The following is a 144,179-nucleotide window of genomic DNA, read 5'->3' as shown; positions in this document are numbered from 1 at the left end:
CAGTCGTTCATTTTGATACATTTAAAACCGAAACAATACAACTGCCAGGGTCATTAAGGCCGTCAGCGTCAAGCAACTACAGCATCCACAAACCGAAACAAAAATATCTCTGACACCTTCAAGTGTCAATAATGATCCTGAGTCTATATACTCTCACCTTGTATGTGCGTCTATATATATATATATATATATAAAGTTAACTGTGCAGTATCAGATAACAAGCGGAGCGTTGCGTGGGGCCGGCTGCCACGACCTGAGGTGTCGCACCTAAGAACGACAGGTTCTCTCATACCTGACCAAGACGTATGGCAGCACATGTGACCACGACGCATGGCAGCACATGTGACCACGACGCATGGCAGCACATGTGACCACGACGCATGGCAGCACGTGTGACCACGACGCATGGCAGCACGTGTGACCACGACGCATGGCAGCACATGTGACCACGACGCATGGCAACATAGTCACATGGAGTTACACTAACTTCCCGTATCCTCAGGTTCCAGACCCCAGACACATAACGCTCACATGAACCACCGTGAACTTCCAGTACCCTAAAATTCCAGGCCTCAGGCATACACGCGCACACACTGACCACCTTGATCCCCATTAAGAACTCTAGGTTCTCAGACACACAAAAATGTGAACCTTCATTATCATCCAGTTCCTCCACATTCCAAGACTTCAGACACACACAAAGACCCAGAAAGACCCTCGAGTTCCAGTTCCCTCACGTTCCTGGACCCCGCACTTACACCATTTACTGGATCGTCATGAACTTCATGGTCCAGGATCCCCGACACACGAAGCACCAGGGCCGACATCAAGCTCTGCTTCCTGCACCTTGAGAGGAAAACAGACTCACATATCAAGTTCCAGTGCCTTCGAGTTCCACCAGTTTGCGAGATACTAGACGAACTGTTACATTCCAGTTCCTCTACATTCATCATGAACCTGAAACACCATTGAGTTCCAGGACCTCTTCACTAGTGTTTCGAAAGTCCGACTTCAAAAGCAGAACTCACTGCTCCCCTTTGGTTCCAAACAGTTTCAGACGACATATCATGAATTTGATTATGCAGTGTTCATGGACATACTATGTATGGAAATTTATATAATGAAATTTGGAAATTTGTTAGACTAAAAGGGGAACAGTGAATGGTGCACGTGAGGCTGAAGTTTTGAAACAACTGTTCACAATGATAGTTCAAAATCGCCCGTGCGTACATATCGGGCACGTCCACACCGATAATATCTCGTTCCGAGCCTCTGCACACATCCATCAAGCACCACCACCACAAATAACTTCCGCTACCTGTCTCTAAAACACATTAGCCAACTAGACCACAACTGAATGTACGTCCCAAGCCTTCAGATTGATGTTGTGAACCTGAGCCATTATTATGTCATGTGTCAGCTTACACACACACACACACACACACACACACACACACACACACACACACACACACACACACACACACGTGGAAATATGGAGCTCACCCTAATCTTAAGCTCTTGTATGATTAGTTAACTAGTAGACATCACGACCTTCCAGGTCTGTAACATATGTAATACTTCAGCGATATATTATCGGCCAAATGGTTGTCTACATCCAATAAACCAGTATCTATTCATCTAGGTATTCTTTTATTCATTTACAGACACACATTGAGCATCTGGGACGCCACTAACTTCTTTTTACTCTAACTTCGGGACTTTGCGTATAAAGCACCTAGACAACTACTAGATTCTAGCGCTCCCATAATCCAAATCCCCTTGAGTTCCAGCATCCTATATACACATCGAGCACTGGAACCACCTTTAATTTCTCGTCTCAAAGTCCTAGGTTCACAGTGAGCGTGTAGGCCATTATTATTTTCCAGTCCCTGTACTTTCCAGGATCCCAGCCATACATCAAGCACGCATTTGACCCTCAGCTTCAGCTTCCATTATATCCCATGACTTCAGGCACACGACTTGCACGTATACCTCCATTGAACTCCGGTCTCTCCATGCTCCGGGATTCTAGATACAAACTGAGCGACTGAACTATGACTACATACATGTCTCACGATCCTTAACGTTTATCAAATACCTGAGCCACAATCAGCTTCCAGTTCCCCGACATCCCAAAGCTTCAATCGCGTACCACAGACATCTAGACTACAAATAACTTACAGTGTAGCCACGTTCTCACTTCCTAAGACACACATCATACATTTTAAACGTCGCTGATTAGTTCTTCCACGATCTAAGGACCCCAGAAACAACCACCTCCCTCCAACTGTTGACAACCAGCTCGCTCACACTCCTGGAACCAAGCCACGTACTAATCGTCTGGACTACCATTAACCTCACATTCCAGGATCTGAGGTATAAATCAGGCGCCTAGACCGTCATAACATCTAGTTCCTTCACGTACCAGGACCCCGAAACATATACATAAAGCCTCAGTTTACGGACTCATAAGAAGAATCCGCAATTGGCCTTTTCTTCAACAAATATTCATGTTGCATGACAGGAACCTGCGGAACTATATCTTTACCCCCTGAGTCCCCCAGACTCTGGAGAACTCATGGGTATGGGTATGCAAGTTTGTGACATGCAATTTGAACATTTGCTAAAGTAAAGAGTGAATCCTGTACTTAAGTAAGGACCTTCCAGACACCCTGGAACACCAGCAACTTTCAGGTGTTCCAGATTCCACAACAAAAGGACACACAGAGGACACAGACCACCATGACCTGCCAGTACCTACAGCCTCCCGGACCCCAGACACGCACCAAGCACCTGGACTCACATGGAGCTTTTAGGTAAGAGGTCTTAACCGGCTTGCCCACAAAGGTCTGGACACTCCTGCGGTCAAGGTCTTATCTCCTCAAACACTCTCTTATCACCACGACAGCTCGGACCCCAGACAGCCCAGGAGGGTTCAAGGTTGGTCGACGGAAGGCGTGAATATAGATTAATTCTACAGGTTCCTTTGGGACGATCTTAAAGACAGATAACCCTTCTTCTTTATCCTCTCTTATTCTACAAATAAATAAGAGGAAAAAATGGGAAAAATGTATATAATCGTTCACAGAGTACACAAGCTACCCAGCCGAAGTCATTGATCATCCTTAAGTACTTAAGGACAGACAGTCTCCTGACGAAGGCTTGGCCAACAGGGACACTGAAGCTCGGCGCGTCGTCGTCGCTATTCTATAGCATGTGAAGTGACCATCAGGAGAGGCGGAGCGCGGTTGGTGGTTGGTGGTGCTTGTGGCGGTAGACGACGTCCGTGTCAAGATAGATGACGGTGGCTGACCACAAAATACCGAACAGTTTCCAGCAATTTCTTTCACTATTCCTGGAGTTTCCTACACGACGCATTTGGTATGAGCAAGTTATTCAGCACCGCGTTGAGGTCATGGCTCAAAGCTAACATTAGACGTCACACCTCAGAATCAAGTGAAAATAGGCACAGTTCAGTCCCTCAACACAGGTATGAACTACAGTATTTTCTCGAGCATTTCCTGCCATCTACGTTAATGCTCTACGGTCGGGGTCCAGGTAGCTGAATCCATCCTGCAGGAAAACTGGAACTCCTGTGTATATGAGCTTCCGTGATGCAGCGCTTAGAGTCGCTGACTTTGAATGCCTTGGGCCCCGAGTTGGAATCTTCGAAAGAGTGGAAGGCATACCGCCAGCCAGCCCGGTGTGTGTGTGTGTACCTGGCGCAACCCTGCCACTGGGGTAACCATATCCCGAGCTGCTCGACCCAAGAATTGTCATACAACACCTACTGATCCTTGACAACAAATCAAGAATGTTACGCTGGAATTCCAGTTGTGAATATTTTTACTAAATTACAAAGGAATTATATATATATATATATATATATATATATATATATATATATATATATATATATATATATATATATATATATATATATATATATATTATATTATCTTTTTTATTTTGCTTTGCCGCTGTCTCCCGCGTTTCCGAGGTAGCGGAAGGAAACAGACGAAAGAAATGGCCCAACCCACCCCCATACACATGTATATACATACACGTCCACACACGCAAATATACATACCTATACATCTCAATGTACACATATATATACACACACAGACACATACATATATACCCATGCACACAATTCACACTGTCTGCCTTTATTCATTCCCATCGCCACCTCGCCACACATGGAATACCATCCCCCTCCCCCCTCATGTGTGCGAGGTAGCGCTAGGAAAAGACAACGAAGGCCCCATTCGTTCACACTCAGTCTCTAGCTGTCATGCAATAATGCCCGAAACCACAGCTCCCTTTCCACATCCAGGCCCCACACAACTTTCCATGGATTACCCCAGACGCTTCACATGCCCTGATTCAATCCACTGACAGCACGTCAACCCCGGTATACCACATCGATCCAATTCACTCTATTCCTTGCCCGCCTGTCACCCTCCTGCATGTTCAGGCCCCGATCACTCAAAATCTTTTTCACTCCATCTTTCCACCTCCAATTTGGTCTCCCACTTCTCCTCGTTCCCTCCACCTCCGACACATATATCCTCTTGGTCAATCTTTCCTCACTCATTCTCTCCATGTGCCCAAACCATTTCAAAACACCCTCTTCTCCTCTCTCAACCACGCTCTTTTTATTTCCACACATCTCTCTTACCCTTAAATTACTTACTCGATCAAACCACCTCACACCACACATTGTCCTCAAACATCTCATTTCCAGCACATCCACCCTCCTGCGCACAACTCTATCCATAGCCCACGCCTCGCAACCATACAACATTGTTGGAACCACTATTCCTTCAAACATACCCATTTTTGCTTTCATTTTTTCATTATTATGCTTTGTCACTGTCTCCCGTGTTAGCGAGGTAGCGCAAGGAAACAGACGAAAGAATGGCCCAACCCACCCACATACAAATGTATATACATACACGCCCACACACTCACACATATACCTATACATTTCAATGTATAAATACACATATGTACACAGACATATTCAAATATACAAAAGTACATATTCATACTTGCTGCCTTCATCCATTCCTGTCACCACCCCGCCACACATGAAATGACATCCCCCACCACTTCCCCAGCGCACGCGCGAGGTAGCCGCTGGGAAAAGACAACAAAGGCCTCATTCGTTCACACTCAGTCTCTAGCTGTCATGTGTAATGCACCGAAACCACAGCTCCCTTTCTACATCCAGGCCCCTCAAAACTTTCCATGGCTTACCCCGGACGCTTCACATGCCCTGGTTCAATCTATTGACAGCACGTCGACCAAGGTATACCACATCGTTCCAATTCACTCTATTCCTTGCACGCCTTTCACGCTCCTTTATGTTCAGGCTCCGATCGCTCAAAAATCTTTTTCACTCCATCCTTCCATCTCCAATTTCGTCTCCCACTTCTCGTTCCCTCCATCTCTGACACATATATCCTCTTTGTCAATCTTTCCTCACTCATTCTCTCCATGTAACCAAACTATTTCAATACATCCTCCTCGGCTCTCTCAACCACACTCTCTTTTATTACCATACATCTCTCTTACCCTTTCATTACTTACTCGATCAAACCACCTCACACCACATATTGTCCTCAAACATCTCATTTCCAACACATCCACCCTTCTCCGCACAACCCTATAGCCCTCGCCTCGCAACCATATAACATTGTTGGAACCACTATTCCTTCAAACATACCCATCTTCGCTCTCCGAGATAACGTTCTCGCCTTCCACACATTCTTCAACGCTCCCAGAACCTTCGCCCCCTCTCCCACCCTGCGACTCACTTCCGCTTCCATGGTTCCATCCGCTGTTAAATTCACTCCCAGATATCTAAAACACTTCACTTCCTCCAGTTTTCCTCCAATCAAACTTACCTCCCAATTAACTTGTCCCTCTACCCTACTGTACGTAATAACCTTGCTCTTACTCTCAGCTTTCTTCTTTCATACACTTTACCAAACTGAGTCACCAGCTTCTGTAGAATCAGTCACCAACGCTGTATCATCAGCGAACAACAACTGACGCTTCCCAAGCCCTCTCATCCACAACAGACTGAATACTTGCCCCTCTCTCCAAAACTCTTGCATCCATAAACAAATTAAACAACCATGGAGACATCACACACCCCTGCCGCAAACTGACATTCACTGGAAACCAATCACTTTCCTGTCTTCCTACTCGTACACATCCCTTACATCCTCGATAGAAACTTTTCATTGCTTCAAGCAACTTACCTCCCACACCATATACTCTTGATATCTTCCACAGAGCATCTCTATCAACTCTATTATATGCCTGCTCCAGATCCATAACTGCTAGATACAAATTCATCTGTTTTCCTACGTATTTTTCACACACATTCTTTAAAGCAAACGCCTGATCCACACATCCTTTACCTCTTCTGAAACCACACTGCTCTTTCCCAATCTGATGCTCCGTACATGCCTTCACCCTCTCAATCAATACCCTCCCATACAATTTCATGGGAATACTCAACAAACTTATACCTCTGTAATTTGAACACTCACCTTTATCCCCTTTGCCTTTGTACAATTGCACTATGCATGCATTCCGCCAATCCTCAGGTACTTCACCATGAACCATACATACAGTAAATATCCTCACCATCCAGTCAACAACACAGTCACCCCCTTTTTTGATAAATTCCACTGCAATACCATCCAAACCCGCTGTCCTTGCCGGGTTTCATCTTCCGCAAAGCTTTCACTACCTCTTCTCAACTCACCAAACCATTCTCCCTGACCTTCTCACTCCGCACACTACCTCGACCAAAGCACCCTATATCTACCACTCTATCATCAAACACATTCAACAAACCTTCAAAATATCCACTCCATCTCCTTCTCACTTCACCACTACTTGTTATTACCTCCCAATTAGACCCCTTCACTGAAGTTCCCATTTGTTTTCTTGTCTTACGCACTCTGTTTACCTCCTTCCAGAACATTTTTTATTCTCCCTAAAATCTAACGATACTCTCTCACCTCAACTCTCATTTGCCCTCTTTTTCACCTCTTGCACATTGCTCTTAACCTCCTGCTTCTTTCTTTTATACATCTCCCAGTCATTTGCACTATTTCCCTGCAAAACCCGTCCAAATGCCTCTTTCTTCTCTTTCACTAACAATCTTACTTCTTCATCCCACCACTCACTACCCTTTCTAATCTGCCCACCTCCCAACTTTCTCATGCCACAGGCATCTTTTGTGCAAGCCATCACTGCTTCCCTAAATACATCCCATTCCTCCCCCACTCCCCTTACGTCATTTGCTAGCACCTTTTTCCATTCTGCACTCAGTCTCTCCTGGTACTTCCTCACACAAGTCCCCTTTCCAAGCTCACTTACTCTCACCACTCTCATCATCCCAACATTCTCTTTTATTTTCTGAAAACCTCTACAATTCTTCACCTTCGCCTCCATAAGATAATGACCAGACATGCCTCCAGTTGCCCCTCTCAGCACATTAACATCCAAAAGTCTCTCTTTCACGCGCCTATCAATCAACATGTATATCCAAAAACGCTCTCTGACCATCTCTCCTACTTACATACGTATACTTGTGTATATCTCTCTTCTTTAACCAGGTATTCCCAATCACCAGTCCTTCTTCAGCACACAAATCTACTAGCTCTTCACCATTTCCATTTACAACACTGAACGCTCCATGTACGCCAATTATAACCTCAACTGCCACATTACTAACCTTTACATTCAAATCACTTATCAATATAACCCGGTCTCGAGCGTCAAAGCTGCTAACACACACACTCAGCTGCTCCCAAAACACTTGCCCTTCATGATCTTTCTTCTCATGACCAGGTGCATATGCACCAATAATCACCCAATCTCTCTCCATCTACTTTCAGTTTTACCCATATCAATCTAGAGTTTACTTTCTTACACTCTATCACATACTCCCACAACCCCTGCTTCAGGAGTAGTGCTACTCCTTCCCTTGCTCTTGTCCTCTCACCAACCCCTGACTTTACTCCCAAGACCTTCCTAAACCACTCTTCCCCTCTACCCTTGAACTTCGTTTCACTCAGAGCCAAAACATCCAGGTTCCTTTCCTTAAACATACTACCTATCTCTCCTTTTTCCTCATCTTGGTTACATCCACACACATTCAGACACTCCAATCTGAGCCTTCGAGGAGGATGAGCACTCCCCGCATTACTCCTTCTTCTGTTTCCCCCGTTTAGAAAGTTAAAATACATTTGGTTACACCACGAGCGACAAGTCACCTTCGACGAGACCGTATCATCGGCAGCAGACGAATACAGTGCCACTGGTGGGAACCTTCTCCCTTACACTGCTCCTGTTTGGAGCGTTAGAGACAAACAAGCAGTTTTAACAGACTCACGCGTTCGCAGACTAAAAACAAATAAGCAGCAACGCTCTGTATCTAACCATTGCGTAAGAACGTAACTTGTTCGACAATGCGTTTCATATGGAAAACGGAACCATTTGTGTTGGTTTTGTAAAACCTGAGATCAGAAATGTAGCTGCCATGACCACGTAAGGCAGTAGACTGATGAACGTGTGTGTGTGTGTGTGTGTGTGTGTGTGTGTGCGTGTGTGTGTGTGTGTGTGTGTGTGTGTGTGTGATCGACCCTTCCTCCGTGCTCTGGGAGACCGTCATCACCAAGCCAGGTCAGCGTGGGTCACACAACTCTGGCACAGCTCCAAACTCTTGATTCCATTTCAAACTCGAATAAAAATCACTGAAAACGAGGCCGCCCTTCACTCCCCGCTGATGATGATAACCTGTTGAGTGCACGGCCTTTCTCAACCCCTCCAGCACTCGTGAGGCACCAAGGGGTCCAGCTCCTCACAGCTGTGAGGCGTACATGCACGCACTCGCAAGCGACACACACACACACACACACACACACACACATGATCGCACCAATTACGGCCACTGGTACCCACATTAATGTCGGTCCTGATAGAAAAATATAAGAAAGAAAAATCTAGTTTTCCTGTCTACGAGAGAAGACACTTTGTGGGCGTCCGGAAACATATAAGAAGGCAGAGCATTCCACCGTCGAGCTGTGAAAGGTAAGAAACAGACATGGAGTTGGTCAACCCTCGGGTCTTGCCAATGATCGCTCGGGATCTGTGAGGGATGTGTGGCCTCTCTGGTGTTGCCTGACCTGCACCGGGGAGAGGAGGACCTGCAACACGAACTGAGGCAATATCAGAGAGAGAGAGAGAGAGAGAGAGAGAGAGAGAGAGAGAGAGAGAGAGAGAGAGAGAGAGAGAGAGAGAGAGGAGTACCTACGAGCACCCACGAGATGGAACGGTGATAAGGATGTGCTCCTGAATGATATCTCTCGAAAGAGGAAGGTGGAGGAAGAGTTCTCCCCCTCACCTCCCCACATGGGTGAGCAGTGCTACATACAAGCACACCTCTGTACACCTAGAATGTAACCTGCCCGAGGGTGAAACACATTCTAGACCTCTACAACACCAGTAACGCTTCAATGTTCACGGGTAATATCTACAACAAAAATCTTTAAAACCAACTATGATAATATTTCAAACTCGAAATTAAATATAAGACAATATAAAGGTTGTAAACAATGAGAATTTATTATTTTTCAGTCGTTCTCAATCATCCTGCAGTGTGAAGGGGACCATTCCTGGACCATAGACCACAGTGTGAGTGTATGTCGTCCTAAAATCATCCTTAACACATCAAGACTGTGTTCAGTGCCTCTTTTTTTCTGCTGGTGGTTATTAAGTTGACCTTGAACAGCCTTGATGACCCTGATACACCTAAAGCTCAAGTAACTGATCAACCACCTGTATCGCTAATGTCTTCAGAAAGACCGAGGGTCACATCTGTACATCATGGTGAAACACCCAGTACACCTGTATCCCCTTACATACTGGTGCAAGGAACACCCAGTACACCTGTATCCCCCTATGTGTGGGTGTAAGGTACACCCAGTACACCTGTATCCCCCCTACATACGGGTGTAAGGTACACCCAGTACACCTGTATCCCCCTATGTGTGGGTGTAAGGTACACCCAGTACACCTGTATCCCCCTACATACGGGTGTAAGATACACCCAGTACGGCTATACTCCCCTACGCAAAAGGCGTCTTACATTTGAAAATCACATCTTCAGGTGATCAGAAGAAGATAGGAACATGTGAATACAAGCAACTCACAACATAGATATATATAGCACTACTTCATAATGTCGAGAGAAATTTCGTATGAACTTGCGAGCGCTCATAAGGATGCAAGGTAATGCTATACAGGTTTCTCGTGTTCTTTTTTTTTCTTTTCCTCTCCCCCCTCGAGCAATATTGTTTAGAGCGTCAGTTACTGACATCGCAAACAGCGGATATGTCCAGTTTCAACGCCTCCTAAATCACTGTAACGGCGCTTTTTGCAAGTCAATTGCAGCGATAGCACGGGAGCAACCCGGGTACCAGACACGCAGCGGCCTGGCTACCATGATACGCTGCCTCGCTCCAGTACCAGCTGATGGTGTTTTCCCGCCATTCTCCCATAATCCCTCGTACTTCCTGTTGTTATTATGAGGTCATCATCCAGTGTTACCTGAACCCATGCAATCAACAGTTTGTTTTGAAATACACACACGTATGTAGGGCTGATATATTTCTTTCTTTTGTACGATCAGGGTTCAGAAATTACTCCTTCAAAAGTCTGAATATCTTTAAAAAGACTGACGGTTGTGGCGTATTGGAACAAGGGAGCGAGGGGGCAATCACCGCCGGCCGACCAAGGACATTCCGGCTTTCTTACCGGGAATGACGTGGTAATTAAGCGATTACCCTTGAGTCGGCAGTGTAAATACAAAACGCTTATCCTCTCACTCCCATCCCAGCCCTTCACAAAGGCCCCCTTCCTCCATCTGTTTCCCAACGTCCTGAAGAAGTGGGAGCCACTCGCTGTCAACGAAACTCGAGGTCATAGTTTCCTTACTTGAGCTGCCATTTCCATCAGACATGCTGGGCTGCGACGCGCAAGTGTAGAAATGTTACTCAAACCTCGATAAACAGTGAATGGATCTGGTGTTCTCAAACTGCCGGTGTGGATAACCTGAGTTCACCTGACCTTTTTGGCCCGCAGCGAAAGTGAAGGAGTGAGTGGGTGAGCGAGCGGGAATTATCTGGGTGAGGTGGGAGAGGAGAGGACCGGGTGGAAGTATGAGCAGGTTGGTAAAAATAAGTGTGAAGCAAATAGACGATAAAAAGAGGATAAAGAAAAATGCAAATGTGAACAGAGATATCTACAAAAAAAATTAGGGAAGATAATGACAAAAATAAGAAACAGCAACAGAGGATGAAAGAAAATGAAGACAAAGCTAACATCGAGGGTGTTTTTTTTTTTACACGAACTAGAAGAAATGCGTTGTAGAAAATGAGGAATGAGCTAAGAGAGGACACAAGACACAGTGCAAGATTATGGAAAGAGGCGAGGAAAGAGCTCGAGGGCAACGCTGGGCGTGGCTCTCGGAAGCCAGTAACCCAAAGACCAGTTCAGAAGAAGACAAAAAGATGCTCACAGCAGCCAAGGACCATTATGCTGCATCCATTGACCTCTCTGACAGCGACTCCATGATTCGCCATAATAGTCAAAGGCCAAGACGACACGTGTGAAAGACTTCCTTGTGATAAACCAATGTTTAATTCGTCCCGACACAAGACTTTTCTTCAAATCATATTGAGAAGACCTTCCAGTTCGTCAAGAATCTCTCTAGTGACCAATACACATTCCCATGTTATCCTACATTAGCCGCAACTCTGACCTACACACAACACATCAGCTGACTCTCAGACGCACCAGTCACTGAAAACCAAAGCAGCTCCACATAAGACCACGAAACGTTCGCGTCATCTAAGACGCCCAGCTGTATGAGACAGCGAGTACCCTCAAAAACAGCACGGCCGAAGTCCAATAACACCAGCACTGAAGACCCTCCAACAATAGTACCCTAAAGACCCCAATCGCAACAGCCCTGAAGACCCCTCTGCAATAGTATCCTAAAATCCCAGCACCAGCAGGCTTGAAGACCCACAAGAATAGTTTCCTAAAGACCCCAGTAGCAGCATCCTTGAAAATCCCAACAGCGGTATTCCAAAGACAGACAGAATCCCCATCCGCTAACAGCAGAATCCTTAAGGCTCCTAAGGGCCTACCAAACCATAGCAGCAGTATCCCAACGACCCCAACAGCAGCAGCCTTAAAGACAACAACACTAGCAGCATTAAACGTATCCACAGCAGCAACCTAAAAGATCCCCAAGAGCGACAGCCTGAAGGACCCTCGATAACAATAGCTTATCCCCACCCACCCACACCCACCACCCACGCTCCCCACCCACACCCACCACCCACGCTCCCCACCCACACCCACCACCCACGCTCCCCACCCACACCCACCACCCCACCCACACCCACCACCCACGCTCCCCACCCACACCCACCACCCACACTCCCCACCCACACCCACCACCCACGCTCCCTACCCACACTCCCCACCCACACCCATCACCCACATCCACCAACCCACCCCTATCAGTAATACCCACCCTTATCAGTCATAAAGCACAGATGTCTATAATAACAACCTTAAGAGAAGAACCCTTATTGAGACCTCCAATCAGGAGCGACCCCATCGACTTTCTACTCTCCAACCCCCACCCACATCATCAGCTCCTAAGACACACCAGTAAAAGCAGCCGTGAGACCTGTAAACAACAGTGTCTCAGTCCTTTAAAGAGTTGGTACAAAGAGAGACCTTTCTCCCTCCCCTCTTATGGAAACCATGCCACGAGGTGCGTCCTCGAGGGGACTGGGCAAGGCTAAAGGTCGGCCTCACAGTCTCTCTGGGAAGGATCTCATTACCGCTCGTTACGTGGGTGAGTTCACACTGTTTTGTCTCACTTCCCTTCCCTTCCTCCGCTTCCTCCCAGCTGACTCGTTTTTGTCGATCATCATTTAGCAGCGGCCTCCTCTCTCTCTCTCTCTCTCTCTCTCTCTCTCTCTCTCTCTCTCTCTCTCTCTCTCTCTCTCTAGTATGAGTGTTTCCGATTCATCGTCAGTGGTTCTTGGAGAGAGAGAATGTGTCAGTGTGTGTGTGTGTGTGTGTGTGTGTGTGTGTGAGTGTGTGAGTGTGTGTGTGCGATTAACCTACACATGGCCTTCAAGAGGCCAGGTTCTCGTCACTCACGGTGCTGCTTGCCTGACAAGGTCAACAACGCCTCCCAATTCGTCATCAGCGACACGGGAAAGTAAGTGTGTAATCATCCATTACCTATTTCGAAGTACCTATTTGTGCCGTACGGGGAGGGGTTATACACTCGTGGGGCCCCATCTCTTCTCCACTATGATACAACTTTTTCAACTTACTCACCCACATCTTACAAGCTGTAGAGTTATATCTACATCATTCTGAACAAAAGTCTTGGTCGGTTTCATGCTATGGCCTCTGGCTGCTTTATCCTTGTATCTTATCATGTGCGCGTGGAAATTATCTAGTTGTGCTGTATGGGGAGGCAGTTTTACACTCGTGGGCCCCGCCCCCATTTCTGACAGCAGTAGTAGTAGTAGTAGAAGTAGTGGTAGTAGTAGTAGTGGTAGTAGTAGTAGAAGTAGTGGTAGTAGTAGTAGTTGTGGTAGTAGTAGTAGTGGTAGTAGTAGTAGTAGTAGTAGTGGTAGTAGTAGTAGTAGTGGTAGTAGTAGTAGTAGTAGTAGTGGTGGTAGTAGTAGTAGTAGTAGTGGTAGTAGTAGTAGTAGTAGTAGTGGTAGTAGTAGTAGTGGTAGTAGTAGTAGTAGTAGTAGTAGTAGTAGTAGTAGTAGTAGTAGTAGTAGTGGTAGTAGTAGTAGTAGTAGTAGTAGTAGTAGTAGTGGTGGTAGTAGTAGTAGTGGTGGTAGTAGTAGTAGTGGTGGTAGTAGTAGTAGTAGTAGTAGTAGTGGTAGTAGTAGTAGAAGTAGTGGTAGTAGTAGTAGTAGTGGTAGTAGTAGTAGTGGTAGTAGTAGTAGTAGTGGTAGTAGTAGTAGTGGTGGTAGTAGTAGTAGTGGTAGTAGTAGTAGTAGTAGTGGTAGTAGTAGTAGTAGTAGTAGTAGTGGTGGTAGTAGTAGTAGTAGTAGTAGTAGTAGTAGTAGTAGTAGTAGTGGTAGTAGTAGTAGTAGTGGTAGTAGTAGTAGTGGTAGTAGTAGTAGTAGTAGTAGTGGTGGTAGTAGTAGTAGTAGTGGTAGTAGTAGTAGTGGTAGTAGTAGTAGTAGTGGTAGTAGTAGTAGTGGTAGTAGTAGTAGTGGTAGTAGTAGTAGTAGTGGTGGTAGTAGTAGTAGTGGTAGTAGTAGTAGAGGTAGTAGTAGTAGTAGTAGTAGTAGTAGTGGTAGTAGTAGTAGTGGTAGTAGTAGTAGTGGTAGTAGTAGTAGTGGTGGTAGTAGTAGTAGTTGTGGTAGTAGTAGTAGTGGTAGTAGTAGTAGTAGTAGTGGTAGTAGTAGTAGTGGTAGTAGTAGTAGTAGTGGTAGTAGTAGTAGTGGTAGTAGTAGTAGTGGTAGTAGTAGTAGTAGTAGTGGTAGTAGTAGTAGTGGTAGTAGTAGTAGTGGTAGTAGTAGTAGTAGTAGTAGTAGTAGTAGTGGTAGTAGTAGTAGTGGTAGTAGTAGTAGTAGTGGTAGTAGTAGTAGTGGTAGTAGTAGTAGTGGTAGTAGTAGTAGTGGTAGTAGTAGTAGTAGTAGTAGTAGTAGTAGTAGTGGTAGTAGTAGTAGAAGTAGTGGTAGTAGTAGTAGTAGTGGTAGTAGTAGTAGTGGTAGTAGTAGTAGTGGTAGTAGTAGTAGTGGTAGTAGTAGTAGTGGTAGTAGTAGTAGTAGTAGTAGTAGTAGTAGTAGTGGTAGTAGTAGTAGTGGTAGTAGTAGTAGTAGTAGTAGTAGTAGTAGTGGTAGTAGTAGTAGTAGTAGTAGTAGTAGTAGTAGTGGTAGTAGTAGTAGTGGTAGTAGTAGTAGTGGTAGTAGTAGTAGTAGTAGTGGTAGTAGTAGTAGTAGTAGTAGTAGTAGTAGTAGTAGTAGTGGTGGTAGTAGTAGTAGTAGTAGTAGTGGTGGTAGTAGTAGTAGTAGTAGTGGTAGTAGTAGTAGTAGTGGTGGTAGTAGTAGTAGTGGTGGTAGTAGTAGTAGTAGTGGTAGTAGTAGTAGTAGTGGTAGTAGTAGTAGTGGTGGTAGTAGTAGTAGTAGTAGTAGTAGTGGTAGTAGTAGTAGTGGTAGTAGTAGTAGTGGTAGTAGTAGTAGTAGTAGTAGTGGTAGTAGTAGTAGTAGTAGTAGTAGTAGTAGTAGTAGTAGTGGTGGTAGTAGTAGTAGAAGTAGTGGTAGTAGTAGTAGTGGTAGTAGTAGTAGTGGTGGTAGTAGTAGTAGTAGTGGTAGTAGTAGTAGTGGTAGTAGTAGTAGTGGTAGTAGTAGTAGTGGTAGTAGTAGTAGTGGTAGTAGTAGTAGTGGTGGTAGTAGTAGTAGTAGTAGTAGTGGTAGTAGTAGTAGTGGTGGTAGTAGTAGTAGTAGTGGTGGTAGTAGTAGTAGTAGTAGTAGTGGTGGTAGTAGTAGTAGTAGTAGTAGTAGTAGTAGTGGTAGTAGTAGTAGTAGTAGTGGTAGTAGTAGTAGTAGTAGTAGTAGTAGTAGTAGTAGTAGTAGTGGTAGTAGTAGTAGTAGTGGTAGTAGTAGTAGTAGTAGTAGTGGTGGTAGTAGTAGTAGTAGTAGTAGTGGTAGTAGTAGTAGTAGTGGTAGTAGTAGTAGTAGTAGTAGTAGTAGTGGTAGTAGTAGTAGTAGTAGTAGTAGTGGTAGTAGTAGTAGTAGTGGTAGTAGTAGTAGTGGTAGTAGTAGTAGTAGTAGTAGTAGTAGTGGTAGTAGTAGTAGTAGTGGTAGTAGTAGTAGTAGTAGTAGTGGTAGTAGTAGTAGTAGTAGTAGTAGTAGTAGTAGTAGTAGTAGTAGTAGTAGTAGTAGTAGTGGTGGTAGTAGTAGTAGTGGTAGTAGTAGTAGTAGTAGTAGTAGTAGTGGTAGTAGTAGTAGTGGTAGTAGTAGTAGTAGTAGTAGTAGTGGTAGTAGTAGTAGTGGTAGTAGTAGTAGTAGTAGTGGTAGTAGTAGTAGTAGTAGTAGTAGTAGTAGTAGTAGTAGTAGTAGTAGTAGTAGTGGTAGTAGTAGTAGTAGTAGTAGTAGTGGTAGTAGTAGTAGTGGTGGTAGTAGTAGTAGTGGTAGTAGTAGTAGTGGTAGTAGTAGTAGTGGTAGTAGTAGTAGAAGTAGTGGTAGTAGTAGTAGTTGTGGTAGTAGTAGTAGTGGTAGTAGTAGTAGTAGTGGTGGTAGTAGTAGTAGTAGTGGTAGTAGTAGTAGTAGTAGTAGTGGTAGTAGTAGTAGTAGTAGTAGTGGTAGTAGTAGTAGTGGTAGTAGTAGTAGTAGTGGTGGTAGTAGTAGTAGTGGTAGTAGTAGTAGTAGTGGTAGTAGTAGTAGTAGTAGTGGTAGTAGTAGTAGTGGTAGTAGTAGTAGTAGTAGTAGTAGTAGTGGTAGTAGTAGTAGTAGTGGTAGTAGTAGTAGTAGTAGTGGTAGTAGTAGTAGTAGTGGTAGTAGTAGTAGAAGTAGTGGTAGTAGTAGTAGTAGTAGTAGTAGTAGTAGTGGTAGTAGTAGTAGAAGTAGTGGTAGTAGTAGTAGTAGTAGTAGTGGTAGTAGTAGTAGTAGTAGTAGTGGTAGTAGTAGTAGTAGTGGTAGTAGTAGTAGTAGTAGTAGTAGTAGTAGTGGTAGTAGTAGTAGTAGTAGTAGTGGTAGTAGTAGTAGAAGTAGTGGTAGTAGTAGTAGTAGTAGTAGTAGTAGTAGTAGTAGTAGTAGTAGTAGTAGTAGTAGTAGTAGTAGTGGTAGTAGTAGTAGTAGTAGTAGTAGTAGTAGTAGTAGTAGTGGTAGTAGTAGTAGTAGTAGTAGTAGTAGTAGTAGTGGTGGTAGTAGTAGTAGTGGTGGTAGTAGTAGTAGTAGTGGTGGTAGTAGTAGTAGTGGTAGTAGTAGTAGTGGTGGTAGTAGTAGTAGTGGTAGTAGTAGTAGTAGTAGTAGTGGTAGTAGTAGTAGTAGTAGTGGTGGTAGTAGTAGTAGTGGTAGTAGTAGTAGTGGTAGTAGTAGTAGTGGTGGTAGTAGTAGTAGTAGTAGTAGTAGTAGTAGTAGTAGCGGTAGTAGTAGTAGTGGTAGTAGTAGTAGTGGTAGTAGTAGTAGTGGTAGTAGTAGTAGTACTTTGAGAGTGGACGACACGTACCCCGCAAAGCCTTGATGTCAAGAGCCAAGACGTTAAGAAGGCTCATGAAAGAGGTGGACGTGCACACGGCTCAGATATCAGATGGTATCTCGCCATCTGTACCCAGGATAGCTACAGAAACACTAGACAGGCAGCCAGGGCTCCTGCTGCCGCCTGCGGACCCATCCCGATGGGGGTTGCGTAGTAATGGGGAATGGTGAAGGACAAAAGAGAAAAGACTTCTACTTTACTAGCCTGTTTCCATCCACGATACATAGATTAGGAATGTACCGCAGGATCCTACTACTGTCCTCCAACATATACCTTTATCATAGACCATCAGGTCTTCTGTTCTCTGGCTTTCTCATGTACTTACTACTGTTCTCCAGCAGCTAACCTTGTCATAGACCATCAGGTCTTCTCTTCTCTGTCTTTCTCATGTACCTACTACTGTCCTCCAGTACCTCGCCTCGTAATAGACCATCAGGTCTTCTGTTCTCTGACTTTCTCATGTACTTAGTACTGTCCTCCAGCAGCTAACCTTGTCATGGACCATTAGGTCTTCTCTTCTCTGACTTTCTCATGTATTTACTACTATCCTCCAGCAGCTAACCTTGTCGTAGACCATCAGGTCTTCTGTTCTCTGACTTTTTCATGTACTTACTACTGTCCTCCAGCAGCTCACCTCGTAATAGACCATCAGGTCTTCTGTTCTCTGACTTTCTCATATTCTTATTACTCTCATCCGGTAAATAACCTTATCAAAGTCCAACAGGTCATCTGTTATCTACACTTGCCCAAGTGTTATCATGACCTAACCATGCAGGCGGAGAGGACGACCTGGTGGAGGCACCATGGTCGCCTCTCTAGCCCTCGTGTTACCAGCAAAGCCTGAAGACGTGAGACGATACAGGGCAAGAGGAGCGTCTGGTAGGATGAGGGGGAGACACTCTTACAGTGGCTGGCATGTGAAGCGAACGTGGCCGAGGCAAAGAACATGCCCATGGCTGAGGGAGATTCATGATTCTGCATGATAAACAGGAAGATGTTCTTACATAATAGTGACACACTCTCTCTCTCTCTCTCTCTCTCTCTCTCTCTCTCTCTCTCTCTCTCTCTCTCTCTCTCTCTCTCTCTCTCTTAGATTTGAGTTCAAAGCAACCTAGACGTGAGCTAATGAGCTTGTTTACTGTCTTTCCCATGTACTCCCATGTACTCACACACACACACATACACACACACACACACACACACACACACACACACACACACACACACACACATACATACACAAAGACACACACACACATAACACAATGATAGCGACACGGAGTTACTCCAGCGTGGGAGGGGCTGCAAAACTGACACACGTAGCTAAGTAGAGTGTGGGAGGTCAGGTGCACTACACCACCAACGACAAGCAGTGAAACCCCAGTGGAAACTAGATCACACACACACACACACACACACACACACATACACACACACACACATAAACACACACAAACACTCATAAACACACACACACACGCACACATATAAGTACACACACACACACACACACACACACACACACACACACATACACACATACACTTCACTTTTGTTGGGCCACGACGGTATGGTCCCTGAGCACGACGGTGTGGTCCTTGATCATGACGGTATGGCACAGGTATCATGGCCTGGCCTTTGACCTGACCCTTCATGTCGTCAAGTGACCCGACCGTAGGTCACTGTGACGATCGACAAATAATGACGGAAATTAATGACAATATATTCTTGCACTGTTCTCTGTTGATCTGACCTAAATATATGACACAACACCAGAGATTCTGAAAAATCGAAACGGAAACGTTTTACTGGAAACATTGGGAGAAAAGGAAAGTTTTCCTTAATATTGGTTCATTGCTTTTGTTAACGTTCATGACGAAAATAACATATATGTCATAACATACACACACACATGTACACCCCTAAAGACCATACATACATGTGGCTGCACATTCGCTCATGTCCACATGTAAACTGTAGGTATATCCAGAGTACACAAATCCTGTAAAACAAATACATGCACGTACATACCAAGGGAAATATGCACACATAACCCGTAGAAATACGCACATACACATATTTGTAAAATGTACACAAAAGTTAGCATATCATATACAAACACGCCAGGTGACGCACATGAACAACCCAGGTAATAGAAGCATATATGTACATCAAAGTGATAGAAATGTACATGTACACACCAGGCAACAGATCACAGACGTACAGCGTAGCTAACACAAACATACATGTACACCCTGGGTGACAGTACAGATGTACACCTTTGCTAACAGAGGTACACATCTAAACCTCAAGAAACATATGCATATATTTACCCCAAATATCACACATGTACTTCCCATTCAACATAGGTAGACATACATATGTGCACACAAGGTAACACATATGTACATCCTTGGTGACTAGATCACACATGTCCACCCCAGGCAGCATAGAAAGATTGAGAAGGTCCATTGGAGGACGACAAAGACAGTACCAGAATTAAGGGAAGTGAGTTACAAGGAAAGGGAATAGAGTCTAATTTTCTCTCCATGGAAGCGTGAAGAATGATGTAGAGATAGAACTACCAGAGAATAGTACATGATATTTAACAAGAAACTTTTTACAGTATGTAAAGGAGGTGGATGAATGAAAATGAATGAACAATTGATAGATACAAAGAGCAAACAGAAGTTTATGGTATGGCAGCACAAAAGGTGAGAGAGATGGGGTCCCACCAATACAAAACTCCCTCCCCGTACAGTGCAGATAAGTATCTACATATAGGCAATTAAATGTACAGCCTAGGTAACAGAAGCACCCATGTACCAACCAAGTAGCAGGACAGAACAACAGTTTGGCAATAAACTGCTGACACAACCTCCTCCCTCTCCCCCAGTCAGAGAAACCTCCCCCACGCCCCTCACCACGTACCACCACCACCACGTACCGCCGTTCGTCACCACAATCAACTTGTTCCAATCAGATCTCGTGCAGACAGTTATAAGAACAGTTCTCTACCTATCAGTGTGAACTTAATCTACAATCCATGAACTAGTGCTTAGCTATACAAGTGAACAGTTTTCTGTCAGATATGTAGTATGTCTATGACTTTATCAATGTAAGTATTCAGCACTTGATGTTCAGTCAAGTTCATAATGTATAAATTATACCACTGACTGTAAACATCCCTGTATATCTGCCACCCAGGCTATCCAAATGTCCCTCACTCATATGTTTATCTAAAGTGTAGATATATCCAGCTTACCCTAATTTAGCTCTTGTGTGATTTGATAACCAGTAACTATCATCACCTCCCAGTTCTGCAACATCTGTAATACCTCAAGTGCGTATTTCCAGTTGAATGGCTGCCTAAGTCCAATAAAAAGCTATCTATTCATTTACCTATTCATTAACACGCTTATATACTTAGTAACAGATGTACACAAGCAAATAACTGAACACACCAGGTAACACACATGAAAACCCCAGGTAACAGTAGTACTTATGTGCACATCAGAGAGAAGCACATGTACACCTCAGGTAACTGAAGTACAGTACACCTGTGCATCCCAGGTAACGGGTACTGGCGAGGTAATACCTCCGTTGGTCTTGGCGTGGGAGAGCCAACTGGGCGGGCGCATCCATCTTCCCAAAACTTCTCGCACTTTTATTTTCTCTAAACATTCTTTATCGTGGAGAATAATCTATACTGGATAGTAAGTCTTTATATACTAACCTCGCTATTATCCTTGAACAGGTGATGAATATGAGTGAGATAGACATAAGAGCAGTTTAATTAAAGAGCTCACAGTATGGCAATAATAAGCGGCGCACGAGTCTCACACTCACTCACGAACGTATCATAATGACTTTTAAAACGACCAATAGATGATTCTGATTTTTATTTTCTTGCTAGCATCACGTCAATGTTTCCGAGCAGTAAAGTAATTTGTTAAAGAAAAGCTGAACTATCTAAACTATGATGCAACAGAAAACTAAAATAACATTTAGGCTAAAACATTTTTTTTCTATTTTGTATGTTCGAGATAATCCATCATCGACGCTTCAAGATGTCCTATCATAATATTTAAGCGCAAAACACTTTAGGATCTGATAATTTCTAGCGAAAAAAGAGAATGAGTGGGGGCAGCCAGCATGACGAGACCAACATGAAATTGTCTAGTAATGGGTTTAAAGTGTGTACATCACACACGTACAGTGAGGACGCAGAAATGATCGCTAACGTAGAACATCCAGTTCTGCAGTGGACTTGTGAAACCTAACCCAAACAACGTAAACAACGAGCCCAGGATAACTTAAGCAACCACCTAACCTAGCTCAACTTTACTTATATCTTACCCATTTAATCTTATCAAGCTTAACCCACTTAAGAGCCTAACTTAACCAATTTAAATATCATACTCTAACCAAACAGCCACTTAAACTTGGCTTGCTTAACTTAACCACTAAAACTAACCTTGGCTAACTTAATTATAACCTACCCTTGCATAACTTAACCACTTAAACTAACCTTGGCTAACTTAACCACCTACTTTGACCATAGCCTACCCTAGCACTTAAGCACCTACCTTAACCATAACCTACCCTAGCATAACTTAACCACTTAACCCAACCTAAATACTTAACCTTATCTAACCTAACTTACCACACAATCTAATCTTACGTCTTAACCAAACCCAACCACGGAACTAAACCAATAAGCTTTTAACCCTACCTATATAATCTCACTTACCATAACTTACCCACTCAAGCTAACGAACGAATATAACCTGACCACCTAAGTCAACCTAACTGCTTGACCTAGTCTAGAACATTCAACCTCCTAACTTACCCAAACGTAAAGTTATGAGAAATGTTTCGGAGCTGTACCTCAGCTCAAGATAACTTCAAGGAAAATATTCATTGAAATAAACAGTATGTCATCATGGATGAGGTACCTGATTCCAGATAGAAAAGATTTAATGCTTAATAACATTCCAGCATGGAAGGTAATTAAGTTTAACTTTCTCTTCGATATTTTCTGATCTATTTACTTATACTTTTATTCGTGTAAGATTTTATTGTATTCTTTTGCATGAAAATGCTCATGTAAGATATTATGTATTATACTCAAGTTGTCCAATCTGGTAATCTTTACATATATATATATATATATATATATATATATATATATATATATATATATATATATATATATATATATATATATATATTCTCTTTTTTCATACAATTCGCCGTTTCCCGCGTTAGCGAGGTAGCGTTAAGAACAGAGGACTGAGCCTTTGAGGGAAATCCTCACTTAGCCCCCTTCTCTGTTCCTTATTTTGGAAAATCAAAAACGAGAGGGGAGGATTTCCAGCCCCCCCCCGCTCCCTCCCTTTAGTCGCCTTCTACGACACGCAGGGAATACGCACACCACACACACACACACACACACGCATCAGCCTAAGCCAGTATCTATTTATCGACCAAATGAGAATGAAGGATGAACACCTGGGTTTGGTTTGAGCCGACTGCCACGCCTAGGATTCGAACTCATGCGGCCTGGGCTAGCTCAGTAACACTGTTGGTAACAACCCACCCGAACCCCCTTCACAGAGGTCTAGCTAACAAGAAGCAATAGAACAGTCTAACCTATTACGGCAGGAACCAAATGGTCGGTGATCTCATCGCTCCAGTAGGGCTGGTCGACCAAACGGTTCAATCCTTGAATGTAGGAGTGTCGTATGTACGGTACTTCATGCCCACCATGGCAACAGTGAGGAGGATGGACATGACACTAACAAGACACTGGACTTGACACCCAGACGCTCATTTAATCTAGCAACGAATTCTCTTACCTAAGATGGTTGCTAAGGTATATATATATATATATATATATATATATATATATATATATATATATATATATATATATATATATATATATATATATGAAGGTGTTACCGGATTATTCCTGCTCGAGGTTACACCGCGAGTGAAAAGTTACTTTGGCGAGGCTACAATCCTGATAGGAGCAGAATCACTTCGAAATAACTTCTCGCTCCAGATGAGTTCACATTTCCCACTGGGCGTCTGGGAGAAGCGTAGCCTTGGGCTGCTGGAGCCTCTGGAAAGTTATCCTAGACGACATTATGATCATTTCTTAAACATTCTTCCTGGAGCAACTATGAATGATCGTATAGTATACATACGTACGTATATGTGAGTGGCTAAGAGGGGAAATAATGAGAGGAAAAATGTTAAAGAGTTGCAGAAGTTGATAATGTGTTACACTGTCGTATCTCTAGATTACAATCTTCACCATCGACTCCGCTCCAAGGGTGAAGTGTGTGGCTAACTGTGGTACAGAAACATTTAATCTTATTTTTTTGTCGTTGATCTTCAGACTTCTAACTTTGATGCCATCTGACTCAAAATCTTACTCCTCTCTACAACCGCTTTTAAGTCCAGTACTTCCCCTACCTACCTCCCCCCAACCCCACCTCAATTTCACCAGCTGTTTACAACTCCGATTATGTCACCTCCTGCCGCGAGGTAATGCTGTCTTCACATCCACGTCCTAGAATCTCTCATGCTGGAGAGCGTCAGTCCACTCTACACCTGGTTAAGCCCCACTCGGGATGATTCTGGTGGAATTAAATTCCTTCTTTCTCCCTCCTTAACGATCTGGAACAAATAATTAAACACTGACCACGAGCTCCCGACCGTCACGACCACTCTTCCAACAGACTCCATCTCTCTCTTTTTTTTTTTTACCCCTTGAACCTTCCGATTATACGTTCACTATCTCTACCACCATAAAATCCTTTGTGCACGATCTTATTTCTATCACTTACGTATCTGGACTCGCCCATCATCTACCCACTCGAGATGCCAAGTTCAAGTTCAACGCCACGGTGGAGTTCAGCACAGAGCAGTTTCTTTACAACAGCTGGCCGGGATGCCTCCAGCTGTGCTAACCGTATAGCAGAGGTTATCCTGGCTGGTATGGATCACACTTCCCTTCTACCAGATCTGTCTTCGACCGTTCATGGGTCGATCGCTCCTGCTCTGATGCCTGTCGCAGTAGGGACAAAGTGTATCCCATGAATCCCACACCACTTTCAGTTCTGCTGGGAACCACTGAACAGTTTAACTTCATCAGATCAAGCACACTACATATGATGAAAGTGTGCTTATTTGGTTTATATTCTTCTGGTCCTTGAGCTAAACCATCTCCAGTAGTTTGTTCCAGCCAACTTTTCCCTTCCTACCCGATCGATCTGTCCTAGCTCTCCACCTGATAAAGCTCTCGTCGGTAGCCTATTCTCCGTTAATCCTAGTGTGGATGATTTCGCATGCAGTCGCCCTTACCCCTGCCCTCTTCCCTCCCACTAATCCTAACCCCCTCCTCTACTTTCCGCACCAAGGGTCTTCCCGGTACTATCCTGGGCTGGTTTAAGATGCTGATGGTCTGGGACAACTCGTCCCAGTGGGCCACTATTAATGTATAAACCTATTGGTCTATCTAACAGCTTTTCACACACACACACACACACACACACACACACACACACACACACACACACACACACACACAAAGGAGATGGGGCCTCTGTACAGTTCAAACACACACACACATGTAGAACATGACATACAGCCGTCTCTGCGGGGTGTCCTCAAATCGCAGTTCATTGGCGTCCCTAAATGCCATCCTCTAGAAAGACCCACCTGAGGATGAAGCCCACTTATCCCTCCAGCTAGGCCACCGACGTTGGACCAATAAATCGTATTTTTCTCGATCCTGTTTTTCCTCTCTTCATGTCTATTTCATTCAGCCCCCATTTGGGAAGCCTTATACTTTTCTCCTACAGTTATTCGGTGGGTCAGGGCTGCAGCCCCGACCCCTCCATGGTTAACCTGCCTCTGATACTTTCTCAGCATCAAGCAGGCAAGACAGTAATGGTCCAGATGGGAGATCTCTAGTCGTAAGGGAGCCTGGCTCTGAGCCAGCTCCAGCCCTTGTTCGCCTATTTCGTCCCTGTCTAAAATCCCATACTTTTCCTTCGTCTTGGAAGCATGCCTTAGTGCAGCCCATCCCTAAGAAAGGAGACTATTCCAATCCCTTCAACTATCGCCCCTTTGCTCTCATTCTGCTATGTCCAGAGTCTTTGGAATTCTCCACAACTCTTACTCTCTCAAACACTTAGAATTCCCATCTTCCTTTTACCAATACAGCTTTCGCGATACAAGGCCTATCCGTGATCTGGTCCTCCTCTCCCAGGGATAATTGTGAATCTTTTTTTGTAACCCTCGACATCTAGGCATCTGACAGGGTGTGGCATAAGTCTTTGCTTCCTGAACTTCCTTTGTCTAGTTTTTGTGCGTCTCTGTATTCTGATGCATAGTTTCTTCTCCAGTCCGTCCATTGCGGTGGTCGATTATGGAAAGACTTCCCTCTCTCTTCCTATGTACACTGGTGTTCCTTAGGGTTCTCTCCTGTTACTTACTTTCTTTCTTCATTAATGATCTCTTTTCAGCTTCTAACCCTCTTCATTCATACACTGAAGGTTCCTCTCTATATACTTCAGCTCACTTTCCCTAAACTCCTGACTTCAATAGTTATTCTCTGTCGCACACTAAACATATCTCCTCTCTAAATTCAAACCCTGGTAGCATCTCGAAATAGGGAAGCACTAACCTGGTTATACTGAATGGCTATGAAACGCAATTTCTTCTTATAACACATTCTATGTGTCACTAGTTTCCTTCTGTTCAATTTCATGCAACCTCTTAGTCAGTCTCTCCTCACTCAGCCTCTCCATTTTTACAAAACATTTCAGCTCAACCTGCTCAGCTTTCACAAACACACTCTATTTACTACCATACCCCCCCCCCCCTCTCTCTCTCTCTCTCTCTCTCTCTCTCTCTCTCTCTCTCTCTCTCTCTCTCTCTCTCTCTGTTTTATTTCTTAATGAACCGTGCTCACACCACATTTTGTCCTCAGGCATTTCATCTCCATTACATCCACCTGTTGCCGTTCTCTAGCCCAAGATTTGCACTGCTACAGCATCGTCTGGATTGCTATACCGCTAGATATACCCATTTTTGTCCTCATAGACACGCCATCACCCTCTCTGTGTCTGGCCCCCTTCACCTCTCATAGTTCTATCTACTGCTGTGTCCATTCCTAGGTATCTAGAACACTTCACATCCTCTAACTGCTCTCCATTCAAACTCGCACTCAAACCAGCCTGCCTCACTCCTCATCCCTCTGTCAAACGTGATAATCAGATTAACTCTCAACTCTCCTCTTTCACACACTCTCCCTATCTCAGAGTCTAGCTTCCTACAGTATCTCAATCGAATCTGACATCAGAGTTATATCATCAGCAAATAACATTCAACTCATCATCCGGTCCACTCTCCCTACACTTAGCATACCGGAAACATGCCCCTCTGAAGAAAGACCCTCGTTTTTACTTCCCTTGACATCCCATTCAAAAACAGAATGAACAGTCATCGTAAGATCACATACCCTTGAACCAGACCCACCTTAACTTGGAACTCCTCCCCTCCTCCCTTCCTACTCGCACATCCGCTTTTCTCATTCGATAAAGAAACTTCACTGCATCAGGTAGCTTTCCACTCACACCATATATTTGTAGCATCTTCCATAGATCATCCCTGTCATACGCTTTCTCCAGATCCATCATTGCCACATACAAATTTCTTTCTTTCTGCTAGTTATACGCTTTTTCCTCAAGGATTACACTTGGTCCACGCATCATCTAACATTCCTAAATCCTCGTTTCTCCGCCCATATCTGATGCCTTGTCTTTTCCACAACCCTCTCAGTTACCACTCCCCTAGACCACTTGCTAGGTATAGTCAACTGACTTATGTCTTCGTAATACAGTCCTTCCCTCTATACAGGAGCACTCACTATACAGGCATTTCGCCATTTATCAGACACCTAACCTTGGCCTATACATTCATTGACAGTTCTTACTAACTAATCAACAACGCTGTCGCCCCGTCTTGAGAAACTCAGCTGAAATCCCATCCACTCCAGCTGTGTTGCCACACTTCGTCTTCAGCAAGCTTTTCACCACCTCTTCTCTTTTCGCCAAATTATTCTTTTTAGGTTTCTTGCTCCGCACCCTTCCTCGTCGTAGACAGCCTACATCAGCTACTCTCTCGTCTAAAACATTCAACAGTCCTTTACACTACTAACTCCATCTGCTCTTCAGCTCTACCTGTTGCCACTTACCCATCTCATCCATTTATTGAGCTTCCATTTGTCCTCTTATTCTCTTCAAATACACGAACATATATACAGAATCTGACCTCAGTTCCACATCCGGACAATAACGGTCTCGCTTGGCCTTTCTTAGTATATATAGTGATGGACTCTCTTGTTTAATAATGTTCTGTGTTTTCCTCAACTGTAAGTTTTCATGAGAATGATTTGTTTAGTGTTTCCCTCACTTTTATGTGCTATGTGCTGTGTTTTTCTCTGAGTGGTTTCAAATTTTGTTTGCGTTTTGCTTTTCTTGTCAAAGTTTTGTGATGCAGTATTTTTCTCTTTTTTGTAGATTCCTGATGATGCCTCTGTGGAGGCGAATGATTGAATAAGTATATGGAGAATTTCGGAAAACTGGTGTTTGAGCATCCACCTGATGGTAGAATAATACTGAGAAAATTGAAGTACATAAGAAAAAAGATTAATGATTCTAAATATGCTGTCATATCCAGTTCTATGTATATATATATATATATATATATATATATATATATATATATATATATATATATATATATATATTCTTTCTTTCAAACTATTCGCCATTTCCCGCGTTAGCAAGGTAGCGTTAAGAACAGAGGACTGGGCCTCTGAGGGAATATCCTCACCTGGCCCCCTTCTCTGTTCCCTCTTTTGGAAAATTAAAAAAAAAAAACAAGAGGGGAGGATTTCTAGCCCCCCGCTCCCTCCCCTTTTAGTCGCCTTCTACGACACGCAGGAAATACATGGGAAGTATTCTTTCTCTCCTACCCCCATACACATGTATATACATATTTGCGTGTGTAGACGTATGTATATACATGTGTATGGGGGTGGGTTGGGCCATTTCTTTCGTCTGTTTCCTTGCGCTACCTCGCAAACGCGGGAGACAGCGACAAAGCAAAAAAGAAAAAAAAAAAAAAAAATATATATATATATATATATATATATATATATATATATATATATATATATATATATACATTAATTGTTAACCGAGCTATTAATGATCATAGGAATAAGAGTAATCATCATACAGATTAAAGTAATCATCACAACAATGGAAATAATCATCAGAATAATGAAACACATTAGATCAACATAAGTAACCAATACACACAACTACATGACATTGTCTTACGTTTACTGAGTGTGAAAATGCAACGTTGACCAGAGAAATTATCACAGACAAGTAATTATCACATTAATCTACTGAAGCAAGTTTTCTAAAAGTAACTGCCATTTCAGTCATCACAAGAGGTGATTATTACAAGAGAGAAAGAGAAAAAAAAATCACGTAACAAGAGCATAATCACTCACCAGATACAAGATAAGAATAATTGATTGTCATTATGGATTATCATGAGAAAGCTAAATATAATACGTAAGCAAATTTACCATACAGAAATAATTGGATGTAATTTTCGTCTGCCGATGGCCACATAATCAGTTATCAGAGGAAGAAGTTATAGCCCACCACCTTAAGAAGGATCAAATAGCATTGACATGATCTCAGACAAATCGATCATCAAGAAAGGGTCTTTCCCAACATCAATGTTCACAGACTTTTATCTTCGTGTTCTTCAGTTCGCAAACCTTACCTGACCACAGGCGATGGCTTCCCCAGTTTGACCAGCTCGCAGGATTTATTCTTTATTTTTTTCAGCCAATGTCAGTCCGTTCATTCAAATAGCCTCAATTAAAACCAGTGTCAATTCTGGACGCTGATTCAAGCGATCGTGTGTTTCCACTCACGCACGCACGGACGCACGCACATGACACAATTAGCAGTAACCCTCCTCCCCACAGCCGCCCGGGAGCAACTGAAGCATTTCTAGCGGACGGAGCAGCAGACGACGCGACGTCCTACCTGGTTTTCCCGCCGCTCGCGCTCCTGCCATCTGTTGGCGGCGGAAGAAACTATCTGGTCAGTAGTCGACAAGACATAAAACACCAAAGCGATTTCATACACAGACGAGTGTGACGATAAAATCTTTACCAGAACGAGAGCAAATAGATTATATTCATCCATTTAAGACAGGCCCGCAAGACTGCTTTCATTTCTACTCTTTCAGGTTCTTGTGCTATCGAGACGAGAGGGAAAGTTGAACAGAGTATCGCGTGCATTTTGCATACAAGCTGAGAAGTAATTTGCCTCTCACTCTGCAAAATATAATCTCATACGCGACCCAAAGTCACGGAGACCGTTAGCAACAACATCAAAGGAGCCACAGTGATGGTGTGATTATCCCCAGGAACATTAGTAATGGTGCCATAAAAAAAGTGAAAAATAGCGAACAACAAGGTAGCGGTTCCTGCTCCACCCTTTATCCTTGGGTCGTTATGGCCTGACCAGCTTTTATGGTGGTGAAGCAGGCATGGCTCCTGACTCTCTTGCATCATGAATACGTATATTCATCATATATATATATATATATATATATATATATATATATATATATATATATATATATATATATATATATATATATATATGTATATATATATATATATTTCTTTCTTTCATACTATTCACCATTTCCCGCCTCAGCGAGGTAGCGTTAAGAACAGAGGACTGGGCCTCTGAGGAAACATGCTCACCCGGCCCCCTTCTCTGTTCCTTCCTTTGAAAAAAAAAAAGAAAAGAGAGAGGGGAAGATTTCCAGCCCCCCGCTCCCTTCCCTTTTAGTCGCCTTCTACGACACGCAGGGAATACGTTGGAAGTATTCTTTCTCCCCTATCCCCAGGGATAATATATACATATATGTTGAATGTGTCTGATGACAGAGTGGCAGATATAGGGTGTTTTGGTCGAGGTGGTGTGCAAAGTGAGAGGGTTAGGGAAAATGATTTGGTAAACAGAGAAGAGGTAGTAAAAGCTTTGCGGAAGATGAAAGCCGGCAAGGCAGCAGGTTTGGATGGTATTGCAGTGGAATTTATTAAGAAAGGGGGTGACTGTATTGTTGACTGGTTGGTAAGGTTATTTAATGTATGTATGACTCATGGTGAGGTGCCTGAGGATTGGCGGAATGCGTGCATAGTGCCATTGTACAAAGGCAAAGGGGATAAGAGTGAGTGCTCAAATTACAGAGGTATAAGTTTCTTGAGTATTCCTGGTAAATTATATGGGAGGGTATTGATTGAGAGGGTGAAGGCATGTACAGAGCATCAGATTGGGGAAGAGCAGTGCGGTTTCAGAAGTGGTAGAGGATGTGTGGATCAGGTGTTTGCTTTGAAGAATGTATGTGAGAAATACTTAGAAAAGCAAATGGATTTGTATGTAGCATTTATGGATCTGGAGAAGGCATATGATAGAGTTGATAGAGATGCTCTGGGGAAGGTATTAAGAATATATGGTGTGGGAGGCAAGTTGTTAGAAGCAGTGAAAAGTTTTTATCGAGGATGTAAGGCATGTGTACGTGTAGGAAGAGAGGAAAGTGATTGGTTCTCAGTGAATGTAGGTTTGCGGCAGGGGTGTGTGATGTCTCCATGGTTGTTTAATTTGTTTATGGATGGGGTTGTAAGGGAGGTAAATGCAAGAGTCCTGGAAAGAGGGGCAAGTATGAAGTCTGTTGGGGATGAGAGAGCTTGGGAAGTGAGTCAGTTGTTGTTCACTGATGATACAGCGCTGGTGGCTGATTCATGTGAGAAACTGCAGAAGCTGGTGACTGAGTTTGGTAAAGTGTGTGGAAGAAGAAAGTTGAGAGTAAATGTGAATAAGAGCAAGGTTATTAGGTACAGTAGGGGTGAGGGTCAAGTCAATTGGGAGGTGAGTTTGAATGGAGAAAAACTGGAGGAAGTGAAGTGTTTTAGATATCTGGGAGTGGATCTGTCAGCGGATGGAACCATGGAAGCGGAAGTGGATCATAGGGTGGGGGAGGGGGCGAAAATTCTGGGAGCCTTGAAAAATGTGTGGAAGTCGAGAACATTATCTCGGAAAGCAAAAATGGGTATGTTTGAGGGAATAGTGGTTCCAACAATGTTGTATGGTTGCGAGGCGTGGGCTATGGATAGAGATGTGCGCAGGAGGATGGATGTGCTGGAAATGAGATGTTTGAGGACAATGTGTGGTGTGAGGTGGTTTGATCGAGTAAGTAACGTAAGGGTAAGAGAGATGTGTGGAAATAAAAAGAGCGTGGTTGAGAGAGCAGAAGAGGGTGTTTTGAAATGGTTTGGGCACATGGAGAGAATGAGTGAGGAGAGATTGACCAAGAGGATATATGTGTCGGAGGTGGAGGGAACGAGGAGAAGAGGGAGACCAAATTGGAGGTGGAAAGATGGAGTGAAAAAGATTTTGTGTGATCGGGGCCTGAACATGCAGGAGGGTGAAAGGAGGGCAAGAAATAGAGTGAATTGGAGTCATGTGGTATACAGGGGTTGACGTGCTGTCAGTGGATTGAAGCAAGGCATGTGAAGCGTCTGGGGTAAACCATGGAAAGCTGTGTAGGTATGTATATTTGCGTGTGTGGACGTGTGTATGTACATGTGTATGGGGGGGGGGGGTTGGGCCATTTCTTTCGTCTGTTTCCTTGCGCTACCTCGCAAACGCGGGAGACAGCGACAAAAAAAAAAAAAAAAAAAAAAAAAATATATATATATATATATATATATATATATATATATATATATATATATATATATATATATATATATATATATATATATATTTATTTATTTATTTATTTATTTATCTATTTATTTTATCTATTATACTTTGTTGCTGTCTCCCGCGTTTGCGAGGTAGCGCAAGGAAACAGACGAAGGAATGGCCCAACCCATCCACATACACATGTATATACATACACGTTTACACACGCACATTTACATACCTATACATTTCAACGTATACACATATATACATACTCAGACATATACATATAGACACATGTACATGATTCATACTTGCTGCCTTTATTCATTTCCGTCCCCACCACGCCACACATGAAATGACACCCCCTTCCCTCCGCACGCGCGTGAGGTAGCGCTAGGAAAAGACAACAAAGGCCACATTCGTCTACACTCAGTCTCTTCCTGTCATGTATAATACACCGAAACCACAGCTCCCTTTCCACATTCAGACCCCACAAAACTTTCCATGGTTTACCCCAGACGCTTCACATGCCCTGGTTCAATCCATTAACAGCACGTCGACCCAGGTATACCACATCGTTCCAGTTCACTCTATTCCTTGCACGCCTTTCACCCTCCTGTATGTTCAGGTCCCGATTGCTCAAAATCTTTTTCAGTCTATCCTTCCACCTCCAATTTGATCTCCCACTTCTCCTCGTTCCATTCAAATCTGACACATATATTCTCTTTGTCAATCTTTCCTCACTCATTCTCTCCATGTGACCAAACCATTTCAAAACACCCTCTTCTGCTCTCTCAATCACACTCTTTTTATTACCAGACATCTCTCTTACCCTATTATTACTTACTCGATCAAACCACCTCACACCACATATTGTCCTCAAACATCTCATTTCCAGCACATCCACCCCCCTCCGCACAACTCTATCTATAGCCCATGCCTCGAAACCATATAACATTGTTGGAACCACTATTCCTTCAAACATACCCATTTTTGCTCTCCGAGATAACGTTCTCACCTTCCACACATTCTTCAACGCTACCAGAACCTTTGCCCCCTCCCCCACCCTGTGACTCACTTCCGCTTCCATGGTTCCATCCGCTGCCAAGTCCACTCCCAGATATCTAAAACACTTGACTTCCTCCAGTTTTTCTCCATTCATATTTACCTCCCAATTTACTTGTCCCTGAACGCTACTGAACCTAATAACCTTACTCCTATTCACATTTACTCTCAGCTTTCTTCCTTCACACACTTTACCAAACTCAGTCACCAACTTCTGTAGTTTCTCACCCGAATCAACCACCAGCGTTGCATCATCAGCGAACAACAACTGACTCACTTTCCAAGCTCTCTCATCCACAACAGCTTGCATACTTGTCCCTCTTTCCAAAGCTCTTGCATTCACTTCCCTAACAACCCCATCCATAAACAAATTAAAGAACCATGGAGACATCACACACCCCTGCCGCAAACCAGCATTCACTGGGAACCAGTCACTTTCCTCTCTTCCTACTCCTACACATGCCTTACATCCTCGATAGAAACTTTTCACTGCTTCTAGCAACTTACCTCCTACACCATATATTCTTAATAACTTCTACAGAGCATCTCTATCAACTCTATCATATGCCTTCTCCAGATCCATAAATGCTACATACAAATCCATTTGTTTTTCTAAGTATTTTTCACATACATTCTTCAGAGCAAACACCTGATCCAAACATCCTCTACCACTTCTGAAACCACACTGCTCTTCCCCAATCTGATGCTCTGTACATGCCTTCACCCTCTCAATCAATACCCTCCCATATAATTTCCCATGAATACTCAACAAACATATACCTCTGTAATTTGAGCACTCACCTTTATCCCCTTTGCCTTTGTACAACGGCACTATGCATGCATTCAGCCAATCCTCAGGCACTTCACTGCGAGCTATACATACGTTGAATATCCTCACCAACCAGTCAACAACACAGTCACCGCCTTTTTTGATAAATTCCACTGTAATATTATATATATATATATATATATATATATATATATATATATATATATATATATATATATATATATATATATATATATATATATATCGTTTAACAGCCAAGAGGTAAATCTCTCCACCAATTGTTCGTCAAGTGTTTGTAATCTTCAAGAATATGTCAGGTTTAATATCGAGCTTTTTATATTTCTTTTTTTGCAAGAGAAGTGGACGTAAGAGTAGCATCGTGACTGGCCAAGGGCGTATGTGGAACACGGCGGGTTAATGTGTATAAAACTCCCTCAGTCATACAGAAGTTCTAGGTCTCTGATTGGCCGTTGAAGAGAGGTGGTACACGATCACGTCACGAGTAGGGAGGGAGAGCTTCTGCATAGTGAACACCCTTGATGTCTGTAATGTAACGCTGGTCCATTTCATGGTAAGTCTACCACCTGTCTTTGCTGAGGTAGTTCCGTGTTGAGTCTCTCGTGTGTGACTTGGTTGCACCTTGTTGAACATGTATTGTTGATAACGTCTTATGAGAGACTGTTATGGTGTCTTCTCTGTACTGTCTATTATCAAGGAATTTACCTCATGGATTTTTAAGGACACACTATAGAACTCTAATAAGCAGATAAGACACAAAAAGCCAGCATGCCAAGAGACGGTACATTTAACAATGTCATTCAAGCATGTTACACCAAACACCTTCACATCACAGAAGTTCTCCACATGCTATCCCCGGGACTCTCCACACGTTACGAGCAACCTGCTATAACCCTTTAAGTCTCTCAAAAGGAAAATGTTGGTATAATTAACTTTGGTGATATACGTTAGAGGCCAGTGTGACAGCCATTTTTATGTGTCACCACCTTCCTAAACACCGACATGAGCTTATGAGAAATTTTCTCTGTCTAAAAATAAAGTTGTTTTATCGTACAAAACTCCCTTCATTATTGATTATCAAATATCACAAATTCATTCTCATTCGAAAAATTGTCGCTGGCCTCATATTTACTTCCCTTATATAACGCAGCTGCATCGCACTGTATGAGAATTTTATCAATTTATCTAAATCGAACATTCAAATAGCTCAAAATTCGCCAAGTTCTCTATGATCCAACGTGTTTCTTACATACCGCTATTGTTTTGAAATTGTCATCTTGGCGCATTCATAATTCCCTCTCCTTCATACCCCTCTCCCCATGACCTTGTCCTGGACACGCACCCGCTCTTGCCTCCACCTTTATATGAAAAGAAATAACTGTTCTCATCAGCAGGAGTAATGGCAGCATCACAGTGAGCCAGAACCGCAGTGGCTGTCGTATTTCCCTTGCCTGACCCAGGTCACTGTCTTTCTGTCTATGGGTTACTGGGCCTTAGTCCGCAAACACAAACCTCCTCTCTCTCCTTCACTTTAATACTTGTCAATAAGTAAGTTATACGATTCTTTATCGCAAATCACGTTTTTTTTCTCTATCGCTGGGGGCAGAGGAGTACGAAAACACCCACGTATTTCTTGTTTGCCGTAAGAGGCGGCCAGGAGAGGCAAGAGTGGCACTTGATAAACCTCCTCTTCTTGTATTGTCACTTCCATAAGGCTGGAACATTAGAAGGAGCCAAGCGAAGAGTGCTCATCCTCCACGAGGGCTCAGGCTGGGGTGTCTGAATGTGTGTGGATGTAAGCAAGATGAGAAGAGAGGGAGAGATAGGTAGTATGTTTGAGAGAAACACCTGGATGGTCTGGCTATTGAATGCAACGAAACTCAAGGGTAAATGGGAAGAATGGTTGGGAATCTCCAATAGGCATTAAAGGAATGCAAAGGAACTCAAACAGAAACAGAACACTGGCTCCTTCCGAGGCTGTTTGTGACATTGGTGACATTGGAGGATATCAGAAGCTCATATAAATCATTCAGAGAGAAAAACCTGCATATTCTGATGTGACCAAAGATACGGAAATAATGTTAGTCGTGGATTTGAGGTGACGTATTGGTCAAGTTCATTCATGAACGGGTCTAAGGTGCTGCGTTCAGTTACTTTAACTGGTAAATCATTTAACATATCATTAGTACTGGTGAAGATAAAGTACTTCGCCTCATTCGGTTTAAAACGCTTCCTTACGAGTTTGTGTCCATTAATACGAATGAAATCAGACAGATCTAGCGCTACGTACCTTTTTATATCGAGATTGTCAAAACTCCCGACTATATTGAATACCTGTATAAGGTCACCTTTTGTCTTGCTCTCTTCTAAAATGAATGACCTGACTCCGTTTGACCAGCTGTCATAGAATTTGTTTCTCAGTTCTCTCTCAATTCGGAAGACAAATCCAGGGTGGTGACACATCAGTGAACTGTTAGAAGTGAGGATAATTATCTTAGAATTAGAAGTTAGAAAATGAAAAGCCCTGTTTATGAATATAGGAATTTTGTTTGTCTTCTATCTCGTTTCTATGTACTGCTTATTTGGGTTTATGCATCGGAGATCCTCTCTTAGCAATGGAACTGGATTTGAGACTAAGTTGTGTCTTTAGTCATGATTACCAATGAAACAAAATAAGAAGAATTTTCATAGCTTCGTTGTCTTGAGCCAAGTCGCAGTTTTTTCCAACTAACGGAACCATAAAACTCCTTGGGGTTTCTTTTGCTATTTTCAGCAATGTACGCGTCATGCTGACGTTTCCTTGAATGAATGTCTCAATTTTCTAAGCAAATTCACATGATCTACTCTATTATGCTGGTTGTTCGGCTCTGTTACGTCTGTCTGAGTGTAAAGATAGTGGTTAACGTGACGACGAGGACAAAGGAAAGACTGGCATTTCTGATGAAGGATGAGTAACCGGAATGTGTTAAGGAATGTAAGGAAGTGAGTTCTGGACTGGCGTGGGTAGGAATGAACTTAGATTACGAGAGGTGAGTCAAGGACATACTTGATGGAAATTTTCCGCGTTAGTGAGGATGCGCCACGCACAGACGAAGAGAAGCCGCATCCGCTCACTTCCATTTTCTAGCTGTAAAGTGTGATGCATCGACACAACAAACCTTTCCACGGTTTCCTCAGCCGCTTCACATAGTATGGTTCAGGCCATTGACAGCGTGTTGACCCCTGCATACCACATAGTTCCGTTTTACTCTATCCCGTGCACGCCTTTCTCCCTCCTGCATGTTCAGGCCTCAATCGCTCAAAATCTTTCTCACTCCATCCTTCCATCTCTAAATTGGTCTCTTCTTTCTCCTTGTTCCCTTCACTTCTGACACATATCTTCTTGGTCAATCTCTCCTCCTTCATTCTTTATGAATGTCCAAATCATTTCAGCACACCCTCTTCAGCGCTCTAACCACACTCTTTTCATTACCATACCTCTGTCTTGCCCTTTTGTTGCTTACTCGATCAAACCATCTCACACCGCATTTTGTCCTCCAATATTCATTTCCAACACATCTACCCTTCTCTGCACATTTCCAACTACAGCTCATGCCTCGCAGCCATATAGCATTGTTGGAAATACTGTACCTTCAAGTATTTCCATAGTCGTCCTCCCAGAGAATAACCTCTCTTTCTACATGTTCTTCAGTGCTTTCTGAACCTTCACCACCACACCCACCCTATGACTCACTTCCGCTTCTACTGTTCTATTTGCTGCCATGTCCATTTGCAGGTATCTAAAACACTTCACATACTGTAAATCTTTTCCATTCAAACTCACACACCAGCTAACCTGTCTCTCTATCCTAGACAACCTATTAACCTTGCATTTATTTACATTTCCTCTCAACTTTCTCCTTTCTCACACTTCCGAAGTAAACAACCTCTGCAGCCTCTCACTCAAATCAGCCACCAGTGCTGCATCATCGGCGAACAACTGACTCATTTCCCAGACCCTCTCATCCCCAACAGCCTGCACACACGTCCCTCTCTCCAAGACTCTTCCATTTACCTTTCTCACCACCCCATCCATAAACAAATCAAACAGCCATGGTGACATTATGCACCCCTGCCGCAGACCAGCCTTTTTCTTGGAACTATTTGCTTTCCTCTCTTCCTACTCGTACACACGTCTTACACCCTTGGTAAAAACTTCTCCCTGCTTCTAACATCTTTCCTTCTACAACGTACATTTCTAAGACCTTCCATAAGGCATCTCTTTCAACCCTATCATATGCCCTCTCCAGATCCATAAATGCTGTATAAACAAATCCCTTTGTTTCTCTTGATATTTCTCACACATAATCTTGAAAGCAAACACCTGATCAACACATCCTCTACCACTTCTGAAGCACATTGTTCCTCCCTAACCTAATCCTCTGTACATCTCTCCACATCCTCAGTTACTACTCTTACAACGTACCCGGTAGAGTCAACAACTTATACCTCTGTAATTTGAACACTCACCTTTGTTCCTCTTGCCAACATACAATGGCACTGTACATCCATTTCGCCACTCTTCATGCACCTTACTGTACACTGAAGATCCTAAGTAACCAATTAACAACACAGTCACCCCTTTCTTAGAAAATTCAACTGAAATATCATCCACTCCATCCGCCTTATCATATTTCATCTTAGCAAGGCTTTGACCACTTCTCTCTTTTTCAAACCACTTTCCATGATTCTCTCACTTCGCATACCATTCCGACCCAAACTCCCTACATCTGCCTATCTATCAGCAAACACATTCAGAAGTCCTTCAAAATTCTCACTCCATGTCCTTCTAATTTCATCACTATCACCACTTCCTCATTTGACCCCTTCAAAATTCTCACTCCATGTCCTTCTAATTTCATCACTATCTGTCACCACTTCATCATTTGCCCCCTTCATCGATGTTCCCATTTGATCCTTTTTCCGCACACGATTAACCTCCTTTCAAAACATCTTTCTATCCACCATAAAGTTTACTGATGTTCACTTATCCCAATTCTCATTTGCTCTGTTTTTCAACCTCTGCACACTCCTTTTGACCTGCTGCTTTCTCTTATACACCTCCAAATCATTTGCACACCTTCCCTGAAACTACCGCCGAAACGCCTCTTCTCATTTTCATTAGCAAGTTTACTTCGCCTTCCCACCTCCCACCTTACGTATATCATACACATTTCTGTACTGCCTCCTTACATACCTCCCATTTGTCATCCTTTCCCGTAGCTTACTTTACGCTCACCTTTGCATTCTACAATCAATTTCTCAGTATTTCTTCACACAAGTCTGTTTTCCAAGGTCACTTACTCTCACCACTCTCCTCTCACCCATAACGTTTTCACTTTTCCAAAAACCTCTACTAATCTTCAACCTAGCTTCCACAAGTTAGTGATCAAACATCCCGCCAGGTGTCCCTCTCAGCAGAGTTACATCCAAAAGTCTCTCTTTTAAATGCAAACCAATTAGTATGAATCCAGTATCGCCCTCTGACCATCTTCCTTTTCACATTCGTATACTTGTGTATTAACCTTTTTTAAATCCAGGTATTCCCAATCACCAGTCCTTTTTTAACACACAGCTCCCCTAGCTGTTCACCATTTCCATTCCCATCACTGAATGCCCCATGGCCCACAGTTATACCCTCAACTGCCACATTACTAACCTTTGCATTTAAAGCACCTATCTCTAATACTCTTTCCCTTGCATGAAAACTGCTAACACACTCACTCAACTGCTCTCAAATAACTTGCTTCTCATTACATTTCTTTTCATCGCAAGGTGCATAAGCATAAATAATCGCCCATCTCTCACATTCTACTCATTTTTACCCAAATTAGTCAAGAGCTCGCTTCCTCACACTTTGCAACACACTCCCACAACTTCTGCTTCAGCATAGCGCTTAACACCCCCTTAACTTTTGCCTTCACGTTAACCCGTAACGTTACTCCTAAGAATAACCAAACCATTCTTCCCATTTACCCCTGAGCCAGAACATCCAGGTTTCTTTATTCAAACACACCCCCTATCTCTCCTTTCTTTTCATCTTGGTTACATCCACACACAGTCAGACACCCCAGTCTGAACCTTCGAGGAGGATGACCACCCCCCGCTAGGTTCCTTCCTCATTTTCACCTTTTCGAAACCTGAATACAAGAAGATGGGGTAAGGGTTGGATTCATGGCCCCTTGCCCTCTCCCACAACCCCAGTCATCACCACTGACTGGCCTGCTGTGAAATACTCAGAAACTCAATGCATTTTCATCATCTTCATCACTGCTTTTATCTGACGTCTTAAAATTAGTCTCATGGCTTCAGTTCCTATGATGATTTTAAGATTTCGTAGCTTTCCATTGCCACCGCAAGAAAGAACGTACGCTGCATAGGCCATAAGTGATTTTATGGTAATAACATACACCATTCTTGCTGTGGGTAATCCATCTCTCTTACCACAACTAACTGGAGGCTTCAAGAGCTGTAATCTTACCTCATGGTGAGTGAAGACATAACTTACTTATATTTTTACTCAACAATTTAATCCAGTATCCAAAAGGTATATGTATGTTGACACTTGATGCCTTTTCCATTGAGGCGGAGATTCACATTCTCTTCCTTCCATTCAAAAGTATATATTATCACTAACAACTTAGTCCATCTTCTGAAGGGAAAACATTTTAATGATACAAGGAAATATGTATTTTCTTTTGAAATTCCCTTAAGTCAAATAGCTCTGGACTTCAAGTATTCTCTTGCGGGATGCCTGTTTTTGTTTTTGTTTTTCTCATAGAGACATTCCATGATCCCTGGTGATACACAGGTCTTCCTTCCATGCAGTTGGTCACCTGTCCAGTGTAACAGCATTCCTGACACCCCTGGTGCAGCCAGGCCATACGTAACATGATCTTGGGTATCTTATCCGTTCAGATAAGTAAATGAACCACTTGAGACATTATTCATATAAATATCATTCTTCCGTTCTTGGAAAGGCAGGATGTAAGAGGCACTAGCCTGTTTCCTCTATGTACCTTAAGGACAGGAATGACCACAGCTTTTTCCATGTTGTTGGTTATTTACTATTTGTATTGACTATAATAGATTACACTAATCAAAACTATTTTTTTCCATACCTATTTAATGGTTTAAGATTTTCAAAAGTCACACCATCTTTCCTTGATGCTGCGGGTCGTGAATAACTCAAGCACCACCAAAACTCTCACAAACCACACAAGCCCTCACTGTTACTGCCACTACATTGCTACATAACTTTGCTTCCCTGGATCTGACCATGCTTCAGGGTGTATCAGGTAGTGAAGGCATATCCATGGAATTTCGTCATATTGCCAGTTATCTCCTTTGGTACTGTTCACACTGGCCGTGTGAGGACGTCTTGCATAACATGATACCATTTGTTGGCTTCTTGCTGTCAACAACAAGGAAAATCAGATAAGGTTATACAAAGTGGCGAAGTGCCGAGTGTACTGCAACAGCTTTGCAGTACTCTGCAGTACTCTGGCTGTACTTCAGCGAACCAAGCCTCACAGCTGTTCTTTTCCCAACTCTCCTACCCTGCTGCTTTCACTGCACATACGCATATACGCACGTAACTGCGTAAATGTTTAAAGACGATAATATAAATCTGTTTTGATTTTGCCACTCGTCTAGGGATTTTCTTGAACTCTAAGGCAGGGAAGCAATAGCCGAAGCCTTAGTCTACTTGCCTACCGGTACATCATCTTCTGGATGAGTAAGACGACTAAACTTACTCTTTATGTTCTCTCGCTTTGTTGATATTCGTGACAGTTTTAAGGTTTTTAGTTACCGTTCAGTGCGCTAGTGCAGAGTCATGTTGGTACATCTCTCTTGCCTCTTGCTTGCCCACATATTTTGGCTGCTTCTAAGACAATAGCCGGATTGTCTCCTTTACCACTCTTAAATCACTCTTCATATACTGTCCTCAACACTTGTATCTATTTAGTATTCTATCATCAGCATAGCAATTTTTCTTAGCCTAATGTCTTTCTCATTTTTTTCTGTCTACGATGACTAAGATATCTTCTTATCTACCCCACTAGATGTTCATAGAAGCTGAGAATATATTGATGTCAGATAGTATAATATTGTGGATACAATAAACTGATCATTTTCTTATACATGAACTGTCTTCACTTGGAATGCAGTACCAACTGTACCAGCTATACTTGCGATCATTATGGTAAAGACTGTCTACATGTGATACGTGACCGAGTGTGGGTATCATTATACAAAGTTCCGCTTGCCAGTTTATATCCTTCCCTCAGCAGATAACATTCTGCCAACCAGTCGACGCCATTGTCTCAAATGATAATTTGTCGACTGGTTTGTTTTCCCTCTTATTTGCAGATCATAACTGGATTCATCGACATCTTCGGTAGTTTGTGTATATATATATATATATATATATATATATATATATATATATATATATATATATATATATATATATATATATATATATATATATATATATATATATATATATATATATATAATATATATATATATATATATATATATATATATATATATATATATATATATATATATATGTTGGAAAGGATCACAATTTTGCGCGTGATCAAGTATATTCCTAATACTCCACGGGAAAAATGAAACACGATAAGTTCCCAAGTGCACTTTCGTGTAATAATCACATCATCAGGGGAAAACACAAGAGAGAAATATAACAGTCAGTTGATATACAACGAAAAGACGTAGCAAGGACGCCATTTGGCGTCCTAGCTACGTCTCTTCGTACATCTAGCAAGGATGCGCCAGGAAAAGACAAAAAGGCCACATTCTTCACACTCAGTCTTTAGCTGTCATGTGTAATGCACCGAAACCACAGCTCCCTTTCCACATCCAGGCCCCACAGAACTTTCCATGGTTTACCTCAGACGCTTCACATGCCCTGGTTCAGTCCATTGACAGCACGTCGACCCCGGTATCTCACATCGTTCTAATTCACTCTATTCCTTGTACGCCTTTCACCCTCCTGCATGTTCAGGCCCCGATCGCTCAAAATCTTTTTCACTCCATCCTTCCACCTCCAATATGGTCTCCCACTTCTCCTTGTTCCCTCCTTGTGTGTGTGTGTGTGGGTGTGGGTGTGTTTTGTCAGTCCGGAGTCTTCTTAGGCTTGCAATCAAAACCTGCGTTACAAAAGTATATCTATTTCGAAGCTTGATAACTAAAGAGTGAGAACACAAGTTAGCGGGGAGACCAGTGTATGTCTCCTATCAAAGCCGGCCCATCACTGCCCCTCTTACTGCTCGGCGCCAGCCTCCTGCTAGCGGCGGAGTACGGGTTTGCTGATACTCACTACCAGTGGACCTCTCCGTGGTAACTTCCACTGTTTTTCTGTGCTCGTTACAGAGGGTTCGGCCACCACCATCACCAGGTCCGTCCTAGGACCTTCACCAACCGTACTGTAGCATTAAGCTGTTGACACATACATACATTCTATACTGTGTTGATATTTAGGATACAAATGTACTCGTCTACTATGGTAACCACATTTACAAATTAATTCTATTTCATTGATATCTTGCTGTAATGTTATAAACATATTACAAAGTTTTCATCAACTCGTCCTCTTTGGGTATCTTCGCACAGACTTCACTTTGAATGTTGAAGCTGCTTTGTGAATCACCTCAAACACTGTTGCTGCAGGCCTGGCAAACAGACTCTTCTGGACCTGTTTTGAAACGTGTAAGTAACACATGAAGATCACTACAAAGATTATCACAGCGGCTAGAGAAAACCCCAGTAAAGAGGACGTGATCACCTGATGGTGATCTGTGGAAAATATGGGATATTTTGGTTCTGGAGGGACCGTAGGGAGAACTAACTGAGACAAATTAGAGGCGATGATGGAATAATTGACCTTAGAAAACCTGACATCGTGACTTGATGAGACTCACACGGATGGTCCCTCCTTTACCCAGTACCATCCCTAATATAGTATATTGCGACATTGTAACGGTACAGGAGGGGGTTATATACATATAAACCATCTTGTACTGTCATACATTTGGCCTGCTCAAAGAGACAGGAGTTGCTTTAGGAAGACACAGATAGACTAATTCTCCCATTGTTCTTATGTCGCTAGCTTCATACTTATCAAAAGTGCAGTGACTCCACACATCTGATCCTGACACTAAATTCCACTCACAATTTTCCTCATTTATTACCGTCAACTTAATATTGGTCGGATAACAAATTAAATCATCAATAACTTCCAGACATGAAGTTATGACAGATCGAGAGGCTCTTGCCATTTTGTCTTCGTCATGGGAAATTAAAATTGAGTGAGTTACATTGTTAATGTGGTTTTCTACCTTACTTGGGAAGGGAATTATAGACTACAAGGAAAACTTTTGAGAGTCTACAAAAGGCAGACAAACTGTTAACATTGCTGGTTCTCCTCTGGCAGTAAGAAGACTATAATAATGTTCTAACTTATTGAGAGGCACTGCTGATTTGACATTATACATTTGCAGTATCAGCCCCACGACTCTCAAACTCGCTGTATGACAATAAGGATGAAGATACCATCCCTTTGTTTAATGAATTGATATCAGCCACCAAATCTATAAAGTAATTACTGTTATAACTGACTTGCTCTGACATGGAAAGACTGTGGGCCGATATCACCATATAAACATGCCTTTCATCACAGTACTGGCTAAAAGGTTGACCTGTATGTGTTAGGTTATTTTCTGTACTAGTAATTCTCATGACATGTTTATCATGTGTTGCCAACAGATGAGAGTGTACGTTAATAGCAAATTCAAGATGATCAGCTCTTTCTTGCATGATATCAATTCGCTGGTTGACGTCATTTACATCCCCTTCTGTAGCTAAACCACGCAAAACATTATCTACAATACCAGTAGCGTCAAATAGGCCTCTTCTCCTCCTGCTACGAGCCTCAGCCTTAGGAGCTGGTGAAGAAGAGTCTACTGTAGGAGTTGGATTTGCTAGCTTTGGGAATTGATGCGTGACCAAACTCAAGGTAGACAGTATGTTATCTAGTTCCCACATCCAGTGAGTGAGTGAGGAGAGCAGGTGGTATCTAAGCAGATAAGTTCTGTACTTGGGTTAACTCAGAGACCAGTTGCTCCGAGACATACGTAAATATGTCCAGTATGTTCGTGATGGTTCGGTTTGTATCTTCGCGACGAACAACTGCCGAATGAGTGACATATTCCGTGGCGGAGTGACCAGACCAGCCTAGGCGTACCGGGTCAAACCTTCACGTTACCACAAGGACGAGAAGGAGCAACATGACGTGAGCACAAGATCAAATTAATACTAAAAATAAACTGTGCCTAAATGTGCCAGTGACGTAGGTTATAGCGACGTGATACCTCAAGTGTAGGAATGGTAAGAGGACCACCACCTGGTAAGGAGGGAGAGGAGGAAGATGAGTCGGAGTTTGGATCTTCTTGATCAACACCTTCGGGAGGTCGGGCTAGATCTTGGCACCGTAGTAAGTTACCCCCGTGTTCTTCCCTCACTTCTCCAATGTGGATATGAGTGAGCTTGTACCGGTGTCCTGCTATATACTGTGTCACCCTGTATGGACCCACGAATCTAACGTCAGTTTTAGTTCTCACAAAATTATTAATCATGACCAATTTTCCAAAAATGTCTAGTGGTGTCTTAGCTGACTTGTTGCATTCTCTAGTGTATATGTCTGTGGCCTTGTGAAGTTCAGAAGTCATCCTTTAATGAATTTGTCAAGTCACTTTGAATTTGTCTCCTATAAAGTCTTTAGAGTCAGTACATCTTCTGGCCTTCACTTCTGACCACATCTCAGAGAGGATTACTTTGTCATAGCCGTAAAGGGCGAAGTGAGGTGTGTCTCCTATCGACTGGTGGGAGCACGAGTTCAAGCAACTTTGCACGTCAGACATGGAGTCGCCCAAGTTGCAATTAGCGAAGTCTATGTGTGCTCGCAGGTGGTCCAGAATCTTTCGATTAAGCCTTTCAGCCAAGCCATTAGAGGCCGGCGCGGATGATAGGCTGCGATGTTACATTTCCTTATGTGATACAATTCACAGAGTTCAGGCAACAGCGCGTTATCAAACTCGCCATCATCGTCTGTCACTAGGTATTTTAGTGTGTTATGTCCAACTAGAACGCGTCCTTTGAAAGCTATAGCCACAGTTCTCGCTGTTTTATCCGGGACAGGAACGGGTCCACAGCATCGAGTGAATGTACCTGTAATAACTAAGTGATATCTGGTGGTACACCGGTGTGTGGTGTATAATCCACTCACAATATCCATACTCACTCACACGTTCCTAATGACGTGTTGTAACACTGGAAGATGTGGTATGGGTTTACCTTTATTCTCGTTACAAACTTGACAATTATCTATGTAGGAAGAGTCATCACGTGCCATGTTAAGCCAATTGTAACGATGACGCGTCTGTTTCATACATGTGTCTCTGCCAGGGTGAGGAGCAGACTGAGAAGCGTCATGAATCAGTGACAGTATTTCAGGGATTCAGGACTTACGGACGACCAGGTGCGTCACGGGACGTGAGGGAGCAGCACCCAGAGTTGTGTCCATGTATAATACATCTTCCTGAACTAAAGATTCCCGCAGAAGGACGGGGGTCTTGACTGTGAGATTAGCCGTATGTCCCTTAAGGTAAGATAGGGCTGAAGACCCAAAGGTGGTGGGGAGGTCCTCGGTTCTGCGCTTCACGAAGGAAAAAAGAGCAACAGTGGCTACATTACGGGATAGAGCGTCGGCGACATGATTGGTCTTACCGGGAACATATTTGAACAAGGGTTGGAACTCCTGAACGTTTAAATGCCATCTGGTGAACTTGCCGGAAGGATTCTGATCCTTAGATAAGCCAAGCAAGGCTCGATGATCAGTCTTAATGGTGACGTCATAAGTGTTAATGGTGACGTCGTACACATATATGTATATAGTCTTTAACATGTTGAAGTGGCCACACTACTGCAAGTGCTTCTAGCTACCTTACACTATAATTGACTTCTGCCTTGTTTAGTGTTCGACTAGCGTACGCAGTGGGATGGAGTTTACCTTTTACATCTTGCAAAAGAACAGCACCTAACCTTTATAATTAGCATCTCTGGTTAAGGTAAAGAACAGCACCTAACCCTTTATAACTAGCATCTGTGGTTAAGGTAAAAGGTTTCGCGAAATCGAGAAAACAGAGTGTGGGAGCTGTAACTAAACGGTCCTTGAACACCTCAAACACTTGTTGCTGTTCATCTCCCCACTGGAATGGGACATCTTTCTTTAACAGATGGGTGACAGAACGAGCAATATGACTACAATTTTGGACAGATTGCCTATAGAACCCTGCCATTCCTATAAAGGACTTGATCTCAGTAAGGTTCTTTGGCACAGGGTAATTTACAACTGCCTCAACTTTGGTATTATCTACACAAACTCCTCCCTCGTCGGCTGTATGTCCCAGATACTTACTTTTTGACTTTAAGAAACTACATTTTGATAACTTGATCTTTAAATTGGCCTCTTGGAGTCTTGACAAAACATGCTCAATACGAGCGAGATGAGTGGAGACGTCTAGAGACATGATTATTATATCATCAAGACAGACTAATATCTCACTTCCTATGATGATAGGACGGAAAACGGCAAGATGAGGCGTGGGGGCTGCTTTGTAAGCAAACGTCATACAAACAAATTTCCAATGTCCAGAAGGGGTAGAGAATGCTGTGAGAGGTCGACTTTCTTCATCCAGCTGTATTTGCCAAAACCCACTGAGGAGGTCAAGTGTGGAAAATACTTTGTTCTTACCCAAGCTCCTTATAAGCTCTCCTAACACAAGCATAGGATATCTATCAGGCACCGTAACTGAATTAAGCTTTAGAAAGACAGTACATGGCTTCCAGGTGCCATCAGATTTAGGGACTAGGTGCAAAGGAATGTTCCAAGGTGACGTAGAGGGTTGTATGACACCCTGGGCCAACATATCCTCAACAGACTTGTCTATGGTCGCCCGTTCAGAATGCGGGATTCGATAAGCCGGGCCATATATGGGACTACAGCCGTGCTTCAAATTAATGCGATGTTTAACCAGGTGTTTCCCCCTACCGGTTCATTTTACAGTGCGACACCAGATCTGTATTTATTAAGGAGCTTAACCAGTTCTGGCATGCCCTAGTAAACTCCACTGGAGTCACCATAGAAGCATCGATAACTGGGATATTAGCAACATCTTCAGGTTGAGCAACCTAGTCGACTGAAACTGAATCTGTAGACCTTAAGTATTAACTAAGCTGACCTGCAGATCTTTGATTTTCTTCCTCTTTCTCTTCCTTCAAGACTGTGAAACCAACGATCGTTGCCCCGCGTCTGAGTCTCTGGGGGAGTGACAATGGACTGGCCAGGTAAGTCACCACTGATCCACCCTGAGACTGGTGCAAGGAGCAGTCTAGATTAATCCCTCACGTCTGAACCGTGTCGGGTTCAGCGAGACAGCAAACCTTAAACCTAGGATTGGAGGTATCTACACCAATCTTCTGTAAGCAATCAGTATCTAACCAGAGTTTAGCTCGAGTTAGGGTTTCCGGAAGGAAGTATATGTCATGCGTCAGTTTAGCAAAACAGACTTCGGAATGAAAATATGCATTGTCTGTGAACCTTACGTTCTGAATGGTGAGTAGGTTTCTGTTCGTCCAGTGTCTTAGTACTGGCTGGAGGATGTCTTACGTCAGTACTCACATGAGGAGGTGAACAAGATTCGTCACTAGAAGAGGCTTTAGTTATCTGGAGATCATCGAGAGGTATAGGGATGAGATCTCCCTTAACGTTTAGCGACCTTTCATGTGGCACACAAAATATTGCCTCCACTCTCACAGTAGGGTGTTCCAACAACACATGTGCTGGCATACGTGTGCCTTCGACACGAAAGGCATTAGAATTACCTTTTTCTGGCCGAAAATTACGGTTAATGTGACTGCTCCAAATATTCTATGTTGTACCAATAATACCCGCTATTCTAGATAGTGGAATATTCAACCTCTCTACTGCGTCCTTTGGTCGTCGGGAAAGAGTCTTACTGTCATTCAGATCCACTTCTGAACCAGTATCCAAGAAAAAAGATAGAGCTGTCAGTCCGACCATTGCCCAAACAATAGGTATGTCTTTACGTCTTGTAGCAGACAAACTCAAAAAAAAGAATGATACCTCTGTGTAAGGAAGAAGAAGTTTTGTCTCTGAAGAAATTACGTGTTCCTGTTGGGAGGCTGACTGCGGGGTTCCTGCTGGGAACGCTGTAATGTGGAAGTTTGTAGATCCTTTATGGCCTTACAATCGTCTGTGTGGTGAGTGTGGATCCTGTGTTAGGTACAATACATACCTGGAGAGGTAGTGTTTTGAGTGTTCCTACTTTGGGTGTTCTTCGTCTCTACCTGACTGTGAGAACTTCTCTGTGACCTTGTACCCCTCGGTATGTTCCCTGGATTTCTCGGTGAAGCACAGGTTCCAGTTTGACCAGCCACGCCTCCCGGAGATGCAGAAAGATAGGGAGGGTATAGTAGAGGGCACTGAGGTCTCACATGTCAAGGCACGTTACAGTGATGGCACACGAACGATATTCTACACCCACTCTGAGAGTTTCTATTTATCTTTCTGTTGGTTTGAACTGAGGGTGTCCTGTCCTTGGTTGTACGAACACGGTAAGCCTCCTGCCTTTAAAGAGCCATCACAATGGAGATCACCTTTCCGGCAGGGGTTTTATAATCAATATCTGTTTCCCTAACTTCCCTTCTGAACTCCGGGCTAAAATAATTTTAGTAGAAGCTTTACAACAGCTTCTACTGACAACTGTGGAGGATCCGTACCCTGGGCTGGTGTGGTTATCCAGGCACACCTCGCTAAAGATCCTACGAGTTTGTTTGTTTTTTGCAACGGTGCGAACTTAGCTACCATCTCCGAATATAGTTCTCCCTTAACTCTAGTAAATTTACTTATTTCCTGTATCACACTATAAATATCCTCATCATCAATTTCAGATGTGCATAACTAGCGCCAATATTGTTTGTACTGTTCCCATACATGTATGAGTTTGAGATCGGCTATTTCTGACAATTTCTAGGCCCTTTGAAGAAGGGTCTTTGAACAGAATCAATCTATGGGCTTGAGCCTATCGTACGTTCATCTGTTACAGCGTTTGGATCACTACAACTAGATCTAGCAGCTTTTTGTGCTTTCTCAACCCAAGCTTCAAGTTGTTCAGAGTCCCCCGAAAACTTGGGGAAATCTGGCCGTCGGCTAATGTTATCATGTGTCACCACCGGAGACAGAGTGTTAGTGCTCGGTGGATTGGCCATGTTGTTCGAAATGATCACTCGAGATCTAAGGTTCTAACGATTACTCATGAAATTTCTACACCACCAAGTGTAGTGCAGGAAAGGTCCTAAGTTTATCAAGGACTTACACTTGTGAATTTATATAAGTTATAACTTTACCACACTCAAGGAAGACTTGTGAACAATACGTGAGTAAATGTGAGTCGTGATACTGACGTAAAAGGACAGCTGGCACGTAATCTACCGTCTATCCACCAAGGGCCTTCAACAGTTAGGTTGAGCTGCTCAGGTATGAAGTGTCTGCCATATCGCGTACAAGTGCCGTCGTCGACCTCCTTGAAGTCCCCACCGGTCACGTGACGTCGTGCAGTGGACCAATGTCCAGCGGTGAAACCCGTGTCGTCATATGACGTCACAGCGTACGTACACCAGTCCTCAGGGAGGAGCCAGGGGCCGTGCGTTCAAACAGCCACACAAGGGTGTCGCAACCACCTCGTGGATGGCTGAACGGATGTTAATGGATAAGTTGATATCCACCAGTGCTGAGCGGATGGATCGGCGGATTGCAGGAAGTCAACCGTAAGGTCGGAGGGAATGTTATGAAAATAAGCGCGGGCGGGCGGGGTGCTTCGCTGAGTAAGCGACCCCGACTGCGTTATGCTGGGAGCTTGTTGGTCGCCCAAACACAGTCGTTAAGTTGATAGCTGCTTCCGTCGACTGCCGGCTATTCATGAGTGAATGATGAATAAGTGAATAACGTTACTGCGCTACTTGGATCCCCAATGTATATTTTCATTATTATTCACTGTCTTTGGCTGGCTTCTCCACAGAGGTCTACTTGAGTGTTGGGTGATTTGAATGCGAAGGTGAGTGATGTGGCAGTTGAGGGTACAATTGCTTTACATGGGGTATTCAGTGTTGTGAATGGAAATGGTGAAGAGCTTGTTGATTTGTGTGCTGAAAAAAGACTAGTGATTGGGAATGCCGGGTTTAAAAAGAGAGATATACATAAGTATACGTATGTGGGTAGGAGAGATGGTTAAAGGGCATTATTGGATTACGTGTTAATTGATAGGCGCGTGAAAGAGAGATTTTTGGATGTTAATGTGTTCAGAGGGGCAGCTGGAGAGATGTCTGATCACAATCTTGAGGAGGCGAAGTTGAAGATTAGTAAATGTTTTCAAAAACGAAGAGAGAATGTTGGGGGTAAGAGAGTGGTGAAAGTAAATGAGCTTGTAAAGGAGACTTGTGTGAGGAAGTACCACGAGAGATTGAATGTAGAATGGCAAAAGGTGCGAGCGAATGAATTGAGGAGAGTAATTGAGGAATGGAATGTATTCATGGAAGCAGTGATGCCATGAGTAAGAAAATCATGAGGTATAAGAAAGGTGGGGGTTGGGCAGATTAGAAAGGGTAATGAGTGGTGGGATGAAGAAGTAAATTTGTCAGTGAAGGAGAAAAGAGATGCGTTTGGACGATACTTACAAGGAAGGGGTGCAAATGACTGGGAGATGTATAAGAGAAAGCGGCAAGAGGTCAAGAGGAAGGTACAATGGTTGAAAAAGAGGACAATTGAGAGTTGGGATGGGAGAGTATCATTGAATTTAGGGAGAATAAAAAGATGTTTTGGAAACAGGTAAATAGCGTTCATAAGACAAAAGAATAAATGGGAGAATCGATGGAGGAGGCAAGTGGGAAGCAATAATAGGTAGTGATGAAGTGAGAAGGATATGCAGTGACCATTTTGAAGGTCTCTTGAATGTGTATGATGATAGAGTGGCAGATACTGGGTGTTTTGGTAGGGGTGGTGTGCGAAGTAAGAGTGTCAAGGAGAATGGTTTGGTTAAGAGAGAAGAGGTAGTGAATGCTCTGCAAAAGATGAAATCCGGCAAGGCGGCGGGTTTGGATGGTCTTGCAGTGGAATTTATTAAGAAAGGGGGTGACTATGTTGTTGATTGGTTGGGAAGAATATTCAATGTATGTATGGATCATGGTGAAGTGCCTGAGGATTGGCGGAATGCATGTATAGTGCCATTGTACAAAGGCAAAGGGGATAAAGGTGTGTGCTCAAACTGCAGAGGCATTACTTTGTTGAAATTCCTGGGAATCTGTATAGGAGGGTATTGACTGAGAGGGTAAAGGCATGTACGGAACATCAGATTGGAGAGGAGCAGTGTGGTTTCCCAAGTGGTAGAGGATGTGTGGATCAGGTGTTTGCTTTGAAGAATGTGTGAGAAATACTTAGAAAAGCAGATGGATTTGTATGCAGCATTTATGGATCTGGAGAAGGCATAAGATAGGGTTGATAGAGATGCTTTGTAGAAGGTCTTAAGAGTATATGGTGTGGGAGGTACGCTGCTAGAAGCTGTGAAAAGTTTTTAGCAAGGATGTGTACGTGTAGGAAGAGAGAGAGTGGTTCCTAGTGAAGGTCGGTCTGCAACAGGAGCGTGTGATGTCTCCATGGTTGCTTTGATTTGTTCATCGATGGGATGGTGAGATAGGTAGATGCAAGGGTTTTGGAGAGAGGGACGAGTATGCAGTCTGTTGGGGATGAGAGGGCCTGAGGAGAGAGTCAGTTGTTGTTCGCCGATGATGCAGTTCTAGTGGCTGATTCGAGTGAGAAAATGAAGAAGTTGGTGACTGAGTTTGGAAAAGTGTGTGAAAGGAGAGAGTTGAGAGTAAATGAGAATAAGAACAAGGTTATTAGGTTCAGTAGGGTTGAGGGACAAGTTTATGGGGATGTAAGTTTAGATGGAGAAGAACTGGAGGAGGTGAAGTGTTTTAGATATCTGGGAGTGGACTTAACAGCGAGTGGAACTATAAAAGCGGAAGTGAGTCACAGGTTGGGGGAGAGAGCGAAGGTTTTGGGAGCGATGGAGAATGTATGGAAGGAGAGAACGTTATCTCGGAGAGCAAAAATGGGTATGTTTGAAGGAATAGTAGTTCCAACAATGTTATATGGTTGCAAGTATGATATGTACGTGTATATATGTGTATTTCTGTGTACGTGTATGTTTATGTATGTATATGTGTATTTGTTGATATGTACATGTCTATGTGTGTATATATGCGTGTATGGGCGTTTATGTATACACATATTTGTATATGAGTGGATGGGCCCTTCTTCGTCTGTTTCCTGGCGTTAACTCGCTGAAGCGGGTACGCGGGTACCGGCGACCAAGTATAATATCATGATTTAAAAGTAGTTGTCTGTATCATCATTACTCATGAGAAAAGTGATTTTTGCTTGAAATGGCTATCAGCTTAGAGAATCGCCGAATTCATCGGTATTAGAAGCAACAATGGTTGTAGGAACAGGAACGTATTACCAGCAGTAAGGTTGTATAACGGGCGCGTCAGATCTTGACTATCGGGATGTAGCGTTTCTAACATTAGTATCAACAGAGAGCTTATAAACAGACTCCGTATTACCGGTACAGCTTTGTTCAATGAAAAGCGATCACTTTGAGAATGTTAAGTGAGGTCTTATATTCGTCCTTGTTGGGATTGTATTTCCTTTCATATCTGACTATTGTTTTATCAATAGCCCCTGCAGTGATCACCTCAAAGAATGTTTGGATTTGTCTTGGGTTGAGATTACCGTTACTTTCCTGTTTACCTGTTGTTTTATGAAATGAAACCTGCGCCAATTACCTTAAAAAAAATGTTTGGGCAGACTCTTATCTAGGATTTAGTCCTGGGTGAAGGAGGCGAATTATTCAACCATCCAGATAATGCCGAAAAATTCAAAACAATAGCCTTATGTAATAACACATTGTGTATTAGTGTGGTGGATTGTTTACCTTGTCTTAGGTCCAGCGATGTAAGCGCAACGTTACTCACCAAAGCGTAGCACCGTCCACACGTTAGACCCACCACTGCCCACCACATCGCTCTTCCAGAGTCTACGTATACGGTTCTGAAAACAAATACTTGACATAGATTGTGGACGTTATAGCAAAGGATATAAGAGCTGAATAGAAAGAAATAAGACAGTAAGGATGGAATTATCTTCAGAAGGTTTTTCTTATTGATTTTCCCCTTAATCGCTATCATCATCAACCATAGCGACTTTAATTTCTTAGGGGTGATGGTAGAGCCAAGTGACAGCTCAAAGCACAAAGTCGGGAGGCTAAACAAAAACCCATTCTCTGATTATCCTTCCTGAGGATCTCCGTGCACCAGCGACCTTCCTCTGCACTCAACGCATCGAAAAACGAAGTGCGTCCTTGGATGTCTGCTCCCCAGTTGAGCCTCGGATGCGTTTCGTTCAGAGGCAGAACAAGAGAAAAGTAAATATAAAACTTACCTCATGACCAAGGGCTTGAGCTGAGGCGGAACGAACCGTAACGCCGTTACGGTCATTACAATATCTATATGTATGATATATGTCGCTCCGGATGTTCTGCTGGCTAGGAACATGACTTTCCGACTGAAAATAATTATTGTAAATCTTGATTCTAAGACTCTATGCGATTTTGCTTGTTGGAATATCGAGTGCTGAACGTTCTTTGTGTCTCATGAAGCTTTCAGCTAAAACTCATCTCTGGTGTCCAAAATGTCAAATGAGATAACCTCTGACTTTACTATGCATTGCACAATGGAGAAAATTCCTTTAGCAGAAAATCATTAATTCATTTGTCTGTAAAACTGCGGAAGGAGCTTGGAGGAGTTCATGTGTGATATATTTCTTTATATCGATTCGTTGCTGAGCAATTGTTCTCAGACAAGTACTAATGACCGTTTTAGAATACCCATTGATATAATCTTAACCTGCTGTTTAAAAGCTGAATTGTTGGTACTCGAAAACAAGAAGTCAAAAAGATGTGACTCCGAGAAGTTACTTTCTTAATGTTTCGTGTGTTGCATCTTTCTCATTTTTAGGAAATTTGAGAAACTATCTTCTTTTTTCTCTGAAAGGACATATTATCTCGGAAATTAGGTATAATCCACAAGCAACTGTAAAGGTGAAAGAAAAATCAGTTGCCCTCATGCGGGTTAATTTCTTTTCTGTCGAATATTCATAATCTAAAAACTGATTATGAAAACTGAAATTTTAAAGTTGATCAGTACGTACAGGCGAGTTCCTTACGAAAATTGTATCGGATAGAGTGAACGCAAACAGAAAAAAAAAAAAAAATCAATACAGGCGGTGATTCATAGGTCGCTGGCCGTTAAACCCAACAAACCAACCAAACCAGGAGGTGTGATGAGGCTTTGTTCTCAACAGAACAATTCATTCCTTTCGTGGCCACGATTGTGTGCCGACATGGGGTCTCTCTAGCTGCATTTCATAGACTCCTAAAGATTACCGGCAGTATATACTACTTCATATACTACGCTGATGATAATGAGGCAACAGCACATGTGGAGATGTGTGTGTGTGTGTGTGTGTGTCTGTGTTATTATTGTTGAACCATGTCATACGGGACACCGAGAAACCCGATAGCCACCAAATTAGCAGAGTTTATTTACCCTTAGTGTGAGCTAGGCCAGCGGTCGGCCGCGGCACCTGTGCTATTGGAGTGAGTTTCCCACACATTAGTAAACAAGACGCGTGCGACTCAAAGCAAAATGCATAGGACCAAGAGGATGCATGACGATGGACGGACCTCCATGCCTTCAGAGGAAGAGGTGGAGACAGCAACTGCTTGTAAGGTGGCTAAGTTTAAGCTCCCAGGTAAACTGAACAAGGACACATCAATGAAACTATTGAGATTCCTCAGAATCATTAAGCGGAAAATCTCTCGATACATTATAACCTCAAGGGACAGCCGGTTCTCAGTGCACACGACCAGAAAGCCCAAGATGTCTTAGAGAAGGAGCATCAGTTGACAGGAAAGACAAATTATCCCTGGAAAAGTAAACAGCGATGAGAAGGTGACCCGAGACGATTCTCCACTGATACGGTGTGGATCATTCCATCTGTGATAGAGAAGTTGCCGCAGGTACAGCTAGCAGAACAAAGGAATTGTGGGTAAGGACGTCAAGGTAAGCAGTGAGGTCATTCTTCGCTGGCTGGGAGAGGTGCCAGAGACACTAAAGGTTGGACACGGGGGATATTTCAAACACTGAGTGTACGTTAAAGAGCTGATAAGGTGTTACATGTGTCACAGGTATGGGCATGTGAGAGCCATCTGTACATACAGGAAGAGGTGCGGAGTTCGCTCCAAGCAAAACCCGACGGGGTACTGCACTTAGAATCTGTGTGTACCTCTCGCTCGGGGATCATTATGCTTGGAATCGAATCTGTCCACTGACGCCAAAGGCGAAGCTCGGTCGAGAGCGAGAGTGTATGAGTCAGCCGTTCATCCTTGCTACACAGCCTCGAACTTCAGCCTGGGTTCAGGCAAGCCATCAGCTGTATGTGAACCCTCGAAGTACGATGGAATCCCCACCTCTCCTGACAAGTGAAAGAGATACAAATTAACCTCCCTACCTGTGGACTGAGGCTTCACAACCTAATGTCTAAACTTTTCTATATTCCGCTAGAATGAGTATAGCAAACTTCCGTGAGGGCCACTGAGAACCAATCACAGACTGCGCAAGAATTCGATCATTGGTTATCAAAGGGATTAATAAACAGTATAGTAAATTACTTAAAAGCAAAACTCTCGAAATATACCTTCCAGCAGCTAGGCGGCACTGACTTCGATAGCTCGCAACAAGTCACACTCAAGTCAAAATCCTACGAGAGAAAAATGTACATCACTAACAAATGCAGGAAACGTAGATAGGAAGTAATCACCTAAGGAGCCACCTGACATGCGACCAGAAATCATCCCAGACAAACGCTAGCAGTGCAGCAGAGTGTCATAAAGTCAGGAACACCATACAGTTCACAGTTACATCTATACGAAAGCTCAAGTTCACACAGGCTCTGGCAGCACCATCTACCAACACTGTCACTGGACCAGACTCAAATCAGCAGATTACAACAGTGTAAAATAATCACTCCACATCACCGATTCAGCAACTTTTTCACTTCAGGTGCGACTGAATTCGGAACGGGCATCACAGGCGTCTGTGGTAATGTCACAAGCGATAATGGATCAGACAGAGTGATTAAGTTCACGGAGATGAAAGAGTTGCAGGATCACTCCTCATGACGGTCCACTGAAATGATGGACGACGACAGAGTGAAAGAGTTACAGGAGACGACACACGACCTTGAATGGAACTCTCAATGTTACTTACGATCGACGACGGAGTGAACATGATGACTGAGCTGACGGATCTACAACATCCGACACACGACCCAGGGCACTTCACAAGATTGTAGTGACTGAGGACGGCACACATGTAGTACCCATGTGGCACTACTGCCGACGTGACAGCCTAAAGCTCTACAACCACAAAAGCTTTCGACTACACAGAGAGTACCAGGCAAGTTAGGTGGTATGACATCTATATCAAGTCTCTTATAGTGCATGATCCTACACACTGTGGTCATAATATGAATGTTCAAGTCGTGAAACTTTAGTCATAGAATGAATCAGCCCACGTACATAACATCTATAGACTCAGTGGGGCAGTCTATGGCCCCTCGTCCAGGTGCTAAGAAGCTCCGGGTTTTTGCCTGACTCTACTGCCAATGAGAGGGAGGGCTTTGACAGTAGTAATAGTACCGGCCCCTTTCGTGACCTTTCCCTCTCTGTGAGACCTTCCTCTTTTTCTATTCACTATACCAACATTCGTGGTCTCTCTAGTATCTTCACAATTGAACACCATCTGTCTAGAACCTCTTCTAATATCTTACTCTTCTCGGAGACACAATTGTCTAATGATGTTCTCAGTAGACCATTTTTCATATCCAACTATAACCTCCACTCACGGTACAAAGGTGGTGCTTGTACTTATTGCCACATCATCACACCTGTTACACGCCTCAGGGACATTCAGTCTCCAAACTGATGTTATGTGGCTCAAGATCAGTCTCCCATCTGCCACATTTTCCCTTTGTTTTGCCTGTTTCTCTCCCAATTCCATAAATGTTATACCTTTCCTCTCTATCTAAACACCTGCCATGAGACTGTGACATCCTCTCACCCGCAGGCCGAGATCCTCTACCTCTGGGATTTCAACATTTACCATAGGGTATGGTTGAATTCCCCCAAACGGAAAATGGAGGGATAGAAGCCCTCACGTTCTCCATTCTCAATGATAGAGTAAACTATCTCCCACCCTACCCATATTCCTGACCGCTGTGACCACTCTCATAACATTCTGGATTTGTTTTTCACCTCTAGTCAGTCCTGCTGTAAGTACACAATCTCGGCCCCAGTTGGTTCACCCATATAAATCTATCTATTCTAACCACCTCCCCCTCCTCCAGCAGCTCACGTAACTTCTTTTCTGACCTTCCTTGGGTAAATTACTGTCCCTTATGTGGTGATGCTTCTGTCACCGCCACACGCATAGCAGAAGTTATTCTTACGGGAATGGAAGCATTTATCCCCTCTTCCTTCGAGAATACCTCTTCATCCACTCCATGGTTCAAACGTTCCTGTCCTGAGGCCATTCAGGTAAGGGATCACGAACTCTGCTTCCTCTGGCTCCCATTCAGTTTTTATCACTGCCCGTGATCCCTGCAAACACGTTATCTGTGAGGCGAAGTGTTCCTCTATTCAAAGGAAGTGCGATAAGATTTCCTCGTCAGCCACTGATAGGTTTTTCTGGTCTTTAGCCAAGGACATCTCTAACAACTTCTGTCGCTCTACATTTACTTCACTTTTCCGTTCTGACTCTCTTTGGTTCCCGTTTCTTCCTCTAACTCCACCTTGGATGACTCAAACATTCCTTCACTCCCTGATGCTCCTTTTATTAATCCTTTGCCACTTCCCGTAACCTCTTTTCGGACTGTCCGAGAAGCGCTTCTTTCTCTGGACACAAGCAAGACTTATGGCCCTGATGGCATCCATCCTCGTGCACTGAAAGAGTGTGCTTCTGAACTTGCACCTGTGCTTGCTTGTCTGTTCCGTTTCTGTTTAAAAACCAAAACGTTCCCTTTTCCTTGGATGCATGCATTGATACATCTCCCTAAGATGGGTGACCGTTCTGACTCCTCTAACTATCGTCCTATTGCTCTGACATCTACCATTTCCAAAGTCTTTGAATCCCTCCTCAACTCCCATAACTTCAGACATCGCGATTACCAGTATGGCTTCCGTAAGGCAAGATTCACCGATGATATTTTTTCCTATTATACTAATGCCTGGTCATCATTCCTGAAAGATTTGGGGAGACATGTGTATTTGCCCTTGAGATATCTAAAGCTTTTGATAGGGTGTGGCATCGGGGTCTCATCTCTAAGATCCCTCTTTTGACTTCCTTCCCTCACTTTGCCCCTTCATATCTAGCTTCCTCTTTGGCCAATCAGTCTTTGTGGCTGTTGATGGATCAGCCTCCCCATCCTCCCTTTTCTCCATCGGTGTCCCTCAAGGTTCTGTCCTGTCCCCTACACTTTTTCTCCTCTATTTTCAACGATTTTTTCTATTCCACAAATAATCAGATACATTCATATGTTGGCGACTCAACACTGCATTCATCCATAACCTTCAATTCTGCTCCTTCTTCTCTCACTCGATATGCATCTCGTCTTGACAAAACTTCTTAAATAAACTCAGACTTGGGATATCTCAGTTGGGTAGACGAAATCTGGTTAAGTCTAATGCCTCGAAGACCTAGTTTCTACCCATCTCTCCAAAGAAAACTCCTCACAACACTTCCTTGCTTTGACGGTTCAGTAATCCCACCTCTTGACTGAACATACTCGGTATTACTGTAACACCCACCCTCTCTTGGAAACCCTACATTACAGGAATAGCTGAGTCTGCCTCTAAAATACTGGGTGTTCTGTTTAGATGTCGAAATTTCTTATCCTCTGAACAGTTGCTCCGTTTATACATAGGACTGATTCGTCTATGTATGGAGTATTGTTCTCACATCTGGGGTGGTTCTAGCTCTGCATTCTTATTTGACAGAGATAAGTCGAAAGCGGCCGAACTTGTACACATAAACGCCGCAACGTTGGTTCACTTTCCATTTTCTATAGGCATTACTTTGGCTTCTGCTCCCAAGAGCAGGCTGCTTGTGTGCCCACGCCACTAGCTAGACCACGCAATACTCACCAAGTTGCTGCGTCACATGATTACTGTGTGGCCATTGCCAACTCAGGAATGGGCCGTTTTGACAACTGCTTCTTTCCCTATACGTCGACGCTTTGAAACTCTCTACCTTCTTATGTCTTTCCCAATAACTATGACCTGGCACATTTCAAAAGACAGGTTTTACAGTTTCTCCAAATTCTTAAATACTCTCCTCTGTCTTTTCTTTTTCCGTTTCATGATTTCTCTCTATATTTCAATCAAGGCCCGGTCTTCATGTGGACTTTCGTCCGTGACTGGAGCCTTCACCATAAACAAAGATGAACAATTGGCTCCAGTCATTATTATTGGTGGGGACCTTCATGCTAATAGTCTGGTTTTCAATTCCAGGACGACCACCTACAACCCTGCAGGAACATATACCTTCTGTGCTTTGCATGAGATCTCTGACATCTGCTTGGTCAGTCCAGACGCCCGGACACATAGCAGTGTATTTCCTGTGTGTCGTAGAAGGCGACTAAAAGGGGAGGGAGCAGGAGGCTGGAAATCCTCCCCTCTCGTTTTTTATTTTCCAAAAGAGGAACAGAGAAGGGGGCTAAGTGAGGATATTCCCTCAAAGGCTCAGTCCTCTGTTCTCAGCGCTTCCTCGCTAATGCGGAAAATGGCGAATAATATGAAAGTATGAAAAAAGAACTTTGGTGAAAGATAAGACTAACCTAACAAATGATAGTCGTGCCAAACGGACGGCTAGAGAGAGATGTGCATTCGCTAATGTTCTTCTCAGGTCTAAGAAGAATAAATGGTGATGCGAAGTGGTAGCCTCTCCGAAGAAAGCTTGAAGCCTGGACTCTGAACTATGTTCTCTTGAATGATTTACGGCGATTAGAGGTGGATTTTACCACGGCTTTTACGAAGGCTGTAAATCTGTCTATCCATTCACAAAGGAGGAAGGATTGCTGGTTCTATAACACCTGATGTTAAAAGACTCAATGGTATTCAAAACTCTCCTATTAGAATCTATTAGTAACACCATCTGAGAACTTAAGAACATATTCCAAAAAACAGAATGGGATGGTATGAGTGAAATAAAGCTTTTGTCATCTATCCGAGCTCTGGAAAAAAAAGTCAGAATTTCTTTGGGTGAAAAGAGTGATCCAACGACTCACACGGACCTAGACGGTCGTGTGGCATCTCGAGTGGAAGGACTTACAAGCCAGTGTCCGTAGACAGGAGGAACTACTGCCCAGGAGGAACTATCCCACACAGACAACGAGAGGTGTGCCAGGCTACCACTGTCTCGGACGGTACGGATCACCCCTTTTAACCTTGGCTGACCTTACCGCTGAGAGGAAGACACTGCCCAGGTCAGGATATGTTCACACATTCCATGATTAGGGAGCTCAGCTGCTGTGAAGGGAACAGCTTGTACGAAACCTTATCAACAGATCTTACACTACAGGCCGACTACCCGATTTGGGGAAGTGTGATGATATAGTAGCTGTTCCTAAACCAGGCGAGGTGGATAAGTTTAGCCTCACATGTGTCCTGTACCGTTAAGACGGCGGAGCGCAAGTTAGTTGCCTGACTCAGTAAGAGTACTTTACCGGGTGATACCAGACCCCTCAGTATGTGGACGACTTAGCACGTATTAGATGCGGACTTTCTCTCCTGACCAGTGGACACTGTCTGCCTTTAAGACAATTGAGAAAAGGTATCTTGATCTGCGAGTACAAACTGTTGTAAAGCCGAGGGCGACTAGTCTGCTTTGATTCAAAAGGATTCAGTAACACATATTTGGGTGCAAAATATAAATCTTGTCTGTGTTCCATGTCATAGATATGTAGTGGTTTGGACTGACAAAAAATGAAAAATTCTGTTGAGCCCATAAAGTAGGTAAAGGAAAGAACAGCAAACAGGTAGAATTTGATGACAGTTACGTGGAGTAGCATGACTGGGGTCCAACCACCAGGACCTGGGACATGCAACTCACGCTGGGAGGTGTGACTGTAACATGACTGGGGCCAACCATCGGGTTCTCAGGACATACAACACTCATACTATGACGTCTGCTGGTGACTCTTCCGACCCACCACATATGACGTTATCAAAGTACGCAGGAAAAGCTCTTGAGAACATACAAAATAGGGTAATGGAAAGTATTACAGGAGCTCCATGATAGTCTGAAAAAAGAAAATCTATGCATAAAACACACCTCCAACCCTTAGTGTCACTTTCCCCCTGGCCGTTAAGATACTCAAGAGAGTTAATTAACGCGGCTTTCAGAGGATAGTGGAGTCAGTCCTCGCCCCATGGGCACAGCTGCAACACAGTGAGACCTGGATGACAGCAGGATACAGCAATCTCAGGTCCCTGAAAGTTTACACACTTCCAAGATTCACCTCTGATCCCTTCCTGTTGCCAACCTACCGCTATTCCAGCCAGCCACCAGCACATCTCTTCAGAAACCATAACAATTAAAGTCACAAGCCCCTGTCAGCTATTCACCATAACGTTCCTCTATACTCTGTGATTTCTTATACTGATGGTCCTGTGGGCCAACAACGCCTGCTGCTGAATCTATTCACTAATCTCTTACTTCCAAAGTTTGTAGAGTAACTGCCAATACCTCCGCACTACAGACCGAACTAATTACCATTGTGATGTCTCTTGTACTACATCCTACAGCTCGTAATTATGACGTAGTGATATACTCTGATTCGAATGCTGCTATTGAAACTTTGAAGCACATCGATCCGACAAACAATGTTAATTTGATTATGAAATAGCATTATCACTCCGTAATCTACGGTTACAAACAGGGTAGATGTTTCATCCTCAGTCGGGCTCCTAGTCATGTAGGGCTTCACGGGCAGGACGTTGTTGATAGCTGAGCAGAATGAGGAACACGTGGGTCGCAGAACGAACCCCAAAGAGAGTGAACCAAATGGAACGAAGCAACGGATGATCCAAGAACGAATCCTAGCGAGTGTGAACCAAATGAAACGAAGCGGTAACATATGGTCCACGAACAAATCCCAGCGAGTGTGAACCAAATGTGACGAAGCAACAGATGGTCCAAGAACGATTCCTACCGAGTATGAACCTAATGGGACGAGGCAAAAAATGGTCCAAGAACGAATCCCAGCAAGTACGAATCAAATGAGACGAAGCAACAGATGGTCCAACAACGAATCCTAGCGAGTGTGAGCTAAATGGGACGAAGCATCAGATGGCCGAAGCCGAAGAACGAATCCTAGTAAGTGTGAACCAAATGGAACGCATGCTGAAGAGGAGCTACGGGCGTCGTCAGCTTCAACACCATATAATCCTCTGCAAGTTTCTCCTTCGGTCGTCTAATATAAGGCCGTACATAACGTATACTAGCCTTCTGGGACACCACTGAATGTGGTCGTAGAATTATCCTCAACACCTGAAAGATGATGCACATCTGTCGCCTTGTGGATGTGGTGGGAGCTTGATGTTGACGACCTTAACGACCCTGGCAGTTGACAAGCCTAACGTTCAAACAAAATCCAGTGTTTGGTGACAGGACCACCAAGGGGTGAGAAGCGTCTCGCAGACCGTCTTCACCTGGGCTACCCTTACATCGTCTTCACCTGGACTACCCCTACATCATCTTCACCTGGGCTACCCCTACATCGTCTTCACCTGGGCTACCCCTACATCGTCTTCACCTAGGTTACCCCCTATGCTTTGAAGCTTGAGCTGAAAAAGTTAACTGGATTGTAAGAAATACAAAAACTGCGTACATATGAACGGGCATCTATTATTAGAGCCTGGATGTTAAGACATTTTTCATCTTTTAAAAAGGCAGGCAAATAAGCAAGACAAACCGCCGAATTAGGTCAATTTAATAATTTTTTTACAGTTAAACGAATTACTTTGTTTTCATAAATCTTTTGACAACCTTCAGATGCTACGACTTCTCTTTATAGATCCTTATTTAGATTTTGATTTTTCTTTTTTATCATTATGTTTATGTTAACGTACTGTAACGTATGATTGCCACTCTTTACGACCGTAAAGCGAAATGGTAAGTTACTATCATAAAAGCTGCCAAATGGTTGTCGTAGAGACTTTTAGTTATTTTCACCAGGTGTATATATATATGTCAATCCATCGACAGCACGTCATCCCCGGTATACCACATCGATCCAATTCACTATATTCCTTACACGCCTTTCACCCTCCTGCATGTTCAGGCCCCGATTTCTCAACGTCTTTTTCACTCCATCCTTCCACCTCCAATTTCGTCTCCTACTTCTCCTCGTTCCCTCCACCTCTGACACATATATCCTCTTTGTCAATCTTTCCTCACTCATTCTCTCCATGTGACCAAACCATTTCAATACACCCTCTTCTGCTCTCTCAACCACACTCTTTTCATTACCACACATCTCTCTTACCCTTTCATTACTTAATCAAACCACTTCACACCACATATTGTCCTCAAACATCTCATTTCCAACACATTCACCCTCCGCAAAACCCTATCTAACGCCCATGCCTCACAACCATATAACATTGTTGGAACCACTATTCCTTCCATCCGCTGCCAAATCCACTCCCAGATATCTAAAACACTTCACTTCCTCTAGTTTTTCTCCAGTCAAACTTACCTCCCAATTAACTTGTCCCTCAACCCTACTGAATCTAATAACCTTGTTCTTATTCACATTTACTCTCAGCTTTCTTCTTTCACACACTTTACCAAACTCAGTCACCAACTTTTGCAGTTGCTCACCCGAATCAGCCACCAGCGCAGTATCATCAGCGAACAACAACTGACTCGCTTCCAAAGCCCTCTCCTCCACGTGGAACAGACGGCATACTTGCCCCTCTCTCCAGAACTCTTGCATTCACCTCCCTAACAACCCCATCCATAAACAAATCAAACAGCCATGGAGATATCACACACCCCTGCCGCAAACCGACATTCACTGGGAATCAATCACTTCCCTCTCTTCCTATTCGTACACATGCCTTACATCGTCGATAAAAACTTTTCACTGCTTCTAGCAACTTACCTCCCACACCATATACTCTTGGTACCTTCCACAGAGCATCTCAATAAACTCCATGATATGCCTTCTCCAGATCCATAAATGCTACATACAAATCCATCTGCTTTTCTAAGTATTTCTCACATACATTCTTCAAAGCAAACACCTGATCCACACATCGTCTGCCACATCTGAAACTACGATATATATATATATATATATATATATATATATATATATATATATATATATATATATATATATATATATATATCGTAAGAATATAAATACGTATATGGTTTTTAAGAGCTGTCATTGTGTTCTACACATTGGATACATTGCTAGTAACTAATGTTGTTTGTTTTAGGGCTACCCTCCACTGTTGCCTGACTCCGGGTGATTGTAGGGTGAAATTAAGTGATACTCACTGCATAAGGTGCTGGAATAAATATTGGTATTTATAAGTGCTTCGTTATTATCAGGAGTTTGCACTAACTGATAACCCCCAGCCTCCTTACACAGAGGTCATGAAGACATTGAATAAATACAATCAGCAGCTGCCTCTGTTGAGGAAGGCTCAGGCTCAGAAGTGTCACACTAAGTTTCACACACTTTATGTAAGGCCTCTCTTGCTCTTAATTTCTTTATGCTGACCAGACTAATTTTCTGTGGTCTACACATATTGGCAAAATGATTACTAAGGCCACATGATACACACTTTATACCATAAGCAGGACATTCCTCTATATCAAGACATGCTTATACCTACAGGACTTACAGTCTGCCTTCACTTTGTAGTTCTTCTCCTTATAACCTCGGTTTTCTTTGGTTACCTCATTCTGTTTTAAGCTGCTGCATACTCAGCAGCTTTGGAAATGGCAATACATTACTCCAGTGAGAGGTCCCTCACTGTGAGCAGCTCTGTTTGCAAACTTGGGTCTCTAACACCCATGACAATACGATCTCTGACTATTGATGGTAGGCAGTTATCACAGTAAGCACATGTCTTTACAAGAGATCTAAGATTAGAGGAGAACTGCTCACAAATTTCTCTATCATGCTATTAAAAACAAACCTTTCATACGTTACATTTAATGTTCCTATGGCGTACCCCTCCAATTTTTTCTATGATCTTAACCGTTCTCTCAGATTCCTCTGCTGTACACACAAAACTATTGTATACTTTAAGAACGTCATCATCCAATACATGTTTAAACAAAGTTACCTGTATCACCTTTTCATGCTTGTCCAACAGAGAAAGATAAGCATAGTCCTTCCACTTCTGCTTGAAGATGTAGTTCGCGACTACGTTGGGACCAAGTGACAGGGGTTGTGGTGGTTTAATTCAAATTATAGGGTTGGGCGTCATTATGGCTACGGGTAAGTACTAAGCTTCAGGTTCCAGCGCAGGCGAAACTTGTCAGTCGTCTTCACCAAGGGTAGGTGAAGACAGCAGTCACAGCAGGTAGGCAGACACAGCTAACGCCGTCGATACACATCTTCCATGCAGCTGCTGGCGGTCCTCTCTTACCAGAAAGCAATAGCAGTGATGTTTTCGTGTCACTTCTTATTCAGCCTGTCTCTTCTCCGTCATGTATTTCACCTTCTGCCACCATGTTTCGTGTCGAGCATATCAGGCAATGGGAATAGTTAGGTGATAAAGATACATAGAAAGAGGAATTATGCTTATTTTGCCGCCATCTCGCTCCAACAGCTTACAAATGAAAGAACACTTGGATGCGCAGTGCGCTTCTGTTTAAACAAATCACATAACAATATGGCAGAACCATTTGACAAGACTGACTTTCATATGTAGTGGACGATGGTATGGCCTTCAGCGTGACTGTACGCCTTTGGGTACGATGGCCTGGGCTTTCAGACCTTTAATGGTCAGCTCAAAGGTGACAGCTTCGATACTCAAGGGGTTTTCATTAAAAGTGCAATACCTGGAAATCTTAGCTCCACTCTGGATTCCAATGAGTTGCATTTTAAAAGGTATCATTAAACTTAAGAAATTTTTACACTTAAGCAATAGCCTAACATTGAATTATTTGCTAGATATATGTAAATAAGATCCATTCTTGTTGATGTCGTAGGGGTTTGTCATTTTTAGGTATTATCAGCGATAGAAGAAAAGGAAAACATCTTTTTAGTGTGATAAATTTAATAGAAGAGATGGAAAACATCTTTTTAGTGTGATAGATTTAACTAATGTCAAGAAAGAAAATCCCAACGCTAGTACGAGGAGGGAGGCATGGAAACTTTAGCACAAAGGATAAATTTTCTCAAAACTTGGTATACGGTATGGGAATGATAAAAAACTGAACAATTGAAATTATTGAAGCGCGTGAAGATATATATTAATAAAAATAGATTTCTCTCACAACTTAAGAATTATGGTAATCGATTCTTTTAAAGTACTTATGCTTATGATTAGACTGTTAAGATTAGGTTAAAGCTGTGTTGACCTACTACGCTAAAACCGAAAATGAAGTTTCTCAGGGAAATGTATAGAAAAATAGAATGACAGAACTAAATATTTGAACACGCTGTAGAAAATGTTTCAGTAACTAGAATGATGAGGAAAAAGCTAATGTAAAATAAGACTTGAATAAGAAATGAGTTGGAATGATGACGTGTATGTTCCGTAATGATAGAATTCAACAGTGCTTAACAGCAACTGATATTGTGACAACTGTATACAAGTGAGTGATGAATTATGTTTCAGTTATTAGCAACTAGCAGAACAAGTCGCAAAAACACAGTCCTTATTTACTGCATATTATTGCCAAACTTTGATATCTGTTGCCTTTGCATTAACATGTTTATTCTTATATCCTTTATAAAAAGTATAGCGAAATCACTTAGTGGTCCTAACCACGACGAACAGGTGTTACGAATGCCCTAATATTTGTGACCCTTCACTTTCGTTTTAGTTTTTCATTCTGAAACAACTATTGAATGCTATAAACAAGTAGTGTTTGAATTGATAACATTTGATACTTTGAAGGGAAGAGCGGATTGATAGAAACAGGAATCCGATGTTGTTCATGTTTTATATCTTTTCAACGATAGATAGGAGACTTCGTTATTAGTTACAGTAAAGCACTTTAGTATTTGAACGTTATATCAATTACACACATCATTTTATTTTTAGTTCTATGGCTGATTAATATCATTAATTCAAATTAAGCGCGCTGAGAGGGTAGTTATCGTGTTCGGCAATAGATGTCGCCAGATTGTTTACAAACAAATGAAGGCATAAAGTATATTGTTGTGAGGACTGTGGTGCTTATTTATCGGTCTTATTTTGCTACTCGATGAGCTTATTTCTTGATAAAACTCTGGTGTTAATTGTTCTTGTTTCCCCAAGGTCTTAAGGGGAGAATATTATGATATATGAACGAGAGAATACGAATTTGCCTGATTTTTGGAGGACCAGCTAAGTTGCTGCTAGGAAAGCCAAGCCCCCTTAACGGTGGTATTGGCGTCTCTCGGGAGGTAATATTCTTATGATATTTACTCGTACACCACTCGCTAGTTCCGTAGTACTATAAAAATACAGCATTTTTGTTTAATAGATGTGCTTGAAATTGAAAGCAATTGGTCTCATTCCTCGTGTATATATATATATATATATATATATATATATATATATATATATATATATATATATATATATATGAATTGTAATACAAGTGTTCATTCAGGCCAGACGTTGAATGAAAGGGTGGAAGGGATGGGAAAAGAAAGGAAAGTAGTTATGTAGTCTAGGGGTATCGCTGTTGATTCGTGGTTTTTGAAGAGACATATGAATGGACATTTTTTGCTTAGTTAATTAGGAGGCTGCTGGTGAGATTGTAAGGGTAAGTCTAAGATACAAAACCTGTTTAACCATGTATTGAAACAATTTCTGGATAATGAGTGACACTGTTTTGCAATGCTAGTGTAGTGTTTAGAGAATCTATTAAGAGTTATTCTGCAGTATTTCCTGATATTCACTGTAAGGTGATACTGATATGGGTTTTGAATATTAGAAAAAATGAGATATGTAGTGTAAGAATACTGATATGTTTGTAAAAAATCAATAATATTAATGGAAGTGTTTCTGATTATTGAAATTTATTTTGTTTGATAATGATTTTGGACTGTACGAGATCCTCCCATGATTGAGTATTGTGCAAACTGCCAATGATATTGCATGCATCTCAGCTAATGATTGCAATTGAGATTTTGATTTGTTGATATTTTATAAAATTTTCTTTTGCTCTTACAGTTTTCATTGACATATTTTTTAAAAAAATTTTATACACTGACAGTTTTCATTGGTTCTGTTGATTTTTACGTACGTTGTAGTACTTTTCTGATGATTATTCTCATAGTCTCCAAACTCTATAGTAGCATTGAAGAAGGAAATCACTCAGTATTCAAAGCTAGTTTCCATTTGTAGCAACACTATTGATTTACCAAGTTCAGTTTTGCTCTGAACTTTACTGCTTTACTTTTCGATAATGAGTGATTTTCTTCACTATTGATATAGTGTTGCAGAGCATGATTAATTGCGTTGTTTTAATTCTTATTATTTGATAAGATGATAGTAGTGAAAGTTATGAATTTCAGAGAAACTATGAAGATGATTAAAGCAGGTTAAACACTTATTATCAACCAAGAGAACTTACGGAAACCTCACTTTACCTCCCAAGCAGCTTAGATTTATGGTATAATTATATCACCATTTGGTTTTCTGTTTGAAACTGTGTGGAATGGCTGCTTGTGACGAGGTTGAGGAATGGCATGAAAAGCTGCATAGTCTTTTGTTTGTGACTGTTAGCATTGAGACTGATGTCAGTATTGGGTATGTCTGGTCACTGTATTTGGTAATATATCAGGAAGGAGAAGCACATGTTCTAGCTTTTGTATCTTCATTCTCCTCATATTTTTTTTTTTCAGTATAGAAATAGGATACTAAAGTGTCATTTTTCATTAGCTCTAATATTTTTTTTATCTTTCAGTAACAGGTCACCTGATAGCAGGGAGGGTTATGGAAGAGGGGAAAATATGGTGTTAAATGATTGATATGAGAAAAATATATGGTAAATTATTCATTGGCAGACACATGTTCTAGGTTTATGATCTCCGTTCTCTTTTGTTGCCTTTGTACAGATGATTCTCATATGAGATTTTTCCATTTTCACCGTTGAAACCTGTATTTTGATATTAGATAATTCTTTATCTTTAGGGCTATGAGGGATTGGAAAAAACATTGAGTTGAATTGTGATAGTAATATATGAGGAAGCTTTTTATATTATATTAATACCAAACAGTAAAATAAGTCAATTTGTGCATTTTGATGCTGCAGAACTGTGTGAGTAGTTTATTCATACATAAACCCAATTGTTTCTGAGGCATGTACCATTGGTTTTTGCTTTTGTACATAGTGGTTGACTTCATTTTTTATTAGTATTGAGAGGAGAAAAGAATTCCTTAACACATAGATGTGATGATATGTCTTTTGAAGGATTTGATATTTGTACCCATAGATTTAGGTGTCTTTTTGATTGATTGTGACTCCAGCACAGTACATATTGCCAGTTTGTTTACATTTTTTAATGGAAAACAAATTCGTGGACAGTTTGGTAATATCATACTTGAGAGCTTGTTCCAAGGAGAACAAAGGAAAAATAATGACAATTTTTTCTATGAAATTAATTTTCATAACTTTATGATTTATAACATACTTTTTCCCATATTTTCTGGCTTCTCATCATGAGTGAAATGTGTTAAGAGTGTAATTATGCTAGTTTTGAATTTTGCAGACTGTTTAACAACTATGAGGCCTTAGTTTTATTTATTTTGCGACTGTTTGATAGACTGTGTTACTAAGTGTTCATGGTTTAATGCCATCATTCATTTAAATTGGGAAACAAGTTTTGTTGTGATAAGGCAAGTGTGGACCAACTGAGAATAAAGTTATTTTGATATGTTATATCTATTAACATAGCTTGTACATCGATTTATGTAGAATCTTAACAAAGTGACAGTTTGAGGTTTGATTTTGATCTTTTGCAGGATGTTACGCTTTGAATATCAGGATGTTTGAAAATGACATTTGGATGCCACAGGCATTCTTCCTTTCTTGGTATTGTAGTTGATAGATTTTGACAAAATTGGTATCAATGGACTCCTTACAATCTGATCTGTTGATATGAGTAATTTTGCTCCATAGATCTGTTGATATGAGTCATTTTGCTCCATAATTTCTTTCCACTTTATGAGAACCTGGAATTGTTGGAGTAGAAGGTGATAGATGACCCAACAGACTTGTTCCTAATCAGTAATCTCCCAAGTGTATACAAAGCAAATATAACAAACCCAAAAGAAGATTTGTAGAGGGTCATTGAGAGCCTGCCCATGCACTCTCCTGATATTCTGGATTTGTTTTTCACCTCTAATCCTTTGCGTTGCAACTACACAATCTTGCCTCCATTTGGTTCATCTGACCACACTTATAAAAGTATCTATTTTAATGGCACCTCCCCCTCCAGTAGCTCCTTGTAAGCGTAAATATTGTCACCACGACAAAGCTGACAGGAATAACGTATGAAAATTTTTATTGACTTTTCTTGGGTAAATTACAGTCTCATGTGTAGCGATGCTTCTGTCTCTGCCAGATGGATGGCAGAAGTTATTGTTTTGGTAATGGAAGCTTTTATTCGCTCTATCTCCAAGACGACCTCTTCTTCCAATCCTTGGTTCAACCGTTCCTTCCTCTGATTTCCTTTCAGCAGTTACTACTTCCCATAACCTTTGCAAGCATGTTATCCATGAGGCAAAGCATTCCTTTAATCAAAGGAAATTCAACAACATAATCTCTCTTCGTTATCCATTGATGGGTCTTTGTGGTTTTTATTTAAGGATATTGCAAACAACTTCTGTCAATTTCCTTTTCCTTCACTTTTCTGTTCTGACAGTACTATAGCTGCCTCTCCTTTAGACAAAATGACTTTCATTCCCATTTCTCCTCTGATTACCTTAGATGACACTAACATTCCTTTACTCCCTAATGCTCATCTTACTAAACCTGTGCCACATCCAGTTATCTCATTTTGAACCGTCCAAAAGCCCTGCTCTGTAATTACATGCACCTATGCTCGCTCATCTGTCCTTTTCTGTTTAAAAACCAAAACTTTTCCCTCTTCTTGGAAGCATGCTTTTGTACATCCCATCCCTAAGTGTCCTACCTTTAACCGTGATTCTTTCGTTTTGACATTTATGATTTCCAAAGTCTTTGAATACTTTCTCAACTCCCATATTCTGAGACATCTTGAATCTCTCTCTTTTTTCTGATCACCAGTTTGGCTTCCATAATGTGAACTCCACTGGTGATGTTCTTTCCTGTCATATTAATGTCTGGTTATCATCCATGAAAGATTTTGGGGAATTTTATGTAATTGCCTGTGACTTATCAAAAGCTTTTGATAGGGTGTGGTATCGGGGTCTTATCTCTGAGCTCTGCTGTGGTGTGGTATCAGGATCTTATCTTTAAGCTCTGCTCTTTTGGCTTCGTTCCCTCTATTTGCTCCCTTATAGCTTCATAATTGGCCCATCTATCTCTGTGGTTTTTGATGGACCTGCCTCTGCCTCTTTCTCACAATATTGTTGGTGTCCCTCAAGGTTCTCTCCTCTCTTTTACAGTTCTTCTTTTTATCAGCAGTGTCCTTTCTTTCATAAATAATCAAGTGCACTCATACACTTATGACTCAACAGTGCATTTTTTCACGTCCCTTGATTGTACGCCTTCTTTTCTGTTGGCACAAATTTCTTTATAAAATCAGACTTGGACAGGCTACATCTGTGGGGTAAATGAAATCTGGTTAAGTTTAATGCCTTTAAGACCCAGTTTCTATCTACCCATCTATTAAAGATTCCTATCAACATTCGTCTCTCCTTTGACGGTTTTGTATTCCACCTCTTGACTCAGTAAACATACTTGGTATTACTGTAACATCCATTCTTTCCTAGAAACCTCACATTATGGAAAGAGCAAAGCCGTTTCTAAGAAACTGGGAGTCCTGTTTGGTTGTCGATGTTCTTTTCTTCTGAGCATTTGTCCTGTTTATAGAAAGTATTGATTCGTTCTTGTGTGGAGTACTGCTCTCACATCTGGGATGGTTCTCATTCTGCATATTTACTTGACAGAGCTGAGTTGAAACCTTTCCAATTTATAAACTCTCCCAAGCTAACTTCAAAACTTGACCCACTTCCCTTATGCCTCAATGTTGGTTCATTTTCCTTCTTTTGTAGGTAATACTCTGCTTTTTGCTTCAAAAAACTGGCTGCTTGTGTATCCCAACTACTAGCTACACTGTGCAGTACTTGACATACTGCTGTGTCACATGATTGCTGTGTGTCCTTTGGCAACTCAAGGATGGGACCTTTTGATGTTTTCTTTCTGTACACCTTGAAGCTTTGGGAATCTCCGCTCTCTCATGTGTTTCCCAACAACTATTCCCCTGTACATTGTAGAAGACAGGTTTTTAACTCTTTCCAAAGTTTATAGATACTTTCCCTTATCTTCTCTTTTTTCCTTTCATTAAACTCTATGTATTTCAGTGAAGGCTTGGCCTTAATGTGAAATTTTATCTGTAACTGGAATCCCCAGTGCAAAAAAAAACTCAGACCTAGGCCCAGATGCATAGAACTCAGTCTTCATAAAGAAGTGAGAGACACCTTTAGTATTTGTATATTTATATTTATTTATACTTGATCGCCATTTCCCATATCATCGAGGGAGCGTCTGGAAACAGGTGAAGAACAGCCCATCCACTTGCATACACATATATGTACATTAATGTCCTTACACGCACATATATATGTACATATACATATCAACATGTTAATTGGGAGCTAAGTTTGAATGGAGAAAAACTGGAGGAAGTGAAGTGTTTTAGATATCTAGGAGTGGATTTAGCAGTGGATGGAACCATGGAAGCGAAAGTGAGTCACAGGGTGGGGAAGGGGGTGAAGGTTCTGGGAGCGTTGAAGAATGTGTGGAAGTCGAGAATGTTATCTCGGAGAGCAAAAATGGGTACGTTTGAAGGAATAGTGGTTCCAACAATGTTATATGGTTGCGAGGCATGGGCTATAGATAGGGTTTGTGGAGGAGGTGGATGTGTTGGAAATGAAATGTTTGAGGGCAGTATGTGGTGTGAGGTGGTTTGATCGAGTAAGTAATAATAGGGTAAGAGAGATGTGTGGTAATAAAAAGAGTGTGGTTGAGAGAGCAGAAGAGGGTGTTTTGAAATGGTTTGGTCACATGGAGAGAATGACTGAGGAAGATTGACAAGGAGGATATATGTCTTGGAGGTGGAGGGAACGAGGAGAAGTGGGAGACCAAATTGGAGGTGGAAGGATGGAGTGAAAAGGATTTTGAGTGATCGGGGCTTGAACATACAGGAGGGTGAAAGGCATGCAAGGGATGGAGTGAATAGGAACGATGTGGTATACCGGGGTCGATATGCTGTCAGTGGATTGAACCAGGGCATGTGAAGTGTCTGGGGTAACCAAGGAAAGTTTTGTGCAGCCTGGATGTTGAAAGGAAGCTGAGGTTTTGGTGCATTACACATGACAGCTAGAGACTGAGCGTGAACAAATATGGCCTTAGTTGTCTTTTCCTAGTGCTACCTCGCGCATGCATGGGGGGAGGGGGGTGCCATTTCATGTATGGTGCGGTGACAACGGGATGGATGAAAGCAGCAAATATGAATATGTCCATGTGTATATATGTATATGCCTGTGTATGTATATGTATGTATACGTTGAATTGTATAGGTATGTACATGTGCATGCGTGGGCGTTTATGTATATACATGTATATGTGGATGGGTTGGGCCATTCTTTCGTCTATTTCCTTGCGCTACCTCGCTAACACGGGAGACAGCGACAAAGTATGATAAAGAAAATAATAACAACATATACACATACACAGATGGGGTTGTTAGGGAGGTGAATGCAAGAGTTTTGGAAAGAGGGGCAAGTGTGAAGTCTGTTGGGGATGAGAGAGCTTGGGAAGTGAGTCAGTTGTTGTTTGCTGATGATACAGCGTTGGTGGCTGATTCATGTGAGAAACTGCAGAAGCTGGTGACTGAGTTTGGTAAAGTGTGTGAAAGAAGAAAGTTAAGAGTAAATGTGAATAAGAGCAAGGTTATTAGGTACAGTAGGGTTGAGGGTCAAGTCAATTGGGAGGTGAGTTTGAATGGAGAAAAACTGGAGGAAGTGAAGTGTTTTAGATATCTGGGAGTGGATCTGGCAGCGGATGGAACCATGGAAGCGGAAGTGGATCATAGGGTGGGGGAGGGGGCGAAAATTCTGGGAGCCTTGAAGAATGTGTGGAAGTCGAGAACATTATCTCGGAAAGCAAAAATGGGTATGTTTGAAGGAATAGTGGTTCCAACAATGTTGTATGGTTGCGAGGCATGGGCTATGGATAGAGTTGTGCGCAGGAGGATGGATGTGCTGGAAATGAGATGTTTGAGGACAATGTGTGGTGTGAGGTGGTTTGATCGAGTGAGTAACGTAAGGGTAAGAGAGATGTGTGGAAATAAAAAGAGCGTGGTTGAGAGAGCAGAAGAGGGTGTTTTGAAATGGTTTGGGCACATGGAGAGGATGAGTGAGGAAAGATTGACCAAGAGAATATATGTGTCGGAGGTGGAGGGAACGAGGAGAAGAGGGAGACCAAATTGGAGGTGGAAAGATGGAGTGAAAAAGATTTTGTGTGATCGGGGCCTGAGCATGCAGGAGGGTGAAAGGAGGGCAAGGAATAGAGTGAATTGGAGCGATGTGGTATACCGGGGTTGACGTGCTGTCAGTGGATTGAATCAAGGCATGTGAAGCGTCTGGGGTAAACCATGGAAAGCTGTTTAGGTATGTATATTTGCGTGTGTGGACGTATGTATATACATGTGTATGGGGGGGGGGGGTTGGGCCATTTCTTTCGTCTGTTTCCTTGCACTACCTCGCAAACGCGGGAGACAGCGACAAAGTATAAAAAAAAAAAAAAAGAAAAAAAAATTATATATATATGTTTATGTGGAAGGTATTAAGAATATATAGTGTGGGAGGCAAGTTGTTAGAAGCAGTGAAAAGTTTTTATCGAGGATGTAAGGCATGTGTATGTGTAGGAAGAGAGGAAAGTGATTGGTTCTCAGTGAATGTAGGTTTGCGGCAGGGGTGTGTGATGTCTCCATGATTGTTTAATTTGTTTATGGATGGGGTTGTTAGGGAGGTAAATGCAAGAGTTTTGGAAAGAGGGGCAAGTATGAAGCCTGTTGTGGATGAGAGAGCTTGGGAAGTGAGTCAGCTGTTGTTCGCTGATGATACAGCGCTGGTGGCTGATTCATGTGAGAAACTGCAGAAGCTGGTGACTGAGTATGGTAAAGTGTGTGAAAGAAGAAAGTTAAGAGTAAATGTGAATAAGAGCAAGGTTATTAGGTACAGTAGGGTTGAGGGTCAAGTCAATTGGGAGGTAAGTTTGAATGGAGAAAAACTGGAGAAAGTAAAGTGTTTTAGATATCTGGGAGTGGATCTGGCAGCGGATGGAACCATGGAAGCGGAAATGAATCATAGGGTGGGGGAGGGGGCGAAAATCCTGGGAGCCTTGAAGAATGTGTGGAAGTCGAGAACATTATCTCGGAAAGCAAAAATGGGTATGTTTGAAGGAATAGTGGTTCCAACAATGTTGTATGGTTGCGAGGCGTGGGCTATGGATTGAGTTGTGCGCAGGAGGGTGGATGTGCTGGAAATGAGATGTTTGAGGACAATGTGTGGTGTGAGGTGATTTGATCGAGTAAGTAATGTGAGGGTAAGAGAGATGTGTGGAAATAAAAAGAGCGTGGTTGAGAGAGCAGAAGAGGGTATTTTGAAATGGTTTGGGCACATGGAGAGAATGAGTGAGGAAAGATTGACCAAGAGGGTATATGTGTTGGAGGTGGAGGGAACGAGGAGAAGTGGGAGACCAAATTTAAGGTGGAAAGATGGAGTGAAAAAGATTTTGAGTGATCGGGGCCTGAACATGCAGGAGGGTGAAAGGCAGGCAAGGAATAGAGTGAATTGGATCGATGTGGTATACTGGGGTTGACGTGCTGTCAGTGGATTGAATCAGGGCATGTGAAGCGTCTGGGGTAAACCATGGAAAGTTGTGTGGGACCTGGATGTGGAAAGGGAGCTGTGGTTTCAGGCATTATTGCATGACAGCTAGAGACTGAGTGTGAATGAATGGGGCCCATGTTTGTCTTTTCCTAGTGCTACCTTGCACACATGAGGGGGGAGGGGGATGGTATTCCATGTGTGGCGAGGTGGCGATGGGAATGAATAAAGGCAGACAGTGTGAATTGTGTGCATGGGTATATATGTGTGTGTCTGTGTGTGTATATATATGTGTACATTGAGATGTATAGGTATGTATATTTGCGTGTGTGTACCTGTATGTATATACATGTGTATGGGGTTGGGTTGGGCCATTTCTTTCGTCTGTTTCCTTGCGCTACCTCGCAAACGCGGGAGACAGCGACAAAGCAAAATAAAAATAACAATATTTATATATATATATTTATTTTGCTTTGTCGCTGTCTCCCGTGTTTGCGACGTAGCGCAAGGAAACAGACGAAAGAAATGGCCCAACCCACCCCCATACACATGTATATACATACACATCCACACACGCAAATATACATACCTACACATCTCAATGTACACATATATATACGCACACGGACACATACATATATACCCATGCACACAGTTCACACTGTCTGCCTTTATTCATTCCCATCGCCACCTCGCCACACATGGAATACCACACATGGAATCCCGCTCCCCCCTCATGTGTGCGAGGTAGCGCTAGGAAAAGACAACAAAGGCCCCATTCGTTCACACTCAGTCTCTTGCTGTCATGCAATAATGCCCGAAACCACAGCTCCCTTTCCACATCCAGGCCCCACACAACTTTCCATGGTTTACCCCAGACGCTTCACACGCCCTGATTCAATCCACTAACAGCACGTCAACCCCGGTATACCACATCGATCCAATTCACTCTGTTCCTTGCCCGCCTTTCACCCTCCTGCATGTTCAGGCCCTGATCACTCAAAATCTTTTTCACTCCATCTGTCCACCTCCAATTTGGTCTCCCACTTCTCCTCGTTCCCTCCACCTCCGACACATATACCCTCTTGGTCAATCTTTCCTCACTCATTCTCTCCATGTGCCCAAACCATTTCAAAACACCCTCTTCTGCTCTCTCAACCACTCTCTTTTTATTTCCACACATCTCTCTTACCCTTACGTTACTCGATCAAACCACCTCACACCACACATTGTCCTCAAACATCTCATTTCCAGCACATCCACGCCTCGCAACCATACAACATTGTTGGAACCACTATTCCTTCAAACATACCCATTTTTGCTTTCCGAGATAATGTTCTCGACTTCCACTCATTCTTCAAGGCTCCCAGGATTTTCGCCCCCTCCCCCACCCTATGATTCACTTCCGCTTCCATGGTTCCATCCGCTGCCAGATCCACTCCCAGATATCTAAAACACTTTACTTCCTCCAGTTTTTCTCCATTCAAACTTACCTCCCAATTGACTTGACCCTCAACCCTACTGTACCTAATAACCTTGCTCTTATTCACATTTACTCTTAACTTTCTTCTTTCACACACTTTACCAACTCAGTCACCAGCTTCTGCAGTTTCTCACATGAATCAGCCACCAGCACTGTATCATCAGCGAACAACAACTGACTCACTTCCCAAGCTCTCTCATCCACAACAGACTTCATACTTGCCCCTCTTTCCAAAACTCTTGCATTCACCTCCCTAACAACCCCATCCATAAACAAATTAAACAACCATGGAGACATCACACGCCCCTGCCGCAAACCTACATTCACTGAGAACCAATCACTTTCCTCTCTTCCTACACGTACACATGCCTTATATCCTCGATAAAAACTTTTCACTGCTTCTAACAACATGCCTCCCACACCATATATTCGTAATACCTTCCACAGAGCATCTCTATCAACTCTATCATATGCCTTCTCCAGATCCATAAATGCTACATACAAATCCATTTGCTTTTGTAAGTATTTCTCACATACATTCTTCAAAGCAAACACCTGATCCACACATTCTCTACCACTTCTGAAACCACACTGCTCTTCCCCAGTTTGATGCTATGTACATGCCTTCACCCTCTCAATCAATACCCTCCCATATAATTTATCAGGAGTACTCAACAAACTTATACCTCTGTAATTTGAGCACTCACTCTTATCCCCTTTGCCTTTGTACAATGGCACTATGCACGCATTCCGCCAATCCTCAGGCACCTCACCATGAGTCATACATACATTGAATAACCTTACCAACCAGTCAGTACTACAGTCACCCCCTTTTTTAATAGATTCCACTGCAATACCATCCAAACCTGCTGACTTGCCGGCTTTCATCTTCCGCAAAGCTTTTACTACCTCTTCTCTGTTTACGAAATTATTTTCCCTAACCCTCTCACTTTGCACACCACCTCGACCAAAACACCCTATATCCGCCACTCTATCATCAAACACATTCAACAAACCTTCAAAATACTTACTCCATCTCCTCCTCACATCACCACTACTTGTTATCACCTCCCCATTAGCGCCCTTCACTGAAGTTCCCATTTGCTCCCTTGTCTTATGCACTTTATTTACCTCCTTCCAGAACATCTTTTTATATATATATGCACATGTACATATTCACACTTGCTTGCCTTCATCCATTTCCTTTGCCACCCTGCCCCACAGGAAACAGCATTGCTACCCCCTGCCTCAGTGAGGAAGTGCCAGGAAAGCAGACACAAAAGGCCACATTCGTTCACACTCAGTCTCTAGCTGTTATGTGTAATGCACCGAAACACAGCTCCCTACCCATATCCAGGCCCCACAGACCTTTCCATGGTTTACCCCAGATGTTTCACATACCCTGGTTCAGTCCATTGACAGCATGTTGACCCCAGTATACTACATCATTCCAATTCACTCTATTCCTTGCACGCCTCTCACCCTCCTGCATGTTCAGGCCTTGATCACTCAAAATCTTTTTCGTTCCATCCTTCCACCTCCAATTTGGTCTTCCACTTCTTGTTCCCTCCACCTCTGACACATATCCTCTCTGTCAATCTTTCTTCACTCATTTTCTCCATATGTCCAAACCATTTCAACACAACCTCTTCTGCTCTCTCAGCCACACTCTTTTTATTTCCGCGCATCTATCTTACCCTTTCATTACTTACTCGATCAAACCACCTCACACCACATACACAGGCGCTATCATGAACTAGTTGAATAATATCAAAAACCCTTGGAGTGATAATATCCAATAACGTAACCTATAGCAAACACATCAAAACAATTATTGCCTCTTGCTGAAGGATGACAGGCTGGACCTAGTAAACCTTCAAGACAAGGGAAGAAAAACCAATGATGATATTATTCAAGATGCGAATTCTTTCTAGAATTGAATATTGATGCATTCTAACATCACCCTACAAGGCAGGTGAAATTGCAGAATAGAAATTTAAGAGATCACAGCCACTATTGACGTAGTAAAGGAAGTGAATTACAAGAGTGGTTGAAATCTCTGAGTGTATACTCCCTTAGCTACAGACAGAAGAGGTATATCATCGTCTATACCTGGAAAATCTTAACTGACATTCAGAAATATAATCCTGCTGCCATGACAAGCATGGAAGACAATGCATATTACTTCCTCGGAACTCCAAAGGTGTAATATGCACAAAAAGAGAGAACAGCCTAAACATCTGGGGCCCAAGACTCTTCAGCACTATGCTGGCTACCATCAGAAACAGAATGGGACACACAGAAGAGAAATTTAAGAATGCACTGGACAAGTATCTGCAAAGTGTACCAGATCAACCAGGCTGTTTGGGCTATGCAGGTCTGAATGCTGTGGTTTCCAACTGCTTGGTTGACCAATGACCCAGTCTGACAGCTTCACCAGGTATCGTGTAGAAAATGTAAGGAATCTAATGATATTACTTTTGTCAAGATCTGTCAGTAATGCACATGCATCCATAAATGGATAAATTACTAGAAAAGCTTAAAAAGTATATTTTGGTACCTTGCATATAGGTTCTGACTCCTTACATAATGCTGTTTTGTTCTTTGTGATAGGTGGAATAACTTTAGAATGTCCAGTAGGATTTGAAGTCTGTTCTAGTAGGATTTGAGGTCTGTTTTATGGGGGAGGGGGAAAGGGTAATTACTTTTGTTGATGTATGATGATTTTTTCCATTGAATCATTTTGAAATGCCTTTGATCACATGTCTTTTGACATTGAACATGTTGATACCCAAATATGGACGGATGGAGCAGTACTTCGTTAGTTATTTAGTGGAGTCTCTGTTCAGAAATTGTTACTTCTAGCAAAAGGAACAGTTACACCAGTTCCTCATCAATGAAGGAAGATTGTATAACCAACAGCAAGGTCAGTATATAATATATTTCAGTAATTTCCTGTATGTAATTTTGTGCTGGCCACAGGAGGAATGCCAGCTGACAACATACATCTACTCAGAGTTCTGTTGAGATTCTTTGGATTGCATATCAGATTGCAAACCAAATATGCCTAGAGATTCTAAAAAGAGCACCAGGTGGATGTTTGTTGTTAGCCATCTGCCTGACCAGTATTTTGCAAAGGGCCTCACATAACATGTGAGGCCCAAGCATATTATGTTCAGGACACTGCATTTGTCCTTCCTGTTTATGTTAGATGGATTTTGACAGCTGTGGTACCTACTGTATAGATAGTCTGATTTTTTTCTATTTATGAATGGCTCTCCTAGTTCTAATGAGGGCAAAAGATATTTAGAATCATAACCCATGTATTCTTAGTACTGGTACCATTAGTCTTCATGAACTTTTTCATTATAGAAACAAATTTTCATAATTATGTTGATGCACATTACAGTAATGCCATTTTACCAATACAGATATATGTTCAGAATTTGTAAACTATTTTCCAGTCCTTGAGGGAACTTTCCACGATAGAAAGATCGGTATCATATTATATATTATCATTGTATTGATACTGTACTGTGCTACAAAAAGAGAAAACATTACAATTTTTCTTAAAAAAAAGATGAAAATAAGAACACACACACACACACACACACACACACACACACACACACACATACACACACTATATATATATATATAATATATATATATATATATATATATATATATATATATATATATATCTTTCTTTCGTACTATTCGCCATTTCCCGCATTAGCGAGGTAGCGTTAAGAACAGAGGACTGGGCCTTTGAGGGAATATCCTCACCTGGCCCCCTTCTCTGTTCCTTCTTTTGGAAAATTGAAAAAAAAGAGAGGGGAGGATTTCCAGCCACCCGCTCCCTCCCCTTTTAGTCGCCTTCTACGACACGCAGGGAATACGTGGGAAGTATTCTTTCTCCCCTATCCCCAGGGATATGTATATATGTATATGTATATATGTATGTATATTTTTTTTTTCTTTTCTTTTTCTCCGCTCCGCCGCCGCCTCCCTGCGCCTGCGAGGCAGCGCAAGGAAACAGACGAAAGAAATGGCCCAACCCACCCCCACACACATGCACACACACACGTCCACACACGCAAACACACACACCCACACAGCCCCCCACGGCTCACCCCAGACGCCCCACACACAGCTGTGTAGGTATGTATATTTGCGTGTGTGGACGTGTATGTATATACATGTGTATGGGGGTGGGTTGGGCCATTTCTTTCGTCTGTTTCCTTGCGCTACCTCGCAAACGCGGGAGACAGCGACAAAAAAAAAAAGAACAATTTATGGTGTGATCCTGATTAGGTGTTCTTTAACTGACTCCAGGTGAATTTATGGAAAAATTTTGGATTATCTCTTGCCTTGTCCATAGTATTCTTTTCAGTTTCTCAGTTTTTCCGTTCTTATTCTGGATGGCTAGAGTGACCCCTTTATCTTCGCCATGGCATATTATTGAAGCTCCTTTGGTTTTTGAAATCTTTTATCAAATCATTCTATCCTCTTTCTTACCATTTCTTCTGGGTTAAAGGCTAGAAGTATCCATGTTCTTACACCTTCATTGTAAATTTTACAGAACCTCTTACCTCATATCCTTGGTTTGTGACTACTGACCTTTGTACTCCACTCAATATTCCCAAAGAAATTGTTGAGGTTTGTGTATTTTCGACAGTTATATCCCCTCTTTAGGTCTTGTCTCATCTCTGTACCTTTTTTTTTTTTTTACCACATAGTTAAATGTAAACATCACAGATCACTTTTTCCAATTAGTGTCTTCCATACTTTTCTCAGTATCTATGCTGGTATGTGTAAAGTTAAGATCTAGCAATGATGCTGTATCAGTCACTCATCCTTGTTTGCATATTGACATTTTGGTGTCGGAAATTTTCCTGAGAGCACTCTAAATACCTGTATCTCCATGATTCCATGTTACCAGGAAAATCCAAATTCCTCCAGTCTGTTTGTTTATGATTGAATTCCCCCATTATCATTACTTCATCATCTCTCTGATGATAATCTTACTACTTCATTTACATAATGATTATTCACTCATTGTTATCTTTATGAATTTGTTTTTGGTTTTTGAAATTCTTTGGAGGATTGTATAATAATAACACCACTGTACACTTCTTTTCTAATGTTACTCTTTCCATTATGTATTATCTGAATGAGCCATCCTCCACAATTCCTTGAAACTTACTGCTAACATTTATTAAGGGGGCCAGTCCTCTCACTCCTTTGTCAACTTTCCCCCATTCCAATGTGCTCGTATGGGCAGAACATGTGAGATCTTCTCTTTTGTAAGCTTTCTTTCAGTGAATCAAACAATATCAGATGCAGTTTCTCTTATATGACCCTTGAATTACAGCTCTTTTCCATTAACTCCTTATTTCATTATATATATTATATTGTACTTTGTGGCTGTCTCCCACGTTAGCGAGATAGCGCAAGGAAACAGACGAAAGAATGGCCCAACCCACCCACATACACATGTATATACATACACATCCACACACGCACATATACATACCTATACATTTCAACGTATACATATATATGCGTACACAGACATATACTTATGTACACATGTACATAATTCATACTTGTTGCCTTTATTCATTCCTGTCGCCACCCTGCCACACATGAAATGACAACCCCCTCCCCCATACGCACGCAAGGTAGTGCTAGGAAAAGACAACAAAGGTCACATTCGTTTACACTCAGTCTCTAGCTGTCATGTACAATTACTTATTCATCAATATTTGCAAACATTACTTTCAGTCTGATGTTACATTTTTCTGCCCTCTTTGCACTCTGTGTGTGTGTGTGTGTGTGTGTGTGTGTGTGTTTGTGTTTCATGATATTGTATTTGCCTCTCAGCTTCGTCCATCTTTCTTTCTGTATGTTTGTTCATCCATCTGTCTCTCTGCATATGAAAAAATTGCTTTTTTAACCCCTTTCCTGATGCTGCTGCTTATGGTATAGGACATCTTGAACAGTTGACCGTAAGAGTGTCGTATATGGTCTGGGTTACTTAAAAATCCCAGACATGATAACTAGCAGAGTAATAAGTCAGCAAGCAATTACTGGCCACTCATACATTGTTTACACAACCTTTGCCCATGTTAGTCTACTCAGTTTTTCAGTCACCATCAGAATGCTGTGGAGGATCATTTAGGCACTTCTCAGGCAGGAAAGGAAATGTACATAAATAACATCTATCTGTTTAGATGAATAATGGCTATGAAAGTATGAATTATGTACATGTGTATATATGTATATGTCTGTGTGTGTATATATATGTGTACATTGAGATGTATAGATATGTATATTTGCGTGTGTGGACGTGTATGTATATACTTGTGTATGGGGGTGGGTTGGGCCATTTCTTTCATCTGTTTCCTTGCGCTACCTCGCAAATGCGGGAGACAGCGACAAAGCAAATAATAATAATAAATATAGATATTGATGTTTGTATATAATATGCCTAGCATAGTATGTCTGGCAGTGTTTGGAGCCAGAACTTGTATTCATTTGATAAACTCACCATGTGCATAAGTAATGTTTTACTTTATAGATATTCTATATTTTTTTTTTAGAAAAATCTTAAGTGGTAAAAAAATATTACTAGATGTTTTTGAAAAATATTGAAAAGTGCCACAGTAAGGGTGCACTAAATATGAAAAGTAGCTGCAGTCAATGGGTAATGCTTAAATGGCAGGAATTATCATGTGAGAATTTGTGGAGCAGGTAGCAGGAATCATCAAATTTTTAGGGGGCCTTTTATATTTTTGGAACTCATCAGTATTGGGATATTTGTATTGCTGTTATGTATTTTTTTTTATTATGTTGGATGCTCCAGTTACGAACAAAAGTCCACATCAAATGCAGGCCTTAATTGAAATAGGTTCAGAGACCACCACTGCCTGGAAGTAATTCTGAAGTGCAGATGCTGTATTCAGGCAATCCCTGCAGAACAGTGGTTCACAGAGCGATGTTTCATCAAAATCAAAGGGATTTGGTAACAGACACATTTGTGTCATATGCAGAACACTTTTTTTTAGAAAATACACACTAATGAATCGGTGTGTCTTATCAGCTGAAGCAATGATTCGATGTAATTCAAATTTTCTCACAGAACAACCACTGCAAGACTCCAGACAAATTGATACTATTGTTGGTGGGGAATCACCCATTGCATGTATAAAAATTCCAGATCACCACATTAAAATCTCATGTTCCAAATTCTTCTCTCTTAATAATGATTTAGGTGTGTTACGACTATAATTTTCTTTAAACAATGTCAAGCATAAAACTAATCTATAAAAATCTTTACTTGTACACTTCAAATTTCAAGTAAAAATAGCTAGTCATTGTCCATGCAGCTTGTTCTATGTCTGAACTATGATATGTTGAGAAAGCCGAGGGCATATCTCATGTTGGGGGGTTAGGTAAGTTTGACTGATTTGACTGTTTTAACTGCACTTTTTCATTACTGTACTTTGTAACAATTTCCATTGTCTTTCATTAATTTCTGATTAATCATTCTGTTTCTATAGAAGGAAAAGGGTTGCAGTGTTCAAGATTCACACATTTCTTTGATGAGACTTTTGAAAACCTGAATTAATTATTTTGTATTTAGCAACTCACAGTGGAATACCTCAAATTTTTTAGGGAAAATTAGAAATACATTTCCTTTGCGTCAGGTTACATATTCATAGGAATTTGGGTAAGTGCAACGACTTTTCTTTTAAAGGGTGACTGAATAATCTGGTAATAAGTGGCACAAGGAAAGTGCTTTTTTCCTTACTATGTGTGGGATATTTTCTTGGAAATGTATATCCTGTACAGTGAATGCTAACAAGGAGAACCCGATAGAATCTGAGAAAAATATGAACCAATCCCCAAGTCCTATTTTTTCACTCTTGTCAGAGAAAAAGTGTGCTCATCAATTTTATAGATACAATTTACATACAGAAGAGAGGCTCTTGGATGTCAATGTTCTTAGAGGTGCAGGTGGTGAGATGTCTGATCATTACCTGTTGGAGACAAAGGTGAAGATTTGTTTAGGTTTTTGAAAAAAAAGTGATGTGAGTGAGAAGAGTTTGGTGAAATGTGAGCTTGGAAGTGAAAGTTAAATGAAGAAATAAATGGGGAGCTTGAGTGTAGAATGCCAAACAGTAAAGTAAATGAATGTAGGGCTTATTTAAGAAAGCATTGTTGGCATGTGAAAGAGAAGTGTGTTGCATGCAGAAGGTGGACAGGTGACAAAGGTTAATGGTGGGATGAAGAAATAAAGTTGCTAGTGAAAACAAAAAAGGAGGTGCAAGAGCAGTTTTTACAGGGAAGAGGTGTGAGTGATTGGGAGATGTACAAGAAAAGTTGGCAGGGGTTCAAGAGGAGGTTGCAAAGGCTGAAAAAGAGGGCAAATGAGAGTTGGGATGAGTGACTATCAGGAAACTTCAGGGAGAATAAGATGTTTCGGCAGTTTAATAGTGTGAGGAAAAAAGAGAATGAATGGGAACATCAGTGAATGGGGCAAATGGGGAAGTGGTTACAGGAAGTAATGAGGTGAAGATTGAGTACTTTGAAGGATTGTTGAATGTATTTGATGATAGAGTGTAAAATGCAGGGATTTTAGGAGCGGAAGGTATGATAAGAGAGAGAATCTTAACAGGTAGTTTGGTGTAAAGAGAGTTGATGAAAGCTTCATGTAAGAAGAAATGTGGCATATGATGAAATATGGCAAGATGAGTGGATAGTATTGCAACTGATTATCTTAAAAAAAGGGTTTGTTTAGTTTATTTATTGGTTAGGATTTTTAGTGTCTGCATAGATATGCAGAGTGCTAATAAAGTGCCATTTGTTAAAGGCATAGAGAACAAAGGCATGTTCACATTACAGAGATATATCTTTTGAGCTTACTCGGTGAGATGTTTGGGAGAGTGGTAATTGAGAGGGTGGTGGCATGCACAGATGTGGAAGGTGTTGCAAATATTTGGTTAGGGTGAGTAGTTTCATGTGAGAGATTAGTCTGTCAAATAGTTGTGTAATATCACCATGGCTGTTCAGGTTGTTTATGTATGAGGTGGTGAGAGAGGTACGTACATAGGTTTTTGGGAGAGAGGCAGTTATGCTGTCTTTAGGGGATGAGTCGGTGTTTTTTTCAGATGACACATCATTGATGACAGATTTCAGTGAAAAACTGCAGAAGTTATTGTTTGAGTTTGGGAGAATGTGTGAAAGGAGAAAGTTGCAATTAAGTGTGAATGAAGTTTAGTGAAATGAGACAGGTTAGCTGGGCTGAGAGTGTGAATGGGGAAAGCTTGGAGGCACTAAAAATTATCAGATACTTGGAAGTGGACATGACAGTATTGGAACCATGGAAACTGAGGTGAGTGAGGGGACAAAGGTTCTGGGAGTATTGAGGAATGTGTGGAAAGAGAGGTCAGTATTTTGGAGGGCAAAAATGAGTTATGTTTGAAGGTATATTAGTTCCAATGATGCTGTATGGATGTGAAGCATGGGGTATAAGTGAGAATGTAAGTAAAAAGGGTGAATGTGTGTAAATGATATGTTTAAGGCCACTGTGTGATATGAAGAGGGTTGGTTTGTAGATGATGATAGGGTAACAGAGAGATGTGGTAAAAAGGAAATTATTATGGAGAGAGATAAAGAGAGAGTGTTGAAATGTTTTGGACATGGTGAGAATGAGCGTTGAGTTTGAAAAGTGGATATATATATATCAGAAGTGGAGGGAACAAGGAGAAGGGAGTGACCGAATCAGAAATAGAAGAATAGAGTTAATAATATTTTGAGTGCTTGGGTCATGAACATATAGGAGGATGAAAAGCATGCCTGGGCTAGAGTGAATTAGAGCAATGTGTTATACAAGGGGTACCGTGCTGTCGTTCAACTGACCAAGGGCATTTAAAGGAGCTGGGAGAAACCATGGATGGTCTATGGGGTCCTGGAAGTGGATAAGGGGCTGTGATATCAGTGCAATACACATGACAGCTAGGGAATGGATGTGAGCAAATGAAGTCTTTTCGTCCTCTGTTCTTGCTAATGCAAGAAAAGGCGGACAGGCATAAAGAAATATAGACATTACATATGTACATTCTGATCCTAGGGCAGTGCAGAAATAATGTTTTGTCTTCCACTGCATTCTGACAGTTATTGACCAAGTTGAAGAAATATGTGCAAAGGATGAAGAAACATTTTTTGAGTTGTCACTAATCCTTTTTAACTCACTACTTGACAACTTACCATATCTAGGATTTTTAGATGACCCAGACCACTTACAGCAGACTTACAGTCAACTGCCAAAGGCCTCTTGTTCCATATACATGATCAACAAGCAGTGGTTTATGAAAAGCAACCATCTCATACACTCGGAGACAGATTGAGAGAAAGAAGGAAAAATATTTGAGAGATATATATAGTAGCCAGAAATACACACACACAAAGCTTGGAAGTAGACTGGCAGACTTAGATGGTAAATATGACAGCAAAGGAAGACTTTAATTTTGATACAAGGGTTTCTGAAAGGAGGTTGATGATGCCAAAGGTACCATAGGTTGTCAGGCAGCTAATAGACAGACCTTTTTGCCCCCAAATTGTGTAGAAATTGAGTGCCAAATTTATGTGTTGACCTAGTGCTCATTTACTCCAGACTGGTTGGCAGTGACCAAGTTAGGTCTCATTTCAGTTGTAAAAGAAAAGAAATAATACTGAAATTATTTAGATTGGTTTAGAAATAATCTTGTTTGTACAGAGAGAATATTGTATGTTAGTGAAATGGAGAAAAATTTCCCTGAGATGATGTACAACAGGCTGTCACATGTTCCTCTGGTGCCCAGCATCCTGGACTGAGGTCAAGAACTCATGGACCAATCTTTTACTTCCTAGACTCAGTTTGCTGGGTCCTTACCTTACCAGACTAAATTTGTGATAAAAAGTCTTTAACAGAAATTTCTGTTGTCTTTAAGTTGGTTCAGTGGGGCCCTAAGGGTTCATTAGAAACTGGATTCCATTGAATTGAAGTCCATTAGAATGAGGTGTACTTTATAAGGTTTGGAAAAGAGGCCTTTGGTGGCATCAAAATGGCCTTCAATACCAGTTTTCACTAGCTTAAAACCTTGCCCTGATTCTGAATTACATATATCCAAAATTTGGAGTCTTTGTATATTATTGTGTGGCTGTGAAAGAGTACTGCACAAACTTACAAACATTCAAAAATATATAAATTTGATAAATAGATACTGAAATGATTTAGTGGAAGCTAATGCTTGAAGTTCATAGTTTCATGAATGGAGTGGGTCATGGTTTTAGGAACTTACAGATTTTAGAAATACTTACTTTCTGTATTTTACTGTGCCTGTAAATTATTTTAGAAACGGGTGGAAATCAAAAATATATAAATTTGATAAATAATTACTGAAATGATTTAGTGGAAGCTAATGCTTGAAGTTCATAGTTTCATGAATGGAGTGGGTCATGGTTTTAGGAACTTACAGATTTTAGAAATACTTACTGTCTGTATTTTACTGTGCCTGTAAATTATTTTGGAAACGGGTGGAAATCATGACCCTGACACAAAGGCCAGATACAAAAGAAAAATACACTCAGGTCCCATATATGTCCCTGATTAATGTTGGAGAAACCTTCCTGGAAAACACTACTTAGTAGAATCACCCATTACCCTTTGTGCCAAATGAATAAAGGGGCTACATTTCTGGGAAAGATTACTCAACCTAAGTATTTATTTTATTTTGCTCTGTCGCTGTCTCCTGCATTAGCGAGGTAGCGCAAGGAAACAGACGAAAGAATGGCCCAACCCACCCACATACACATGTATATACATACACGTCCACACACGCAAATATACATACCTATACAACTCAATGTATACATATATATAGACACACAGACATATACATATATACACATGTACATAATTCATACTGTCTGCCTTTATTCATTCCCATCGCCACCTCGCCACACATGGAATAACAAACCCTTCCCCCCTCATGTGAGCGAGGTAACGCTAGGAAAAGACAACAAAGGCCCCATTCATTCACATTCAGTCTCTAGCTGTCATGTAATAATGCACCGAAACCACAGCTCCCTTTCCACATCCAGGCCCCACAGAGCTTTCCATGGTTTACCCCAGATGCTTCACATGCCCTTGTTCAATCCATTGACAGCACGTCGACCCCGGTATACCACATCGTTCCAATTCACTCTATACCTTGCACGCCTTTCACCTTCCTGCATGTTCAGGCCCCGATCACTCAAAATCTTTTTCACTCCATCTTTCCACCTTCAATTTGGTCTCCCACTTCTCCTCTTTCCTCCACCTCTGATACATATGTCCTCTTGGTCAATCTTTCCTCACTCATTCTCTCCATGTGACCAAACCATTTCAAAACACCCTCTTCTGCTCTCTCAACCACACTCTTTTTATTACTTACTCGATCAAACCACCTCACACCACATATTGTCCTCAAACATCTCATTTCCAGCACATCCACCTTCCTGCGCACAACTCTGTCCGTAGCCCGCGCCTCGCAACCATACAACATTGTTGGAACCACTATTCCTTCAAACATACCTAAGTATCATACAAAAAGATGTCAGGAAAATACCAGAAAGCACACAATACTATATGAATACATTATGAATCTATTTTTTTAATATAATTCTTAGCTTAGAATAGTGCAGTAATAAAAGCATGCATTGTTACGTCCCATCCCTGAGAAGGGTGACCATTTTTACCCCTCTAGCTATCATCCTGTTACTATGATTTATTTCATTTTTAAAATCTTTGAATCTCTCCTCAACTTCCATATTCCCAGACATCTTGAATCTCATAGTCTTCTCTGTGACGACCGTATGGCTTCCATAAGATGATATGTTTTCTTTCATATCTTACTAATATCTGGTCATCATCCTTGAAAGATATAGGGAAATCCTGTGTAGTTGCCCTTGATGTATCGAAAGCTTTTAACAAGGTGTGTCACAAGGGTGTAATCTCTAAGCACCCCTGTACTGGCTTCCTTCCCTTACTTTGCTCCCTCATATCTAGCTTCCTCTTTGCAGTCTATCCCACTGGTTGTTGATGGATCAGCCTCTCCCCCTTTCTCCATCTACAGCAGTGTCCCTCAAGGTTCTGTCTTGTCTCCTACATTTTTTCTTTTTATTAATGATCCCTTTCTACAAATAACCAAATGCACTCATGTGCACTACAGTGCATTCTTCCACACCCTCAAATCATGTTCCTTTTTCTCTCTCGATCTGCGACTTCCTCAGTAAACTCTGACAGGATATCTCAGTGGGATGGATGAATTCTGGTTAAGTTTAATGTTTCCTCGACCCAATCTCTGCCCATCTCTCTGTTGAAAATTCCTCACAACTTGCCTTTCTCCTTTGACGGTGCTGTGATTCTACCTCTTATCTCAATGAACATACTTGGTATTACTGTAACATCCACTCTGTCTTGGAAACCCCACATTATGGAAATAGCTAAGTCTGCCTTAAAGAAACTGGGAGTCCTGTCTTGATGTAAAGGATGCAAAAATTTATTGTTCTTCCAAACAGCTGCTCTGTTTATACGAAAGATTGATTTCTTCCAAACACTTGCTCCGTTTATACAAAAGATTGATCTATTATTGTATGGAGTACTGATCTTGTGTGGATCTAGCTCTAAATCCTTACTTGACAGAGTGGAATCATTTTTTTTTTCATGATGGAGGCTCCAGTCATGGACAGAAGGCCACATCATTGCTAGGCCTTAATAGAGAAGTTAATGAAAGGGAAAAAGAAGAGACAAGGGAAAGTATTTACGAAATTTGTAGGAAGTGAAAACCCTGTCTCTTGAAATGTGTCAGGTCATAGTTATTAGGAAAGACAGGAGATGGTAGAGATTTCCAAAGCCTTGAGGTGTAGGGAAGAAACAGTTATCAAAACAGCCCACCCTTGAGTTGCCCACTGCTACACAGTAACCATATGATGCATATTCCCTGAAGTCATCCATGACTGTTTCAAGATATCCATTGCCTCTGCCAATTTCTTGACACTTATTTCTATTGGTGATTATGTTTCTGCTCTCATATCTTCCTCTGCTCATTGTTGTTCCAGATGTTTGAGATTCTCATGGATAAGTTTGCTCTATGGAACTCAAGTAACTCCACCACATCTTCCACCTCTGTACATTATCCATTCATATATGTTTTGTATGTTGTTTTTTATTTTTTTCATTTTTCTTTCTTCACTATTAAATGTTTTTACTTTAGCACCATATAAATGTATGACTAGATAATGAAGCAATGGATAGTGGGCTCAGTGTTTAAATGACCCTAACTTACTTTTGTGACATGGTAAAGGATCAAGTCATCCTCCCACAAGACATTCTGTACATTCATACATGAGTGCTTGTATAGCATAAAGCATGGTAAATTGCACTTCTTAGAAGTTTTCTCTCCTTAAACAACTCCCATCTTAATACTTATCTTTGTTGAAAATTGTTTGTAGGTGTAGCTAACGACATTTCATTTATTTAGTATACTTGATCACCGTTTCCCGAATCATCGAGGTGGCACCAGGAAATTGAGGAACGACCCATCCACTCATGTACACACATATATACATAAAAGCCGATGATATCTTACCCTAAAATTTCACTTACCTTTCAAACACTGCCCTCTTCTGTCATGAATTTATTTTTAAGAAGCTAAGATCATAGATAAGAACAAAAATGACCTTTAATCATTCCTTTATTAGCAAGTGTAAGCTGTAAGAATGATAAAAGTCTGTATTTAGAAAAATATTAGTCATAAACCTTATATTATTCTTATAGCTGAAATTTAAAGTAATTTAAAACCCAAGAGCTAATGCATTGATCTCTGAATTTATCATAAGTTTTAGAGGTCTATTGGTGACTTACTATGTAATTTGCACCTTGTCTTTCCTTCTCTGTGATTTTGATGAAAATTTTGTTGACCTCCAAAACTAGGTGTGGCATAAGTCTTTACTTTCTAAACTCCCTTCCTTGGGTTTTCTATTACTCTGTTCCATAATATATACTTTCCTCTCTGGCCATTCCATTACAATAGTAATTGATGGAGTAACTTTCTCTTCCTATCAACAATGGTGTTCCTGGTGGTTCTGTCCTAATGCTTGCTCTCATTCTTCTCTTAGTAAGTTGTCTCTCCTCTGCTTGTAACCCTTTTCACTCCTATGTCAATTGTTCCTCTGTACTTACATACTTTGTCTCATTTTCCATCCCCTTCTCCCTCTAATTCTTCTACTATCCCTAATACTGAACTCTTGATTTGTACATGTGCTGCATATCAAAATGGGAAGCAGTAAAATAGGAAGACTTAATGTTCTAAAATGCAATTTCTCCCTAAATTTTTGTTTCTATGTAAGAATCATTTGTTTCCCTCTTTCAATTTCAAAATATCACATTTTCTCCTGTAATAACATAAGCATGTTGGGCATAACTATATTCTTAACTCTGTCTTGGTAACCCCACATACTCAACCACAAAGTTTGCTCTTCAAAAGTTGTAAGTGTTGTTGTATTGATGTTATTTTTCCTGTGAACTGATGATGTTGTTATTTTCCGTGATGTTATTTTTCCTGTGTATTGGTGATGTTATTTTTCCTGTGTATTGGTGATGTTATTGTTTTTCCTGTGTATTGGTGATGTTATTATTTTTCCTGTGTAGCTGCTTTATATCTACGGGATTTATTAACCTTAGTATTTAGTACTGCTCATACAATTAGAATGGCTCTTCCTCCACCTCTTTATTATTCAAATTGGAATAAAAGATTTGCCATCTGGTATCATCTGTCTTCAACCATGTCTGGGTAGAGGCCATGATGTCTCTCTCTTCTACAAGTATTATTTTGGCCACTTCTCATGTGCTATCTGCAAGTGTCCTACCTCCCCAAGGCTTGAATCTAAGGCATGCATCTTCCTGCTGCTTTCCATGGTATCTGTGTGAAGACTGGCTGCTAGAGGATTGAATGATATGATACCTCTTTCGTCCCTTGGACAGCTAAGCTCTGGAATTCTCTTCCTGTTTTTATCTTTCTCATTTCCTGTAACCTCTCTAGAAACCTCTAAGAGTCATCTCTACAAACACTAGCAGAACCTTGACTGATTTCTGATTTCTTTTTCTCTCGACAAATTTGTTTCACCTGAGATGACTCATGATTTAGACGTGTCTTGGGTGTACTCGGCTGGCCACTGTATGTATGAAAAGGAATAACTGATTATGGTTGCTTTAAAGATCATAATGACATCAAATATTTCCACGGTGTCAGGGTATTCATCTGTGATTCCTGTTCCTTTCTCAGTTGTAGTCTGGCCATGTAAAAAAGTGTGGGTGAAGCACAGCAACGGAAACGAGGTATGAAATGGACCCCATGCCAGGAGCTTACAAGGGAAAGGGCAAGAAGTCTCTAGGAACTGATACTGGTAATCCCAGATGATTTTTGTGTACCTGGAAGTGAAAAGAGCTTTCAAGTTTTGGATACAAGAAGAGCTCGCAAAGCTTCCATGCTGTGAATGAGAACGTCTGCAGTGTTTTTGACTCTGAGAGAATGGAGCTTTTGCTATGCTTGAGCACTGTCAAGGGAAAACTCCTGCACATATTTAACTCTGACTACTTATGTTTTCTTTGGTTTTTTATGTTGTAGAAACTATTAATATCTGTAAACAAGGCAAACTTGCCTTAAAGTGAAATGTAATGCGATTTTTTTTCATAGCATTATAGCATTTTGAATTTTTCAGGCAGGATGGATAGTGAGTTGCTGGCGCTACAGTGGATGGAGCACTCACGAATCTTCAGCCAGGCCATCGGAAGCCTGCGTGGCAAGGTATTGTATGATACTGTTGTAATAAGTACTTTTCTCTGAAATGCTCCATATTAAACCTTTGGTTGTAGAATCAATTTCCTGAGATATGTAAGTTTTGTAGTGAAAAATGAAAATGGTGACTGTTTTCTTATCTCTTTTTTAACAGGATGAAATCTTAAGTTTACTGTATCTGGCATTGATTTTTTTTAAGACATCATCTGATAGCAAGTAAAATTAAAGAAGAAAAATGAATAAGTACTTATGTTCTGGTGCATGCAGAATGGCATAAACTTCTTCAGACATAGATATTTTTAGCTCACTCAAAATGATGAACACTTACTTGTAAAGGGCTTGGAAGAAAACTGGAAATGCCAGATTTAAAGGGACTCCAAGCAGCCCTTTGTTCTTGCTCATGAGCACTTGTCAAAAGTATTATATGGTATGATTATTTATGCTGTAGTTATTTAGGAAGTACCAGAGTGCAGAATGGAAAAGGGTGAGAGCAAAGGACGTAAAGGGAGTGGGGAAGGATAGGGATGTATTTAGGGAAGCAGTAATGGCTTGCACAAAAGATGCTTGTGGCATGAGAAGCATGGGATGTGGGCAGATTAGAAAGGGTAGTGAATGGTGGGATGAAGATGTAAGATTATTAGTAAAAGAGAAGAAAGAGGCATTTGGATGATTTTTGCAGGGAGGTGTATAAAAGAAAGAGGTAGGAGGTCAAGAGAAAGGTGCAAGAGGTGAAAAAGAGGGCAAATGAGGGTTGGGTTGAGAGAGTATCATTGAATTTTAGGGAGAATGAAAAGATGTTTTGGAAGGAGATAAATAAAGTGCATAAGACAAAAAAACAAATGGGAACATCAGTGGAGGGGGCTAATAGGGGTGTAATAACAAGTAGTGGTGATGTGAAAAGGAGATGGAGTGAGTATTTTGAAGATTTGTTGAATGTGTTAGATGATAGAGTGGCAGATATAGGGTGTTTTGGTCAAGGTGGTGTGCAAAGTGAGAGGGTTAGGAAGAATAATTTTGTAAACAAAGAAGGGATAGTGAAAGCTTCGCAGAAGATGAAAGCTGGCAAGACAGTGGGTTTTGATGGTATTGCAGTGGAATTCATTAAAAAAGGGGGTGACTGTGTTGTTGACTGGTTGGTTAGGATATTTAATGTATATATGACTCATGGTAAGGTGCCTGAGGATTGGCAGAATGCATGCATAGTGCCATTGTACAAAGGCAAAGGGGATAAAGGTGAGTGCTCAAAGTACAGAGGTAAAAGTTTGTTGAGAATTCCTGGGAAATTATATGGGAGGGTATTGATTGAGAAGGTGAAAGCATGCACAGAGCATCAGATTGGGGAAGTGCAGTGTGGTTTCAGAAGTGGTAGAGGATGTGTGGATCAGACATTTGCTTTGAAGAATGTATGTGAGAAATACTTAGAAAAGCAAATGGATTTGTATGTAGCATTAAGTATTTGGAGAAGGCATACGATAGAGTTGGTAGATATTCTCTGTGGAAAGTATTAAGAATATGTGGTGTGCGAGGCAAGTTGCTAGAAGGAGTGAAAAATTTTTATCGAGGATGTAAGGCATATGTTCGAGTAGGAAGAGAGGAAAGTGATTGGTTCTCAGTGAAAGTTGGTTTGTGGCAGGGGTGCATAATATGTCCATGGTTGTTTAATCTGTTTATGGATGTGGTTGTTAGGGAGGTGAATGCAAGAGTTTTGGAGAGAGGGGCAAGTATGTAATCTGTTGTGGATGGGAGGGCTTGGGAAGTGAGTCAGATGTTGTTCGCTGATGATACAGCGCTTGTGGTTGATTCGGATGAGAAGCTGCAGAAGCTGGTGACTGAGTTTGGTAAAGTGTGTGAAAGAAGAAAGCTGAGAGTAAGTGTGAATAAGAGCAAGGTTATTAGGTACAATAGGTTTGAGGGACAAGTCAATTGGGAGGTAAGTTTGAATAGAGAAAAACTGGAGGAAGTGAAGTGTTTTAGATATATGGGAGTGGATTTGGCAGTGGATGGAACCATGGAAGTGGAAGTGTCAGGGTGGGGGAGGGGGCAAAACTTCTGGGAGCGTTGAAAAATGTGTGGAAGGCGAGAACATTATCTTGGAAAGCAAAAATGGGTATGTTTGAAGGAATAATGGTTCCAACAATGTTATATGGTTGCGAGGCGTGGGCTATAGATAGAATTGTACAGAGGAGGGTGGATGAGCTGGAAATGAGATGTTTGAGGACGTCTGATCGAGTAAGTAATGAAAGTGTAAGACAGATGTGTGGTAATAAAAAGTGTGTGGTTGAGAGAGCAGAAGAGGGTGTTTTGAAATGGTTTGGTCCCATGGAGAGAATGAGTGAGGAAAGATTAACAGAGAGGATATGTTTGCCAGAGGTGGAGGGAATGAGAAGTGGGAGACCAAATTGGAAGTGGAAGGATGGGGTGAAAAAGATTTTGAGCAACTGGGGCCTGTACATGCCTGAGGGTGAAAGGCATGCAAAGAATAGAGTGAATTGGAACAATTTGGTATACTGGGGTCGACTTTCCGTCAGTGGATTGAACCAGGGCATGTGAAGCATCTGGGGTAAACCATGGAAAGTTTTTTGGGGCCTGGATGTGGAAAGGAAGCCGTGGTTTTGGTGCATTACACATGACAGCTGGAGACTGAGTGTGAACGAATGTGGCCTTTGTTGTCTTTTCTTAGCACCACCTCGCATGCATGTGGGGGAGTGGGTTGTCATTTCATGTGTGGCGAGGTGGCGATGGGAATGAGTAAAGACAGCAAGTATGAATTGTGTACATGTGTATATATGTATATGTCTGTGTATGTATATATATGTATATGTTGAAATGTATAGGTATGGATATGTGTGTGTGTTGACATGTATGTATATGCATGTTGGAAAGGATCGCAATTTTGCGCATGATCAAGATATTCCTATGAGTCCATGGGGAAAATGAAACACGAAAAGTTCCCAAGTGCACTTTCGTGTAATAATCACATTATCACGGGAGAAACAAGAGAGAAATATAACAGTCAGTTGATGTACATCGAAGAGACAAAGCTAGGACGCCATATGGTAAACGTGATTGTCCAAAACATACAAAGAGCGTTCATAAAATTATCATTTTTACAAATTTTATCAACAATAAAGTTATCTAATTTGTATAGACCATCACTAATATTAAGTTTATTATTCTTTGTGTATTTAATAATTGAAGATTCAATGATATTTCTCTTGGTAATAGAGTTAGAGTTAATAACTGAGATGGCGTTACTCCAGTCAATACAGTGATCATAGTTTTTAACATGATTAAACAAGGCATTTGATTCTTGTCCCATTCTTATACTATATTTATGTTGCTTAAGTCTAACAGAAAGATCCTTACCAATCTGACCAACATGAAATTTATCACAGTTTCCACAAGGCACTTTGTCCCCTTCATTGCCATATATGTATGGACTTATCAAAACACATAAACAGAATTTTCCAGCAAGCCCTATAGTGAGATCAGTAGGCTCCATCACATATGAATTGTCAAAATGGTTAGTTTCTTTATTAAGCCCTTTAGTGGGTTATTTTTATATTTTTTTTTATTATACTTTGTCGCTGTCTCCCGCGTTTGCGAGGTAGCGCAAGGAAACAGACGAAAGAAATGGCCCAACCCCCCCCTTAGTGGGTAAGGTATCAAATTCTAATATCATGAACAATGTAGATTTAGTCAACAAGCTAAACAATATCAATGTTAATTTTGATTTCAAACTAGTTAAGTTTGATGTTTCCTCACTTTTCACTAAAGTTCCAGTTGATAACCTTTTAGAATATTTATTTGATGTCGTGGATGATATTCATTTACCTGTTTCAAAGTCTGATTTCATTGAACTGATAAAATTGTGTATAAAAGACTGTGTATTTCAATTTAATGGAGATTATTACGCTCAAAAATTTGGTATGGCAATGGTTAACTCTCTTTCACCTGTACTAAGTAATCTTTATATAGAATTTTTTGAAACAAAATTACTAAAGGATATCTTACCTTCTAATGCAATTTGGTTTAGGTATGTAGATGATGTTCTTCGTGTTTGGCCAACAAATGAAAATTTACAAATATTTCTCCCCATACTTAACAATTTAAAAAGCGAGATATACATAAGTATACGTATGTAAGTAGGAGAGATGGCCAGAGAGCGTTATTGGATTACGTGTTAATTGACAGGCGCGCGAAAGAGAGACTTTTGGATGTTAATGTGCTGAGAGGTGCAACTGGAGGGATGTCTGATCACTATCTTGTGGAGGCTAAGGTGAAGATTTGTGTGGGTTTTCAGAAAAGAAGAGTGAATGTTGGGGTGAAGAGGGTGGTGAGAGTAAGTGAGCTTGGGAAGGAGACTTGTGTGAGGAAGTACCAGGAGAGACTGAGTACAGAATGGAAAAAGGTGAGAACAATGGAAGTAAGGGGAGTGGGGGAGGAATGGGATGTATTTAGGAAATCAGTGATGGATTGCGCAAAAGATGCTTGTGGCATGAGAAGAGTGGGAGGTGGGTTGATTAGAAAGGGTAGTGAGTGGTGGGATGAAGAAGTAAGATTATTAGTGAAAGAGAAGAGAGAGGCATTTGGACAATTTTTGCAGGGAAAAAATGCAGTTGAGTGGGAGATGTATAAAAGAAAGAGACAGGAGGTCAAGAGAAAGGTGCAAGAGGTGAAAAAGAGGGCAAATGAGAGTTGGGGTGAGAGAGTATCATTAAATTTTAGGGAGAATAAAAAGATGTTCTGGAAGGAGGTAAATAAAGTGCGTAAGACAAGGGAGCAAATGGGAACTTCAGTGAAGGGCGCAAATGGGGAGGTGATAACAAGTAGTGGTGATGTGAGAAGGAGATGGAGTGAGTATTTTGAAGGTTTGTTGAATGTGTTTGATGATAGAGTGGCAGATATAGGGTGTTTTGGTCGAGGTGGTGTGCAAAGTGAGAGGGTTAGGGAAAATGATTTGGTAAACAGAGAAGAGGTAGTAAAAGCTTTGTGGAAGATGAAAGCCGGCAAGGCAGCAGGTTTGGATGGTATTGCAGTGGAATTTATTAAAAAAGGGGGTGACTGTATTATTGACTGGTTGGTAAGGTTATTTAATGTATGTATGACTCATGGTGAGGTGCCTGAGGATTGGTGGAATGCGTGCATAGTGCCATTGTACAAAGGCAAAGGGGATAAGAGTGAGTGCTCAAATTACAGAGGTATAAGTTTGTTGAGTATTCCTGGTAAATTATATGGGAGGGTAATGATTGAGAGGGTGAAGGCATGTACAGAGCATCAGATTAGGGAAGAGCAGTGTGGTTTCAGAAGTGGTAGAGGATGTGTGGATCAGGTGTTTGCTTTGAAGAATGTGTGTGAGAAATACTTAGAAAAGCAAATGGATTTGTATGTAGCATTTATGGATCTGGAGAAGACATATGATAGAGTTAATAGAGATGCTCTGTGGAAGGTATTACGAATATATGGTGTGGGAGGCAAGTTGTTAGAAGCAGTGAAAAGTTTTTATCGAGGATGTAAGGCATGTGTACGCGTAGGAAGAGAGGAAAGTGATTGGTTCTCAGTGACTGTAGGTTTGCGGCAGGGGTGTGTGATGTCTCCATGGTTGTTTAATTTGTTTATGGATGGGGTTGTTAGGGAGGTGAATGCAAGAGTTTTGGAAAGAGGGGCAAGTATGAAGTCTGTTGGGGATGAGAGAGCTTGGGAAGTGAGTAGTTGTTGTTCGCTGATGGTACAGCGCTGGTGGCTGATTCATGTGAGAAACTGCAGAAGCTGGTGACTGAGTTTGGTAAAGTGTGTGAAAGAAGAAAGTTAAGAGTAAATGTGAATAAGAGCAAGGTAATTAGGTACAGTAGGGTTGAGGGTCAAGTCAATTGGGAGGTATGTTTGAATGAAGAAAAATTGGAGGCAGTAAAGTGTTTTAGATATCTGGGAGTGGATCTGGCAGCGGATGGAACCATGGAAGCGGAAGTGGATCATAGGGTGGGGGAGGGGGCGAAAATCCTGGGAGCCTTGAAGAATGTGTGGAAGTCGAGAACTTTATCTCGGAAAGCAAAAATGGGTATGTTTGAAGGAATAGTGGTTCCAGCAATGTTGTATGGTTGCGAGGCGTGGGCTATGGATAGAGTTGTGCGCAGGAGGATGGATGTGCTGGAAATGAGATGTTTGAGGACAATGTGTGGTGTGAGGTGGTTTGATCGAGTAAGTAACGTAAGGGTAAGAGAGATGTATGGAAATAAAAAGAGCGTGGTTGAGAAAGCAGAAGAGGGTGTTTTGAAATGGTTTGGGCACATGGAGAGAATGAGTGAGGAAAGATTGACCAAGAGGATATATGTGTCGGAGGTGGAGGGAACAAGGAGAAGTGGGAGACCAAATTGGAGGTGGAAAGATGGAGTGAAAAAGATTCTGTGTGATCGGGGCCTGAACATGCAGGAGGGTGAAAGGAGGGCAAGGAATAGAGTGAATTGGATCGATGTGGTATACCGGGGTTGACGTGCTGTCAGTGGATTGAATCAAGGCATGTGAAGCGTCTGGGGTAAACCATGGAAAGCTGTATAGGTATATATATTTGCGTGTGTGGACGTATGTATATACATGTGTATGGGGGTGGGTTGGGCAATTTCTTTCGTCTGTTTCCTTGCGCTACCTCGCAAACGCGGGAGACAGCAACAAAGCAAAAAAAAAAAAAAAAACTTAACAATTTAGTACCTTCCATCAAATTTACTGTAGAAAATGAAAATAATGGTATATTACCATTTTTAGATTGCATGATCCATAGACAATGACACAAGTTTAAGTTTAGCATATACAGAAAACCCACCAATGTATGCTCATATATCCATTATTACTCATCTCAACATGACAGAGATAAATTATCATCATTTCAATCTATGTTCCTTAGGGCATTACATATTTGCAGTCCAGAGTTTATTGATGATGAGTTTGAGAAGATATATTCTGTTGGATCTAAGTTAAAGTACCCTAGATCTTTCATTGATAGATCCCTTAAGTTAGCAAAGAAATCATAGAGTTGAGCCCAAACCTCCCATTGACACCAAGAATCTTTTAGTTCTCCCTTTTAATAATAATTTCACTTTGCTTCCCATGTTGCTTAAATCCTTTAATGTAAATGTTGCCTTTAGCAACAATGATACTATAAAGAATATCTTAATCAGGAATTCACTAGAAAATTCTCTTGGATGCATCTATAAATTGCCTTGTGGAAACTGTGATAAATTTTATTTTGGTCAGACTGGTAAGGATCTTTCTGTTAGACTTAAGCAACATAAATATAGTATAAGAACGTGACAAGAATCAAATGCCTTGTTTAATCATGTTAAAAACTATGATCATTGTATTGACTGGAGTAATGCCATCTCAGTTATTAATTCTAACTCTGTTACCAAGAAAAATATCATTGAATCTTCTATTATTAAATGCACAAAGAATTATAATCTTAATATTAGTGATGGTCTATACAAATTAGATAACTTTATTGTTGATAAAATTTGTAAAATGATAAGTTTATGAATGCTCGTTGTATGTTTTGGACAATCACATGTTTACCAAATGGCGTCGTAGCTTTGTCTCTTCGATGTATATCAACTGACTGTTATATTTCTCTCTTGTGTCTCCCCTGATGATGTGATTATTACATGAAAGTGCACTTGGGAACATTTCGTGTTTCATTTTCCCCGTGGACTCATAGGAATGTATTATACATGTGTATGTGGGTGGGTTGGGCCATTCTTTTGTCTGTTTCTTTGCGCTACCTCGCTAACATGGGAGACAGCGACAAAGTATAATAAGATGAAATAGATAATTAATGCAGTATAATACATAACACATACTCATGATAATGATTGAACTGTAATGGATGCAGAGAGAAAATTAAAACAGACTTAAATGGAGGCCAAGTTGTTAACTCATGACGATTCACTAAAATAGGGAATATTATCATTGTATGTATTACACTTTTATGCGTTATGATGCTTGGCGTAAAAGCTTATCTTGGTATTATAATGTATATGATTTGCCTAAATTAGTTTGAAAACAAGGAAGAAATAATTGAAATGCTCTTTTGGTGGTGATAGCAGGTTTAGATGGTGAATGATTCATTACTTTGGGTGGGACTTTTAACCTGGAATGGAAATGTTGGACTCCTTTATAGTAAGAAGTTGTTCAGCAAAACTGAACTGTTTCATCAACGCACTATGATATAGCTCTGCCAGAGGTGACTCTTCACTTGCAGTGTAACCACAGGCAGTTGTAATCTGGGAACACAACCTCTCAGACTTATGTATTTATATTTATTTATTTATTTATTGTTCTTTGTCGCTGTCTCCCACATTAGTGAGGTAGTGCAAGGAAACAGACAAAAGAATGGCCCAACCTACCCACATACACATGTATATACCTAAATGCCCACACACGCACGTATACATACCTATACATATCAACGTATACATTCATATACATATACAGTCATATACATACATACATATGTCCATCTTCATACATGCTGCCTTCATCCATTCCCGTCGCCATCCCTCCACACATGAAATAGCACCCTCTCCCTCCCGTGCGCATGCGAGGTGGCGCTAGGAAAAGACAACAAAGGCCACATTCGTTCACACTTACTCTCTAGCTGTCATATGTAATGCACCGAAACCACAACTCACTTTCCACATCCAGGACCCATGAAACTTTCCATGCTTTACCTCAGAAACTTTACATGCCCTGGTTCAATCTATTGACAGCAGTCGACCCCAGTATAACACATTGTTCCAATTTACTTTATTCCTTGCACACCTTTCACCTTCCTGTATTTTCAGGCCCTGATCGCTCAAAATCTTTTTCACTCCATATTTCCACCTCCAATTTGGTCTCCCACATCTCCTTGTTCCCTCTACCTCTGACGCATGTAACCTCTTTGTCAATCTTTCCTCACACATTCTCTCCATGTGACCAAACCATTCCAGTACACCCTCTTCTGCTCTCTCAACCACTCTTTTTTATTACCACACCTCTCTCTTACCCTTTCATTACTTACTCTATCAAACCACCTCACACCACATATTGTCTTCAAACATTTCATTTTCAATGCATCCATCCGAGCCCATGCCTCGCAACCATATAACATTGTTGAAACCACTATTCCTTCAAACATAACCAATTTTGCTCTCTGAGATAATGTGCTAGCCTTCCACACATTCTTCAATGCTCCCAGAACCTTCACCCCCTCCCCCACCCTGTGACTCACTTCTGCTTATATTGGTTCCATCCACTGCTAAATCCACTTCCAGATATCTAAAACACTTCACTTCCTCCAGTTTTTGCCATTCAAACTTACCTCCCAATTAACTTGTCCTTCAACCCTACTGAACCTAATAACCTTATTCTTATTCACATTTACTCTCAGCTTTCTCCTTTCACACACTTTACCAAACTCAGTTACCAACTTCTGCAGTTTCTCACCCGAATCAGCCACCAATGTTGTATCATCAGCGAACAACAATGAACTCACTTCCCAAGCCCTCTCATTGACAACAGACTGCATACTTGCCCCTATCTCCAACACTCTTGCATTCACCTCCTTATCCATCCCATTGATAAGCAAATTAAACAACCATGGAGACATCAAGCACCCCTGCCTCAGACCGACATTCACTGGGAACCAATCACTTTCCTCTCTTCCTACTCGTACACATGCCTTACATCCTTGATGAAACCTTTTTACTGCTTCTAACAACTTACCTCCTGCACCATATACTCTTAAAACCCTCCACAAAGCATCTCTATCAACCCTCTCTTATGCCTTCTCTAGATCCATAAATGGTACATACAAATACATCTGTTTTTATAAGTATTTCTCACATACATTTCTCACAAATTAATTAACTATGGAGATGTCACGCACCCCTTCCACAAACCGACATTCACTGGGAACCAGTCACTTTCCTCTCTTTCTACTCATACACATGCCTTACATCCTTGATAAAAACTTTTCACTGCTTCTTACAATGTACCTCTCACACCATATACTCTTAATACCTTCCACAAAGTATCTCTATCAACCCTATCATATGCCTTCTCCAGACCCATAAATGCTACATACAAATCCATCTGTTTTTTAAGTGAAGAGCAGTGAAGTGAAGAGTGAAGAGCAGTTGCAGAAAGTTGTATGTTTTATGATGTAGGTAAGTAGAGGAGATTGAAGGTAAATGCAAATAAAAGTAAAGTAATGGTGTTTGTAAAGAAACAGAGTGAAAGTATAGATTTTGTAAAACCACATAGAGTGAAAGAAGAAAGTGTAATAAATTGTGATGTGGATATGGGGGGAAAAAGATTGAAAGAAATGAGGGAATTTAAGTGTGAGCTATCTTGGGTAAGTATGCTGAAATGGAAGGAGAGATAAGGGAGAGAGCAGTACAGGGTTGAAGATTCACTGGGTCCCTTAATGAAATAATGAAGGGTATAGGTATAAGTATGGAAGGGAGAAGAGGACTAAGGGACAGCATAGTCCTCCCAACCCCAACCTATGCAGCCGAAATATGGACTTGGAATAAGCCACAGAGGTCAAGAATCCAGAATGTGGAAATGAGCTGTTAAAGAGAGCATGTGAAATAAAGAAAAAATGAAAGCATGTATGAGCGGTATGTTTTGGGAAGGAATGAAAAGAAAATGAATTGTGGTGTGGTAAAATGTGTGAAACGTAATACTTTAAGGGGGTTTGGTCATGTGGAAAGAATGCAAGGCTGGGAGTTTACAAGGAGCTGATGTGAATGGAAGACCACATGTAACATGGGCAAATAGGGTGGAGGAATTCTGGAGGGAGAGAAACAGAGGAAGAATGTGAGGAATGGTGCATATGAGGGAGGCATGTAAGGATAGGGATAAGCAGAGATTCTTTTGCTGTGGCTACCTCTTGATAGGAGTTCCCAGAGGGATCAGACGTCAGAGAAATAAATAGATAGAGTATGGTTGAGAGAGCAGAAGAGGGTGTGCTGAAATGGTTTGGAGATATGGAAAGAATGAGTGAGGATAGATTGACGAAGAGGATACATGTGTCAGACGTGGAGGGAACAAGGAGAAGTGGGAGACCAAATTGGAGGTGGAAGGATTTAGAGAAAAAGATTTTGAGCGATCAGGGCCTGAACATATAGGAGGGCGAGAGGCATGCAAGAAAGAGTGAATTGGAATGATGTGGTATACCATGGTGCTGTCAATGGACTGAACCAGGGCATGTTAAGCATCTTCGGTAAACCATGGAAAGGTCTGTGGGACCTGGATGTGGATAGGGAGCTGTGGTTTTGGTGCATTACACATGACAGGTAGAGACTGAGTGTGAACGAAGGTGGCCTTTTTGTCTGTATTCTTGGCGCTGCCTCACTGAACCAGGGGATAGCGATGGTGTTTTCCTTTGGGATGGGGTAGCAACAGGAATGGATGAAGGCAAGCAAGTATGAATATGTGCATGTGTATGTATGTAATGTCTGCGTATGTGTATGTATATGTATGTATATATGCATATGAAGGCATTTGTGTATATGTATGTCTATATGAGTGGATGGGCCATTCTTCGTCTGTTTCCTGGCGCTACCTCACTGATGCGGGAAACAGCGATTATGTATAATAAATGATAGATAAGATAGATAGATAGATGAGAGAGCAGTCCAGGGTAGAATAGTCATTGGTCCCCTTGATAAAATAATGAAGGGTTGAGGTGTAGGTATAGAAGTGAAGAGAGGATTATGGGACAGCATGGTCCTCCCCAACTCTGACCTATAGAGCTGAAACAATGACATGGAATGAGTCACAGAGGTCAACAATCCAGGCTGTGGAAATGAGCTATTTGAGAAGAGCATGTGTTTTGGCTAGATGGAATGAAGAGTAAATGAAAGGTTGTATGAGAGATGTGGTACAGCAGGGAATGCAAAGGAAAGACTTGTGGAGTAGTAGAATGGGTGAAATGTAAAACTTTGAGGTGGTTTGGGCATGTGGAAAGGATGCCAGATTGGGAGTTTAGAGGGAAGCTATTTGATAATATAGTGAAAGGGGTTGGTGCGAGAGATCACCTGTGACATGGGCAAATAGAGTGGAAGAATACTGGAAGGAGAGAGAGAGAAATGGTGGAAGAATGCGTGGAATGATGTCTGTGAGGGATGGATGTAAGGACAGGGAGAAGTGGAGACTCTTTTGCCATGGACACCACTTGATGGGAGTTCCTGAGGGAACAGGCGTCAGAGATATAGATACATAGATAGAGAGTAATGAATTGTTACTCTTGTCGTGGGTAGTTGAGGAACCAATTAAGTGGTGTCCCGCAGGGTGAGAAGACATTTGAATGCTTTTTTCACATATATTTGCTGCTTAATTTTATATGCTTTGGTTGATACATGATGTAATTTAATAAATATAGTTTCTTATGAGTAGAAAATTATTTTGAACTGAGTTTACTTTGTTGAAGTTATCAATATTTCATAAGTTAGAGAATATGTATTCATATGTCTTTATCTTTACAGGCTGCGTACACTGATGCTACTTTGGCTTGTGAAGGACGTTTCTTTCCAGTGCACAAATTTGTGCTGTCTACCTGCAGTGAATATTTTAATGCAATTTTCGATTGGACTCCATGTGTGAATCCTGTGGTTGTTTTAAACAATGTTGCTTGCAAAGAACTTGAAGCTCTTTTGGATTTCATGTACATCGGAGAAGTTAATGTAAGGGAAGCACAGATTCCAGATGTAATGCATGCTGCAGAATGTCTGAGGATCCGAGGATTAGCTATGGTTGATGATGATGGTGTAAAAACCCAAATATCTGCCAGGAGTCCTTCGGACTTGGATGGACCATTGAAAAAGAAGAGACGTCCAGATGTTCAAAGGAGTGTAGCAACAACCTCACAGATGCAGCTTCCTCCTCCCACACATCCTGCTCCGCATCTTAATTCTCATACGCCCCGTCTCCCACCTCCAACAGTTGTAGCTACAACATCTGCACACCATTTATCACCAGAACCAAATTTCTCATCAACTGTTGACAACACAGACCATCCCCACCACTCTCAACTCCCAAAACCTCATCACCATCATATACAGCAGCAGCAAACTTTCCCCATTCAGAGTAGTTCAACAGTAAACCTTCCACACCCTCAACCATCTCATACTCCACAACCATCACTGACCACACAGCATTCTCAGTTGGGAATGAACCAAAACCTCCAGATTAAGACCTCTCCTTCACACCTCTCAGTTTCACAGCATGTCAGTCCTACAGATCTTTCAACCCATGGGCAGACTCAAGAAATCAATATCCCCCCAGCTCTGACACCAATTGATAAGGTCATGCAGGAAGTCAAAGTGAAATTTGAAAATACAAGCAAGCAGCAAGTACTTGAAGCCCAGCCTGAGGATGGATCTGTTGGAATTCCTGACTTGTTGGACAGCTTGGTTGACATGCGGCCACTTTACGATGCCAAAGGAACGCAAGGAGAAGAATTTGCAACATTTCACTCTGTGGTAATATTTTCCATTACTTTGTATACTGATGATAAGTCAGGCTATTGGTTTTATGGATATTAGACAGACTACTATATCCAGTAGACTTTTTAAAGCTAGAGTATTTACAGTCAATAAGAACAATAATAAACTGATAATTGCAGGCTATCATTTTTTTCTTAAGTTGGGTTCCAGTCACAGACAGAATATAGAGAGGTCAGTGAAAGGGAAAAAGAAGAGACAAGGTAAAGTATTGACGAATATTGGAGGAAGTAGAAGACCTCTCTTTTAAAATGTGCCAGGTCATAGTTATTGGGAAGGACATGAGAGTAGAGGATTCCAAAACTTTGAGGTGTATGGAAAGTTTTCAAAATGGCCCACCCTTATAACTAAGAGTTTTGGAGAGAGTAGGGGGTATGCATTCTGTTGTAGTTGTGGGGTGCATGGGAGGTAAGTCAGATGATCTGGTGTTGGTGGTAGATTCGAGTGAGAAGTTGCAAAAGCTGGTGTCTAAGTTTGGGAGAATGTCCGAAAGGAAAAAGTTTAGGGTAAATGTGGATTTTAAAAGTAAGACTGTTAAGTTGAGCAGTGAAGAGGTAGATTATTTGGAATGTGATTTCAAATAGAGAGAACCTGGAGGAAGTGGAGTGTTTTAAATACCTGGGAATAGACATGGCAGTAAATAGAATCATGGAAGTTAAAGTTAGTTATAGGATGTGGGAGGAGCAAAGGTCATTGGGCGTTGAGGAATGTGTGGAAAGAGAGGGCATTATCTGGGCAGGCAGAGAGGGGCATGTTTGAAGGTAGAGTTGTCCCGATGGTGTTGGATGGGTGTGAGGCTTGGACTAAAGATAAGAAGGCAGATAAGAAGGTATGAAGAGGGTCAACTTGTTGGAAATGGAATGTTTGAGGATAATGTGTAGTGTGAGAAGGGTGAACCTTAATGCTTTGAGGTGATTTAGAAATGTGGAAAGAATGCAAGATGGGGAGTTTACAAGGAGAGTGTATGATAGTATGATAATAGAGGTTGGTGTGAGAGGAAGATCACCAGTGACATGGAGAAATAGAGTTGAAGGATACCAGAGGGAGAGAAATGGTGGAAGAATGCATGGAATGGGGTATGCAAGGAATGCATATAAGAACAGGGATAAACGGAGACCCTTTTGCCATGGCCACTCCCTTGATGGGAGTTCCTGCAGAGAACAGGCATTAGTGATATAGATGTATAGATAGATAGATAGGAGGGTTGATCGAGCAATAGATGATAGGGTAAGAGAGTGATATGGTAGTAAGAGGAGTATATATGAGAGAGTTGAAGAGGGTGTGCTGAAATGATGTAGACATATGGAGAAGATGATAGAGGAAAGGATGACTAAGAGAGTTTATATGTCAAAAGTGGAAGGAACAAGGAAAAGGGGGAAATAAGGAGGAGGTGGAGGGATGTAGTGAAAAATGCCTTGAAGGCTTGGGTCCTGAAAATTCAGGAGGGTATGTGGCATGTAATGAACAGAGTAAATTGGTGTAATATGGCTTACAGGGAATGACATGCTGTCAAAGGGCTGAACCAAGGCATATAAAATGGTCAGTGGAAACTGCAGATAAGTCTGTGGGACCTGATTGTGGATGCATTATACGACAGGTAGAGAGTGAATGTGAGTGATTGATGCCATATCTCTGTCTGTTCCTGGTGCTACCTCACTAATACAGGAAATGGCAAATATGTAAGAAAAAAGGAAAGAAAAATAACTAAGACTACCCTGTATTATCATTTGCTGCTATACTTTTGTTCTTCTTTCATATAACCAAGAAGGTACATATTATAAATAGTGCTGGCCAGTACATAGAAAGTGCATGTACTATTTTCATAGACATTGCCACTTAATGGATTTTTTCAGTGTTTGATCAAATACCTTGGAATTCGGTGACATGTGATATGGTGCTTGAATATCAAAAGAGACCTCCCACCCACATCATGTCGCACTTAAGCTGACTGAGTCATTCAACCTCATGGTTTAAGGTATTAATTGCCTAGCTGAAGGCAAGATTAACTGGCTTTTTACCTGATCTTACCTGTTGAGACATAATCCTTTTGATCACGGAGAAGGGAATTGTTAAGTAGGGTAAGTGTATATGATTTTATGATAATCTAGATTCCTTTAAAAGAGGATTCTGATTTTCCTTTGAATTCCACTGGGGTCATTTTCTGCACTGAGGTGTACACTAGAATGAAGATATCATTCTAGGCTTTAAGTTAAAAAGTAGGAATCAGAATGTATTCTTATTTGGATGATATTATGATGAATCCTGGTGTAAAGATGCTCTTTTAAGGGATCTAAATTCAGTAATTAGGCTTTTCAGAGACTTAAACTGTACACTCATTTGTGAAAATATCAGGTAGGTCCCTATTAGTTTTTTGTATTTCAAGGACATCTTCAGGTTAGTAATTTCTCATAAAGCTTTCCCCTGAAAAAGCTGAGGATAATCAAAAATTAGGGAAATGATGAGGTGCGGAAAATTTATCCAGGGGATAGCTAGAGATGATATTAATGTGGATGGGTATTAGAACTACACCCACATGTTTCATATAGGTGAAGCTGTTGTATAACTGTAGGTGGAACTGAAATGCTTGTCATACTAGAAAGTTTGGCTTAGGTAGATGCAAGTTTATCACATTAAGTAGGTATGTGTTTAGGTGACCAGTTTTCTATCATTTGTTTCTATGAATTCTAAGGATCCAAATCTTAATCTCAAATTTTTTTTAAAACAAGACAGGAGGTTGTGACTCCATCCACATTTTCTTCAGGGATTCTTAGAACAATTCTGGTGAACCTAGCACAGTGCCTTTTTTAGACATGAAAGCAATTATATTTACCTTGCACAAGTTTGCTCCAGTGTTAATGGAGAAATCAGTTGAGATGTATTTGAATAGTTCACTTTTGATTTGAGATACTTTAGACCTTTTAAGCTCCTAGGTTTGACAGAACATATTTATTGCCTTAGATTATGCTCTCTTTTTTTTTCCCATTCACATTTTAAAGATGTTGAAGTGTTAAATGTCATTGCAACCAGTATTCTGAACATACAGAATTGGAATGTGATTAATTGCTGTCATTTAATATAACTCCCCTACTTGCTTTCCACCTTCATGTAGCTCATTCATCATCCCTTGGATTAAATTAGTTGAGGGAGAATACATGCCATAATCATGTTTAATACACAAGGAAAATATAGCTATAATGTTTTGTTATAGCTCTCTTAAAATCTTTTATAAAATCACAGCAGGAAGAATCTGCTGAATTATACCTCCAGGCAACCCTCAGCTCAGCTGACATATTGCCAGTCTCTTAAAAGCAATGAGAAGGAGAAATAGTGAGCCCCAGTTAAGGCTATGTTTGTAAATAAGTTTGCCAACTCTGAGTCTCCATTTGATTTCAAGTAGTGACGTGCAGTATCTTAGGTGTTATGATATGATACCTTTTGATAAATGAATTTATCTGGTCACTGTTGGTCTTCCAGTGTAATCAGAGTTTAAACAATACCTGCCATGGTGATTTTTCTATTTTTTCTTGTGAAAATCAGTAATAAATGGCTAGTAGGGAGTAATAGCTTACTAACCATTTTTTTTCAGATATTAAATGGATATGAAATTTTTTATTTCCATACATGTTTGTCATTTTCCATGAGTGAGGTATCGTCAAAAACAGACGACAAGACCTTAGAGGGCAAAATTCCTCACTTGGCTCCTTGCTCTGTTCCTTCTTTTGGAAAGTAATTTAGGATGGAAGGATTTCCAGCCACCTGCTCCTGCTCCTCTTAGTCATCTTATATGACACTTAGAGAATACGTGGGCATTATTCTTTCTTCCCTATCCTTATGGATATGTTGATAATTTTTTTCATAATTATCCTCAAATATTGATACTTGGACCTATACTTCTATGATTCACAATCCCATAAATGGATTTATTTCCATCATATCTCACCATAAAAGATTGCTCACCACTGCAAGCATGCAGACACACCTCAGACATCACCATTCACAACACTTATCCAAACCCCATTGCTCCCACTACATACAAGTAACAGATACCAGTATAAAACACACACTCATACCAATTGAAAACAAACATTAGTATCTCTCAGAGCCCCAGTCACACTCTAAACATTATCCATCCATCCATTATTCATCGTTGTCATCAAAATCACGCTCATACAACCAATCATCTTACTCAAAAAACACTACATACAAATAGTCCTTATGCAGAAAACTGGATTAACACCCTCATTCATCCTCACTCCTATAACTACACAACCCTAGACAAGCCAGGTAAAACAGACAAGAAGGAGGATTTGTAATGCGTATTTATCACGGCAAATCATACGCTGACACCAATAGACATAAAGCATCTTACAGACTCTGTTAATGCTCTTGAAATCCCTTCCATAAATTTTTTGTTCATACATCTTTGTCATTTCCCATGTTAGCAAAGGAGATTCAGGAATAGATGAAGGAATGGCCTCATTCACTCACATCCACTTTCTAGGTGACATGTCAAGCACTGAAACCAGGACCCCCTATTCATAATCAGACCCCATATACCTTTCTGTGGTTTCCCCTGAAAGTTTTATATACCCTGGTTCAGCCCATTGATAGCAGTTTGTTCCCTGTAAATGATATCATTCCAATTTGTTGTGTCTCTTGCATGCATTGCCCCCTCTTACATATTCAGGCACAAGATGATCCATAGATATACATGGACGAGGAGTGATGGAAGAGAAGAGCAAAATGTTTTGATTGACTATGTGGTAGTGGATGAAAGAATGAGAAAGGCTGTACTAAATGTTAGAGTTGTGAGAGGATTTTTTTGGAGACTCTGACCATTTTGCAGTTCTTGTGGAGATGAAGATCAGGGAGAATTGGAGGTATGATGTAAAGAAGGATGGGGAGGTAGAAGTGTTGCCAAGTGAGAAGATGAATCAGAAAATACATGGAGGAATGTTATAAGAAGGTATCTGAAAGTGTAGATGGAAGTGCAGTAAATGTTAATATGAATGAAGTGTTTGAAATGTTGAGAGAGATACAGTGAACGGTTGTAGAATTTGTAGTTGGATACAAGGATGTGAAATACAGGAATGTAAAGGGCAATACATGGTGGACACATAAGATGAGAATTGCTGTGGAAGAGAAGAAAAAGGGATATTGTAGATTGCTTGATGGAAAAGTACTGTTCAGAAGAGGAGGAGGGAAGAATATTACATATTTAAGTGGAATTTTAAGAAGCTGTTAGAAGAAAGCAGTGAAAGAGTAGATGAGAATTTTTGAAGAATGTTAAGTGAAAAATTTCAGAATGATAAAAAACAGTTGTGGAAGGATATGTAAAAGGAAAGATGTGGATATAAGAGTGGAAATGTTGATGTGAGAAGTAAGGAAGGGGAAGTGCTGAATCAAAAGGAGGAAAAGAAAGGAAGATGGAAAGAGTATTTTGAAGAACTGATGAAAGTGGAAGAAATGGAGGCAGCAGTTTTTACATGCATGGGTATGGAGGATGGAAGGAAGAGGATACAAGTGTAAGGGCCTGTAGCAAAGAGGGAGGTAAGAAGGGCAACAATGAGGCTGAAGGAAGGAAAGGCACCTGGAGTGGATGGGATAACAGGTGAATGGCTGAAGTATGGTGGAGAAAGCAGGGTAGAGTGGATGCATTGGGTATGTGATTTATCATGGAAACTGAAGGTTGTGCTTAAGGATTGGGTGAAAGCTATTAATGTTCCATTATTCAGAGGGAAAGGTGCTAAGGATGTATATAGCAATTATAAAGGAAAAAGTCCGTCAAGTATACCAGGAAAAGTGTATGCAAGAATGTTAATTGATCGAGTGATGGAAGTGGCTAAATGCAGAATAAGTGTAGAGCATGGGTGTTTTTGGAAAGGTAGGGGATGTATGGATCAGATTTTTTTTAGTAAAGATGAACGTGGAAAAGTATTTAGCAAAAGGTAAGAAGTTGTATGCAGCTTTTATGGATCTGGAGAAAGCATATGACCGAGTCAATTGAATGCTTTATGGGATGTGTTAAGGATATATGGTGCAGGGGACAACTGTTGTATGGTGTGAAAGCCTTCTATAGAGGAGCAAATGTATGTGTAAGAGTGGATGGAGAGTTGAGTGAAAGTTCTGTGATACATGTTGGTGTGTGACAGGGCCGTTTGATGTCACTGTGGCTTTTTGAAATATGTAATGGATTGAGCGTGGAAAAGTATTTAGCAAAAGGTAAGAAGTTGTATGCAGCTTTTATGGATCTGGAGAAAGCATATGACCGAGTCAATTGAATGCTTTATGGGATGTGTTAAGGATATATGGTGCAGGGGACAACTGTTGTATGGTGTGAAAGCCTTCTATAGAGGAGCAAATGTATGTGTAAGAGTGGATGGAGAGTTTAGTGAAAGTTCTGTGATACATGTTGGTGTGTGACAGGGCCGTTTGATGTCACTGTGGCTTTTTGAAATATGTAATGGATTGAGCGATAAGAGAGATGAAAGTAAAACTAGGGAAAGAGGGTGCAGAGATGAAGTGTGGCATTGAGATATGGTGGCGAGTGGCAAACCTGTTTGTGGATGATACTGTGTTTTTTTCTGAGAGTGAAGAGGAGTTACAGAAGATTGTAAGTGTGTGTAAGCATAGATGAATGAAGGTAATTGCAAGTAAAAGTAAAGTAATGGTGTTTGAAGAGAAACATGGTGAAAATATAGATTTTCTAAAATCTTAAAGAGTGAAAGGAGAAAGTGTGCTAAATTGTGCTTTTGATAAGAGGGAGAAAGACTGGAAGAGGTGAGAAAATTTAAGTTTTAGGAGCTGTTTTGGGTAAGTTTTTAGGAGCTGTCTTGGATAAGTTTGATGATATGGAAAGAAAGATAAGAGAGAGAGAGCAGTACAGGGTAGATGAGTCATTGGGCCCCTTAATAGAACAATGAAGGATTGAGGTGTAAGCATAGAATTGAAGAGAGGATTAAGGGACAGCTTAGTCCTCCCAACTGTGACCTATAGAGTTGAAACAATGATATGGAATGAGTCACAGAGGTTAACAATCCAGACTGGAAATGAGCTATTTGAGAGGAGCATATGGTGTGGCTAGATGGAATGAAGAAAGATATGAAGGGGCGTATGGCAGGGAATGCAAAGGGAATAAATTGTGGAGTAGTAGAATTGATGAAATCTAATACTTTGAGGTGGTTTGGGAAGCTGGAAAGAATGGAGTAGACTGGGAGTTTGCAGGGAGAGTATGTTGTAATGACTGTGAGTTTGGTGGGAGAGTATACGATAGTACAGTTAAAGGGCTTGGAAGACCACCTATGATATGGGCAAAAGAGTGGAAGAATACTGGAAGGAGAGAAATGGTGGAAGAATGTGTGGAATGATATATGTGAAGTAGGGATAATAGGACATGGATATTTGGATAGGGATAAGTGGAGACTTTTGCTGTGGCCACCTCTTGATTGGAGTTCCTGAGGGAACAGGCAACAGAGATATAGATAGATAAATAGAGCCTTCACAACAGCTTTCACTCCATCTTTCCATCCCAACCTAGGTTTCCTCTTTTTCCTCTGTTCCCTTTACCTCTGACATGTATACCCTCTTAGTCATCTTTTCCTCACTCATCATATCCATATGTCTAAACCATTTCAGCACATCTTCAGCCTTCACATACATACTCCTCTTCACTATTACACCTCTCTCTTGCCTTATCATATCTTATTTGATGGGTTGTCTTTTGCCATAAATTGGCCTCAGGCATTACATTTCCAACACATTCTCCCTATACCTTACACATTTTTGTCTGAAGCCCCGTGCCTCACATCCACATAGCACTGATGGGACCATCAAACATATCCATCTTTTCCCTTAAAGATAGTGATGTTCTCAATCTACACATTCTGTAATGCACTCATGCCTTTGCCCCCTTGCCCATCCAGTAGCATACTTCAGTCCCATAAAAATAAAATCTGTGTAATACCTACTACATAATACCAAAACATATTCATCAACTGCATACCCACTTCTACCACTTGTCCTTTCAGATACATTCCCGATCTATGGAACCTAACACACTTAACCAACACTTTTCTGTGTGAAGATTTCAACACCCACCACCCTGCCAGGCTCATCATCCACACCCAAGATCTCGAGGTGAACTACTAAGAAATTAATTGAACCCTTTCAGTATGCTTAAACTTGACAAATGGCCAACTAGATTCCCAGCTCACCACCTCCCTATGTTAGTCTCACTAGAGATTTCCAGACTACAGAAATGCATATTGGCCAGTCTTTACACAGTACATAGATTCCAAGCTCCAAAACTTCACTGTAGGTAACTTTTCAACCCTAGACCATACTGTCTCCCAGTCCAACAGTGTCATTAAACAAGGCAGCGAAAAACATGTGCCACAAGTTACACAGAGGGGATTTTAACCCAAACTTCTCTGCATAAAGGAAAACAGCATACTCAAGCAAAGTAGCCCACAATCAACACTGACCTTAGAACATAGCCAAACTGTGATCATCATCATCATAGTAATAATAACTGGAAAACAAACAGCAAAATGGCATTTGTAGGTTAACAAGATGAACCACCTAACCATTGGTGCCCAACTCTGGTAAACATTAACCCTTTTGGTGTGTCAATAATCCAACAAAAATTGGAATTATGAATTTTGCACTATCTATTACTTCAGTATCAAGAGGTAATATATTTTTTAGATTTGTCACAAAAATTCCTTGAAATCCTTACTGGATAGAGAAATATGATTTACATCAGGATATGCAAAAATATGTAAAAGTTGATCTTCTATAAATGGTACATGAATTCACTCAACTAAATCAGTAAATGTCTAAATTCATTATTCATTGTGAAAAGAATAAATTTGAATACCAATATACTGCATAATGATATTTATGTAAGATGTGAAAGATGATCTTGAAAGTGACAGATATCTGGTGAAAAATGAAAGTGATTGTTTTACCATAGTTTTAATTAACTTCTGCTTCAGACTAGATTATGATAATGACAGGACTAAGTATAATATTATGTTCATTAAGAAATGTTCATATCTAGATTTAATGAAAAATATGGAGCGATGTGGTATACCGGGGTTGACGTGCTGTCAGTGGATTGAATCAAGGCATGTGAAGCGTCTGGGGTAAACCATGGAAAGCTGTGTAGGTATGTATATTTGCGTGTGTGGACGTATATATATACATGTGTATGGGGGTGGGTTGGGCCATTTCTTTCGTCTGTTTCCTTGCGCTACCTCGCAAACGCGGGAGACAGCGACAAAGCAAAAAAAAAAAAAAAAAAAAAAAATGGCCAATATCATAAATATGAAAACTGATACCTGTAGCTAATATCAAATCTTTCACATCAATCAGATGCATCCTAAACCTGAGAGATTTAGCCTTGGACATTCTTAGTCATACATCATTTGTGTACAGGAACTAGTGTAGCTGCGCTAGTTAATGAAACTTTCTTCTTTCTTTCATACTATTCGCCATTTCCCGCGATAGCAAGGTAGCGTTAAGAACAGAGGACTGGGTCTTTGAGGGAATATCCTCACCTGGCCCTCTTCTCTGTTCCTTCTTTTGGAAGAAAAAAAAAAAGAAAATGAAACTAGGTCATATTTTTCCAGCTCACTATCACCCATTTGTACCTGTGAAACTTCATAATTAGTATTCATCATCTCTGTCCCAAAACTCACTCCCAGGCTCAGACACTGCCAAGATGGATTTAATTTCTGCATTTTGGAAGTCATAACCACAGACATAATCTGTAACCCATATCAGCATAAGAAGGAAGATAAAGCATGATCATGCAGTTACATAGTTACTAGTTAAGTGATATCTGGTTAATGAATTATTATCATGATCAAACACCAGAGGTAAACAACACTAGTTAAATGGCTGCTCACTCACTACATAATTAATCTGCTGATCAAATGTACACAAACATTACTCTGCTGATCAGATGTACACAAACATTACTCTGCTGATTGAATGTATGCAAACATTACAAGCTGTGCTGACGACAGACGGCAGGCTTGAAAACATGTGGCATGTGGCTTATAAATGCTTAGAAAAATATATAGTATGCATGAACATCACTGGATGATATATGTGACTTCCCTACAAATGAAAATCCAAGCTCCAACATTGTATGTGTAGACTTTGATTGAAGACACACATGCAAAACCTGGAAACACTGACATATATAGACATTTTGGGAGTTTATTACAAACCTTCTGAGATATGATTGTATATCAGAGGATAGTTATTTTGATATTGAACATATCTGTAAGATATAAGATTAAACTCACTAATAGATCAGTGAAATCAACCATGAGATACAGAGAGTTATAGACAACATCCTGCTCTGAGCTTTATGTTTACATTCATACATTTTCGGTGTCTAACTGTGTGTGGATGTAACCAAGATGTGAAAAAAGGAGAGATAGGTAGTATGTTTGAGGAAAGGAACCTGGATGTTTTGGCTCTGAGTGAAACGAAGCTCATGGGTAAAGGGGAAGAGTGGTTTGGGAATGTCTTGGGAGTAAAGTCAGGGGTTAGTGAGAGGACAAGAGCTAGGGAAGGAGTAGCAGTACTCCTGAAACAAGAGTTGTGGGAGTATGTGATAGAATGTAAGAAAGTATCTCGATTAATATGGGTAAAACTGAAAGTTGATGGAGAGAGATGGGTGATTATTGGTGCATATGCACCTGGGCATGAGAAGAGAGATCATGAGAGGCAAGTGTTTTGGGAGCAGCTGAATGAGTGTGTTAGTGGTTTTGATGCACAAGACCGGTTTATAGTGATGGGTGATTTGAATGCAAAGGTGAGTAATGTGGCAGTTGAGGGAATAATTGGTATACATGGGGTTTTCAGTGTTGTAAATGGAAATGGTGAAGAGCTTGTAGATTTATGTGCTGAAAAAGGACTGGTGATTGGGAATACCTGGTTTAAAAAGCGAGATATACATAAGTATACATATGTAAGTAGGAGAGATGGCCAGAGAGCGTTATTGGATTACGTGTTAATTGACAGGCGCGCAAAAGAGAGACTTTTGGATGTTAATGTGCTGAGAGGTGCAACTGGAGGGATGTCTGATCATTATCTTGTGGAGGCTAAGGTGAAGATTTGTATGGGTTTTCAGAAAAGAAGAGTGAATGTTGGGGTGAAGAGGGTGGTGAGAGTAAGTGAGCTTGGGAAGGAGACTTGTGTGAGGAAGTACCAGGAGAGACTGAGTACAGAATGGAAAAAGGTGAGAACAATGGAAGTAAAGGGAGTGGGGGAGGAATGGGATGTATTTAGGAAATCAGTGATGGATTGCGCAAAAGATGCTTGTGGCATGAGAAGCATGGGAGGTGGGTTGATTAGAAAGGGTAGTGAGTGGTGGGATGAAGAAGTAAGATTATTAGTGAAAGAGAAGAGAGAGGCATTTGGACGATTTTTGTGGGGAAAAAATGCAATTGAGTGGGAGATGTATAAAAGAAAGAGACAGGAGGTCAAGAGAAAGGTGCAAGAGGTGAAAAAGAGGGCAAATGAGAGTTGGGGTGAGAGAGTATCATTAAATTTCAGGGAGAATAAAAAGATGTTTTGGAAGGAGGTAAATAAAGTGCGTAAGACAAGGGAGCAAATGGGAACTTCAGTGAAGGGGGCTAATGGGGAGGTGATAACAAGTAGTGGTGATGTGAGAAGGAGATGGAGTGAGTATTTTGAAGATTTGTTGAATGTGTTTGATGATAGAGTGGCAGATATAGAGGGTGTTTTGGTCGAGGTGGTGTGCAAAGTGAGAGGGTTAGGGAAAATGATTTGGTAAACAGAGAAGAGGTAGTAAAAGCTTTGCGGAAGATGAAAGCCGGCAAGGCAGCAGGTATGGATGGTATTGCAGTGGAATTTATTAAAAAAGGGGGTGACTGTATTGTTGACTGGTTGGTAAGGTTATTTAATGTATGTATGACTCATGGTGAGGTGCCTGAGGATTGGCGGAATGCGTGCATAGTGCCATTGTACAAAGGCAAAGGGGATAAGAGTGAGTGCTCAAATTACAGAGGTATAAGTTTGTTGAGTATTCCTGGTAAATTATATGGGAGGGTATTGATTGAGAGGGTGAAGGCATGTACAGAGCATCAGATTGGGGAAGAGCAGTGTGGTTTCAGAAGTGGTAGAGGATGTGTGGATCAGGTGTTTGTTTTCAAGAATGTATGTGAGAAATACTTAGAAAAGCAAATGGATTTGCATGTAGCATTTATGGATCTGGAGAAGGCATATGATAGAGTTGATAGGGATGCTCTGTGGAAGGTACTAAGAAAATATGTTGTGGGAGGCAAGTTGTTAGAAGCAGTGAAAAGTTTTTATCGAGGATGTAAAGCATGTGTACGTGTAGGAAGAGAGGAAAGTGATTGGTTCTCAGTGAATGTAGGTTTGCGGCAGGGGTTTGTGATGTCTCCATGGTTGTTTAATTTGTTTATGGATGGGGTTGTTAGGGAGGTGAATGCAAGAGCTTTGGAAAGAGGGGCAAGTATGAAGTCTGTTGTGGATGAGAGAGCTTGGGAAGTGAGTCAGTTGTTGTTCGCTGATGATACAACGCTGGTGGCTGATTCATGTGAGAAACTGCAGAAGCTGGTGACTGAGTTTGGTAAAGTGTGTGAAAGAAGAAAGTTAAGAGTAAATGTGAATAAGAGCAAGGTTATTAGGTACAGTAGGATTGAGGGTCAAGTCAATTGGGAGGTAAGTTTGAATGGAGAAAAACTGGAGGAAGTAAAGTGTTTTAGATATCTGGGAGTGGATCTGGCAGCGGATGGAACCATGGAAGCGGAAGCGAATCATAGGATGGGGGAGGGGGCGAAAATCCTGTGAGCCTTGAAGAATGTGTGGAAGTCGAGAACATTATCTCAGAAAGCAAGAATGGGTATGTTTGAAGGAATAGTGGTTCCAACAATGTTGTATGGTTGCGAGGCATGGGCTATGGATAGAGTTGTGCGCAGGAGGATGGATGTGCTGGAAATGAGATGTTTGAGGACAGTGTGTGGTGTGAGGTGGTTTGATCGAGTAAGTAATGTAAGGGTGAGAGAGATGTGTGGAAATAAAAAGAGTGTGGTTGAGTGAGCAGAAGAGGGTGTTTTGAAATGGTTTGGGCACATGGAGAGAATGAGTGAGGAAAGATTGACCAAGAGGATATATGTGTTGGAGGTGGAGGGAACAAGGAGAAGTGGGAGACCAAATTGGAGGTGGAAAGATGGAGTGAAAAAGATTTTGAGTGATCGGGGCCTGAACATGCAGGAGGGTGAAAGGCAGGCAAGGAATAGAGTGAATTGGATCGATGTGGTATACCGGGGTTGACGTGCTGTCAGTGGATTGAATCAGGGCATGTGAAGCGTCTGGGGTAAACCATGGAAAGTTGTGTGGGGCCTGGATGTGGAAAGGGAGCTGTGGTTTCGGGCATTATTGCATGACAGCTAGAGACTGAGTGTGAACGAATGGGGCCTTTGTTGTCTTTTCCTAGCACTACCTCGCACACATGAGGGGGGAGGGGGATGGTATATCATGTGTGGCGAGGTGGCAATGGGAATGAATAAAGGCAGACAGTGTGAATTGTGTGCATGGGTATATATGTATGTGTCTGTGTGTGTATATATATGTGTACATTGAGATGTATAGGTGTGTATATTTGCGTGTGTGGACGTGTATGTTTATACATGTGTATGGGGGTGGGTTGGGCCATTTCTTTCGTCTGTTTCCTTGCGCTACCTCGCAAATGCGGGAGATAGTGACAAAGCAAAATAATAATAATAATCATACATTTTCTCTGTACCCTCAGATGTCAACATTTTTGGATTTTTGACATTCAATTTGAAGAGCCTTAAGTGTTATGGTATAGCTCACTGAAGAGAAACCTTTTTCTACCACTGTGGCATTTTTGCCATGAACTCAGCAGAGGGAAATGAAAGGCCCATTATTTGAATGTAACATGTTCAGCTAAAGGGTTAAAGAAAACTTACACCCAGACAACCCCAGCCCCTGCACATGAAGCACTGCTGATCCAACTAAGCATTTTCCTATTTCTTAAAAAACACAGATGTACTCAAGAAACTCTACTATAAAATCAACCACAGGCTTACCACACTTCTGAACAGGACACTTCTGAAAAATCTACATGAAACACTCCCTGTCACAACTGCTCTCACTTCTTTCACTACTGCTAATACTCACAACTCCAAACCCTAAAAAGGTTATCACATAACATGCCATGACAACATGTCAAACTTATGCATAAAGCAGAAACCAATACCAATCCACATACTGACATCTGGAATCCATTTACACTGTAAAATCCCGTACATCTGGAAAATCACTGACATGATACTCCACCTGAAACCCCTGAACCCCCAACTCCCCTCCCTGTATTTCCTCATATCACTTTTATCATCAGTATCCAAATTTCTTTGAAAAATTGATGCACAGCAGAATTAGCTAAAGATCACACTAACCCATCCAATTTGGCTTCATACCCAAATATTCCACTGCCATGCTGCATACAAACCTCACATGACACATTTTAGATAGCTTTAAACCAACCACAATCCCCTTCATACACAGTATTAGTGCCAATTAGCTCCATGTTAACAGTGAACATTTTTCCCCAACATATCTCCACACAAAAGAAACTTGATTTGCTTGAAAAACTCACAGAAATGGCTGACCAACTTCTCAGGTAGCCACAAAATTTTTCTTTCCGAACTCTCAAGGTATATATTGGTGTTTTTAAGGGAGCAGTTTTCTCTCCATCCTTCTTTAATCTTTTCTGTACCAACATGACCTTCCTCCACCCCCTGCCAACCACAGTGTAAAAGGCCTCTCATTTGCAACCGCACAGTTACATCACAGCATCCTGACACTGTACGAAGATCTGACTTGAACTCTGGCTTACTCAAACAGAATGTCTGCATTCCCATAGAAGTCCATCGTTATTCACTTAACTCCTAACAGACATGAATCCAAACTGTACACTGTCATTATTGTGAAGGATAACAACTCCCACTTAATAGAGAACCAGTCATATATGGCACGCTCTTGATATTCACTCCTCACTTCACAAACATCAGTGTAAAGGCCATAGACAAAGTACCCTCAGAATGCTTAAAGTCACCAGTTTCTGACAAGAAAAAGAATCTCATAATTTTCTCTACAAACAGTTTATCTCCTCTGCTTTAAACTATTCCTCACCTGCCTGGTTACCTATCCTTTCTTAAGCATATATAACAAGATAACAAACCACACAAAATGGGGTGTTCAGACAGTTAGTTCACTTTGCAACCACAAACATTCAGGAGCTTCATAACAAAGCAAAAATACATCAGGCCTGTCTCAACATGCTTAGTATCATAGTCCATCCAACAGCACTAACCTCCCCCACTTTAGTCATATCATAATAATCCAACAACTCCCAAACGATAAGCAGCCTGTACTTGCAGATATCTTTACTCCCAGCAAACACCATATGAACAAAGCTTATCCACACCTTAATTATTCAAAAGCATTAAACAACCACACCCCAATCCAGTCTTGAATTGCACTCTGCCAGACATGCACCAAACTGATATGTATGATTCACACTTTTATGTCTATGATCTGGACACTGCTTATTTCTTACACATTAAACATCATATCAGTATATCACAGGATCTTTCATATCCTACCCATGGTATGGAAGAAATTTAACACCTGTTCCTTAACTGCCTCTACTCGCCCAGTATGACAAATATTCAGCTTCACCACTTTTTATCCTTGATGCTGGATGACTGGGTACTTCAGGAGCACCATAAATGAGGATCCTAGAGCAGGAGTAAGAGGGATTCATGAACAGTGATAACAGTTGCCCAAGGGAGTTACAGAAGGCAGTCTCATTCTGTATGAAGAGAAGGCACAGTTTTGGACATGATTTTTGATAAGAAATTGACATGGCTGCCTCATATTAAAAGCCTTAGAAGTAAATAACAGTCACAAAGTATTTTGAAAGTCATATGTCCAGGGAAGCGGATAAAAAACCATGTTGTGATTGTTTCATTCATTACGTCAATTAAAACTGTATTATGGATGACATATATTCATCGGCCTCTGATAACATCTTGAGTATGGGTGACGTTGTCCATAATCTTGGTATTAAAATATGCACAATTGCATTCAGGATTTCTAAAGTTGAAAGGTTCTATGCCGAATCTGGCAAAACTCCTTTCATCTGAAGATGTGAAGACCTTGGCTTTAAATATCTCTTGGCTTAAATGTACATGATCTAATCTTACAGTTAAGTGCATTTTTGCTGCTGAGTGGATGGATATTTGATCAGAACCTTTGGATGTAAAGATAAAAAAGTACTATTGATAAGAGTGGTTCGGACATAAACTTACTTTAGGTAGAGGTGTGAAACTCAATAAGGAGATCTTTGCTCAGAGAAATTGCTTGCCTCATGTAGCTCTATGTCTGGAAGAGTTTAAGGGTTAGTCTGTTTATCAATGGGATGATGAAGGAGTCTTGAAATTTTTCATATTCTGTGAATAGTCAATAGTGTCACAAAATTCTTAATCTAAAGTAGTCTTAAGAATGCATTTCATAATCTTGTACAGGAATTCTCTTTAGAGCTCTCCCCATACTAAGTGCATGTTATTCTGTGCTCTTTATTATCAATTTTTTTCTTTGCAATAAAATTTTCTGCACATGTTCTCAATTGAAGCAAACAAGCATGCAAGCAAGTAAGCAAGTAGGGTGCTGTTGTATTCAGTTAAGGCAAAAGGTTTTTCCATTAGTTGAATTCTACATGCACTGTAGTCTCTGTTGGCTGACTGTAAATGGCAACCTATACAAAGGGTGAGTCATTGGAGCTGCTTCAAGGCCTTAGTGACTTGCAAGTGACCTCACTAGGCAGTTGTGCACATTTTTTAGGGACTCAATGTGTCTGTGACATCCACCACTGCTTGCACCATCTACTTCTGCACCACCATTGCATCCACTCTGAATTAATCACTCTGGTTAAAGGAATTTTGTTTAGGAAAGTTTAACTCTTAGTTCTTAAAAAGGGTAAAAGATCCCAATTTTTATATTTTTTGTGCATGTAATATGAATGGAAATTTCATGAAATTTTTTTTGCATACATAGGATTTGTCAGTCAGATTAACAATATGATTTTTCCTCAGCTGGGAACAGCACATAATTATTTAAATAAAAGGACATTGTGAATTTTTTTTTCAGACATTGGATCTGCCATTTCAGCAAATGATGTATTTTTTCCTAAGCTAGAAACAGTGAAGTCTATGTATGAAAGAAATAGATTTTTTATGAACTTTATATGAAAAAGAATGCTCTTTTTGCTACAGTTTCTCATCTTTTCTTTTAGTCTTGCTTTAAAAGGATAATTTTTGTTTATGCCTTTAAAGACTATATGAATGCTCCAGAAACTATAGAGATATTGCATACTTTTGCAAACTTTCAATTGAGTTTGCTGTTCCTTTCAGGAAGCGAGTGAGAACCTGTATGACTTTACAGAAGAATTTCCTGAGACTTCTTCTTCCTCACAATCAGATGCTCAATATCAGAGGGTCAGTTACTTGCATGATACTGCCAGTTGCAAAATAAGATGAGAAAATTGAATGTATTTCAGACCTAAATTCTTTAATTCTTATCATTAAGCATAATAACCACATATAGTTGGAGTGTCAAGAGGTTCTCATTTCACAGGTGTTTCATTATGTTTTTATTTAAGTTAACTTTTGTGTAGGACAAAGGAACAATTAGAAACTTCTCAGGTGAAATATAATACCATTTACCTTAAATTTCTGATAGATTTATTAGTAGAATAATACTTCTGTGATTGTAATTCATTGTAAAGCAACAGTGAAGTTTTCTTATTTTCTTTTGAAATTATGAAAGATAATCTTTTTTTCTTTCTTTTCCTGTAGAACCATACAACATCAAGCTCTCTTGTAAAAGTTGAGAGGGATACTATTGGGGAAGCAGCACGCTTTAAGTGTCAGTGTTGTAATCGCAGCTATCAGAAAAAGGAGAGCCTGACCCGGCACATGCATGTTCATACCAATGAACCTTATACCTGCACACATTGTGGTCATATTAGCAAGACCTACAGAAGCCATCTTGAGCACAAGAGGGAACATCACTCAAGACACACTCAACAGAAAAAAGAAACTTCAGCAGTTCATAAATGTCATGTTTGTAGCTTTACCAGCAACCGTCATGACAATGTAAAGCGTCACATGTTGAGCCATACTGGAGAGAAGCCTCATAAGTGCCCACATTGTGACTTCAGGGCAAAACGCAGTCAGTACCTCCATAAGCATATAAAGAATATTCACAAAAAGAAATAGTGCATGACTTAAAACCATTTATGTGTCTAACTTGATTGTAGTGGTAGATAAGGATTTGGTTCATAAGGTCTTGGTTCTGTGAACTGTTCCTGGATCCAGTCCTCAACTTATCTTAAATTCCACAAACAGAAAGGAAGAGTTGATGAACATACAACCACTCAGGGCACTCACTGACACTGACATTTGTCTAGGATAACATAATCCTTTTGGCACTTGCCATTATCTTAAGAATCTGAAGGGCTACTACTATGTATTTTGGGTGTCAAGTAATGGTACGTAGTACAATGAGCATGTATTGCTCACATGTAATTGAAGAAAGGTTGCTGTGAAAAGGTGAATTTGTTGAACCTTGTACAATGTACTCTTAGATAGATTTTCTGTACGCACATTTAATTCAATTAGGTTAACTACAGTTACAAAGTAGAAACTCAAAATATGAATCTGCAGCTATTTGTAAACAAGTGTGATATTGAAATGAGAAAAGCCCACTAAAAAAGATGCTATCCATATTATATAAAACATGAAGGTGGCTGGAAGCTCATTGGTTCTAACTTTTTACCTCATAGGTATTAACATTTGAATTTATAGAGGAAACATAAAGTGAACAAAGATGTTAGGTCAGAGGGAAACCATTAAACATAATTAAAAAAGTCTTTTGGAAGACATTTAATTATCTGGCTTTACAGATATTAATGGTATGATCATTTACCCCACACAACCCAAATACTCACTCTCTTTTTCCCTTTCTTCTCTGTCTCAAAACCAGTGCAAACAAGGGACATTATATTGTAAAGGACATTATATTGTAAACTCAGATGGTTAAGACAAAAACAATTGTTTAACAAACATTAAGTGGTTAAGTCAAAACCTGATAGTCATATTCAGTACAATATCATTCAGCAACATTTAATTTGAAGAAGCTGGATGTAAAAATCATTTGAATATGGTGAATATGGTATATGTGAAAGAATTCTTTTAGGTCATGCACTATTACTTTGTCTTCAGATTTATGTAATAATCTTAGATTTTGCAATGAGTTGTCTTTGGGTTTTTTGTTATCAGTGTTAATAAGTGAAATGATTGGTTACCTGTTTCATCTAATGAACGAGGTATCACATGATGTGTTTTTAGAATAATGGCATCATTTGCACCATTGTTTAATGTATGGATTTTCTGTAAGTAGCCTCCCAGTTGTTCATATAGAAAACCAAAGTGATTAGGCTAGTAAAGCACAAAAGAGTACAAAAGCCATTTTCTAATAGGTGTTGTAAATGAATTTGAATGAATAAGTGGCCCATGATGGCCATGTGCTCAGCTGGCTGTATATTATTATTATTATTTATTATTATTATTATTATTATTATTATTATTATTATTATTATTATTATTTATGAAAGGTTAAGAGAGTATTTTTTCATAAATATTCGCCATTTCCTGCAGTAGCGAAATAGTGTTAAGAACAGAGGATTGACTCTCAGAGGGAATATTCTCTCTTGGCCCCCTTCTCTGTTCCCTATTTTGGAAAATTAAAAAACAGGAGGGGAGGATTTCCAGCCCCCTGCTCCCTCCCGTTTTAGTCGCCTTTTACGACATGCAGGAAATTCATGGGAAAGATTCTTTCTCCCCTATCTCCAGTGCTTGAGAGAGCAGAAGAGGGTGTGTTGAAATGGTTTAGACATATGGAGAAAATGAGTGAGGAAAGATTGACACTGGATATATGTGTCTGACGTGGAGGGAACGAGGAGAAGTGGGAGACCAAATTGAAGGTGGAAGGATGGAGTGAAAAAGAATTTGAGCGATCGAGGCATGAACATACAGGAGGGTGAAGGAATAGAGTGAATTGGAGTGATGTGGTATACCGGGGTCAACATGCTGTCAGTGGATTGAACCAGGACAGGTAAAGCATCTGTGGTAAAGCATGGAAAGTTTTGTGGGGCCTGGATGCGGAAAGGGAGCTGTGGTTTCAGTGCATTATACATGACAGCTAGAGACTGAGTGTGAACGAATGTGGCTTTTGTTGTCTTTTCCTAGTGTTAACTCATGCGCACATGGGGGGAGGGGGGTGCCATTTCATGTGTGGTGGGGTGGCAGTGGGAATGGATGAAGGCAGCATGTATGAATATGTACGTGTGTATATATGTATATGTCTGTGTATGTATTTATATTTATTTATTTTCCTTTGTCACTGTCTCCTGTGTTAGTGAAGTAGCGCAAGGAAACAGATGAAAGAATGGCCCAGCCCACCCACATACATATGTATATACATACACATCCGCTCACGCAAATATACATACCTATATGTATATGTATGTATGTATATGTTGAAATGTATAGGTATGTATATGTGCGTGTGTGGGTTATTATCTATATACATGTGTATGTGGGTAGGTTGGGATATTCTTTCATCTGTTTCCTTGCACTACCTCGCTAACGTGGGAGACACCGACAAAGTATAATATATATATATATATTTTTTTTTTTTTTTTTTTTTTTATACTTTGTCGCTGTCTCCTGCGTTTGCAAGGTAGCGCAAGGAAACAGATGAAAGAATATATATATATATATATATATATATATATATATATATATATATATATATATATATATATATATATATATATATATATATATCTTTTCTTTCTTTCATACTATTCGCCATTTCGCGCATTAGCGAGGTAGCGTTAAGAACAGAGGACTGGGCCTTTTAGGGAATATCCTCACCAGGCCCCCTTCTCTGTTCCTTCTTTTGGAAAATAAAAAAGAAAAAAAAAATTATATATATATATATATATATATATATATATATATATATATATATATATATATATATATATATATATATATATATATATATATATATTTTTTTTTATACTATTTTTTATACTATTCGCCATTTCCCATCCCACCCCCATACACATGTATATACATACACGTCCACACACGCAAATATACATACCTATACATCTCAATGTACACATATATATACACACACAGACACATACATATACACCCATGCACACAATTCACACTGTCTGCCTTTATTTATTCCCATCACCACCTCGCCACACAATGGAATACCATCCCCCTTCCCCCTCATGTGTGCGAGGTAGCGCTAGGAAAAGACAACAAAGGCCCCGTTCGTTCACACTCAGTCTCTCGCTGTCATGCAATAATGCCCGAAACCACAGCTCCCTTTCCACATCCAGGCCCCACATAGCTTTCCATGGTTTACCCCAGACGCTTCACATACCCTGATTCAATCCACTGACAGCACGTCAACCCCGGTATACCACATCGATCCAATTCACTCTATTCCTTGCCCGCCTTTCACCCTCCTGCATGTTCAGGCCCCGATCACTCAAAATCTTTTTCATTCCATCTTTCCACCTCCAATTTGGTCTCCCACTTCTCGTTCCCTCCACCTCCGGCACATATATCCTCTTGGTCAATCTTTCCTCACTCATTCTCTCCATGTGCCCAAATCATTTCAAAACTGTGGAGAAGGCATATGATAGAGTTGATAGAGATGCTTTGTGGAAGGTATTAAGAATATACGATGTGGGAGGCAAGTTGTTAGAAGCAGTGAAAAGTTTTTATCGAGGATGTAAGGCATGTGTACGTGTAGGAAGAGAGGAAAGTGATTGGTTCTCAGTGAATGTAGGTTTGCGGCAGGGGTGTGTGATGTCTCCATGGCTGTTTAATTTGTTTATGGATGGGGTTGTTAGGGAGGTGAATGCAAGAGTTTTGGAAAGAGGGGCAAGTATGCAGTCTGTTGTGGATGAGAGAGCGTGGGAAGTGAGTCAGTTGTTGTTCGCTGATGATACAGCGCTGGTGGCTGATTCATGTGAGAAACTGCAGAAGCTGGTGACTGAGTTTGGTAAAGTGTGTGAAAGAAGAAAGTTAAGAGTAAATGTGAATAAGAGCAAGGTTATTAGGTACAGTAGGGTTGAGGGTCAAGTCAATTGGGAGGTAAGTTTGAATGGAGAAAAACTGGAGGAAGTAAAGTGTTTTAGATATCTGGGAGTGGATCTGGCAGCGGATGGAACCATGGAAGCGGAAGTGAGTCATAGGGTGGGGGAGGGGGCGAAAATTCTGGGAGCCTTGAAGAATGTGTGGAAGTCGAGAACATTATCTCGGAAAGCAAAATTAGGTATGTTTGAAGGAATAGTGGTTCCAACAATGTTGTATGGCTGCGAGGCGTGGCCTATGGATAGAGTTGTGCGCAGGAGGGTGGATGTGCTGGAAATGAGATGTTTGAGGACAATATGTGGTGTGAGGTGGTTTGATCGAGTAGTAATGTAAGGGTAAGAGAGATGTGTGGAAATAAAAAGAGTGTGGTTGAGAGAGCTGAAGAGAGTGTTTTGAAATGGTTCTGGTAACATGGAGAGAATGAGTGAGGAAAGATTGACCAAGAGGATATATGTGTCAGAGGTGGAGGGAACGAGGAGAAGTGGGAGACCAAATTGAAGGTGGAAAGATGGAGTGAAAAAGATTTTGAGTGATCGGGACCTGAACATGCAGGAGGGTGAAAGGCGTGCAAGGAATAGAGTAAATTGGAACGATATGGTATACTGGGGTCGATGTGCTGTCAATGGATTGAACCAGGGCATGTGAAGCATCTGGGGTAAACCATGGAAAGTTCTGTGGGGCCTGGATGTGGAAAGGGAGCTGTGGTTTCGGTGCATTATTACATGACAGCTAGAGACTGAGTGTGAACGAATGGAGCCTTTGTTGTCTTTTCCTAGCACTACCTTGCACATATGAGGGGGGAGGGGGATGTTATTCCATTTGTGGCGAGGTGGCGATGAGAATGGATAAAGGCAGACAGTATGAATTATGTACATGTGTATATATGTATATGTCTGTGTGTGTGTATATATGTATACGTTGAGATGTATAGGTATGTATATTTGTGTGTGTCGTGATGTATGTATATACTTGTGTATATGGGTGGGTTGGGCCATTCTTTTGTCTGTTTCCTTGTGCTACCTCACAAATGCGGGAGACAGCGACAAAGCAAAATAAATAAATAAATATATATATATATATATATATATACATCTTGGAGAGCAAGAATGGATATTTTAGTAGGAATAGTGGTTCCAACATGTTATGTGGTTGCGAGGCATGGGCTATGGATAGGGTTGTGCGGAGGAGGGGGGTGGATGTATTGGAAATGAGATGTTTGAGGACAGTATGTGGTGTGAAGTGGTTTGATCGAGTAAGTGATGAAAGGGTAAGAGAGATGTGTGGTAATAAGAAGAGTGTTGTTGAGAGAGCAGAAGAGGGTGTATTGAAATGGTTTGGTGACATGGAGAGAATGAGTGAGGAAAGATTGACCAAGAGGATATATGTGTCAGAGGTAGAGGGAATGAGGAGAAGTGGGAGACCAAATTGGAGGTGGAGGGATGGAGTGAAAAAGATTTTGAGCAATCGGGGCCTGAACATACAGGAGGGTGAAAGATGTACAAGGAATAGAGTGAATTGGAACGATGTGTTATACCAGGGTCGACACGCTGTCAGTGGATTGAACCAGGGCATGTGAAGTGTCTGGGGTAAACCATGGAAAGTTTTGTTTGGCCTGGATGTGGAAAGGGAGCTGTGGTTTCATTGCATTACACATGATAGCTAAAGACTGAGTGTGAACGAATGTGGCCTTTGTCGTCTTTTCCTAGTGTTACCTCGTACACGCGCAGGGGGGAAGGGGTTGCCATTTCATGTGTGGTGTGGTGGCGACGGGAATGGATGAAGGCAGCAAGTATGAATATTTACATGTGTATATATGTATATGTCTTTGTATGTATATATATATGTATACCTTGAAATATATAGGTATATATATGTGTGTGTGTAGGCATTTATGCATATACATGTGCATGTGGGTTGGTTGGGCCATTCTTTCGTCTGTTTCCTTGCGCTACCTCGCTAATGCGGGATACATCGACAAAGTATAATGTCTGAAATATATACATTTGTACATGATTGGATGGGCCATTCTTCATCTGTTTCCTTTGCGCTTCCTCGCTGATGCGGGGAACAGTGATTAAGTGTAATGAAATAATATAAATGGGTATATGAATGGATGGGCCGTTCTTCATCTGTTTCCTGGCACTATATCTGTCTGTTATCATTACTCACTTCCCCATTTAATGATCAGATAATGATTTATAATATTATTATTATTATTATTATTATTATTCTTTCTTTCTTTCAAACTATTCGCCATTTCCCGCATTAGCGAGGTAGCGTTATTATTATTATTATTATTATTATTATTATTAACATTATTATTATTATTATTATTATGTCTGTTTTTTTTGTTTTTCTTTTCCAAAAGAAGGAACAGAGAAGGGGGCCAGGTGAAGATATTCCCTCAAAGGCCCGGTCCTCTGTTCTTGGCGCTACCTCGCTGATGCGGGAAATGGCGACTAGTATAAAAGGAAAAAAAAAAAGATGAGATGTATGGGTATGTATATGTGCGTGTGTAGATGTGTATGTATATACATGTGTATGTGGGTGGGCTGGGTCATTCTTTCGTCTGTTTCCTTGTGCTACCTCGCTAACGGGGGAGACAGAGACAAAGTATAATAGATAAATAAATAAATGAAATAAGTATTATTATTGTTATTATTTTTTTTTTCAAACTATTCGCCATTTCCCGCGTTAGCAAGGTAGCGTTAAGAACAGAGGACTGGGCCTCTGAGGGAATATCCTCACCTGGCTCCCTTTTCTGTTCCTTCTTTCGGAAAATTAAAAAAACAACAAGAGGGGAGGATTTCCAGCCCCCGCTCCCTCCCCTTTTAGTCGCCATCTACGACACGCAGGGAATACGTGGGAAGTATTCTTTCTCCCCTATTATTATTATTATTGTTATTGTTATTATTATTATTATTATTATTATTATTATTATTATTATTATTATTATCATTATTATTTTTATTATCATTTTTATTATCTCAGTTTTTAAAAACTTTTGACTTGACTTCTATGAATTTTGTTTGTGATGAGATTTTAGATTGAACCATGTGATATATTTTTGGAAGTCAAAAGTTGGTTGATGATTGACAAGATCATAGCAATAGCTCAGCCAGCTGAGCTGATATTGTGAATTTTGAAATCTTTTTCCTAATTTTTTACTAAATGGTTTTGTAAGTGTACAGATCAAATATTATAGCCAATATTTCAAGGAAAACTATTTTTGCATAATGTTCACAGTTTAGAGGTGTGTGAAGCCATACTGCCAAGCAGAGTTTGTGTAATTGTAACACACACCTATATGTAGTACCCACCATTATTATGATCTAATTAAGATCCTTATAGCTTTCTCACTGACCTGCCAGGTAATCTCATTAGTATAGTTCATTAAAATCCTTAGGTAAGTTGATATATATTTTGTTGTGAACATAGTTGGATCTTGTGGACAAGGATTTGTTACACCCTCATGGATGGAAGGTTTTTTGTGGACACATTGTATTTTCCTTTGAAAAATACTGCAGTCTGATATGAGTACCAACAAAAACAGTCATTTTTTTTGTCACAAGTATTTGGTTTATATTTAGACACAATTTATAGTTTCCCTTCTTGATAGATTAGGACTGAGGTATATTAACCCACATGCTTTTTAGAGTAAAAATTGTATTTATTTCTCCAGCTTTCATGTGACAATATAAAAGTTGTTACAAAATTTTATGAAAAACCGTTTCTAAGAAATCATTATACTTTAGATACTCAGTATATTAGTATTGGAAAAATCACAGAAATTTTGAAGATATTGTATAGCGTTTTTTTGCACCTTGGAGTCTTTCATGATAAAATATAAGCATCACTGTCTCATATTCAGGGAAATGAACTCCATATGTCTGTCTGGTGCCATCCATGCATGTACAGGTAAATTACAACAATGCCTCAACTCTTTAAAACATTGTAATCTTGGTTATTCTAGATTTTTTATTAGATTTATATTTGTTATGTTTTGTATGTATATGTAAGGAACATGAGTAAAAACATATTTTTTTCTTGCTATGTATTTAGTGGCTTTTGAGAAATATGCAGCAAATATTTTGGATTCATCCTATTTTTGCAAAATGCGGGCAGTGGCAATATGAGATCACCTGTACCTAATTCTCCTTTTTTTATGGTACTTCCATCGTTCAAAGTAGGCTTGTATATGCAGAATGTTCAGACATTTTGCTCGTTCTGATCTGCACATTCAGGTATCAAAGAGCCATTACAAACGGTTGAAAAATTATTTTTGAACCTTGATATTTCAGTGTGTGAAAAGATTTGAAAAGGGCAGTGTCTGCCATAGTAATATCCCAACAGCCAATATGCTTGAAGTGAAAAGAAGAAGGAATAGTGAAACAAGAAGGTATGGATTAGAAATCATGGTGGATTGATATACTTAACAGGTAAGTAAGGTTGTAATATAGAGTATGGAAAATGATAAGATGGAAGGCCATAGGGATTACTCTTTTGGGGGGCATCCATATACAAGGTTCTGAATAAAACTTTATTACTAATAGAAGGATTAAGTTAAACTTCCTTGTTGATCAGTGATATGAAAAGTCAGACATGCCCAAGTTATGTTTTTGTATATGAAATATACAATTTCGTATGTAATATATATGAGATTAGTGATAATTTGTTAAGTTGATGCACATACCACTTTTCATGGTCAGCTCAGCTGTCCAATTAAAACAGTGCTTAATCTGCTGCTTTTTCCAGACAGGAATTATATGGTGATGAAAAATATTTTGACATCCTTGCTTAATTTTTCTACCGTCAGTTGTTGCCTAGTTGTTCCTGACTGTATGTGACCACATTTGATTTGTAACATCTTTGTTTATTCTTCGTCTGCTTCCTGGTGCTACCTCACTGATGCAGAAAACAGCGATTAAGTATAATAAATACAAATAAATGTTTATTTTATTTCACATTCAGTTACTCTTTTTTGTATGAAAAAGCCTTAGTTCTAATAACCTGTGAATTAATTGTATCTGTTGAACAGAGCTTTTGTCAGGAATGGAATCCTTTTAATTATAGTAATGAAATCAGCTCAAATTGATATGGTAATCAAGATTTGAGTGAAATGGCTTCTGTTGAAAGTGACTCGAACTTCTTATATTTTTTGAAATGTTACTTGAATTTTTTGTTTAAAATGCATGCAGTTACTGTATTTTGTTTATTTTTATTCAGTAACAATTCAAAGGAGATATGTTATGGATGACACCTTTTTTCGCTTCCATGGACAAAGACTTATTGCCAGTTTATGTAATTTTCAGGGACAATTCTTTCAAGAATTATTGTTTGTTGAGAATTGATGCTTTCTTTATCAAGAGATTTTTATCATGACAATAGGTACAGTATTGTGAAAAAGATTACACTTAAGGAGGGTTAATATTAATTTTTTCTTATGATAGTTCTGATTTCTTTCTATGCTGTATTGAGAGTTTTAGATGTGTCTCATTGTACGAAACTTGTCTGTATAAACTGTGTGTATGTCATTAATTGAAACTTATTGGTTGATATTCTTATTTTTTTGGTTTTTCAGTGAATCAGGGATACAACAATTTGTATTTCAGTTTGGCAAGGATTATAAGGAATTTCCATGTCACAGTTGCCTCACCTTCTCAGATGACCAAGTGTTGATAATTAGCAAGTGACTTATAATATCAATAAGATTATGTCATATTATCAAAACTCTGCATTAGGTGGTAGTATCTCACCTCATGTTCTCAGGTTGTCAGGCAACAGACATTTCTTGTCAGGTTTGGTCCTACTCATCAGGTATATACTGTACCTGGTAGTCCAGGTTGTTTACAGTTAAACAATATTTGTTTAGAGATTGCAAATCAGTACTTGAGTTGGCCAGCTTTGACAAAGATTAGGCCAACTGTGTTATGATCATAATGCAAATGTTTATCACTAAGTAAGCAAACCATTTTCTGAGGAGTTGCACATGGTACCTGGTACATTTTGAAAGAACGAATCAAACAGACAAACCTGTAGCTCTGCAGTAGATTTTAGAAAGTCATCTGGTGCATAACATGTCTTTTACAAAGGATTAGTATAATTTCTCTCTATCTATATTTATGATGCCCATTTCTCTCCCTCCAATACTCTTCACTTTAGAACAAGTAAAGAAATCAGTACTGATATTTTGCAGGGTATTTTGGCCTCAGCAGTGTTCTGAATGCATATGTTGTAGATACACGGTTGCAGCTATACAAAGTGAGATTAGTATAATCAAACAGGGGTAAGTCACTGGCAGTTATCTCAGTTGAAGCCAAAGGTTGTATGTAGAATTGGTTTGGTGAACAACTGTGCATATGAAGTTATTTCATTAGGAGTTTTCTTCAGTTATTATTCATGTTAGGAATTTAGTGATTGGTTAATTCATGTGAGTTCTGGTTATCTATTGTTTCAGGTACCTGGGAAGTTGCACCTTCAATTAGTGTGCTTGTTTACAGAAAAATGCGTTAACTCTTTTTGGGCATCTTTCTTTGTCACACAGAATGACCATCTCACAACAACAGGTTTTGGATAAAGGCATAAAGAACTTAATTGATATGTCAGTATGCACATATGTGAATTGTGAGTGATAGATGGATTTAGGGTATTTTTCCTTGTATATAGATAAGTGGATGTTACACAGTTCTGCCTTCTTGTGGTTACACTGCAAGTGAAAGTTACCTTAGACGAGGTTGAATCATTGTCAGTGGATGAAAAGGAGCACAGTTTCATCAAGGAACTTACCTTAAAGAAGTCTGCCATTGCCTTGCTCTTAGTTGGATGGCAGTTTTGAAGCTGCAGGAGCTTCAGTGAAGGTCCTTAGGGCTCTTAGCTTATAGTCAGTGAAAGTCAATATATAGGCCATATTCATCTTGGATATTGTCTTAGTTCTGGCTTCATTAGATTTCACTAACTGTAGTACTGATCTTAATGGATGATTTTGAGAAATGTTAATTTGTATTGTTCATACACACATCTCAGTAAGAAACTGAAAAGAATGCAGAAGAAAGGCAAAAGTCAGTGAGCAACACCAGAGTCAGAAAGCAGAGAAACAGCAGATTGTAATGGAATTTCATTAGAAACTTCAGTGAAATTAATTCTTTATTGAAAATTATTCAGTCAGCTGTCATGTATATTTAAGCAATTACTTGCATCATGTTTATTGTGGCTTCAGTTTTCATACCCTTTTGTAACTCTTACCACTTCAGTTAGGTTTCTTTTCCAATCATGTGGATCTCATGTTTTTTCAAGTTTTACATAAAGGATGTATTTAACTTTACAGTTTCAAAGATAATCGCTTGAAAAGTATTTTTGTACCACTATCATCACTGATAATTTTTGTTCATACTTGATTGCCTTTTCTCGCATTAGTGAGGTAGTCCCAGGAACAGACAAAGAAAGGCCATATTCACTCTCATCCATTCTCTAACTGTTATGTGCATTGCACTGAAACCTCAGCTCCCTATCCTTAACCAGGCCCACAAACTTTTTCCATGGTTTACCCTAGCCATTTCACGTGCCCTAGTTCAGTACATTGACAGCTAGTCGACCCATGTATGCATGTTCAGGCCCTGATCTTCCAAATCTTTTTCACTCTATTGTTTCATCTCGAATTGGTCTTCCTTCTTGTTCTCTCCACTTCTGACACATATATCCTGTTTGAAAACCTTTCCTCTTTTACTCTGTCCTTATTTCTAAACCAAATCAGCACACTCTTTTCAGCTCTCTCAACCATACACTTTTTATTACCACACCTCTCTCCTTCCCTCTTAGTCCTTATTTAATCAAACCACCTCACACTGCATACTGTCCTCATACATAACATTTCCAACACATCCACTCCCCTCTTCACATCCTCATGTAAAGTCCATGCCTCACATCCATGTTATATTGCTATACCCTCTAACATAGGCATTTTTCCCCTTCCAGATAATGTTCTCTCCTTCCATGTGTTCTTGAGTTTCCTGAGAACCTTTCCCTCTCCACCCTCCCTATGACTCACTTTTGCTTCCATGGTTCCGTATCCTGCCATGTCCACTCCCAAGTATCTAAGACACTTCACTTTCTCCAGTTTTTCTCCATTTAAACTCACATCACAACAAACGTGTCCCTCAACCCTGCTAAAACTGATAACCTTGCTTTTATTTACATTTATTCTCAACTTTCTCCTTTCACACACTCTTCCAAACTCATTCACCAACTTCTGTAGTTTCTCTCTCAAATCTGCCATCAGCAAACAATTGACTCACTTCCTGGGCTCTTTCGTAACCTACAGACTGCATGCTTGCCTCTCTCCATTTTCACATTTAGTCTCTTACTACCCCATCCATAAACAAATTAATCAGCCATGGTGACATCTCAAACCCCTACTACAGGCTGGCCTTTACTTAGAACAACCCACTCTCCTCTCTTCCTGCTTGTACACATGCTGTAAACCTTTGATAGAAACATTTCATTGCTTGTAATGGTTCCTTCCACATAATATATACTTAAGACCTTCCATAAAGCACCTCTATCAGCCCTATCATATGCTTTCTCCAGATCCATAAATGCCACAGCCCATCTGTTTTTCTAAGTATTTCTCACTTAAATTCTTTTAAGCAAACACCTGATCCACACATCCTCTACCTCTTCTGAAACCACCCTGTTCCTCCCCAGTCTGATGCTCTGTACATGCCTTCTCCCTTTCAGTCACTACTCTCCATACAATTTACCAGGTACACTCAACAAACTTTTGCCTTGGTAGTTTGAACACTCACCTTTATCCCCCCTGCCTCTATGCATTGGCATCATATATGTATTCTGCTACTCCTTGGGTTCCTCACCATGATCCATAAATGCACTGAAAATCCTAACTAACCTGTAAGTAACACAGTCAACCCCATTCTTAAGAAATTCAAATGCTGTACAATCCACTCTATCTGCCATGCCACATTTCATCTTACGTAAGACTTTCACTGTGTCTTTACTTTTTGCCAATCCACTCTCCATGATTCTATCTCTTCACATACCATCGTGACACAAACCCCTTGCATCCTCCACTCTGTCATACACATTCAACAGTCCAGCAAAATACTCACTCCATCTCCTTTGCCCCCTTCTCTGATATTCCCATTTGTTCTCTTGGTTTTAGCTCATTACTGTATGGATTACTACTCCTATATATGAAGTGACAATTTTTCCACCTCTCTGTTAACCAGTGTAGAATCAAAAGACTTCCCACAGTGTCTGTGGGAAGACTGGCCACCCGAGGATTTTCTATTATGTGACCTCCTTCTCTCAAACAGCTAAGCTCCTTTTGTCTTTCTCCCTTCCCATTACCTATCCGTCTTTATGAGTCAGGTCTACAGACACCCTCAGAGCACTGATTGATATCCAGTTTATTTTACAAATTTCTTTGACTTCAGGTGGCTTTGATCACAACAAGCTTTGCCTTTGCCACATCAGTCACTGTAAAAGATAAGAGAACAAGAAAAAACTTAGTTACTTGTCTTGTAGCTGTCATTTGACATCTATTTGTCGTCAGATTATTACCCTTGAATATTTTTCAGAGTAATTAACCTCTTATTATCTCTGTTAAGTGTTCTTTCCAGGCCTGAGAATCTCATGTTTTTATGTTAAGAAATTTATTCATCCTTAATATTCCAAAGATGTTTGTGTGACAGTGAAAAAAATGATTTCAGAAGTGTTTCATCCACTACTGTCACTCTAATAGTGTGTAGTTTTGTGATGTCAGCACAAAGTGCCAAAAAATGCAGGGTAAGAACTGAGTGTCAAGTGAATTGCCACTCTATGTGTTACTGTTTATTTTTCATTTACCAAAAACTTTATTGCCATTTAATGGTATGTTCATTTTATATAGTAAATCTTTTCTTGCTATAATGATTGTGCTTCACAAATAATTTTTTCATATAAGGAAAAGTAGAAAATTATGTAAAAACAGCTGTGACTGTCAGACACAATACTGTCAAGGTCAGGCATATGCTGGCGACACTGCCTCCTCTTGTGTTGGTAATGCCTTTTACCTCACTTTGGTCAATTTTTAGTACTGGAAAAGACAGCGTCCATAAAATCAGTATCCATATGATCCAAAGACATGTTTCACTGACAGATAACTGAGGATCATTTAGATGAAACTGCTCAATATCCTTGCTAAAAAACTCACAGGAATGTGCTACCTTTGGTATGGCTAGATGCTAACTGACAGTAAGGAGATATGCACTGCAAAGTCGGCAACCACCTAGGCCTGGCGTGCAGCCTTGAAATAAGGCTTGAAATTCAGTGTATACATTTATGCCTTGAGGAGTTACTTGTCTTGCACAATTTATGTCTGAAGGAGTTAAGGGAGTTAAGGTCAGACAAGTCTGCTTCAGGTAGATTAATTGATTGCAGCACATAAGTACCATCTTTGTTTTGGCAAGACATGTATTTTATGTAATTCATCTACTAGAATTGGGGGCTTTTATTCCAAACTCTGTCTTAGATTCAATATTTTAGATTACTGAAGATTGTAAAATGCTCTTTTAACAGATTATAGATTAATAGATTAGCTAAACTTATCCTACATTTATGGAATTCTTTTTTTCTTTGTGACATTTTTGCCCTTTCCTGTATCAGCAAGGTGCTGCAGGAACAGATGAGATATAACCTCATTCACTACCTACCAGCTGTTATGTATAATGCACCAAAACCAGAACCCCTATACACAATCATGCCCCATAGACTTTTCTGTGTTTCAGCCCAATAACTGCATGATGTCCCCTGTAAATAACCATGTTGCTCCAATTCTCCCTGTCCTTTGCATGCCTTGCACCCTCCTCCATGTTCAGGCCCTGAACTTTCAAAGTATCTTTCACTCAATCCTTCAACTCCTTCATTTCCATCTTTTCCTTGTTTCTTGCACTTCTAGCATGTACTATCTAAGTGAAACTTTCCTCAGTCATTCTCTCCTACTTTTCTCACACTGTATCAGCACACCCTCTTCAGCTCTCACACATACTCCTCTTCCTGTCACACCTCTTTTTTACCTAGTCATTTCTTATTTGATCAACCCTCCTCAAACACTTAATTTCCAACACATTCTCCCTATCATTTACATTTTCATCAAAAGCCTTTGCCTCATGTACATACTATACTGACAGGACTACTATACCATCAATCATGCAATTGTCATACTTTTTGTAAGATGACTTATGTTGTAATATTTTTCTGGAGTGCTTTGCACTAATATTTTCTGCTTCCATTTTTTACATGTAAGGATTACATGCATCTCAGGGACACCCTGTGGTTAAATTAGGGAGATTGAAATATCTGATGTTCCTTCAAGTGTAATGCTGTGGAAGAGGATTTGTTTCCCACCATTTCTGGAATATTCTAGTTTGTGTATTTATTTACCCGTTTGGCATCACTATGTTCGTACACTCATTTGATTGGTATTTGCAGAATTGATAATATGTTTGTGTGTTGATTAGCCTCCATTTGATCTCAGGCCTGCAGTTGACAAGTCTTGTAAGAGAAAGTCGTCAGAGAAAATGGGTGCTGTACTTTTTTGGGTGATTTTGCTCTCTATACCGGAAACTAACTGCTGTGATGGGTCAGGAGTCAATAAACTTCTCCTTTAACACCTGCTTTAGTGCAGAAACCAATGTTCCTAATCAGAGCTAATTTTCTTCGGGCATAAAGATTGGACATTCCCACAGATGCAGTGTGGATATTGGCTAAGATTGATTAAAAGATATTGGATGAGATAGCAAATGATAGGAATTGGAGTGATGACTGATACTGTTTTACTATTTGCCTATATTATAAAACCATGGAGTTGTCATTTAAAGATGAAGAACATCTGTGACTATTTGAATTGTGTAGAATTGTCAAAATATAACCCATGATACTTTGATTAGACAAAGCTACTGTACAGGAATAGGCTTTTGGCTTTATGCAGATTTATGGATTTCTTCTACTGTTATAGGGACTGGTGATTAACCATGTTATTGTCTAATGATTTTCCTGCCATGCTCCATCTTTACCTGATAGGCATGTGATTTTATAGCAAGACCAGATTTATTAGAATATAATGCATTTGAAGCTATTTTAGATCAAACCATTAA

The 144,179-nt window shown here is 40.8% G+C and overlaps 2 protein-coding genes across 9 annotated transcripts in view; one reads left to right on the top strand and one right to left on the bottom strand.

Moving 5' to 3' along the window:
- The window catches only part of LOC139756730 (uncharacterized), a 347,521-nt gene extending 318,068 nt beyond the window's left edge, over positions 1-29,453 (bottom strand). For all 5 annotated transcript variants that reach the window (XM_071676453.1, XM_071676482.1, XM_071676444.1 and 2 more), the window contains exon 1: positions 29,245-29,453. The gene's annotated coding sequence lies outside the window, so the exon portion shown is untranslated. The remainder of the gene's footprint in view (positions 1-29,244) is intronic.
- Positions 29,454-68,904: 39,451 nt separating this feature from the next.
- Positions 68,905-130,482, top strand: LOC139756717 (uncharacterized). 4 transcript variants are annotated; one of them, XM_071676413.1, is made up of 6 exons: positions 68,905-69,136; positions 95,640-95,760; positions 96,076-96,161; positions 108,674-109,669; positions 127,195-127,278; positions 127,639-130,482. In XM_071676413.1, exons 2-6 carry the CDS (start codon positions 95,700-95,702, stop codon positions 128,059-128,061), a joined length of 1,650 nt encoding a protein of 549 aa, XP_071532514.1. In that variant the 5' UTR covers positions 68,905-69,136; positions 95,640-95,699; the 3' UTR covers positions 128,062-130,482. The 4 variants fall into 4 exon arrangements, with proteins under 4 accessions (XP_071532514.1, XP_071532525.1, XP_071532534.1 ...); XM_071676424.1 differs by lacking the exon at positions 95,640-95,760; XM_071676433.1 differs by lacking the exons at positions 68,905-69,136; positions 95,640-95,760 and adding an exon at positions 78,563-82,189.
- Positions 130,483-144,179: the final 13,697 nt, after the last annotated feature.

This window comes from Panulirus ornatus, chromosome 2 (assembly GCF_036320965.1).
Source record: "Panulirus ornatus isolate Po-2019 chromosome 2, ASM3632096v1, whole genome shotgun sequence".
NCBI classification, from domain to species: domain Eukaryota; kingdom Metazoa; phylum Arthropoda; class Malacostraca; order Decapoda; family Palinuridae; genus Panulirus; species Panulirus ornatus.
The sequence above is the reverse complement of the archived record's forward strand: the minus strand, read 5'-3'. Positions and strand labels throughout refer to the sequence as shown.

Bases quoted from the DNA above. Each gene is read 5' to 3' on its own strand.
- LOC139756717 (XM_071676413.1), top strand. From the start codon at position 95,700: ATGGACCCCATGCCAGGAGCTTACAAGGGAAAGGGCAAGAAGTCTCTA. The intron at 95,761-96,075 runs GTAATCCCAGAT...TGAATTTTTCAG, and splicing joins GTCTCTAGGAACTGATACTG to GCAGGATGGATAGTGAGTTG. The intron at 109,670-127,194 runs GTAATATTTTCC...TGTTCCTTTCAG, and splicing joins TTGCAACATTTCACTCTGTG to GAAGCGAGTGAGAACCTGTA.